Source organism: Somniosus microcephalus, chromosome 8, assembly GCF_052327205.1.
Source record: "Somniosus microcephalus isolate GS21.2 chromosome 8, FLI_Smic_1.0, whole genome shotgun sequence".
In the NCBI taxonomy this organism is placed as follows: Eukaryota; Metazoa; Chordata; class Chondrichthyes; order Squaliformes; family Somniosidae; genus Somniosus; species Somniosus microcephalus.
In genome coordinates, this window is record NC_140994.1 from 83,712,467 (window position 1) to 83,856,645 (window position 144,179).

General features: G+C 49.4%; 2 protein-coding genes across 4 annotated transcripts; one reads left to right on the forward strand and one right to left on the reverse strand.

Moving 5' to 3' along the window:
- Positions 1 to 6,969: 6,969 nt before the first annotated feature.
- On the reverse strand, positions 6,970 to 49,966 carry nrbf2b (nuclear receptor binding factor 2b). 3 transcript variants are annotated; one of them, XM_085994980.1, is made up of 4 exons: positions 49,655 to 49,963; positions 32,854 to 32,938; positions 11,325 to 11,365; positions 6,970 to 8,205 (listed from the first exon to the last, which is right to left on the reverse strand). In XM_085994980.1, the coding sequence occupies exons 1-4, from the start codon at positions 49,682 to 49,684 to the stop codon at positions 7,468 to 7,470; spliced, it is 894 nt and encodes a 297-aa protein (XP_085851106.1). In that variant the 5' UTR covers positions 49,685 to 49,963; the 3' UTR covers positions 6,970 to 7,467. The 3 variants fall into 3 exon arrangements, with proteins under 3 accessions (XP_085851106.1, XP_085851107.1, XP_085851108.1); XM_085994981.1 differs by lacking the exon at positions 32,854 to 32,938 and having other exon boundaries at positions 49,655 to 49,966; XM_085994982.1 differs by lacking the exons at positions 11,325 to 11,365; positions 49,655 to 49,963 and having other exon boundaries at positions 32,854 to 32,923.
- Positions 49,422 to 91,566, forward strand: LOC147113681 (uncharacterized). Its single transcript, XM_085994979.1, has 2 exons — positions 49,422 to 49,644; positions 89,108 to 91,566. The coding sequence occupies exon 2, from the start codon at positions 89,146 to 89,148 to the stop codon at positions 90,106 to 90,108; it is 963 nt and encodes a 320-aa protein (XP_085851105.1). The 5' UTR covers positions 49,422 to 49,644; positions 89,108 to 89,145; the 3' UTR covers positions 90,109 to 91,566.
- Positions 91,567 to 144,179: the final 52,613 nt, after the last annotated feature.

Below are 144,179 nucleotides of genomic sequence, written 5' to 3' on the forward strand. Positions count from 1 at the left end.
TGACAGAAGTGAGTGCTATGGGGCGGTAGTCGTTTAAACAGGTTACTTTTGTTTTTTTGGGGACTGGAATAACCAATGTCATCTTGAAGCAGGTGGGGACTACAGACTGGTACAGTGAACGGTTGAATATATCCGTAAACACGGCTGCCAGCTGGTCAGCGCATGCTCTAAGGACACGCCCAGGGATTCCATCTGGACCGGGTGCTTTGTGGGTGTTCACTCTCTTAAAGGTCTTGCTCACGTCAGCCACGGAGATTGAGAAGACCCGGTTATCCTGAGCCGCGGGCGCCCTTGTAACAGGCCAGTTGTTGTTGGCCTCAAACCGGGCGTAAAAAGTGTTAAGCTCGTCCGGGAGAGGGGCATTGCTGGGCATGACACAGCTGGGTTTCCCTTTGTAGTCCGTAATAGATTGTAGTCCACTCCACATCCTTCGCAAATCTGAGCTATGATAGTGTGACTCCACTTTATCCGTGTATTGTTTTCTTGCATTTTTGATGGTTTTTCTTAGCTCGTACTTTGATTTCTTGTACTCATCCATGTCCCCAGGGTTGAATGCGATGGACTGTGCTTTTAGCATAGCACGGATATCGCCATTTACTCATGGTTTCTGGTTGGGAAATGTTTGTACAACAATCCTCGGAACAACGTCATCTATGCACTTGTTCATGAAACTAATGACTGAATCTGTATATGTGTTGATGTCATTGTCAGAGGCATTCCGGAACATATCCCAGTCAGTGGAATCAAAACAGTCTTGTAACATAGCATCTGATTGATCTGACCACCGTTGTAGAGATCTCATCACAGGCTTTTCCTGTTTCAGTTTCTGCCTATAGGTGGTTAGCAGCATGATGGAGTCATGATCTGATTTGCCGAAGGGAGGGCGGGGGAGCGCCTTGTATCCATCCCGGAACAGAGTGTAAACGTGATCTAGTGTGTTCTTGGCTCGCGTTGGGCAGGTGATATGCTGATGGTATTTAGGCAGTACTTTCTTCAGATTGGCTTTGTTGAAATCACCAGCCACGATGAATGCAGCCTCTGGATGGGAAGTTTCAAGCCTGCTAATGGTCCCATACAGCTCATTTAGTGCCCTATTTGCGTCGGCCTGTGGTGGAATATACACCGCTGTAATGATCACGGATGAGAACTCTCTCGGGAGGTAGAAGGGTCGGCATTTGATCTTCTTGTTCACCCGATCTTGAACACCTGATGATGTAAGTAGTTCCACGTCGGAACACCAAGAATTGTTGACCATAAAGCATACTCCACCCCCTCTAATCTTCCCTGAGTCCTTTGTTCGGTCTAACCGGTGAATGTTGAATCCCTCTGGTTGAATGGCCGAAGCCGGTATCGATGGATCAAGCCAAGTCCCAGTGAAAATCAAGGCGTTGCAGTTCTTAATGTCTCGCTGGAAGGTGAGCCTCCCCCTGAGTTTGTCCAGCTTATTGTCCAGTGACTGCACATTCGCCAGGAGAATACTCGGAAGGGGGGGGTGGTGTTCACGTCGCCTCAGCTTCACTAATGCACCTGCTCGTCTGCCCCGCTTGCGCCGTCGTCGCTTCCTGATCACAGGAATGAAGTCAGGTAAGCAGGTGGGAGGGTAGATGGTAGTAGCAGCAGAATCCCAGTTCAAAAAATCGGGGGTAGGTCCTACATCTCCGGCCGATCTTATGTCCAGAAGTGATTGACGGTTGTAGCAGATAAGCGAAGAAACAGTACTTACAAAATTGTTTAATAATAACAATAAAATAATAAATAAAGTGGAAAGTTGTGGACGAGCTTGTAAAACAGCGGCTACCCTCATGAGCCATACAGGTCGGTTAAACAGTAGTTTTAATATTAGTAGTTTAGTATTTAGCACTCTACTGTTTAGAATATTTTTTAAAAAACAACTAGAATACTAAAAACTAACAGTACAATATATTAAAATACAACATTAAATACAACATTAAAATGCCAGTTGGGGAGGAGCTCGTAAAACAGCAGCCATACAGGTCGGTGCTGATGTCTAAAGAATTTGTTCATCCCTGTTTGGCATAAAAATAAAACAAAAAAGGTGACTCAACTGTGGCTAACAAGGAAAATTAGGGATAGCATAAGATCCAAGGAGAGGACATATAAATTGGCCAGAAAAAGCAGTAAACCTGAGGATTGGGAGCAGTTTAGGATTCAGCAAAGGAGGACAAAGGGATGAATTAAGAGGGGGAAAATTAGAGTATGAGAGTAAGCTTTCAGGGAACATAAAAACTGACTGTAAAAGCTTCTATAGATATGTGAAGAGAAAAAGATTGGTGAAGTCAAGCGTAGGTCCCTTGCAGTCAGAATCAGGAGAATTTATAATGGGGAGCAAATAAATGGCAGACCAATTAAATACATACTTTGGTTTATGTCTTCACAAAGGAGGACACAAATAATCTCCCAGAGATGTCGGGGAACTTAGGGTCTAATGAGAGGGAGGAACTGAATGAAATCAGTATTTGTAGGGAAATTGATGGGATTGATGGCCGATAAATCCCCAGGGTCTGATAATCTACATCCTAGGGTACTTAAGGAAGTGGCCGTAGAAATAGTAGATGCATTGCTGGTCATCTTCCAAAATTCTATAGACTCTGGAACAGTTCCCCTGGAGTGGAGGGTAGCTAATGTTAACCCACTATTAAAAAAAGGTGGTTGAGAGAAAACGGGGAATTATAGACCGGTAAGCCTGACATCGGTAGTGGTAAAATGCTAGAGTCCATTATAAAAGATGTAATGGCAGAGCACTTGGAAAACAGTGACAGGATCGGACAAAATCAACATGGATTTACAAAAGGTAAATCGTGCTTGACTATAATCTACTGGAATTTTTTGAGGATGTAACTGGTAGACTAGATAAGGGAGAACCAGTGGATGTGATGTATTTGGACTTTCGGAAGGTTTTCGATAAGGTCCCGCATAAGAGATTAGCGTGTAAAGTTAAGGCACATGGGATTGGGGGCAAGGTACTGACTTGGAATGAGAACTGGTTGGCAGACAGGAAGCAAAGAGTTGGAATAAACGGGTCTTTTTCCGAGTGGCAGGCAGTGACTAGTGGGGTACCGCAGGGATTGGTACTAGGACCCCAGCTATTCACAATATATATTAATGATCTAGACGAGGAAACTAGATGTAATATCTCCAAGTTTGCAGACAACACAAAGCTGGGTGGGCGTGTGTGCTGTGAGGAGGATGCCGAGAAACTCCAGTGTGATTTGGACAGGTTGGGTGATTATACTGCATCTGCCATGCATCTGCCCAATGTGGATAAATGTGAGGTTATCCACTTTGGTGGCAAAAACAGGAAGGCAGATTATTATCTGAACGGCAATAGAATGGGAGAAGGGGAAGTGCAACGAGACCTGGGTGTCCTTGTGCACCAGTCGCTGAAGGTAAACATGCAGGTGCAGCAGGCGGTTAAGAAGGCAAATAGTATGTTGGCCTTCGTAGCGAGAGGGTTCGAGTACAGGAACAAGGATGTCTTGCTGCAGTTGTACAGGGCCTTGGTGAGACCACACCTTGAGTATTGTGTGCAGTTTTGGTCACCTTATCTGAGGAAGGATGTTCTTGCCATGGAGGGAGTGCAGCGAAGATTCACCAGACTGCTCCTATCTTCTATTAAATATTAAACATAGGAGAAAATTTGTGCTCAGCCAGAACTGGATGTCGGACAAACAGTGTGACAATTTAATACGAATCTGTGAGTAGTATCGAGGATGGCTCGATAATGGTTTATGTGGTCCAGCCAGATCTGGCGGTTAATGGCAAAACCAGTTGTCTGCCATATCCATTCAAGTCTGCGTACCTTGGACTTAAGGGAGCGAAGATCAGGGGCATACCGGGGGAATGGCCAAGGTGAGAAAGGAGTCGAGAGAAGTGGTGGTGAGGTAGAGCTGGGTGTCATCAGCGTACATGTGGAAACTGACGCTGTGTTTTCAGATGATGTCGCCAAGGGGCAGCATGTAGATGAGAAATAGGAGGGGGCCAAGGATAGATCCTTGGGGGACACCAGAGGTAACCATGTGGGAGTGGGAAGAGAAGCTATTGCAGGTGATTCTCTGGCTACAATTAGATAGGTAAGAATGGAACCAGGCGAGTGCCGTCCCACCCAGCTCGGCAATGGTGGAGAGGCATTGGAGGAGGATGGAGTGGTCAACTGTATCAAAGGCTGCAGACAAGACAAGAAGGACGAGGAAGGATAGTTTAAGCTTTGTTAAAGTCACAAATGACATCCTTTGTGACTGTGAGGAGCCATTTCAGTACTGTGATTGGAGGGATTCAAACATGGAGTTGCAGGAAAGACAGGCACGGATTTGGGAGGTGACAACACGTTCAAGGACTTGAGAGGAAAGGGAGGTTGGAGATGGGGCGGTAGTTTGCAAGGACGGAGGGGTCAAGGGTTGCTTTTTTGAGAGGGGTGATGATGGCAGATTAGAGGGAGAGGGGGACAGTACCTGAGGAGAGAGAACCGTCAACAATGTCAGCTAACATGGGAGTCAGAAAAGGAAGTTGAGTGGTCAGCAGTTTTGGGGGGAATAGGGTCGAGGGAGCAGGAAGTGGGGGGAATAGGGTCGAGGGAGCAGGAAGTGGGTCTCATGGACAAGATGAGCGCGGCGAGGTCATGAGGAGAGATCGGAGAGAAACTGGAGAAAGATGTGTTCAGGGCTCGGGCAAGGGGGAACCTTAGAGGAAGTTTGGCCCGGTGGAAGAGAAGTGGCAGAGGCAGATGATCTCAATCTTAGAAACAAAGAAGTCCATGAACGCCTCACTTGTCGGAGGTGAGGGTGGAGGTGATGGGGGAAGAGTGGTTTAAGAAGACAGTTAGCAGTGGAGAATAGAAGCTGGGGTTTATCTTTGCATTGCAGAATGATTCTGGAATAGTGAGCAATTTTGGCAGACGGGAACTGGACTCGATAATGGTTTATGTGGTCCAGCCAGATCTGGCGATGAATGGCTAAACCAGTTGTCCGCCATATCCGTTCAAGTCTGTGTACCTTGGATTTAAGGGAGCAAAGATGAGGGCCGTACAGCAAGAGATCAGGAAAACCCTGTGGAAATTCTCCATTCGTTTCACCTTGGCCGTTCCACCTGTGCAACCTTGTGTGAGCAGAGAGTAATTGTTTTAATAGGGACTAGGGCATCAAAAGTGGTGGTGGTGAGGGTGTATTTGAGCAGATCGGTAGCTGCAGAAATGGCGTGGTGTATGGAGGGCCAAAGGCTGGACTGCTGGGATTTCACGTGCAGCTGTAAGAGAGTTGGGAGAGAGTTTTTTCCAGGGGCGGACACAGAAGCAAGTAGGGTACTTGCCCCACAAGTACGACGGTCTCACTGTCACAACAGGTCGGAATCGGAAACAGTAATGAATTATTTTTGATTGAAATCATTTTTTTTTGGTCGGGTTCCTCCCCTCTCCTGAAGATATTCACCTGGAGTTTCCAGAGGGATTCTCTGGTGGGATATCGGTGCAACGCTCAGCGATTTGGGTAAAAACAGACATTTACATTGGCACAAGATCAGTGGAAGTCCTGAAGAAACAAAGTCACAGCAAGAGATCAGGAAAACCCTGTGGAAATTCTCCATTCGTTTCTGCTCACAAGGTTCCACAGGTGCAGATCACCCTTCTGTACCCCATCCAAGTGGTGTGTGACAGTATAGTGGCAGGCCATTGCACTATGGAAGCATCATAGCCAAGACGGATCCTATTCTCATCTATACTCCACAATATCCTTGGGGATTGCAGCGAAAAAAACAATTCCTTCAAGACTGCAGACTTTAATGGGGATGCTCAGATACAATGCAAAACAGCAGCTTTATGGAATAGATTAGATCCGTAGTTACATTTTCTAGTACAAAATGGGTTTTATTTAAAAACATATGCAGCAGCTGAAGGCAGTACTGATGAACTTAATGCCTCAGACTCTGCTTCACTGGTCAACGTGACTGGTTTTTACATGAGGGACATCAATCGGAGCACATTTCTGCATCCAGCCAGGAGGAAATACACCCAATATATCAAAAACTAACAGCTCAAAACGTATCTTTCATGCGTTCTCTCTCCCCACCCTCAAATAAAAATGAACACAGTTCATAAAATATTGCAATTTTTGTAAACTAATTATGAATATTTCTTCATGAAACAAAGTGGAGCTCTAAGTATTAATAAATGTAACTGTCATCGCGCATTGGTGAAACCTATTTCCCCCCTAATCAGTTTCATTTGTACTAAAGATGCAAACAGAAAGTAATCCAGCTGAATATAGATTAGAAGAGGCCACGGCTGAACACTCCCTGTAGTTATCCCAGGGCTAGAGCTATTGAAGCAGATGGAAACAGAAGTTTACAAAAAGATGCAGTTTATTATTTATGAAGATTTCTCAAATTGCAAGATGTCATAGTTTTGGGGAATGGAACACCTTGGGCTCCCGGCTCAGGTACAACAGAAAAATGCAAAGCAAACCTCCTCCTATGCTACACTGAGAGGAGACGGGCCTATTCCACTCATGGCTGATCTGTATCTTAACTCCATTTACCCACCTTGGTTCCGTAACCCTCAATACCCTTGCCTTACAAAAATTGATCAATCTCAGTTCTAAAATTTGGAAGTAGCAGAAAACAACCCTAATACTGCACTCAAAAACGGCAATGAAATGAATGAGCAGTTAACCGTTTTTTTTATGCTAGTGGTCGAGGATGAATGCCGGTCACCTGAAGTCTCTGCACTTCAAACAGTGCCAGATCATCTTTAACATCCACCTGGTTCAAAGGCACACAGCACCTCTGACAGTGAAGTCCTCAGTACGGTTGGCCTTATGGGATTAAGCGGGGCTTGAACCTCTGACCTGCTGACTCGGGGGGGGGGGGGGGGGGGGTGGAGGGGTGGAAAGAGGAGAAGAAGTGTGCTACTAACTGAGCGACAACAGCACTTAAAGCAGAAATAAAGGTTGTCAAATCCAATTGCAAGGATTGTATTTTTTATTTAATTATTCGATCTGCAAATCAAATACCGACACTAATTTCTTCATTCATGCAGCAACAAAAAGTTACAGTTCATCTTTAGACAATTCATATCACACAGAGTAATTCATTTAGACTGAAAGAAAACAATAAAAAAAAGGTATACAATGGTGCACCCCAATTACTGTAATGTAAACTGAGCATTCAGAAGTTGTTGATTTGGTTCCCTCATCATACAGTAGAAATACATGTAATGTTCCTGATTGGCTTTGAAATTTGCATCACATTAAGAGTTCATTGAGTGGCACAGACTGATTCATGGAGGCGAGTACCCGAATGTAAACAGTGCCCCAGTCCATCTGGATGAGAAAAATCACACGGATCGTACATACGATCATCTGGCACTCGTGTCGTACGTACAACAGGAACATTAACTGCTATTCGGAGGCACTGTACCACTGATTTGTTAAACTTTTTTTTTTTTTGCAAGTATGCTCCCTATAGTTTGTCCTTTGAGGTTTCCTTTTGGTTGTTCAATAGTTCTTTCAGATTACACACAACCTCCTCAGGAAGTTCTAAAAGGGGGAGATCATCCAATGAAATGTCCTGAGCTGGCATTTCCAAAGGAGGAAGGTTAGGTATTGGAATGTCTTTCGCTTTCCCAGCATTGGTGGCATTATCGGGCGGTTGACTCATGCACCATAACTCCGACTTCACAAAGTCTGAATCCACGTCCAATTCCTTCTCCAATGGGGACTTCTTAAGTCTTGCATTCTCTGCCTTCAGCTGCTTATTCTCCTTCTTTAGCCTCTCATTCTCAGCTATAAGTACATCAACAAGTCTTTTCAGTTCAGAAATGTTCACCTCTTGCTCTTCTATCCTTGTCTTGTCATCTTTAGGAGCTTTGCTCCTTGCGCAGGTCTTCGAAGGAACTTGCCTCTTCTCTAACAGAAAGAGAAGTGTATCTGGTTCCCGATCACAGGAATTCCGAATTTGCCTCAGATATTCCTCCTGGTTAAGGCTACTCATTTCCGTGCTTGTGGAAAGTGTCTTCTGACCATCAGATTCATCAGAGAACAGTTTCATAGGTAATTGGGGATCAGTCTCCCTGTCTGCTGCTGTCAGGTGTATCTGAGCCCTCAGCTTCTCTTCTCTCTTAGCTCTCTTCCATCGCTCATGGATTAGAAGCTGATGTTTGATATGACTGTCTCTCTGTAGCTCCAATGATAATAAAGCCTGTATATTCAGAACACAGTAATTCATTAGCGGGGAAAACAAGACTTCACATAGTTAACATTTCAGTAGCTATATTGAAAAAGAACAGAATAGCACCATGACTTGGGTCAGGAGTGCTGCTGCTGCGACAGTTGGGTGAGTTCCATCAGTTCCCAGGTGGAACATCATAGGGAATTAAGGTATTGGACAGGAAACACTTGCACATTGTTCATGGCACCCGATAGTTGATCACTGGTCAGAATGCAGTGTGGCCAATGATAAATCCACATCCAATCTGGATAGAGGAGCCAGCGGGTCTGTGTGAAAATTCTGCTTCCTAGGCCCAAACCTGTATTCTTACAGAGACAGTACTCTGAACAGCACAGCAAAACTGGTGCAAAATGCAGTAGCGGGATGGTAGAATGTCAAAGTGCACATTCTGATCAGCATTAGCAAAGGCCCAGGCCCTGCCACATACTCGCTTTCATGTTGAGAAAGTTCGGTTTTTGCCATGTCGGAGGGGAAGGAGGATGGTGAATTAGGGAAGGACAAGCATTTTAGCAGACAGAATGGATAGGGTCATGTTTTAGGATTATTTAACCACTTTTCCCACAAACTCTTTGGGTACGAGTTATTTTAAAATGTGTTTTGATAAAAGTTTGCCTTAAATGAGTTTGTTTCTCAGGACAGCCCCATGTAGGCTGTGATTCCAAAGTCAGATGAATAATATGCTAGTAAGAAGTGGTTTCTCCCAGTGACAAACAGTAAGTCATTTGTCAGTTTGTCTCCAAGAAATAAACACTGTGTGCCCATTGTGTTGGGGTGATTTTGATCGCTTCCTGACTATTCAGCCTGCTGCACAATCAGGCAGCAAAAGGCCACAAAGTGAAAATGACTGCCTCATGACTAGGACAGAACAGAGGTAGACTATTCTGTTTAAACAAGGTGACCCGCCAGAGTGGGATACCATCACGTGTTCCTTATTTTGTATCATTATGTGAATACAAGCTGTACCGATTGAACTATGCGACTCTGATTATACCTATCGTTCTGTACCCATCACCTTACCTTGGAATAAAGCTGCGTATAACTCGAACCAAACACTGTCTCAACTAACATCAATCTCCCCAAAGGAGGACTGAGTTAAACATGCACATGTGCAAAAAGACACGAGTATCTGGTCCAGGTGGCAAGGGAGTTTTATTGATGCAGCCCGAGTCACACTACTGTACAAGTAGATACAACTCCTTTAACAATAAGGCACTCAGACAACCTATAGGAACAACCAATGCCTCGGAACTCAAACGCATCGCTGCATTTTTGCTGTGAGCACAATGCCATCTGCAGCCACAGGGAAAGTTTCATTACAATGGAAAATTCAAGCTCAAGATAATCACTGGGGCAGAAGACTGGTCTCACTGTTTAAAAGTGGATTGTTACACCAAGTGGTCAGAACTTCTGAATGGAAGGATTCCAAAAAACCAAAATATTAACGAAACATTTTAAAAGCACGAGGAAAATTAGTCAGATGCAGGACATTGATGCACTTTCCCAGCACACACCATTAGTTCCCAATGGGATTCTAAAGCTATAGTCCTCAGGCTCAAGGCCAACATTCCACAGAACTTTGCAAGAAGTCCGGGGTTAGAAATTGGTCATCTTTGCGCCCGTTTTCCAGATGAAAAATGGGGGCAATAATGACCTATTTTACAGGGCTACTCATTGTGCCTCAAGGAAGTCTGAAAAACATTCCAATGACATATTGGCTTTGGGCGATTTTCAGGCATCTGACGTGATAGCCTACAACAGGCGTGAGCCCCCTGGTATATGCTACTGAAGGGTCCAATGCCAGGTTAAGAACCCCTCAGGGAAATTGGACTGTCCCGAGTGGAGCAGACACTAGGCCTGATCCACTCAGGTTTTCTAGGGGTGAATGCGGCCTAGCACGAGGCCACCAAAAAAGGTAATTTTTTAAATATCAAATTCACGTGGAGCTAGGAGAATTCCCCCCTTGGCTCCACAGCACTCCTGATGACCACTGCTGGCAGCATCGGCCCCTCTTTCTGCTGTCCCTCGCACCGGGACTTACCCGAAGCCAGGGTGCCAGCGAGGCAATCAGCCTGAAATCCGTTTTCTGAAAAGGGCGCGATTCCTGCGGAGGCTCGACAGGCTCCGGCCGCTCGCCAAACTTACTGGTATCAGGCCCAATTCCAGCCCAGCCTTCGCCTCCTGGTTGGGACGCGTGCTTCCTGTGCAGCACTGATTCTGGGACCAAAAAATGGGTTCAGGTGAATTGCCACCCCCAGGAATCTGAACAAGCCGACTGCTGTAATGTCCTAAACCCTCGTGAATTATCTGGGTAACTGATATTCATCAGTGCGACTCAATCACGATTTTCAAATCAATTTAATGAAAATACAAACATGTTTTTTTTTTTTTTTAAGATATTACTTGCACCAGGTTTTTCCATACAACATACCAATTCTAGCCAAGAAATGCAGGCAGCCAACCATCAGCCACGTCTGTGCTATGGTACTCTTGATGTGGTTGCCAGGAACACACCAAAGCAGTCTAAGCCGACTTGGCTGCAAGTTTTCTTCCTTACAGGGTGCAGGAGATTGATGTAGAAAACAGTAATTCAATCATTGCACTGGAACCCTTTAGATATTCCTTTTACACAATGTTATACACAATTGGTCACACATTTCCAACGTTGTTTTTTATCTGAGGGGAGAAGGGTCAGGTCCCTGGCTCAGGTCCCCTCCTGATCGCTATTGAGTGACTCCCTCTAGTGCGTATATATTGAGAACAGCATTGAGCTCTTCTGTGATTTCCCCAAATCAAATAGCCTGCCAACGCTCATTACCTAGGCTGACACATGGGATAATGGTGATATGTGGGAGGTATTAGAGGGGTGCAAGTGCCTGGGCAATTATACTCCAACCAAAGCAAGTACCTACAGGAGGAGAGAAGAGAAACTCATCAACCCAGAGCTCACGGTATCCTCTAAACAGCAGAGATGCTGTACATCAGAGCACTACAATGCACACGACTGCTACTGGATCAGTACAGGGGAGGTAGTGCTGAACTGCAGAACAAAGTGTTGGCGAACAGTTCATGTTTCCTTACTCAATGCATACCTGTTCTGACTCTGTTAGTTTCATGGCTTCTCCAAGATGGTCTGTATAGAAAGAAGAAACCCAAAGTCAGTGGATCATGCAAGTCATGCCTTTATCAAGTGACAATCGGACCACACTTCACAAAGCACACTTGTTATGTTTGTCTGCTATTCAGCTGCATTTGTAAAAAGTACAGGGATTTACAGATAACAGCAAAACTGTGTAATGCACAGTTTATTCCAATGAGAACCTGCCTAACTCATTCCTGAATTGAACAATGAATGATGGCTTAGAATAAATTAGTGTCGTCCAATAGAAATCGCTGATGAGTCACAGGTGTGACTATGGCAACATTGTTTTATCCCACACTAGCTGGAGTGCCTGGCGGTGCAGAGGGTTTTTTGAGGGCATGTTGTTGTTGGAAGAGAGAGAGAGAGAGAGAGAGAGAGAGAGCGCGCGAGACTGGTGGATTTATTTTGGGATTAGCCTGGAGAGAGGGGAGGGGGGGGAGGCAGGAGGAGAGGAGGGGGCAGTGAGGGTGAGGAGAGGGGCAGGGAGGGAGGGAAAGAGTGAGGGGGTGGGACAGGGAGGGAGGGAAAGAGTGAGGGGGTGGGACAGGGAGGGAGAGCTCGCCGCCTTCCTTCGCAGGGGTCGATCGGGCCAGGCCTGAGGCGCTCCTTCCTCTCCCCCCCGATTGGTCAACCATCAAGTCACTCAACGCTAATGAGCGGAATGTTGCCGGTTTTTTTTAACCTTTTTTGTATACTGTCTGAACAATTTTTGTCTGACCAGAAAGTAAATACGCCTATTAGACTCCCCTAATGATAAGCTTTCTTTTGATATAACATATGTGTAGGTATGCTCTATAACTTTTGATTGTCTTTCTGTCTGTTTGTCTATACAAACAGACAAACTGTTTTTTATATATCTATCTATCAGAGCACTTGGAAAGCAGTGACAGGATCGGACAAAGTCAACATGGATTTACAAAAGGTAAATCATGCTTGACTAATCTACTGGAATTTTTTGAGGATGTAACTGGTAAAATAGATAGGGAGAACCAGTGGATGTGGTGTATTTGGACTTTCAGAAGGCTTTTGATAAGGTCCCACACAAGAGATTAGTGTGCAAAATTAAGGCACATGGGATTGGGGGCAAGGTCTTGACTTGGATAGAGAACTGGTTGGCGGACAGAAAGCAAAGAGTTGGAATAAACGGGTCATTTTCCAAGTGGCAGGCAGTGACTAGTGGGGTACCGCAAGGATCGGTCCTAGGACCCCAGCTGTTCACAATATATATTAATGATCTGGACGAGGGAATTGGATGTAATATCTCCAATTTTGCAGACGACACAAAGATGGGCGGGAGGGTAAGCTGTGAGGAGGATGTCGGGAAACTGCAGTACGATTTGGACAGGTTGGGTGATTGGGCAGAAACATGGCAAATGCACTATAATGTGGATAAATGTGAGGTTATCCACTTTGGTGGCAAAAACAGGAAGGCAGATTATTTGAATGGCAATAGATTGGGAGAAGGGGAAGTGCAAAGAGACCTGGGTGTCCTTGTGCACCAGTCGCTGAAGGTAAGCATGCAGGTGCAGCAGGCGGTTAAGAAGGCAAATGGTATGTTGGCCTTCGTAGCAAGAGGGTTTGAGTACAGGAACAAGGATGTCTTGCTACAGTTGTACAGGGCATTGGTGAGACCGCACCTTGAGTATTGTGTGCAGTTTTGGTCACCTTACCTGAGGAAGGACGTTCTTGCCATGGAGGGAGTGCAGCGAAGATTCACCAGGCTGATACCTGGGATGGCAGGAATGACGTATGAGGAGAGATTGGGCTTATACTCACTGGAGTTTAGAAGATTGAGAGGGGATCTCATCGAAACCTATAAAATTCTGTCAGGTCTGGACAGACTAGATGCAAGAAGGATGTTTCTGATGGCCGGGGAGTCCAGAACCAGGGTTCATAGTCTAAGGATAAGGGGTAAGCCATTTAGGACTGAAATGAGGAGGAATTTCTTCACCCAGAGAGTGGTGAACCTGTGGAATTCTCTGCCGCAGAGGGCGGTGGAGGCCAGTTCATTAAATATATTCAAGAAAGAGTTGGATATGTTTCTTGAGGCTGAAGGGATCAAGGGATATGGGGAAAAGGCAGGGACAGGGTACTGAATTTGGATGATCAGCCATGATCACATTGAATGGCGGAGCAGGCTCGAAGGGCCAAATGGCCTACTCCTATCTTCTATGTCTATGTTAGGACGGTCGTAAGCGTATTTACTTTTCGGTCGGACAAAAATTGTTCGCGCGTTATGCAAAAAACCTTCAAAATTAAACTCATTATCTGCTAATTAGCATTGATTGACTGATGTCAAGGTCGACCAATCCTGTGCCGTCACGATTGACCAATCCTACAGTTCAGTCACCTGATGGTTGACCAATCGGTGTGTGTGTGGGTGAGACTAATCGTTTTCATCTCAGGGATCTGGCAGCCATTGCCTCAAGCTAAAAACCCCATTTACTTCCAGCTCAAAATCTGCTAATCCAGCTTCGAAAAAGTTAGTCTCTCTTATGTTATTTTTAAAAGATTTACCAAAAACGTTTTATAAGTACTTTCACCTTCATCTTTCAAGGTATTAAAAAGGTAGAAATGTTGCCCGGCAGCAGATTCACAGAGTGACAGACAGACAGGCCAGAAAGCCTCGGATTCGATTTAAACCGCCCGGCCCAAAACAGCCCTGGCAACGCGTGGCCCCCCCAGCTAATATATAGATAGATGCACTACTTTCAGTAGAAAACACCTTAATACTCATACAATCCAGGTAAATGTACTTCACGTGCATATTTACTTAAATATCTGCCACCAGTGACAAAGGAAGTAAAGCACTCAACGATCAAAACGCACGCTCACTCTGATTTTCGTCTCACCATTTTACCAACAAACACACAAAAAGGTTAAAGTTCACTCACATATAGTACAATGAGTACTGAGATCACATGCCATGTGACTTGTGGCCAACATACTGGAGGACGCGGCCTCTATCTGCACTGTGGGGTTTCTGTGATACTGGTTACAAGGGCTTTACTGCAAGCCACAAACCAAGAAAGTGATGCTAATGTGGTTTATAAATGTCACCTGAATCCAAGGGTATGTTTTACAGCTTGAACACAACTCAATGTTAGCAATGAGCACGTGTTACCATTTTAGGCCGTGAATTGGTGTTCATGGCCTAAAAATTCGGTTGATTTGCATAAAGCAACTAGCGCCTGGGCACGCCGCCGCCAATGCCTCCCGCAAAATTCAAAGAGAGGTTAGTGCCCCACGGCGCTGCGCCGCTGGCGATGGCGGCATCGCCATGCGCAGTGCCCCGGTCTTCGGTAGCGCCCCCTGACTAACCGCTGGGTGGCCATTTTTGTTGCTGGCCACCTGCCAGCACCTGCCCCCTCTGCAGCCCCCCAATGGGGTGCCGGCTGCGCTCCGTGGGCCCGGCACTTTGAGTGCTGGGCTCTTTTGCCGGCACTCCGATCCCTGGTGGCCCAGCTGGGCCCTGGGTCGTGCTGCGCTAAGCCCATCCCCTTTTAGAAGGAAGGCAGGCCTGCAGTACCGCGGCGCGACGTGCTGCAGCGTGTGACGCTGCAGCACGTAGCGTCACGATATTCACTCGCAGCGCCCCAAGAGGGAGGCAGGGCGCTTCCAGTAGCGCCCTGCCTCCCTCTTGGGCACTACCAGTGAACTTCAGGCGCGGGGGGCGGTAATTTTTTTGGGGCGCTAAAAGTAGCGTCCCGGCAAAGTTAGCGCCCCAAAGGGGGTGCGACACAATTTCCCCTCCCCCATATCTTTAGTTACTACTGTTTTTGGCAGAGCTCTTTTTAAATGTGAACAGGAGGAACAAAACAAAAGCGTCCCCAGACATGAATAGTAGGTTTATAGAAAAATAAAGCATTTTAACAGTGGTAACATTGTACATGATCTTTCTCAAGTTATGAAATGAAATGGGAATTCCACAAATCACCAATTTCTACTTCCTTTTTATATAGCCAATAAAAAATATTGATTATACAAGACCTCCTTTCTGGAGTGTGTCCGGGATAGTTCTCTACAACAATATGTCCCAGAGGCAATAAGGGGGCATGCCATATTAGATTTTGCAATGAGTAATAAGCCAGATTTAGTTAACAGCCTAACTGTGCGTGAACGTTTATCCAGTAGCAATCATAACATGATCAAGTTCAACGTAGCGTTTGAAAGGGAGAAATGTGAAACAGCTAAGATTCTGGATTTGGATATGGCTGACTTCAACAGGATGAGGCAGAAACTGTCCACAGTAAACTGGGCAAATCTGTTAATAGGTAAAATGACAGAAGATCAGTGGGAGATGTTCAAAACAGAATTCAGGGTGATACAGAACCAGTTTATACCCCTGAGGGGCAAGCGCTCTACTGGCCAAAAAAGACCAGCCATGGACGACGAGAAGTAAGAGACAGCATAAAACTAAAAGAAAAAGCATACAAAAATGCAAAAATAGCACAGATCCTGGTGAATGGGAAAGATACAAAGAACAGCAAAGGGTCACAAAACAGACAGCAAGAGCTACAAAAAGGGAGTTTGAAAAGAAACTTGCAAGGGATTTCAAAATCTGCCCCTTTAAACTGAAAGCGGTGATATTGTTAATGATAAGGAAATGGCAGACATGTTGAATAATTACTTTGCGTCAGTATTTACAGTAGAGGAAGAGGATAGCATGCTGGAATTCCCAAGGAAACTAATACTGAATTGGGGACAGGAACTCAATAAAGTTAATGAGAGAAAAATAACAGTAATGAAGAAAATAATGCCACTAAAGAGTGACAAATCCCCAGAACCAAGATGGTTTCCATCTCAGGGTTTTAAAGGAAGTGGGTAAGCACATTACAGATGCCTTAACTATAATCTTCCAAAGTTTTCTCGATTCAGGAACCATCCCTTTAGATTGGAAAATTACACATTTCACTCTTCCCCCTCTCACCATTCTTAAATAGCAACTAGGGAATTATTGACCAGTTAGCCTAACATCTGTTGTCAGGAATAGGGTGACTTAACACCTTGAAAATTTTCAGTTGATCAGAGAGAGCCAGCATGGATTTGTGAAAGGCAGGTCATGCCTGACAAACCTGATTGAACTTTTTGAGGAGGTGACTAAAGTAGGGGACAGGGGAATGTCTATGGATGTTATTTATATGGACTTCCAGAAGGCATTTGATAAAATCCCACATAAGAGACTGTTAGCTAAGGTAGAAGCCCATGGAATTGAGGACAAATTATTAACCTGGTTAGGAAATTGGCTGAGTGGCAGGATAATGGGTAGATACTCAAATTGGCAGGATGTGACTAGTGGTGTCCTGCAGGGATGTGTGTTGGGGCCTCAACTATTCACCCTATTTATTAGCGACTTGGATGATTGCATAGAAACTCATATCCAAATTTGCCGATGACACAAAGATAGGCAGTGTAGATGAAAGCATAAAATTACAAAAGGATATCGACAGATTAAGTGAATGGGCAAAACTGTGGCAAATGGATTTCAATGTAGGCAAATGTGAGGTCATCCACTTTAGACCTAAAAAGGACAGAGCAGGGTACTTTCTAAATGGTAAAAATCTAAAAACAGTGGAGGTCCAGGCACATGGATCATTTAAATGCCCTGAACAGGTACAAAAAATAATCAAAAAGGCTAATGGAATGCTGGCCTTTATATCTGGAGGGCTAGAATACAAAGGGGTAGAAATTATGCTGCAGCTGTACGAAACCCTGGTTAGACCACACCTGGAGTACTGTGAGCAGTTCTGGGCACCACACCTTAGGAAGGATATACAGGAAACTTTGGTTTATCCGGAGGTTAACTGTCCGAAATGCTCGATCCACCGGCAAAATTCAGGAGTCGGTTCAGTACGTTTTTTTTTCTTTTCGTTGCCTTTTTTCCCCCCACCAGTCAGGCTCTGCAAGGTCTAGCTAAAGCTGTTGCTTAGCTACAGAGACGCTTGCAAGCTACGGCCGACTGTTTAGAAGCTGCAACAGGGTTTGTTGCTAGATACGGAGCTCAAAAGCTCCGTATGTTTTAACATTACCGCTGGTTTGTCCGGCAGTTTTGATGGGACGGCAACAGCTCGGTCCCGTCGGTGCCGGATATCACAAAGTTTCCTGTATTGGCCTTGGAGGGAATGCAGCGTAGGTATACTAGAATGACACCCAGACTCCAAGGGTTAAGTTACGAGGAGAGATTACACAAGCTAGGGTTGTATTCCCTAGAATTTAGAAGGTTAAGGGGTGATCTGACCGAAGTTTTCAAGCTATTAAGGGGAAGAGACAGGGTAGACAGAGAGAAACTATTTCCACTGGTTAGGGATTCTAGGGCTGGGGGCATGGTCTAAAAATTAGAGCCAGATCTTTCAGGAGTGAAATTAGGAAACACTTCTACACACAAAGGGTGGTAGAAGTTTGGAACTCTCTTCTGCAAAAGGCAATTGATGCTAGATCAATTTTTAACTTTAGTTAACAAAAATCTTTCAATCTCTGATTTAAAGGTATTAAGGGATACGGGCCAAAGGCGGGTATATGGAGTTAGATTGCAGATCAGCCATGATCTCACTGAATGGCAGAACAGGCTCAAGGGGCTCAATGGCCTACTCCTGTTCCTATGTTCCCCTTGTGCAGAGGTGTGGCAGTGCACTAGGCCTAAGCAACACTAGGCTAGGAAGCAGGGGGTGGGAGGAACCTAAGAAATAGGAGCAGGAGTCGCCACTTGGCCCTTCGAGCCTGCTCCACCATTCAATAAGATCATGGCTGATCTTCCACCTCAACTCCACTTTCCCACACTATCCCCATATCCCTTGATATTTAAAAATCTATTGATCTCTGTCTTGAATATACTCAACCTGAGCCTGAGCAACCTTCTGGGGGAGAGAATTCCAAAGATTCACCACCCTCTGAGTGAAGAAATTTCTCCTCATCTCAGTCCTAAAGGGCCAACCCCTTATTCTGAGACTGTGACCCCTGGTTCTAGACTCCCCAGCCAGGGGAAAACATCCTCCCTGCATCTACCCTATTAAGCCCTGTAAGAATTGTGTACGTTTCAATGAGATCACCTCTCATTCTTCTAAACTCTAGAGGCTATAGGCCTAGTCTACTCAATCTCTCCTCATAGGACAATCTCACCACCCCAGGAATCAGTCTGGAGAACCTTCGTTGCACTCCCTCTATGGCAAGTATATCCTTCCTTAGGTAAGGGGACAAAAACTGTACACAACACTCCAGGTGAGGTCTCACCAGGGCCCTATATAATTGCAGTAAGACATCTTAATTACAAGAGGATTTGGGTATAAGAGTAAATGCCAACATACCATTTGCTTTCCTAATTGCTTGCTGTACCTACATGTTAACTTTGTGATTCGTGTACAAGGACATCCAGATCCCCCTGAACACCAACATTCCCCAATCTCTCATCTTTTAAAAAATACTCTGCTTTTCTATTTTTCCTACCAAAGTGGATAGCTTCACATTTCTCCACAGTATATTCCATTTGTCATGTTCTTGCCCACTCACTTAGCCTGTCTATATCCCCTTGAAGCCTCCTTGCATCCTCCTCACAACTTACATTCCCACCCAGCTTTGTATCATCAGCAAACTTGGATATACAGGAAACTCTCTTTTTACTGGCACCTAAATAACCGGAAATCTCTTTTAACCGGCAAAATTCAGGAGTAGGTTCAGGTAAGTTTTACTTCATATTAGTGGCCGTGTAACCGGGGTTTCTGCACCTGTCGCCATGTAACAGGGACGCCTGGATCTGTGGCTGTGTAACCGGGGTTCCTGCACCTGTTGCCATGCAACAGGGACGCCTGGATATGTGGCCGTGTATGGGGCTCTCGTACCTTAGTAAGTATACCTCTATGTAATCTGGACTTTTTGATCAACCGGCACACCGGTCCTGGATAAAAAAAAAAGTGTTTCCTGTATTACATTTGGTCCCCCTCATCCAAATCATTGATGTAGATTGTGAATAGCCGAGGCCCAAGCACTGATCCTTGCGGTGCCTCACTAGTTACAGCCTGCCAACCTGAAAATGACCAGTTTATTCCTACTCTCTGTTTTCTGTCCATTAACCAATCCTCAATCCATGCTAGTATATTACCCCCAATCCCATGAGCCCTAATTTTGTTTAATAACCTGTGTGGCACCTTATCGAATGCCTTCTGAAAATCCAAATACACCACATCCACTGGTTCCCCCTTATCTATTCTGCTAGTTACATCCTCAAAAAACTCATTCGTCAAACACAATTTCCCTTTCATAAATCCGTGTTGACTCTGCCCAATCCTATTATTATTTTTTTAAGTGCCCTGTTACCACGTCCTTAATAATAGATTCTAGCATTTTCCCATCTACTGATGTCAGGATAACTGGTCTGTAGTTCCGTTTTCTCTCTCCCTCCTTTCTTAAATAGTGGGGTTACATTTGCTACCTCCCAATCCGCAGGAACCGTTCTAGAATCTATGGAATTTTGGAAAATGACAACCAATGCATCCACTATCTCTATAGCCAACTCTTTCAAAACCCTAAGATGTAGGCCATCAGGTTCCGGGAATTTATCAGCTTTCAGTCCCATTAATTTCTCCAGGACTACTTTTTTACTAATATCTTTCAGTTCCTCATTCTCGCTAGACCTTTGGTTGTCCACTACTGCCGGGAAGTTTTTTGCGTCTTCTTCCGTGAAGATAGACACAAAGTATTTGTTTAATTTCTCTGCCATTTCCTTATTACCCATTATAATTTCTCCTGTCTCAGCCTGTAAGGGACCCACATTTACTTATCTTTTCCTTTTTACATACCTATCGAAGCTTTTAGTCTGTTTTTATGTCTCTCGCTAGTTTACTCTCATATTCAATTTTCCCTTTATCAATTTCTTGGTCCTCCTTTGCTGCATGCTAAAATCCTCCCAATCCTCAGGCTTACTACTCATAATGCTGCCAAAAAAAGCCTCTTCCTTTGATCTAATACTATCTTTAACTTCTCGTTAGCCACAGTTGGACCACTTTTCCTGTGGGATTTTTGTGCCTTAAAGGAATGTATATTTGTTGTAAATTATGTATGAATTCTTTAAATGTTAGCCATTGCTCGTCTACTGTCATACCTTTTAACATAGTTTCCCAATCTACCTTAGCCAACTCTGGTCTGGGATCATTAACCTGCTGGGAGTACATGCATGAACACGATTGAGCTCAACAATGGCAGCACCTGCTATTCAATAGCTGACTAATACCCATGATAAAACACACTGACTGATGGAGGAATCAGTTGACAAGGGACCAGAAGCCTGATGCTGGCTGCGAGATCTCCATACCCGATGGAAAGGTGACCTATCAATCCATCCTGCTTTACTCATATCCATCTAAACCACCCAAACCCATCTATTTACCAGGTAAGAAACTTTAGAAACATTTTGATTACAGCACATTACAGTGCTTTTAATAGTGCTTTAGTACTGCTGCATTGAACATTTGTCATTTAGTTGTTATGCTGTCTGTGACACACACCAAGGTCCTCTCTGACCTCTTAAACACTCAGACATCTCAACATATGGATACAGAAATGCAAGTTGTTAATCGGTTGAATTTGATCACAGCATGAAAGTCAGCAGAGGCACAAGCTTTCGACAATATTGCACTTTTTAAAGTGTTAATTTTACAAGCACAGAACAGTAGGACAAGCATGAACCACAGCAAGTACAAAGGAACATAGGAATATAAAGGACTGCGAAAGAGCAGAGATCGAGCGGGCCAGTCCCAGTGTCCAGGAAATATCACGTCCCATTGCACTTCCCATACTCCTCCATTAAACCTTTCTCCAGGCACATATCGGAGTCTCTCTTCAAGTTTCTGATACAATTAGCCCAAAATATTTCCCCTGCCAGTCCATTCCACACATTCACCACCTTCTGCATTAAGTAGTTCCATCTAAACTGGCTTCTAGGAGTCATTCTGCTTTTAAATAAATAAACTGCAGCAGCCCTAGAATTAAACAATAAGGTAGGCTTGTTTTTCAAAAAACAAAACTTACTGAAAATATGATTATATAAGCTCAGCTAGTAAGAGAAAGTTTCATTGAATGCAGCTAAAAACAAGTGGGAAAGTAGGAGTACTCAAAATCTAGTATATCAGCACAGATCTGTAAAAGGCAAATCGTGTGAAAACTTGACTGCGTTCTTCGATGAGGTAACGGAGAGGGTTAATGAAGGTAATGCGGTTGATGTGTATATGGACTTTCAAAAGGTGTTTGATAAAGTACCACATAATGGACTTTAGAAAAATTGAAGCCCTGGGATTAAAGGGACAGTGGCAGCGTGAATATGAAAGTGGCTAAGGGACAGAAAGCAGAGAGTAGTGGGGAACGGTTGTTTTTCAGACTAGAGGGAAGAGTGCAGTGGTGTCCCCCAGGGGTCGGTATTCAGACCACTGCTCTTTTTGATCTATATGTTAATGACCTGGACTTGGGTATACAGGGCATAATTTCAAAGTTTGCAGATGACATGAAACTCAGAAATGTAGTAAACAGTGAGGATGACAGTAGCATAGAAACATAGAAGATAGGAGCAGGAGTAGGCCATTCGGCCCCTCGAGCCTGTTCCGCCATTTAATGAGATCATGGCTGATCATCCAAATTCAGTACCCTGTCCCTGCTTTCTCCCCATATCCCTTGATCCCTTTAGCCTTAAAAAAATATATCTAACTCCTTCTTGAATATATTTAATGAATTGGCCTCAACTGCCTTGTGTGGTAGAGAATTCCACAGGTTCACCACTCTCTGGGTGAAGAAATTCCTCATCAGTCCTAAATGGCTTACCCCTTATCCTTAAGCTGTGACCCCTGGTTCTGGACTCCCCCGCCATCAGGAACATCCTTCCTGCATCTAATCTGTCTAGTCCTGTTAGAATTTAATAAGTTTCAATGAGATCTCCTCTCATTCTTCTAAACTCTAGGGAATATAAGCCTAATTGACCCAATCTCTCCTCATACGTCATTCCTGCCATCCCAGGTATCAGTCTGGTGAATCTTCGCTGCACTCCCTCCATGGCAAGAACATCCTTCCTCAGATAAGGCGACCAAAACTGCACACAATACTCAAGGTGTGGTCTCACCAAGGCCCTGTACAACTGCAGCAAGACATCCTTGCTCCTGTACTCGAATCCTCTCGCTATGAAGGCCAGCATACCATTTACCTTCTTAACTGCCTGCTGCACCTGCATGCTTACCTTCAGCGACTGGTGCACAAGGACACCCAGGTATCGTTGCACCTCCCCTTTTCCCAATCTATTGCCATTCAGATGATAATCTGTCTTCCTGTTTTTGCCACCGAAGTGGATAACCTCGCATTTATCCACATTGGGCAGTTGCATGGCAAATGCAGTATAATCACCCAACCTGTCCAAATCATACTGGAGTTTCTCGGCATCCTCACAGCACACACACCCACCCAGCTTTGTGTCGTCTGCAAACTTGGAGATATTACACCTAGTTCCCTCGTCTAGATCATTTATATATAGTGTGAATAGCTGGGGTCCTAGCACCGATCCCTGCGGTACCCCACTAGTCACTGCCTGCCACTCGAAAAAAGACCCGTTTATTCCAACTCTTTGCTTCCTGTCTGCCAACCAGTTCTCTATCCAAGACAGTACCTTACCCCCAATCCCATGTGCTTTAACTTTGCACGCTAATCTCTTATGCGGGACCTTATCGGAAGCCTTCTGAAAGTCCAAATACACCACATCCACTGGTTCTCCCTTATCTATTCTACCAGTTACATCCTCAAAAAATTCCAGTAGATTAGTCAAGCATGATTTACCTTTTGTAAATCCATGTTGACTTTGTCCGATCCTGTCACTGTTTTCCAAGTGCTCTGCCATTACATCTTTTATTTTATTACATTTATTATATCTCTAGCATTTTCCCCACTACCGATGTCAGACTTACTGGTCTATAATTCCCCGTTTTCTCTCTACCACCTTTTTTAAATAGTGGGGTTACATTAGCTATTCTCCAATCCATGGGAACTGTTCCAGAGTCTATAGAATTTTGGAAGATGACCAGCAATGCATCTACTATTTCTAGGGCCACTTCCTTAAGTACCCTAGGATGTAGATTATCAGGCCCTGGGGATTTATCGGCCTTCAATCCCGTCAATTTCCCTAACACCATTTCCCTACAAATACTGATTTCATTCAATTCCTCCCTCTCATTAGACCCTATGTTCCCCAACATCTCTGGGAGGTTATTTGTGTCCTCCTTTGTGAAGCCAGAACCAAAGTATGTATTTAATTGGTCTGCCATTTCTTTGTTCCCCATTATAAATTCCCCTAATTCTGACTGCAAGGGACCTACGCTTGACTTCACCAATCTTTTTCTCTTCACATATCTATAGAAGCTTTTAGTCAGTTTTTATGTTCCCTGCAAGCTTACTCTCAATCTATTTCCCCCCCTCTTAAATTAATCCCTTTGTCCTCTTTTGCTGAATCCTAAACTGCTCCCAATCCTCAAGTTTGCTGCTTTTTCTGGCCAAATTATGTGTCATAGAGTCAGAGTTTTACAGCACAGAAAGAGGCCCTTCGGCCCATCGTGTCTGCGCCGCCCATCCATCCCTGTCCAGTCTAATCCCATTTTCCAGCATTTGGTCCATAGCCTTGTATGCAATGGCATTTCAAGTGCTCATCCAAATGCTTCTTGAATGTTGTGAGGGTTCCTGCCTCTACCACCCTTTCAGGCAGTGAGTTCCAGATTCCAACCACCCTCTGGGTGAAAAAGTTCCTCCTCAAATCCCCTCTAAATCTCCTGCCCCCCACCCTGAATCTATGCCCCCCTGTTATTGACCCCCCCACTAAGGGGAAAAGTTCCTCTTTATCTACCCTATCTATGCCCCTCATTATTTTGTACACCTCAATCAGGTCCCCCCTCAGCCCTCCTTGCTCCAAGGAAAACAACCCCAGCCTGTCCAGCCCCTCCTCATAGCTGAGGCCCTCCATCCCAGGTAACATCCCGGTGAATCTTCTCTGCACCCCCCCCAAAGCAATCACATCCCCCCTATAGCGAGGCGACCAGAACTGCACACAGTACAGGACCTTGGTGAGACCACATCTTGAGTATTGTGTGCAGTTTTGGTCACCCCATCTGAGGAAGGACGTTCTTGCCATGGAGGGAGCGCAGCGAAGACCCACCAGGCTGACACCCGGGACGGCAGGAATGGCGCATGAGGAGAGATTAGGTCGACCGGGCCTATACTCGCCGGAGTTTAGAAGAATGAGAGGGGATCCCATCGAAACTCATAAAATTCTGGCAGGGCTGGACAGACTAGATGCAGGGAGGATGTTCCTGATAGTCGGGGAATCCAGAACCAGGGGTCACAGTCCAAGGATAAGGGGTAAGCCATTTAGGACAGAGATGAGGAATTTCTTCACCCAGAGAGTGGTGAACCCGTGGAACACTACCACAGAAGGCAGTTGAGGCCAATTCATTAAATATATTCAAGAAAGAGTTAGATATATTTCTTAAGGCTAAAGGGATCAAGGGGTATGGGGAGAAGGCAGGGACAGGGTACTGAATTTGGATGATCAGCCATGATCGCATTGAATGGCGGAGCAGGCTCGAGGGGCCGAATGGCCTACTCCTGCTCCTTTCTTTCTATGTTTATGTTTCTAAAATGGTCTGTTCTCTTGTCCAGTCAGCGTTTCCCAGGGAAACCAAACCATTAATGATAAAAACAATGATGCTGATCTCTGGGGCTCAGGGAGTAGTAGCTCTGCCCAGTGTGGGCCTGAGCTGTACGGAGCAGGAAAGTTCCAGGCTCGATCTGCGGCCTGTGTTGTATTCATAGAATCGTAAAAATTTACAGCACAGGAGGAGGCCATTCGGCCCATCTTGTCCGTGCCTGCTGACAGAGCGATCCAGCCTAATCCCACTTCCCAGCTCTTGGTCCGTAGCTCTGTAGGTTACGGCACTTCAAGCGCACATCCAAGCACTTTTTAAATATGATGAGGGTTTCTGCCTCTACCACCCTTTCAGGCAGTGAGTTCCAGACCCCCACCACCCTCTGGGTGAAAACATTTCTCCTCAAATCCCCTCTAAAGCTCCGACCAAGTACTTTAAATCTATGCCCCCTGGTTATTGACCTCTCTGCTAAGGCTCCCCTCAGCCTCCTCTGTTCCAAAAAAAACAACCCCAGCCTATCCAATCTTTCCTCAAAGCTAAAATTCCCCAGCCCAGGCAACATCCTCGTAAATCTCCTCTGCACCCTCTCTCGTGCAATCACATCCTTCCTGTAATGTGATGACCAGAACTGCACACAGTATTCTAGCTGTGGCCTAACTAGTATTTTGTACAGTTCAAGCATAACCCCCCTGCTCTTATAGTCTATGCCTCGGCTAATAAAGGCAAGTATCACGTATGACTTCTTAACCACCTTATCTACCTGTCCTGCTACCTTCAGGGATCTGTGGACATGCACTCCAAGGTCCCTCTGATCTTCTACACTTCTCAGTGTCCTACCATTTATTGTGTATTCCCTTGCCTTGTTAGCCCTCCCCAAATGCATGACCCCACACTTCTCCAGATTGAATTCCATTTGCCACTGTTCTGCCCACCTGGCCAGTCCATTGATATCTTGCTGCAGTCTGCAGCTTTCTTCTTCATTATCAACCACATGGCCAATTTTTTGTATCATCTGCAAACTTCTTAATCATACTTCCTACATTCAAGTCCAAATCATGGATATATACCACAAAAAGCAAATGACCCAGTACTGAGCCCTGCGGAACCCCACTGGAACCAGCCTTCCAGTCCTCTCCTTGGATCTTATGCTATCCCTAATTTCCCTCGTTGGCCACGGTTGAGTCACCTTTTTGGTTTTATTTTTATGCCAAACAGGGATGAACAAATTCTGTAGTTCATCCATGCAATCTTAAAGGGTTGACGGTGGATAGGTAATGGCAAACATTTAAAGTAACGTTCCCCAATCCATCCTAACCAACTCGTGCCTCATACCATCATAGTTTCCTTTATTTAAATTCAGGACCCTAGTCTCTGAGTCAACGACTTCATTCTCCATTTTAATCAAGAGTTTTATCATATTATGATCGCTCCTCCCCAAGGGGCCTCGCACAACAAGATTGCTAATTAATCCTCTCTCATTAGACATCAGGCCATCTTAGACTGGGTATTATGTAGTCGGTTCCTCGACATATTGGTCCAGGAAACCATCCCGTATACACTCTAGGAATTCCTCCTCCACAGTATTGTTACTAATTTGGTTAGCCCAATCTATATGTAGATTAAAGTCACCCATGATAACTGCTGTGCCCTTATTGCACGCATCTCTAATTTCCCATTTAATGCCATCCCCAACCTCAGCATTACTGTTTGGGGGTCTGTATACAACTCCCACTAACGTTTTTTGCCCCTTGGTATTTCTCAGCTCTGCCCATACAGATTCCACATCATCAGCGCTAATATCCTTCCTTACTATTGTGTTAATCTCCTCTTTAACCAGCAATGCTACCCCACCTCCATTTCCTTTTCTCCTGTCCTTCCTGAATATTGAATACCCCCGGATGTTGAATTCCCAGTCTTGGTCACCCTGGAGCCATGTCTCCGTGATCCCAATTATAGCAGACTTCAGGAGGACAGACAGACTGGTGAAATGGGCAGACACATGGCAGAAGGAGTTTAACACAGACGTGTAAAGTGATGCATTTTGGAAGGAAGAATGAGGAGAGGCAATATAAACCAAATGGTACAATTTTAAAGGGGGTGCAGGAACCGAGAGATCTGGGACCTTGAAGGTGGCAGAACAAGTTGTAAGGCTGTTAAAAAAGTATACAGGATCCTTGGCTTTATAAATAGAGGCATAGAGTACAAAAGATAGGAAGTTATACTAAACCTTTGTGGTAAACCACTGTTTGTATTCCACTGTGTACATGCCTGGACATGCCTCGGCTGACTCCTCCCACAAGTCCTAGTATAAAGGTGACTGCTCCCCAGCCCTTTGTATTTCTGGACCGGTCGACCACTCGAGGCAGACCTTCATTCTTTTGTTAATAAAAGCCTTTAGTTACTCTCTTAACTCTCAGTCTTTTATGAGTAATTGATAGCGCATCAATTTTATTAACAACATTTTTATAATGGAGAAGATCCTCACACCAGCATGCCTGGACTTAGATCATCGGGAGGCGGACTCATCCACCAAGTTTACTCACTGGCTTAAGTGTTTCAAAAAATTCCTGACCGCCTCCGCAGCAATCAAATCGGACGAGGACAAACTGGATGTCCTGACCTCCAAAGTGAACCACCGAGTGTACTCGGTCATCCAAGACGCGACCTCCTACGCGGACGCTATCAAGCTCCTCAAGGACCAGTACACGCGCCCAGTGAACGAAGTGTACGCCAGGCACCTTCTGGGGAGTCGTAAACAACAACCTGGGGAATCGACCGTGGAATACCTTCAGGCACTGTCTGTGCTTGGCCGGGCCTGTGGTTGTAAGGATGTAAAGGCCGCCGTGTACACAGAGGAACTTATCCGGGACGCTTTTGTAGCGGGCCACAGATCCAATTACACCCGACAGCGACTGTTGGAGCAGAGTGACCTCGACCTCAACAAGGCCTCTGAACTCGCACTATCATTGGATGCAGCCTACCGGGGCATGGATGCCTACTCCTCTGCACCGTGGACGCCGCGGGGAATGACAGCCTGGGACACGGTAGGACCGCCTCATAGCGCTGTGCCACCCCAGCCACGGCCCAACTACCGCAGCAGTGTCCCAAGGCCAGACAGCAGTGCCCCAAGGCCAGAAATGCTACTTCTGTGGCCAGGCAAAACACCCCAGAGCGCGCTGCCCGGCGAAAAACGCGATCTGCTCAGGCTGCGGGAAGAAGGGACACTACGCTAACGTCTGCAGGGCCAAAGCCACCCCGAACCCCAGCGGTGCCGCGTGTGGGCCATGCGGGCCACCATCTTGGGCCTCCCCGGCCATGTGCGAACCACCGGTACAGCAGCCATTTTGGACGCCTCCAGCCACATGGGGATCATGGACGCCGCCATCTTGGACGACAGCCGGAACGCAGCAGGCCCCCAACACCGCCTCATCTGATACCCGCAGCGACACACCGACCCCTATGCTGGCATCCGTTACACTGGACCAAGCGAGACCGCACCAGCTGGCCAGTTCCACAATGGACATTAAGGTAAATGGTCACGATACAATCTGCCTTTTTGACTCTGGGAGCACGGAGAGCTTCATCCACCCCGACACGGTGCGGCGTTGCTCTCTCCCAGTCCTGCCTGCGCACCAGCGGATTTCTATGGCCTCCGAGTCCCAGTCGGCGGACATCGGCGGCTACTGCGTAGTGACACTCGAAGTAGACGGGACCGTGTACGATCATTTTAAACTTCTGGTCCTGCCCGACCTCTGCGCTGCCGTCCTGCTGGGGTTAGATTTTCAGTGCCACCTTAAAAGTGTTACGATGGCGTACGGTGGACCCCTACCCCCACTCGCAGCCAGCAGCTCCCAAATTGCCCGCCGCGCACCAGGTGCAACCTCTCCACACTCAGAGTCACCCCCCCACCACTGTTTGCTAACCTCACCCCCGACTGTAAGCCCATCGCCACAAAGAGCAGGCGATACAGTGCCGGGGACAGGGTTTTCATTAAAACCGAAGTGGAGCGGCTCCTGAAGGAAGGGATTATTGAGGGCAGCACCAGCCCCTGGCGAGCCCAGGTTGTGGTCGTTAAGACCGGCGAGAAGCAGCGCCTGGTCATCGACTACAGCCAGACAATAAATCGCTACACCCTGCTGGACGCCTACCCACTCCCCCGCATAGCTGATATGGTCAACCAGATAGCGCAGTACCGCGTCTTCTCGACCATTGACCTGAAATCAGCGTACCACCAGCTCCCTATCCGCCCTGAGGACCGCCAGTATACTGCCTTTGAGGCAAACGGCCGCCTCTACCACTTCCTTAGGGTTCCCTTTGGCGTCACCAACGGGGTCTCCGTCTTCCAAAGGGAGATGGACCGGATGGTAGATCAAAATGCGTTGCAGGCCACTTTCCCATATCTGGACAATGTGACCATCTGCGGCCGTGACTTGCAGGACCATGACGCAAACCTCGAAAAATTCCTCCGCACCGCCCAACTCCTGAACCTGACATATAACAAGGAGAAGTGCATATTCCGCACAAACCGCCTCGCCATCCTTGGCTGTGTTGTGGAACACGGAGTCATCGGCCCCGACCCCGACCGGATGCGTCCCCTTATGGAACTCCCACTGCCCCACTGCCTCAAGGCCCTGAAGGGGTGCCTAGGGCTTTTCTCCTATTATGCCCAGTGGGTCCCCTACTATGCGGACAAGGCCCATCCGCTGATCAAGTCCACCTCTTTTCCCTTGACGGCAGAGGCCCGCTTAGCCTTCCACCGTATCAAGGAAGACATTGCCAAAGCCACCATGCACGCAGTGGACGAATCCATCCCCTTCCAGGTGGAAAGCGACGCGTCCGACTTTGCCCTGGCCGCTACCCTTAATCAGGCGGGGAGACCCGTGGCCTTCTTTTCACGAACCCTCCAAGGCCCGGAGACCAGACACTCCGCTGTTGAGAAGGAGGCCCAGGCGATTGTGGAGGCTGTGCGTCATTGGAGGCACTACCTGGCCGGAAAACGATTTACCCTGCTCACTGACCAACGTTCAGTTGCTTTCATGTTTAACAACAAGCAGAGGGGCAAAATCAAAAATGACAAGATCTTGAGGTGGAGAATCGAACTTTCCACCTACAATTACGAGATCTTGTACCGGCCCGGGAAGCTCAATGAACCCCCGGATGCGCTATCGCGTGGCACCTGCGCCAGCGCGCAGATAGATAGACTGCGGGCCCTCCACAATGACCTCTGCCACCCGGGGGTCACCAGGTTCTTCCACTTCATCAAGGCCCGCAACCTGCCTTACTCTATTGAGGAGGTCAGGACCATGACCAGGAACTGCCAAGTCTGCGCTGAGTGCAAACCGCACTTTTATAGACCAGACAGGGCCCACCTGATAAAAGCCACTCGCCCCTTCGAGCGCCTGAGCGTTGATTTTAAAGGGCCTCTCCCCTCCTCCGACCGCAATGTGTACTTCCTCAATATTATTGATGAGTACTCCCGTTTCCCGTTCGCCTTCCCCTGCCCGGACATGACCAGTGCCACGGTCATTAAATGTCTGAACGACCTCTTCACCCTGTTCGGTTTCCACAGCTATATCCATGGCGACCGGGGCTCATCGTTTATGAGCGACGAACTCCGTCAGTACCTGCTAACTAGGGGTATTGCCACAAGCAGGACCACCAGTTACAACCCCCGGGGGAACGGACAGGTGGAAAGAGAAAATGCGACAGTTTGGAAGGCCGCCCTGCTAGCCTTAAAGTCTAGCGGCCTTCCAACCTCCCGCTGGCAGGATGTGCTCCCCGATGCGCTCCACTCTATTCGGTCACTGCTCTGCACTGCCACTAACGCCACCCCTCATGAGAAAATGTTTGTCTTCCCAAGGAAGTCCACATCGGGGACATCGCTACCGCCATGGCTGACGTCCCCAGGGCCGGTCCGACTGAGAAGGCACGTGAGGACCCATAAAACGGACCCCCTGGTCGAGAGGGTCGACCTCCTCCACGCCAACCCCCAGTATGCTTACATTGCATACCCGGACGGGCGGGAGGACACAGTCTCCATAAGAGACCTTGCACCCTCGGGGGCCGCAGTAACCCATTGCTCACTACCACCGCCCCCCCCCCCATGATCCGATATCCAGCCCCAACAGACGGCAGGCCTGGGCCCCGCGACCCGCTCGACATCTACGAGGACGACACGCCTGTGCCACAGCCCACGCAGGACTCGACGCCGGAAGCTCCACTACCCCTGCCGTCGCCACGCCGATCACAGCGGCAGACAAGACCTCCGGAGAGACTCCAATACACTAACTTTTAATAAACTTCACCCCGCCGGACTCAATTTTAAACAAGGGGTGAATGTGGTAAACCACTGTTTGTATTCCACTGTGTACATGCCTCGGCTGACTCCTCCCACAAGTCCTAGTATAAAGGTGACTGCTCCCCAGCCCTTTGTATTTCTGGACCGGTCGACCACTCGAGGCAGACCTTCATTCTTTTGTTAATAAAAGCCTTTAGTTACTCTCTTAACTCTCAGTCTTTTATGAGTAATTGATAGCGCATCAACCTTTATACATCACATTACTCCAGCTGAGGCCTACTGTGTCCAATTCTGGGCACCACACTTTAGGAAGGATGTTAAGGCCTTGGAGAGAGTGTAGAGGAGATTTACTAGAATGGCACCAGTGATCAAAGACTTCAGTTATGTGGAGAGATTAGAGAAGCGAGCATTGTTCTCCTTTAACCTTCTATGGTCTAAGGGAGATTTAATCGAGGTGTTCAAAGTTATGAGGGGTTTTGATGGAGTAAATAAGGAGAAACTCTTTCCACTGGCAGGAGGGTCAGTAACCAGAGGATGCATATTTAAGATAATTGGCAAAAGAACCAGAGATGAAGAAAATATTTTTATGCAGAGTTATGATCTAGAATGCACTGCCTTAAAAGGGCAGTGGAAACAGATTCAATAGTAGCTTTCAAAAGGAAATTGGATAATACTTGAAAAGGAGAAATGTGCAGGACTATGGGGAAAGATCAAGTAAATGGGACTAATTGGATAGCTCTTTCAAAAGGCACAATGGACCGAATGCCTTCCTTCTGTGCTGTATGCCTTCATTACCTTTGGACTCGACTATTCCAATGCTCTACAGCTGGCCTCCCCACTTCCACCCTACATAAACTTGAGTTCATCAAAAACTCCGCTACCCGTATCCTAACTCACACCAAGTCCCGCTCACCCATCACCCGTGTTCGCTGACCTACATCCACTCCTGGTCCGGCAATGCCTCGATTTTAAAATTCTCATCCTTCTTTTCAAATCCTTCCATGGCCTCGCCCCTTTGTATCTCTAACCACCTCCAACCCTACAATCCTCCAATTCTGGCCTCTTGCACATCCCCAATTTTAATTGCTCCACCATTGGCGGCCGTGCCTTCAGCTGCCTAGGCCCTAAGCTCTGGAATTCCCTCCCTAAACTGCTCCATCTCTCTACCTCTCTTTCCTCCTTTAAAGATATTCCTTAAAACCTACCTCTTTGACCAAGCTTTCCTAATATCTCCTTATGTGGTTGAGTGTAAAATTTTGTTTGATAATGCTCCTGTGAAGCACCTTGGGACGTTTTATTACGTTAAATATGCAAGTTGTCGTTGTAGGAAGGAACTAGAGCAAGATTGGCAACCAAGTCTACAAAATAAGCAGACATCTCCGAGCCCGAGATGAATCACAGGCCGTGTAATATTTTCTAATTATTAGAACTACATTAAAACCTTGCCTTTAAATAGCAAAAATGTCCCACGGTGCTTGACAGAGGAACTACAGTTTTGGTTTTATATGCTGAAAAGATTCACCAACCTGCAGCCTTCCCATGACAATCAATTGCTTCAGCATACTTTCCTGCTGCTAGCATACGCTCCGCCTTTCTGCTTTGCTGGTGAGCCTGAAAGAAACAATACTTCTAAGCAGGATACACTTGCACTGGGTAACTGTAAATCAAGAGCCACCATGACAGCTATGTTACTAATTTGACTATGGCCTTGCAGCTGAACTGGACAGTTTCATCTAAAGTGCTGGAAAGGACACAGTCGCCTGGGAAAGAGTACGAATGTGCAGACTCCTTGCGATATCACGCCTCCTCACTTACCGAGCCTTGACAGCAAGTTCAAGAAATAACACATATCACATGAACATAATGCATCATGTGTAATAAAGACAAGAAACACAAACACCATGGTGACCTCGGTGAGAAGTGTCCTATTTCCAGATACAATGAATTGTCGATCTGAAGCTGCTGTTGTGCTACCTGGTTGCAGAGGTTACTGGCCCAGTAATTCGGGTCCCAACGCGTGAGTACGGACGGGGTACTCACGCGCGGGCCCGATGGAAGTGCCGGTTTTCAGCATGCGCGGAAAACCGGCATTTCCTTTCCTCTGAACCCCGTCGAACGTGTGCGCGCAGGAGTCTGCGCATGCGCGCTGAAATTCCTTCTTTTTTTAAGCTTTGCCCATGCGTGAAGGCCTCCGGTTTTTACGCGTGAAAAAAGCAGACGTAAAGACTTAGTTTTAAAAGGTAAGTGGTCTATTAATTAAAGTTAGAATTTTTTTTCCATGGGTTTATTATTTTTAAAGAATTTACAGTAAGGTAAGTGTATTTTTAGACCCGATTTGTTAAAAAATTATTTTTTTCAAAAATTTGAATAATTGTTTAAAATAGTTTTTTTTTTTTTTTTTTTACAGTTATTAGTTCATATAATTACTGGGATTTTTAAAAACTTTTATTTGAAGTTTAAGTACTGTTTTGGGCACCCGGAGTTTTCATGAGTTTGACAGTTCTTACTATCAAACTCATGAATGAACTTTTGCATCCTCCGATTGGTTGCCCAGTGCTCACATGATCCCAGCCGGCTCATCGAACTAACTACGCTGCTGGATCACGCAAGCACAGCGCGCCGGGAGCTGAACCGGGCCACTGACAGGAAATCCACGCAGGGCCAGGCTTCAACTGTCGGCGCGCTATGTAAGTGTAGGTCGGGGGCTTGCACCCGTGGGAAGCCCCCGACACCAGTTTCTGGGCCACTAACTTTAAGCTACAATTACCTATTTCACATTAGAAGCGGTGCTTGCTCCCAAACATGCACACACAAATTCCTTCTGAAATGTTCAAAATGCCAAAAATGCTGGTCTCTGCACACTATTACTGCCATAAGCAGCTGTGTTTGCAGTGCATTTCACAAGTGCAATGCCGTCTCCCCTCCCCTCCCTCAGCCTTTCTAATACACATCATCACAAACAATATGTTCCTCCCAGCACACGTCATACTTACAAATCAGTGTGTAATGCCCTGGGTTAGGACTTGTAAAAGTTATTAAAGCAACTGCACTTTTCTAACTAAAATGGTTTTAGATTCAGAAATGTTACAGCACCTGGAACTAGAATGAACTCAACACGCCATGTTCGTAACCTACACTAACAGAAAATAACACTTAAAGTGAAAAGTATACGAGAAGCAAGTGACGTGCGGCTCAGTTCACTAATAATTCACTTAGTCCGAATTTTAAGGATGGACGCAGAACCTTCAAGGGTCACCAAGGGTTGTACTGAAGGCTGAAACACAGCAGAGGTTAAAAAAAACCCTGTAAACAAAAACACCAAATGGTTTAAGAGGAATCTGTTCGGAAAATGAAAAATGACAAAATGCAATTGCAACATATCAGAGTGTAGTACAGGATGTTTAGTTATACAGCGTATTGGCAGCTACACGTTGGGAATCCAGCACATACAAAAAAATAGGTGCAACTAAAGCACAGAATTTGCTCCTGTACCGTTAGCTGGGTTTCCTTGTTCACCAGCCTGCGAATGGGTGGACAATCACAGCCTGGCAAGCACAGAAGCGGGAAACCCAGACCACTTTCTGTAGTTCAGCTGCACATCTCAGAGAAATGGTGCTGTCAGTTATCTGGAGCACAGCATGGCTTACGGCCACCGATAGCTCAGCCTGTTGACTTGGTTAGTCAGTGAAACATTTTGTACACAAAGTGTACAACGACAAAGGACATTAGATTGTACTTTGAACAGCTGCATGCAGAGTCCTGGCACAGTGCGTTACACACAGGTTTGCAAGTAAGAGCCTCCTGGGTATCTCACACAGATAAAGAAAAATCTTTAGGAATGAGATGTACAGAGCCTTACCAGGCCTCCAGACAAACTAAATATATAACAAGTGTGATGCAGAATTAGACTTCAATTGATTTAAACTCATTTCTGAACACTTAATGCAAGATCACAATCTCAGATGGATATGATGAAAGTACATTTCCTTCACTACTATATTGCGTTGTGAATCAGTTTGTGAGGAGCAGGAAGATAAAGGAAGTTTAACAACATGTCGGGGGTGGGGGAATAGAGAGGAGATGTGTACCTCTTCCAGCTTGCTGTGCCAGAGGGAATGGCTACAGGTTTCCTCCCTGCAAGTCCACCCCGTGTAAGTTTCCAATCTCAGCCAGGTTACAGTAGGGAGGTCAAGAGGTGATGCAATTCCTCATTGGGGGGTAGAAACATAGAAGATAGGAGTAGGCCATTCGGCCCCTCGAGCCTGCTCCGCCATTCAATGAGATCATGGCTGATCATCCAAACTCAGTACCCTGTCCCTGCCTTCTCCCCATATCCCTTTAGCCTTAAGAAATATATCCAACTCTTTCTTGAATATATTTAATGAACTGGCCTCCACTGCCTTCTGTGGTAGAGAATTCCACAAGTTCACCACTCTCTGGGTGAAGAAATTCCTCCTCATCTCTGTCCTAAATGGCTTACCCCTTATCTTTAGACTGTGACCCCTGGTTCTGGACTCCCCCACCATCGGGAACATCCTTCCTGCATCTAGTCTGTCTAGTCCTGTTAAAATTTTATAAGTTTCAATGAGATCCCCTCTCATTCTTCTAAACTCCAGCAAGTATAAGCCCAATCGACCCAATCTCTCCTCTAACGTCATTCCTACCATCCCAGGTATCAGTCTGGTGAATCTTCGCTGCACTCCCTCCATGACAAGAACATCCTTCCTCAGATAAGGCGACCAAAACTGCACACAATACTCAAGGTGTGGTCTCACCAAGGCCCTGTACAACTGCAGCAAGACATCCTTGTTCCTGTACTCGAATCCTCTCACTACGAAGGACAACATACCATTTGCCTTCTTAACCGCCTGCTGCACCTGCATGCTTACCTTCAGCGACTGGTGCACAAGGACACCCAGGTCTCGTTGCACTTCCCCTTCTCCCAATCTATTGCCGTTCAGATAATAATCTGCCTTCCTGTTTTTGCCACCAAAGTGGATAACCTCGCATTTATCCACATTATACTGCATCTGCCATACATTTGCCCAATCACCCAACCTGTCCAAATCATACTGGAGTTTCTCGACATCCTCCTCACAGCACACACACCCACCCAGCTTTGTGTCGTCTGCAAACTTTATATTACTAGATATTACATCTAGTTCCCTCGTCTAGATCATCATTAATATATATTGTGAATAGCTGAGATCCTAGCACCGATCCCTGCGGTACCCAAATAGCCACTGCCTACCACTCGGAAAAAGAGCCGTTCATTCCAACTCTTTGCTTCCTGTGTGCCAGCCAGTTCTCTATCCAAGTCAGTACCTTGCCCCCAATCCCATGTGCTTTAACTTTACACGCTAATTGTGGTAAACCACTGTTGTTGTTGTTGTTGTTGTTACACAGTTGTACCTATGCATGCCTCAACATGTCTCGGCTGGCTCCACCCACACAGGCCCAGGTATAAAGGTGAACCCAGTCAACCACGAGAGGCATGCTCTGTTCTTTGCTAATAAGAGCCTTTAGTTACTCTCTTAACTCTGTCTTTTATGAGTAATTAATAGCGCATCAATGTTATTAGCAAAAACAAAATGTCGACATTTGCTGAACAGCAGGCTGCTGCACCAAACGCTGAACAGCAGGCTGCTGCACCAAACGCTGAGCAACAGGAGCTGCTGCGAGCCCTCAGACCAACATGCCTGGACCTAGACCCGCAAGAAGCGGGTTCGGCTACCAAATTTGCGCATTGGCTGCGTTGCTTCGAGGCCTACCTGCAAGCCTCAACTGTGACCCTGGACGAAAACAAGTTGGAAATCCTGGCCTCAAAGGTGAGCCACCAAGTTTATACAATAATCCAGGACGCGACGACCTACGCGGCGGCTATCGGTCTGCTAAAAGGGCAATACGCACGCCCGGTAAATACGGTCTATGCCCGGCACCTCTTAAGATCCCGCAGACAGCAGCCCGGGGAATCGGTGGAGGCCTTCCTACAGGCACTACGGATACTCGGCCGAGACTGCGATTGCAAAGAAGCATCAGCCGCAGCACACACGGAGGGACTGATCCGAGATGCTTTCGTTGCGGGTCTAAGGTCCGACTACTCCCGGCAGAGACTGTTGGAAAAGGGAGAAATGGACCTGAGAAAGGCAGTGTCCCTCGCGCTCTCGCTCGACGCGGCCCACAGGAATATGGACGCCTTCTCCCCTAACCGCTCCGCAACGTGGACGCCACAACCTTGGGTCATGGGACCGCCACCTTCAACTGCTGCTGCGATGTCCAAGGCACAGAAATGTTATTTTTGTGGCCAGGCAAAACACACCAGAGCACGCTGCCCGGCGAGAAACGCTACCTGCTCCGGCTGCGGGAAGAAAGGACACTATGTCAGCGCCTGCAAAGGTAAAACCGCTAACGCCAGCAGCGCCGCGTGCGAACCGTGGGGGCAGCCATCTTGTCCGCCATCTTGGGCTCCCCCAGCCGCGTGGGGATCGGGACCATGGGCGCCGCCATTTTGTCCGCCATCTCGGACGTCTCCAACTTCAACCACGGGGGACCCGGACTCAACCACCGCCTCATCTGACGACCACATCGACTCGCTCGACCATACGCTGGCCTCCGTGACGCTGGACCAATCTCTCCCTCATCAACTGTCCAGGTCCATGATGGACATTAAGGTAAACGGCCACGCCACTACCTGCCTTTTTGACAGCGGGAGCACGGAAAGCTTTATCCACCCCGACACGGTGCGCAGTTACTCTCTCCCGGTCCTGCCGACGCGACATCGGATCTCTTTGGCTTCCAAAGCCCAGTCAGCGGACGTCGGTGGCTACTGTGTAGTGACCCTTTCAGTAAGGGGCACAGAATACAAAAATTTTAAACTCCTGGTCCTGCCCCATCTTTGCGCTGCCGTTCTACTGGGGTTGGATTTTCAGTGCAACCTTAAGAGTGTCACATTAGCGTACGACGGACCCCTCCCCCCACTCACAGTCTGCAGCCAGCAGCTTTTAAATCGCCCGCCGCGCACCATTTGCAGCCTCTCCACCCTTAAAGTCCCCCCCCCCCCTCCTTGTTCGCTAACCTCACCCGCGACTGTAAGCCCATCGCTACCAAAAGCAGGCGTTACAGTGCCGGGGATAGGAGCTTCATTAAATCCGAGGTAGCAAGACTCCTGAAGGAAGGGATTATTGAAAGTAGCACCAGCCCATGGCGAGCACAAGTGGTGGTAGTGAAGACTGGCGAAAAACAGCGCCTAGTTATTGACTACAGCCAGACGATCAATCGCTACACCCAGCTAGATGCATACCCACTCCCCCGCATATCTGACATGGTCAATCAGATTGCACAATACCGGGTGTTCTCGACGATTGATCTGAAGTCGGCATACCACCAGCTCCCCATCAGGGCTGAGGACCGCCAGTACACAGCTTTTGAAGCTGACGGTCGTCTCTACCACTTCCTCAGAGTTCCCTTCGGCGTCACCAACGGGGTTTCAGTCTTCCAACGGGAGATGGACCGGATGGTCGACCAGAACGCGCTCCAGGCCACTTTCCCCTATCTAGACAACGTCACCATCTGCGGCCGCGACCAGCAGGACCATGATGTTAATCTAGAAAAATTCCTCTGTACGGCCCAGCGGCTGAACCTAACATACAACAAGGACAAATGTATGTTTCGTACCAAGCGCCTTGCCATTCTCGGCTGTGTAGTGGAGAACGGAGTCATCGGCCCCGACCGGATGCGCCCCCTTATGGAGCTCCCCCTCCCCCACTGCCAAAAAGCACTGAAGAGATGCCTAGGGTTTTTCTCGTACTATGCTCAGTGGGTGCCCAACTATGCGGACAAAGCCAGACCCCTCATCAAGTCCACCTCCGTCCCCCTGACAGCAGAGGCCTGTGCAGCCTTCACTCTCATAAAAGGAGATATTGCGAAGGCCACAATGCACGCAGTGGATGAGTCCATCCCTTTCCAAGTGGAGAGCGACGCATCCGACTTTGCCCTAGCTGCAACCCTTAACCAGGCGGGGAGACCCGTGGCCTTTTTCTCAAGGACCCTCCAGGGCCCCGAGATTCGACACTCCTCTGTCGAAAAGGAGGCCCAGGCCATTGTGGAAGCTGTGCGACATTGGAGGCATTGCCTGGCCGGAAAACGATTTACCCTGCTCACTGACCAGCGTTCAGTAGCTTTTATGTTTAATAATAAGCAGAGGGGCAAAATCAAGAACGACAAGATCTTGAGGTGGAGAATTGAACTCTCCACCTACAATTACGATATCTTGTACCGGCCCGGGAAACTCAATGAGCCCCCAGATGCCCTATCACGTGGTACATGCGCCAACGCGCAGGTCGATAGACTGAAGACCCTCCACAATGACCTCTGCCACCCGGGGGTCACCAGGTTTTTTCACTTCATCAAATCCCATAACCTGCCCTACTCCATCGAGGAGGTCAGGACCATGACCAGGAACTGCCAAATCTGTGCCGAGTGCAAACCGCATTTTTATAGGCCAGACAGAGCAAGCCTGATCAAAGCCACGCGCCCCTTTGAACGGCGGAGCGTCGATTTTAAAGGGCCCCTCCCCTCCTCCGACCGCAATGTGTACTTCCTCAACATAATTGATGAGTACTCCCGTTTCCCGTTTGCCATCCCTTGCTCAGACATGACCAGTACCACGGTCATTAAATGTCTGAATGACCTCGTCGCCTTGTTCGGTTTCCCTAGCTATATTCATAGCGACAGGGGCTCATCCTTTATGAGCGACGAACTCCGGCAGTACCTGCTCTCGAGAGGTATCGCTGCAAGCAGGACCACCAGCTACAACCCCCGGGGGAATGGCCAGGTGGAAAGGGAGAATGCGACGGTCTGGAAGGCAGTCCTTTTAAACTTGAAATCTAAGGGCCTTCCGACCTCTCGCTGGCAGGAAGTCCTCCCTGCGGCGCTCCATTCCATTCGGTCACTGCTCTGTACAGCCACTAATGCTACCCCTCACGAGAGAATGTTCTCCTTCCCCAGGAAGTCCACATCGGGGATCTCGTTACCAACATGGCTGACTTCTCCAGGACCCGTCCTACTGCGGAAGCACGTGAGGTCCCATAAGACGGACCCCCTGGTCGAGAGGGTGAGCCTCCTCCATGCCAACCCTCAGTATGCTTACGTGGTGTACCCGGACGGGCGGGAGGACAGTCTCCATACGAGACCTCGCACCTTCGGGTGCTCCCGAAACACCCCCCTCGCCATCCACCACTACCCACGCCTACCCCCAGTACGCTTACGTAGCGTACCCGGACGGGCGGGAGGACACAGCCCCCACACGAGATCTCGCACCTTTGGGTGCCCCTGAAACACTACCATTGCCATCCACCACTACCCACAACCCAACCCCGCTAGACGGCATGCCGCAGCCCCAGGACCCGTCATTGACCACCCAACCACTCAATGAGACGCCAGATTCAACGTTGGATGCTGCACCATCACCGCCGCCACCACGACGATCAGGACGGCATACAAGGCCACCTGATAGACTTACTTACACGAACCTTTAGTACACTTCACCCCGCCGGACTCAATTTTAAACAAGGGGTGAATGTGGTAAACCACTGTTGTTGTTACACACTGTTGTACCTATGCATGCCTCAACATGTCTCGGCTGGCTCCACCCACACAGGCCCAGGTATAAAGGTGATTGACCTGCAGCCCCCTGCCTTCTTGGAACCCAGTCAACCACGAGAGGCATGCTCTGTTCTTTGCTAATAAGAGCCTTTAGTTACTCTCTTAACACTCAGTCTTTTATGAGTAATTAATAGCGCATCACTAATCTCTTATGCGGGACCTTATCGAAAGCCTTCTGAAAGTCCAAATACACCACATCCACTGGTTCTCCCTTATCTACTCTACCAGTTACATCCAGGTCGCGGGTTTGGGAGGTGCTGCCGAAGAAGCCTTGGCGAGTTGCTGCAGTGCATCTTGTAGATGGTACACACTGCAGCCACGGTACCCCAGTGGTGGAGAGAGTGAATGTTTAAGGTGGTAGATGGGGTGCCAATCAAGCGGGCTGCTTTGTCCTGGATGGTGTTGAGCTTCTTGAGTGTTGTTGGAGCTGCACTCGGGGAGCACAAAGGAAGAAATAAGTTACCCGGAGGTTGTTCCCGCACATGCTGCTCAGATAGAGCGTCACTGGCAGTGGCCTGGGAGTAGGTTGCCCGAACACCCTTTCACATACGACACAGGGGGACCAATAAACTGGAAATGATATATGGATTTATTTTTCCCAAAAATTAGAGTGGTGCTACTTTACAGGATGGAAATTGTTCTTGTTGCATCAGGAGCATTGGGAACTAGAAAGGCTGAGTGGAAAAGAATGATCCTGCAGAGGGACAATTAAAGTAAAACAAAAAATAATACTGGTTACTGAAAGAAATGTTAGGATGTAACAAAAATAAAAATGAAAAGGCCAACTGCTAGAGAAACAAATCCCTAGTCTGGAGCTCTGTCACACAATATGGATACATGCGTGTATTTAGCATGAGAACCTACCTTTTACACTGACTGCTCAATGATTATTCACCCCAATAAGCCAACAGATAGCAGCCCTATCCACCACGATGATCTTGCAGCCAGGCGGGTGGCTTAGCGCAAGCGTTTGAGAGCCAAAATAACTTGTTGTTCATGGGTGGACTATTTGTTAAAGTAACATGACTTTGATTTTGAAAACATGTTTTCGGAGGCTGGGGTGGGAGAAGGGGGAGGGTTTATTCGACACGAGATCCTCACATTACGTGACGTGAAACACAATGCTCTGATTTCTCTGTGGAGAGCAGGCAACTCAATATTTCAGGCTGCGTCCTCATGTTCTGAAGGACACGGCATGAAATGTTGATTTATCTGTTCTCTCCATACGCGGGGGGGTCATTTTGACTTTGTGCGATAGTGTAAAACGGGTGATAGTGACCCGGCAGCCCGCTTTACATGTCACGACTTTTATAAAAATTGACTTCATCAAAAGCAAAAAAAAATGTTTTTTGTCTATTTCCATTGACTTTTATGTCTTTTTCCTTGTGTCAGTGGTTCCCAAACTGTGGATCGGAGCCCAGTGTTAGGGCCTGTGAAAGGATGGCAGGATCGAACCCGTGCTCTAAAATCGACTGGGACAATGCTGAAGTGGCTCGCCCCAATTGGCTAGAGTCCTCATCAAGCTCCTTCCCCCTACCTGAGCAGCACACCTATTTTGTTTTCTTCTCTTTTTAGAATTCTGCTGATTTCTGTCTCTTCCAACATTCTGACTGCACCCCGTCCTTCCACAGGTCATTTAAGTAGCCTGCTCCCGCCTGCTCTCTGTTTTCTGGCCCACAGACACTCCTTCCTTCCCCACATCTCTAAAGAGCAGCGCGAGTGTGGCAAGGTCAAAAAGGAGAGAAAGATAAACCAGTTAGGAAAGGGAAAGAGTAAAAGGGGAAAGTGAAGGAGTGCACAAGGAAGAAACAGAAGTGATGGAGAAACATGCGAGTGGACAGGAGATGAAAGTGAGCACACGAGTGAGTGGGAGAGGTGTACAAGACTGTGGGCTTCAGAAGCAGAAGAGGAGGTTGTGCGAATAAAACAGGTGAAGGAGGCAGCGAGTGGGAAAAAAAATAGAAACATAGAAGATAGGAGCAGGAGTAGGCCATTCGGCCCTTCGAGCCTGCTCCGCCATTCAATGAGATCATGGCTGATCATCCAAATTCAGTACCCTGTCCCTGCCTTCTCCCCATATCCCTTTAGTCTTAAGAAATATATCCAACTCTTTCTTGAATATATTTAATGAACTGGCCTCCACCGCCCTCTGTGGCAGAGAATTCCACAGGTTCACCACTCTCTGGGTGAAGAAATTCCTCCTCATTTCAGTCCTAAATGGCTTACCCCTTATCCTTAAACTATGAACCCTGGTTCTGGACTCCCCGGCCATCAGAAACATCCTTCCTGCATCTAGTCTGTCCAGGCCTGACAGAATTTTATAGGTTTCGATGAGATCCCCTCTCAATCTTCTAAACTCCAGTGAGTATAAGCCCAATCGACACAATCTCTCCTCATACGTCATTCCTGCCATCCCAGGTATCAGCCTGGTGAATCTTCGTTGCACTCCTTCCATGGCAAGAATGTCCTTCCTCAGGTAAGGCGACCAAAACTGCACACAATACTCAAGGTGCAGTCTCACCAAGGCCCTGTACAACTGTAGCAAGACATCCTTGTTCCTGTACTTGAACCCTCTTGCTACAAAGGCCAACATACCATTTGCCTTAACCGCCTGCTGCACCTGCATGCTTACCTTCAGCGACTGGTGCACAAGAACACCCAGGTCTCTTTGCACTTCCCCGTCTCCCAATCTATTGCCGTTCAAATAATAGTCTGCCTTCCTGTTTTTGCCACCAAAGTGGATAACCTCACATTTATCCACATTATAGTGCATTTGCCATGTTTCTGCCCAATCACCCAACCTGTCCAGATCGTACTGGAGTTTCACAACATCCTCCTTACAGCTTACCCTCCCACCCAGCTTTGTGTCATCTGCAAATTTGGAGGTATTACATCCAATTCCCTCATCCAGATCATTAATATATATTGTGAACAAGAAGCCAAAGAAATAAGTGAGAGAGAGAGCAAACAGAAGAAATTTAGTGAAGGATGAGAGAGCAAAAGAAAGTGAAAAAGGACGTCACGTGCAAAAGAAACAAAATGAGGGATAACATGCAAAAACAGAAGTGAAAAAGAAAGTTAGTGAAGTAGCAAAACTGGTGGAGGAGAGCCGGAAGTGGAAAAGGGAACAAAATACAGAAATGAGAACTGAGAGAGACGGTTTTGTTTCCAAATTTACCTGCAAAAGTATCCTCAGCTAGACAGGCATAACAGACTAGGAGAGCTTTTTACTGGGGCCCAACCCAAAACAATTCAAGTGGTTGGACTTGGGCCAGAAAGAATATGAGGCCTTAGGTTATCCATTTCTGCAAATGTCCTCTGCATTGGAGAAGTGCAGTTTCCCCACCCTACCCCACCCCCTCCCGTGACACCACATTACACACTATCCTTCATTTGACTTAGTAGGACTCACTGATTTTGTACACTACCTTCTTTTGTGCATCTTTCAAAATATCTATCCATTAATTTTTGTCTCCCTGCACAACTGTCAACTGTTCTTAAATTCCAGCTTGCTCCCCTCATCACCTGTACAGTCGCTACAGATCGCAAGTTGTGCTTACTTCATACATCGTGTTGATACTATCACTACTAGATGCTGTCATTGTAGCTGTGACCATTATTATTGATGTCATTAATTCCCTGCTTTATTGCCCGGGTTTGTATGGTGTAAACTTTTTAAATGTCACGAAAATATTTAAAGACTGATTAACACTGCAAGTCTCTTTAGTGCGCTAGCTATTACTATCGTGTCAATTTGCAAATACCTTCCTGAAAAGTCGTTTACAGTCCCCACCGCTTATAGTGGACGCATTCATGCAAATGCGATTTGCCCATGATATGCAATGGCCAGTATAACGTTTGACAGACCTTATGGGAGATGAGCACCCAAAATATTGCCAGTGGGACCACTTATAACAAGATGTTACTGCAAGTGTACTTGGGGATTCGGCATACTAATGCAGATGACTCTCCCACTCCTTGACTGAGATGCAGCACTATTAGTTATGACCTCAACAACAACTTGCATTTATATAGCACCTTTAACGTAGCAATACGTCCCAGGGCGCTTCACAGGAGCGTTATCAAACAAAATCTGACTCCGAGCCACATAAGGAGAATTAGGGCAGATTAGATCTAGGCAAATTAGATCTAGGCCATTCAGAAGTGAAATCAGGAAGCACTTTTTCACACAAAGGGTAGTGGAAATCTGGAACGCTATCCTCCAAAAGGCTGTGGATGTTGGGGGCCAACAGAGCGTTCAAGACTGAGATCGACAGATTTTAGTTGGCAAGAGCGTCGGGATATGGAGCAAACTTGGGGAAATGGAGTGGAGGTACAAATCAGCCACAATGTAACGGAATAGCGGAACAGGCTCGAGGGGCTGAATGGCCGACTCCTGCTCCTATGTAACACTTTTTGGGCAATGTTCCCATATTTTACAGGGAAATAAAACAGTAATCTCATTTTATTTTTTGTATAAAATGATTCCAGGAAAATTCTCAAGTGGGTTCAGTTATTCCCAGTGGAGCTGTGGTGGGGCCCACGGGGACACTTCAGCACAGTGACATTGCCAAGTAACCAAGCAGGCAGAGACACCCAACCTGGTGGGCCCTCCAGCTACTAAAATGCACACTTCTTTAAAACGGCAAGCAAGATTCTTGTAGGCGGAGCTTTTTGCCTTCTATAAAACAAGCAGTAGGTTTCAAATATAACTACAGTACAAAGTTTTTTCTTGTTCCTATCTTCTCCTCTAGATGATGTTTCCTCAGTTTCCAAACAGTTCCCCAAAGACAAGCAATCAGCCAGTTTCCAGGCAACTACCATTCTAACTGGCTGTTGGGAAAGCCATGGGAGCAGCTCAGACTGACTCAACCTACAATCTTATCTGTTCAGGAGGAAGTGTATTAACTTCCCCACCCCCAAAACAAAAATACACTCTGTACCACCTCCAAACACCTAAACCAACACCGTATACCTCCAAATACACAAACCAGCCTGCTGTAACACCTCCAAATACACAAACCAACCTGCTGTAACAGCTAACCACCTCCCTTTCTATAATTCAGGAAAGCAACAAGTGACACTGTGTTGAATTATTTAAATTCAACTGTATAATCATTTTCTATGATGAGATGTTAAACCGAGGCCCTGCCTGCCCTCTCAGGTGGATGTAAAAGATCCCACGGCACTATTTTGCAGAAAAGCAGGGGAGTTCTCCCTGATATCCTGACTAATATTTATCCTTCAACCAACAACAACAACTTGCATTTATATAGTGCTTTTACCGTAGTAAAACGCCCCAAAGCCCTTCACAGGAGCGTTACATTACAACAGTGACGACACTTCAAAAGTAAAGAACTTTAGGGCGCCCTTGTGAAAGGTGCTATATAAATGCAAGTTATTTCTTTCTTTTGGCATGAAATCAGTTTCCATATGTATGGCAATGACAGCCAGCTTTGTCACTCTATCACCATCCTTGACCTTACCCCCATGACAGTTACTGTGCCATGCCATCTTCTGCCCAATATCAAATCATGGAGGAGCCAGAACATTCTCCAGCTCAACACTGGCAAGACCACAGCTATGCTGTTCCTCTCCTCCAGGTACTTGTTATCTAAGCCCCAATTCCATTCTCCCACTCTGGCTGCTCAGTCTGAATTATCCAAGACTGTCCATTATCCACATCATGAATTATCCAAGACTGTCCATTTCCACCTCCATATCATCACCTACCTTCATGCCAACCTCATGCCCCTGGAGCCTTTATCCACAACTTCATCACCATCCTGTTTGAACTTTTCCAATACTCCCCTTCCGAGTTGTAATCGACAGACTCCAATTCATCCCGAATTCTGTTTTCACATCTCATTCTAAGCCCTACTCGTCTCTCACTCCTCTCTTACCCCTGCTGACTGTCCATCCTCCAACCACTGATTTCAAAATCCTCACACTCATTTAAAAGCCCCTCCAGGCTCTTGGCCCATCTTACTTCTGCAACCTTTGCCAAACCCATGACCCAGTTTACATCCTTCACTCTTCCAGTCTAATGTGTATCCCCCAACTCATTTGGGGCAAAGCTTTTGGCCATCATGCCCTTGCACCCTGGAGTTCTCTTCCAGCTTGCTACATCTCCTCGCACCTTCAAAAGTCTCCTCAAACCTTACCTGTTGGACCACTCCTTTGATCACCTCTCCTAAACTTTTCCCCAACTCCAGCTCGATTTCTAATCGTCTTTGTGAAGCACCTTACAAGTGCAAGTTATTGTTGAAAACTAGGAAATAATTATTACTGCAAGCACAAAGTCTGTTCCCTACTGTATAAAAGAACAAACCTGAATTTACATTGTGCCTTTCACAACCTCAGGAAGTCCCAAAATACTTCACTGGCATTGAGGTACTTTTGAGGTGTAGTAACTGTTGTAATGTAGGAAATGCTCTTCTTCAAGTAGTGTCATGGGATCTTTTACGTCCACCCAAGAGAGCAGACGGGGCCTCGGTTTAATGTCTCATCCAACAGATGACACTTCCGACAGTGCAGCATTCTCTCTCTGTTGTACTGAAGTGCCACTCCAGATTATGTGTTCAAATCTCTGGAGTGGGGCTTGAATCCATGACCTTCCGACTCAGGCGAGAGTGCCACTGAACCAAGGCTGACATCTTGCAGTAGGCAGTATGAATGGCCAGACTCCACCAAGATTCTAAGTATCCAATGGGCTGGGTCTTGGAGCTACTCATGGAACAGGACAAGCGTTTATCTGCTATAATTGACCAAACTATATCATTGCCAGAGCCAAAAAGCACATGATAAAACATTTTAGTAAGAAATAGCATTATTGCTACAAATTAAAAAAGGTACAAGCCTTCAAAATTTGGTATTCAGTTCAATGCGCTGGGCCAATGACATTCGTGATTCTGTCCATACTTTGTGAAATTTATCAAATGAACAAAAGCATCTGTATAACTAACAGGCAATAAAGTTACATGAGGTGCCAGCACAATTACCCATGAAGTATTCTATTTGTACTACAAGTACAGTTTTTTGGGATTAAAATCAGAATGGAAAGCATTCTTTAGAATATTAGCCCGCTTTTCTATTCAATTCAATTCCTGGCCCTGAATTTCCTCCACATTTGCACCCAGAGACTTGCAGAACCAGGGCGCAAATCAATTACGCAGCCTCAAAGATCGCAGAATTTTAGGTTTAATTGAGCTATGCACGCATGTCCAAATCTCCAATCTTTTACAGCAGTGTATCAATCCCACCGGCCGAACGCATCGCTTTTTCTGAGCGTTTTAAAACTCTATTTACTGTTTCTTTGAACGGATTTTTATGGCACAAGTATAAATCACATTAAAAATGGAAAAGCTTCCCTGATTACGGCCTCTGAAACATGCTGTGCCTAATGTGCATGAATTTTGGTTGAATGAGTTGAAACTTTAATTTTCTTACTTAAAGAACAGAAATATATGGAGAGAGTTTGGTTCTTCCTCGGGCCCTGATTGTTTACGCTGATTTACGTCCATTTTATGTTCGGCCGTATTCAAATGAGATTCACAGGAAATTTGAGCGTAACTTAATTTCCAAGTTATGCCTGCAGAGGAAATTCCAGGCATTTCAATGCATTATGGTGCAGGGCTAAGCTACCACGCTATCCCATCACAGCCCTTCCTTCCCTAGTTTTGAAACTGCAGCCCAGGCAGATCTCAGCATGAAAGTAGATATACATAGCCTACTTCTGTTAAAAGGACTGGATTCTTGAAGGAATGCAATTGGTAAACTTCCCCCCCCCCCCCATCCCTCTGTTTGTGGAGGACAAAAGAGCCAGCATGCATCTTTTTTTGGCACCTGACATGTGACACAATGCTGTGTGGCTGTAACTTACATCATTCGATCAAGAAAGAAAAATCTCAACAACACCTTTTGACCAAGACTTGCCAAACATGCCTCAGTGGGCAGCAGTCTCACCTCTGAGTCAGAAGGTCACGGGATCAAGCCACACTCCAGGGACTTGAGCATAAAATCCAGCCAGGCACTCCCAGTGCAGTGCTGAGGGAGTGCTGCATTGTCAGAGGTGCTGTCTTTCGGGTGAGACGTTAAACCGGGCCCGTCTGCCCTTTCTGATGGATGTAAATGATCCCAGGGCCACTATTCAAAGAGAAGCAGGGGAGTTCTCCCTGTGTCCTGGCCAATATTTATACCTCAATCAACATCACTAATTTACCTGGTCATGAAAATATTGCTGTGTGGGAGCTTGCTGTGTGCAAATTGGCTGGCAAGTTTCCTACATTACAACAGTGACTACACTTCAAAAAAGTACTCGATTGGCTATAAAGCGCTTCGGGACGCCCCGAGGTCGTGAAAGGTCATGTATAAATGCAAGTTATCTTTTCTTTTAATCTCAGTTAATATTAACGGGCTAAACAACAACAGCGAGCTGGGCCGGAGGGACAGCAGTGAAGGGCCCAAGGGGAGAGGGCACGGCCACATTCAGGCAGGGGATTATTGAAGGCTGAGAGGAGGACGTGCGGCCGCTGCCTCCAGCTCCATGACACAGCCGCTTCAGACAGATGGATAGATCCGAGCGCAGAGAGGCCGGGCCAGGAGCAGGGCCCCGCCTGGAGACACAGGGAGCGGCCCGGGCCCCGGCCCTCCAGGTACACTCACCAGGTTCAGAGGGCTTTCCATCACGTCCATTGGCTTCCTGCTCACTCCGCCGCATCCGAGTCCGCGGGCTCAGCTCGGCCCGGCCGCACTCATCGAGAAACACTCGCAGGCGGCGGCCAGGGTCAACACTGAGCGAGCGCGCCTGCTCCTTCCTCCCTCCCTCCGAGCGGAGGGAGCCGCGCTCAGCCTCCTCCCCTCCGGCCCCGGCTGACGGCAGCGCCCGGTCCCTGTTGCGTCGATCAGCTCCGTGATCTTGGACCCCTTCCTCGCGACTGCCAAGACATCTCGCGAGATCCTGATCCTGATCCTGAACCGGCTCCTCCGCGGGTTGCCCTGGTGACAGAGCCAGAGGAGGTGGAAGAGGCCCTGATCCCCAGCAGCAATGAGCCTTGTGAGGTCCTAGATATTGTAATGTGCTGCCATGTTATAAAGAAATAACTTACATCTGGCGCTCCACAGCCAATTGTGCATAGTTCTGCCCTCCATTATATAAAGAGGATATAGACAGACTTGCATTTATATAGCCCCTTTCACAATCTCAGGACATCCCAAAGCGCTTTACAGCCAATGAAGTACTTTTGAAGTGTAGTCATCATTGGAATGTAGGAAACGTGGCAGCCAATTTGTGCACAGCAAGCTCCCACAAACAACTGTGATAACGACTAGATAATATTGGCCAGGACACCGGAGATAACTCCCCTGCTCTTCTTCGAAATAGTGCCATGAGATCTTTTACGTCCACCTGAGAGGGCAGACGGGGCCTCGGTTTAACGTCTTACCTGAACTCACTACCACAAGGAGTAGTTGAGGCGAATATCATTGTTGCATTTAAGGGGAAGCTAGTTAAGTACACAAGGGAGAAAGGAATAGAAGGATATGTTGATAGGATTAGATGAAATTAATAGAGTGGGAGGAGGCTCACGTGGAGCATAAACACCGGCACAGTTGGGCTGAATGGCCTGTTTCTGTACAGTAAATTCGATGTAATTCTATGCAATAATTTACGTTTTGAAGGGAGCTTATTATGTCCGTGTGTAATTGAGACACGGACTGCAGGAGTTGGTTACAACAGGTGTTTACTGAGTGGAGACAAAACTGGAACTACTATGCAAAGTTACTACACAGGCTTATATACAGGGGTGGTCACTACTGGTACTGCAGTATACAGGGGCTGCAGAATATAGTTCCTTCTGCAAAGTACATACACTACAATTCCCCCCCTTTTAGCTAAACAGTACATAACATTCGATTAATAATTAAATAACATATTTACAATTACAGTTGCTATATACATTAGCTGAAGTTAAGCAATTATAAGTTCAGTCTTTGAGGAGGCTTCCTGATTCTGTCTGGATAACGCCTCTTTGGGGTATCAGGTTCTTCTGTCAAAGTTGATTCGGGATCAACGTCGTTGTTTGGTTCGTCTGCTTCCAATATCACCGATTCTGAGGTAGATGCAATTGGTACTTCGGTTTCATCACCAGGTGTATCGGATCGTGGTGTGGAATTGACGTTTTCCAGTGACTCTAGAATCTGGTCAGCATGGCGTCTTACAATGCTCTCTCCAACATCCACGGTATACATGAGAGGTCCTTGCCGTGTGCAGATCGTTCCTGGCTGCCATTTCTCTGTGCGGTAGTCCCGGGCCAAAACTGGTTGACCTATCTTAAAACTCCTGGTCGGCCTTTCATTCATATTCTGAAACTGCCTGTTCTCCACATCTCTTCTGATGTTTGGCTTAACCAAATCCAAGCGGCATCGTAGTCTTCGATTGAAGAACATCATGGCTGGAGTTTGGTTGGTAACCGCATGTGTCGCATTCCGGTAGGCAAACAAGAAGTTATCCACCTTGTGTTGTAGGGGTATGTCTTCATTACACATTGCCTTGATAGCCTTCTTGAATGTTTGATCGAACCTCTCAGCCAATCCATTGGTGGCTGGATGATATGGGGCGGATGTGTAATGCTTAACACCATTGTTCTTTAAGAACCTCCGGAACTCTTCAGACACAAACTGTGGTCCATTGTCGGAGCAAATCTGTTCAAGCAGCCCATTTCTGGCAAATATGGTTCGTAAGACTGTGATAGTTTTTTTTGTGGTGGTTGAGGACATTTTTATTACCTCTGGCCACTTTGAATGTGCATCCACCGCAATTAAAAACATCGAGTCCATAAATGGACCAGTAAAATCAATGTGCACCCTTTGCCATGGAGATGAGGGCCACTCCCATGGATGTAGAGGGGCTTGTGGTGGGGCGTTTTGGACCTTCTGGCATCCTGTACAGCTCTTGGTCATCTCTTCGATTTCTCTATCGATTCCCGGCCACCACACAAACGCTCTGGCTAAGTTCTTCATTTTTACCCCTCCCAGATGACCCTCATGAAGCTCATTGAGCACTCTATCCTTCAATTTGGGTGGAATTACTACTCTGGATCCACACATCAAGGTTCCTCTGCACACTGACAGCTGTTCTCTTCTCGGCGAGAATGCTGGCAACAGTGGTTCGCCATGTGCTGGCCATCCCTTCACCGTTAAATCATAGACCCTGGAGAGTGTCGGGTCATTTCGTGTTTCCTTTTCTATGTTTACATTCGTCACAGGTAGACATTCGACTATGGTCGAGTGGAATATCTCCACAGGATCCACTGCAGGTGCTTCTTCCACCGTCGGCAACAGTAGGCGCGACAATCCATCAGCATTCCCATGCTGTTTAGTTCCTTTGTACTCGATGTCATATTGGTGTGCCCCTAGGAAAAGGGACCACCTCTGTAGCCGTTGTGCTGTCATTATCGGGACGCCCTTCTGAGGGTTGAAAATGGAGACAAGAGGTTGATGATCAGTTAGTAGAGTAAATTTCTGACCGTGCAGGTAGTGATTGAACTTCTTCACCCCCCACACCAGGCTGAGGGCCTCTCTGTCAATCTGGGCGTAGTTACGCTCGGCTGAAGTTAACGAGCGTGACGCAAAAGCTATTGGCCTCTCTGAACCATCAAGGAGTTTATGTGACAGTACCGCTCCAATGCCGTAGGGAGACGCATCACACGCCAGTCTTATCGGTAGTGATGGGTTGTAGTGAGCCAATACTTCTCTTGAAGTGATTAGGTCTTTACTCTTCTGAAAAGCCCGCTTACATTCATCGCTCCATTTCCATGCTACTCCAGTTTGTAGTAGGGCGTTCAGTGGGTGCAGAATTGTGGACAAATTCGGCAAAAACTTATGGTAGTAATTCACCAATCCTAGGAATGACCTCAGTTGCGACACATTTTCAGGCGCTGAAGCCTTAACTACCGCTTCAATTTTGTCAGGGGACTTATGTAACCCCTCTTCATCAATCACGTGGCCACAATACGATATCTGTTTCTTAAAAAACTCGCACTTGGGGCGATTGGCTCGTAGCCCGTGTTCTCTTAGTCTAGTGAGCACCTGCTCTAGGTTGGCAAGGTGTTCACTGTCATTTTCACCTGTCACTAGGATGTCGTCCAAGTAACACTGAGTCCCCGGAATCCCTTGCAGGACTTGTTCCATCGCTCTTTGCCATATCGCCGGAGCTGATGCTACTCCGAATACCAGTCGATTATACTGGTAAAGACCTTTGTGAGTGTTTATCGTGAGATACTTCCTAGAGGATTCTTCAACCTCCATCTGCAAATATGCTTGTGCTAGGTCAATTTTTGTAAAACGCTTCCCTCCAGATAGTGAGGCAAAAATATCTTCTATCCTCGGAAGAGGATACTGGACTGTGTGAAGGACTGGGTTCACCGTCACCTTGAAGTCCCCACAAATGCGAACCTTCCTTGGCTCCTCAGACTTATTGTTTAACGTTTTTTTCATGACAGGAACGATGGGTGTCGCCCACTCGCTCCAGTCTACCTTAGATAACACGCCTGCATTCTCCAGATTCTCCAGCTCTGCCTCGACGGCTGGGCGAATTGCATACGGTACCGGTCTTGCTTTGAAAAACTTGGGAATTGCATTCTCTTCTATTTTTATCGAGGTGGTTACGCCTTTAAGAGTTCCCAGTTCTTGTTGAAATACCTCTTTAGCGTTAGCTGAGATTTTTGACAATCGTCCAGGTGTGACGTCGTCATCCTTTTTACCAGCCACAGTCAGTGCCTGAATGGAGTGCCAGTCTAAACTTATCTTTCTGATCCATTCACGTCCCAATAACGGTGGTCCACCATCTTGCAGTATGTACAGATACAATTTCTGTATTTCTTTGCCGTTGTATTCGACAGGCACCCTTATTTTCCCTCTGGGGTATACTTTCTGCCCCGCATACGTCTTCAAGACAATGGATGTCTCTTTCAAGGGTATGTGTGAGAATAGCCGCTCGTAGTCTCGTCGATTCATGACGGTCAGGGCTGATCCTGTATCCAATTCCATTTTGACTTGGGACCCTGCTATCGTGAGGGTGACCCAAATGGTTCGGTGATCCTCTTTCACGATTACGTTGTGAAGTTTGAGACAGCTTAGTCTCTTGTTCCCGGATTCACTATCGCTCTTCTGGTCTTCGGAACTACTGTCCGTCATCTTTTGTACTTTCCTGTACTGTTCCTTAGTAGCCTTTTTGTTGTCGTTAGTCTTCTTTCCAGACCTGCAAACTCGTGCAATGTGTCCCATCTTTCCGCATTGCCTGCATATTTTGTCCTTGGACCAGCAGTCCTTCTGGTCATGGGTTGTTCTGCCACAGCGATAACATTTTTCAAATCCCCGTGTCATTTCATCGGTGCCATATTCCTGTGGCTTTTGCTGTATTTCTGCAGGTCCCTTGCTGCTGCTTCGTACGATACTGCCAAGCTGAAAGCCTTATCCAGCGTCAGCTCTTTCTTTGAGAGTAACCTCTTCTGGGTTCCTTCACTCAGGAGTCCACAGACAAATTCGTCCCGTAGAGTATCTGTCAGTCCTGCTCCGAACTGGCAGTGCTTTGATAGATTGCGTAGTTCCGTAAGGTAATCAGCATTGCTCTCATCTTTATGCTCATTTCTCCTGTGGAATTTAAATCTTTCTGCTATCAGCAGCGGTGTAGGATTTAGGTGTTCCTGTAGGATATCAACAATTTCGTTAAAACTCTTCGCCATCGGTTTGGCTGGAGTGATCAGGTTCCGCAATAGGCCGTACGTTCTTGCGCCCATTAAGTTTAGTAGTACCGATGCCTTTTTTGCATCGGCTACTTCGTTTGCTTTGCAATATACTTCGACTCTTTCCACATACGTGGTCCAGTCTTCTATTGCATTATCGAAGGCAGTGATATTGCCAGCCTTCGGCATCTTGGAAATCTAAGATGGTGCCTCCCGCGCTTTGCCTTTTTCCCCGATTGAACAAAATGGCGCCTCCCGTGCTTTGCCTTCTTCCCCGCTGGATTACGATGGCGCCTCCCGCGCTTTCTGTCTTCTCCGCTGCTGCTAGCGCTGTTGCTGGCGTTTTTATGCCTTGATGGCGACGCCCTGTGGTCTTCGCGCACTTCCCCCCCCCGCTGCTGCTAACGCCGCTCTCCGCGGTCCCCGTGGCAAACTGCAGCTCCTCGCGGCTTTCTGCGCTTCTAATTTCTTTTATTTTCCCGTCGTCAGAGCAAACCCTACGGGACAATTTCCTCCCTCTTCTCGGGTCTGTACGCTGCCCGGCTTCGTAGCACCGGCCGCGCCCTGTGTGCTCCACCCTCTCTCTCTCTCTCCTCTTCCCGACAACGCTGCTCGGCCCCGTTGAAAAGCCACCCGATCGAGCTCTAGCCCGCCGCAGCCCAGTAAGGATCAGTGTACTACCTGCCACCAGCCCGATTAGCTGGAACACCATAGACAGGATAACCAAGCCCCGCTCTCGACAGCCTCTCCTGCAAATCTTCAAATCCGATGAATCAGAGGCGGTTGCCCACGGTCGACGCCCGTTTCTTCTGTTTGTTTTTTTTTCTTTCTTCCTTCTGGCCTCGACCTCTGACAACTTCGCTTCAGGGATGGATCCCCATGAGGTGGTGCAGACTGTAGGTAAGTTCGGATCTGTTCATCGCCAGTATTATGTCCGTGTGTAATTGAGACACGGACTGCAGGAGTTGGTTACAACAGGTGTTTACTGAGTGGAGACAAAACTGGAACTACTATGCAAAGTTACTACACAGGCTTATATACAGGGGTGGTCACTACTGGTACTGCAGTATACAGGGGCTGCAGAATATAGTTCCTTCTGCAAAGTACATACACTACAGAGCTCACTGACATAGTATTGACAGGGGTGGCAGCCATTTTGTGCACCACAAGATCCCAGAAACAGCAATGAGATAAATTACCAGATGTTGGCCAGGGCACTGGGAAAACTCCCCAGATCTTTCTAGAATAGTGCCACGGGAACTTTTATATCCACTGAGAGGGCAGATAGTGCCATGCTTTAATACCTCATCTGAAGGACGGCACCTCCGCCAATGTAGCATTCCCTCAGTACTACACTGAAGTGTTAGCCTAGAATGGAGCTTGAATCCCTGACCTGATTTAGAGGGAATAGTATTACCATTGAGCTAACCTGATACATATACAATATTTATTCATTGAATGGACCAAAGTGGACCACACAGCAACTTGAAACCCATACATCCAAACCTATGGAAGCAGCAAAAATTGACATGGCCCCCCAAAAAGCTGACAGGAACTGAACATCAGAGTAAATTCACTGATCTCATGCTCCCAGTGGGGACTCACGCTCGAAGGAAGCGTAGACCGGAGATAGGAACACCAACACTGTTGCACCACTTTTCTGATTCGCAGTGTGCAGTATGGCTCCGAGCGGGAGTTCATTGTGGCTGAAATTACCCTAAGGAGTGGGACAAAGGCATATCATAATTGAAGTTGTAACTATACCCAATACTCTATCACTTACATTGCAGGGGGAAACCTAACGTATGTGGTAATTCTGTCTTTCAAGCCAAAATGAATTAATCTTGGCAGGGTTACTGATATTTTAAATATGAATATTATCTCTGTAATATCGTCCATCTCTGCCCCTGTCTCAGCCCATCTGCTGCTGACACCTTCATTCGTGCTTTTCTTACCCCCAGACTTTTAGTCATCTGCCCTAATTCCTTTGACCAAGTCTGTTCTAATATCTCTTTATGTGGCTCAATGTCAAATTTTGTTTGATAACGTTCCTGTGAAGCGCCTTAGGACATTTTACTACGTTAAAGGCGCTATATAAATGCAAGTTGTTGTTGAAAATAAGAATATTTGTAGAATTTTACAGGTATTACAGTTTGCACTTTCTCCCAGTACTTTTATTTTGAGTTCATGACAAAAAGGTGGTTTTCGTAAGGAGACTGAGTCTCCTATAGACTGAAACCTGCATCATTTTACACGCTGGGGTAGAGTTTCTCCTCAGTTGCACTGTTCTCTTTGGCGCAATTTGCACGAAAGCAGCGTGACCCTTGCAAAAGGTTGCGTAATTTTAAGCACAAATTACGTTCAGCGCAAATCGAGTTTCCGCAAACTTTTGCACTCGTTTCAAAAACATCGTGCTAGAAGCTGACCCTGCCCACAAAACTGGCCACACCCCCACAGTGAATTAGTCACATTTAAGAGTTTCCGCTAATTGCGCTCGTTTGCAGGCCTTCGAGGAGGCTCCTGGTGCTTTTGGATGCAAGGACACTAATAGGCACGTCTTAAAAGCTTTTAATTGTAATTTTTAAAAAATTTACTAAGAAACTGACTCCTGTACCCCAATATAACTCGCAAATGGTTCTGTATATATTTTTTAAGTAATTTTCAGTAATTTAAAATTGCATTACTTACGTACAAAAATCTTTGAAGGTGGCAGGACAAGTTGAGAAGGCTGTTAAAAAAGCATATAGGATCCTCGGCTTTATTAATAGAGGCATAGAGTACAAAAGCAAGGAAGTTATGCTAAACCTTTATAAAACACTGGTTAGGCCTCAGCTGGTGTATTGTGCTTAATTTTGGGCACCACACTTTAGGAAGGATGTCAAGGCCTTGGAGAGGGTGCAGAGGAGATTTACTAGAATGGTAGCAGGGATGAGGAACTTCAGTTATATGGAGAGACTGGAAAAGCTGGGGTTGTTCTCCTTAGAGCAGAGAAGGTTAAGGGTGTGGCAGAACCACTGAATGACTCTGGCTAACTGTATATAATTCTCTTTAACGATGTTCTAACACCAGCCTAAACCTGTACCATTGTGTTAGGCATTACTGTGTTTTGTATATAGAGTTTGCATGTACGGGGCGTGGCCCCTTTAAGAGCGCGGGAAAACGTGATGCCATCACGTCACAAACCACAGGGCTGCCCAGGCAGTCCTCGTGGCATCTCCGTTGAGTAAAGACCTGTTTAGTTGTTCTCTTGTGTCGATCTCCGTTATTCGTTGGAATTCGTTAATTCCTACATTGGTGACCCCGTTTTTTGTGAACGCTTTCACATAAGAAGAGCACAGCATGGAAGCAAACGCCGTTTCGCTAAAGCTACCACAGTTCTGGGAGCAGCAAGCGCCCTCGTAGTTTATTCAGGTCGAGGCCCAATTCGCCCTGAGGAACATCAATGCAGATCAGACCAAGTACCTTTATGTGGTCTCTGCACTCAACAGCTCTACCGCCTCTCGGATCGTCAGCCTCCTCGAAAACCCCCCAACGGAGCGCAAGTATGAAACCCTCAAAGCGCGGTTACTGCAGGTTTTCGGGCTCACAAAATCGGAGCGCGCCCGTCGATTACTCGCTATGCCCGGGCTCGGGGACTCCAAGCCTTCAGAGTTGATGAGCCAAATGCTCACACTCCTGGGCTCAGAACGGGAATGTTTCCTATTCTGCGAGATTTTCCTCAGCCAACTGCCTGAACAGGTACAAGCTGCCCTGGCCAGATCTGAAGTTGAAGACTGCGCAACACTCGCTGCGGAGGCTGACAAAATTTTTGCTGTAACTCGGCAGCACTGCGCCGCCACGAGGCACCCATCCCCCTCAGACGCCGCCCCAGCTCGTCAGCCTGCTGGGCTGTGTTTCTACCACGCGCAGTTCGGCGCGAAGGCGAAGCGTTGCCGCCCTCCCTGCAGTTTTCCCCAAAAAAACAAACAACAACTGACACTGCGACCACCGAAGAATGGGTCTAACGGGCACCCTGCGGCCGCGATGGCGATCGGCAACGCGGGAAAATTGCTGTTCATCACTGATACTCTCTCCGGTTGTCGTTTTCTGTGCGACACCGGGGCGCAGTGCAGCATTTTACCCGCGTCCGCCCTCGATGTGCAGACGGGGAATCACGGCCCCGCCCTTGAAGCAGCCAATGGCGGAACAATTCGGACCTTCGGCAGATGGCGAGTGGAGGTGTCCTCGGGGGGCAACATTTTCACTGGGAGTTTGTTACGGCCAGAGTTTCCCAGCCACTCCTCGGCGCGGATTTCCTGTGCGCCAACAGCCTCCTGGTCGACGTTAGGAACTGGCGGCTGATCAACGCAGCAACTTTTAATTTTCTTCCGTGTTACCGCAGTAACACTACGTCACGTACTGTCTCCTGTGCGTTCCCGACGCCTGATGAGTTTGCTCGCCTGCTCGGCGAATTCCCTGACCTGACAAGAACCACGTTCTCCTCCACAGCCACGAAACATGGTGTGGAACACCACATCACCACCAACGGCCCGGGCCCGGCGCCTGGAACCTGGCAAGCTGGCGGTCGCAAAGGCGGAGTTCGCAACCATGGAACGGTTAGGGATTATTCGCCGGTCGAATAGTCCCTGGTCTTCACCACTCCATATCGTCCCGAAGCCTGGCAGCAGATGGCGACCATGCGGCGACTATCGCCGCCTCAACGACGCCACCACTCCTGATCGGTACCCGATCCCCCACATCCAGGATTTCTCTGCCCATTTGGCAGGGAACACCGTGTTCTCAAAAGTCGACCTCGTCTGGGGCTACCACCAGGTCCCAGTTCATCCACAAGACGTCCAGAAGACCGTCATCACCCCATTCGGCCTCTTCGAGTTTTTACGAATGCCGTTTGGGTTAAAGAACGCCGCCCAGGCTTTCCAACGCCTGATGGACTCCGTGCTGCGGGACCTCAAGTTCCTCTTCGTCTACCTGGATGATATTCTAATTGCCAGTCCTACTAAGGAAGAACATACCTGTCACCTACGCACCCTTTTTCGACGCCTCAGCCAACACGGCCTGATTATCAACCCGGCCAAGTGTCAGTTTGGCCTGCACCAAATTGACTTCCTGGGGCATCGCATCACCTCAGAGGGAGCGGTTCCTTTACCTTCGAAGGTAGAGGTGGTGACATCCTTTCCACACCCGCAGAACGTAAAGGCCCTGCAGGAATTCCTAGGCATGGTAAACTTTTACCACCGTTTCGTGCCTAAGGCGGCACTACTCATGCAGCCCCTGTACGAGGCCCTCAAGGGCAAGACTGGCAAGAACCCGGTAGACTGGACAGATAACATGGTCCGAGCATTCGCCGACACCAAAAGCGCCTTAGCCAACGTGACTATGCTGGTGCACCCGCTGCCAGGAGCCACCGTCGCCCTCACCACTGACGCTTCGGACTACGCAGTCGGTGCCGTGCAACAGCAGTGGGTGAACGGGACGTGGCAGCCGTTGGCATTCTTCAGCCGTCAACTAAGGCAGAACGAGAGAGCATACAGCACGTTCGACCGGGAGTTGCTCGCCCTTTTTCTGGCCATCCGCCATTTTCGGTTCCTACTGGAAGGACGTCCTTTCACCGCCTTTGTGGACCATAAGCCGCTAACCTTTGCAATGGCCAAGACCGCCGAACAGTGGTCAGCCCGACAGCAACGTCAACTGACCTACATATCCGAATTCACCACGGATATACAGCACGTGGCCGCTAAGGACAACCTGGTGGCAGACTGCCTCTCCCGCGCGATCGTCAATATGGTTCATTTGGGCATCGACTACGCCCTCATGGCAGCGGACCAAGCCTCAGACCCGGAAGTCCAAGCTTACAGAACGGCCATCACTGGCCTCCAGTTGGCTGATGTCAAGTTCCATTCGGCAGGTACCACGCTGTTGTGTGACGTCTCCGTACAGGATCCTCGCCCTGTCGTGCCGGTCGCCTGGCGCCGCAAAGTGTTCGACGCCATACATGGGTTGTCACACCCAGGAATGAAGGCCTCTCAGAAACTGATGTCAGCAAAATTTGTATGGCATGGCATGCATAAAGATGTCCGCGACTGGGCCAACACCTGCGTGGTCTGCCAAAAGGCCAAGGTACAGCGCCACATCAAAGCTCCGTTGGCCACCTTCACAGTTCTGGAGCGACGTTTTGACCATGTCAACGTGGACCTGATAGGACCACTCCCACCCTCCCATGGTTTTTCACACATCCTGACCATGGTTGACCGCACCACCAGATGGCCAGAGGCGGTCCCCCTGTCATCCACTACTTCGGCGGACGTGGCCAGGGCGTTCATTTCCTCCTGGATCGCCCGTTTCGGAGTGTCCGCAGGTATTTCGTCAGACAGGGGACCACAGTTTTCCTCCGAACTCTGGAATGCAGTGGCCCAAGGACTCGGTGTCAAATTACACCGCACCATAGCCTACCACCCACAGGCGAATGGCCTCTGCGAACGCTTCCACCGGTCAATGAAAGCCGCCCTGAGGGCCAGCCTCCAGGATGCTGGATGGGCAGACAAGCTACCGTGGGTCCTGTTGGGCCTTTGCACGGCCCCCAAAGAAGACCTTCACTCTTCATCAGCTGAGCTTGTGTATGGTCAGCCACTGCGAGTCCCAGGGGACTTCCTACCAACATCGACGGAGCCATGGTCTGCGTCTGCCCAGCTTGCTAGTCACCAAGAGGCAGCCAGATGTTTCGCACCGGTGCCCACTTCGCACCACGGGCTGCAGAGGTCACACATTCCCACGGAGCTTCACATGGCTGAATACGTTTTTATTCGCCATGACGCGCATAGGGATCCGCTCAAGGCCCCATATACTGGTCCCTTCCGCGTGTTGGAAGCAGGGGACAAAACCTTCACGGTAAATGTCGGTGGTAAACCGGACACATTTCGGTCGACCGCTTAAAGCCAGCACATTTAGACCTCGACCGCCCCATCGAGACAGCACAACCGCCGAGACGGGGTCGGCCACCCATCGTCGTTCCGGCAGACCGAGTGCGACCGCCTGCCAGACCGCCAGCCGACCAGCAGCCTCCGCCTCGAGAGTACAGGAGTCGTTCTGACAGGCTCGTCAGACCCCCTCACCGTTTGACTTTGTCCGTTAAAGCGAATTCTGGGGGGGCGCATGTGGCAGAACCACTGAATGACTCTGGCTAACTGTATATAATTCTCTTTAATGATGTTCTAACACCAGCCTAAACCTGTACCATTGTGTTAGGCATTACTGTGTTTTGTATATAGAGTTTGCATGTACGGGGCGTGGCCCCTTTAAGAGCGCGGGAAAACGCAGGCAAACGCGATGACATCACATCGCAAACCACGGGGCTGCCCAGGCAGTCCTCGTGGCATCTCCGTTGAGTAAAGACCTGTTTAGTTGTTCTCTTGTGTCGATCTCCGTTATTCGTTGGAATTCGTTAATTCCTACAAGGGGAGATTTAATGGCAGTGTTCAAAATCAGCAACGGTTTTGATAGAGTAAATAAGGAGAAACTGTTTCTCAAGTGGCAGAAGGGTTGGTAACCAGAGGACAGAGATTTAAGGTAATTAGCAAAAGAGCCAGAAGGGAGAAGAGGAGAATTTTTTTTTATGCAGTAAGTTGTTGTGATCTGGAATGCCCTGCCTGAAAGGGCGGTGGAAGGAGATTCAATAGTAACTTTCAAAAGGGAATTGGGTAAATACTTGAAGCAGCAAAATTTGCAGGGCTATGGGGAAAGAGCAGGGGAGTGGGACTAATTGGATAGCTCTTTCAAAGAGCCGGCAAAGGCACAATGGGCCGAATGGCCTCCTTCAGTGCTGTATCATTCTGCGATTCTATATTTGCCAAATCCTTCCCCCTCCCTATGCAGACAGCTACTCACAGGTGCCACTTATGTGAGAACCTGTCCAGCATCTTGTTGGAGTGGAACTGCACTAAATAATGTTGACAATACTTTCTAGTTTTTCTGACAGATTTGTTTCCTCTACAACTTTTACCTGCACTCACCTCTTGTTGCAGTCTCATATGCTGTATGGCAGTGGATGTAAACATTTTTTTGGCTGGTGTTGCATTGCCTGTATTGAGCAAATTACTTCACAAAGCCAGTCCACGACAGTTGCTGAATGCTTTGCAAGAGCGCTACAGCCTGCTCTCCCTGTGCCACTGCTGTCTAGCTAGAGCAGTCCCCCCACAGAGGAACCCAGTCTGCTCTCAGCAATGTGCCAGTTAAGTGACTCCCTGTATCCTAGCCTTGAGCAGGAAAGGCATGCAGGCAACTTTATCGTAGACAAGGCGCGATGTCGACCGGTGGTGTTGACCCATATTGTAAGACTTACTGGGTGCCCCTGACGAACTGACAACATGCTGTCAGGTTAAAATGACCCTGTGAGTTCAGCCTGTGCTCCAAGGTCAGTGCTCTCCACCTGCGCTCACATGGGCCATTGTATAGGATCAGCATGCTGAATCTTTATCAGATCCACTTGCCTCAAGCCTCCCAGACTGCCCTGGACGGCCATCCACCAAGTCACTCACTGTCAGTAGCAGTAGTAACTCTCTGCACCCCTGCACTGCAGTTGACTGCTCTAGGTCCCCTGCCTCCAAACAAGCCTTGTTGCCTGGCCTGGTTCAGGTTAGTGAAGCCTATGCTCCTGCACAGTGCTACCAATGTCCACCACAGCTGGCAGTGCTAATCTTGCATTAATTTGGCTCAGTTTCCAAACCCATATCTCGCTGTATGGATAGCGGGATGTCTAGCGAACAGAAAGCAACGTGGTGTGGCTGGTGGTGTGCCCCAGGGATCTGTGCTCGGACCACTTTTGTTTTCTATTTATATATAAATAATTTGGATATAGGTTTGGTGAATAGTGGGTTTAGGTCACATTTCTAATCATAAGATAGCCTATGTATTTTAATATTTGTGTACAACGTTCCTCCCTACCCCAGCCCTGAATGTTCTCTAGTTTCTCTTCTATCTCCATTCATGCCCTCTCCAAGCTCGACTTGTCTATGAGACCCACCTCCTGCACTTTCAATGCTATTCTCACTAAAGTGCTGACCACCCAACTCCCCTTCCTGGCCTCCATGCTAGCTGATATTGTTAACGGTTCCATCACCAGCCGTACCCCTCCCATTCAAATCTGCCGTCATAGAATCATAGAATGATACAGCACTGAAGGCGGCCATTCGGCCCATCGTGCCTGTGCCAACTCATTGAAAGAGCTATCCAAGTAGTCCCACTCACCTGCTCTTTCCCCATAGCCCTGTAAAAAAAAATTCTATTCTAGTACAGTATTTATCGAATTCCCTTTTGAAAGTTACTATTGAATCTTCTACCACCACCCTTTCAGGCAGCGCATTACAGATCACAAAAACTCGCTGTGCAAAAAAAAAAAATTGGTGCGTTTCAGGCAAACAGCGTCAGGCAGGGTAGCTGGTCAGCATGGGCCATCATCCCACTCCTCCAAAAACCAGCCCTTGACCCTTCTGTCCTTGCAAACCACCGCCCCATCTCCAACCTCCTATTTCCTCTCCAAAGTCCTGGCACGTGTTGTTGCCTCCCAAATCTGTGCCCATCTCTCTCGCAACTCCATGTTTGAACCTCTCCAATCAGGTTTCCGCCTCTGCCACAGCACTAAAATGGCCCTTATCAAAGTCCTCTGTGACTGTGACCATAGTGCACTATCCCTCCTCATCCTTCCCGACCTGTCTGCAGCCTTTGACACGGTTGACCACACCATCCTCCTCTAATGCCTCTCCTCCGTTGTCCAGCTGGGTGGGACTGCACTCGCCTGCTTCCATTGTTACCTATCTAATTGTACCCAGAGAATCACCTGCAACGGCTTTTCTTCCCACTCCCGCATCATCACCTCTGGGGTCCTCAAGGATCTATCCTTGACCCTCCTTTTTTATAATCTACAAGCTGTCCCTCGGCGACATCATCCGAAAACACGTTAGGTTCCACATGTATGCTGACAACACCCAACTGTACCTCACCACCACCTCTCTCGACCCCTCCACTGCATCTGATTTGTTACGTTGTTTCTCTGACATCCAGTATTAGATGAGCAGAGATTTTGTCCAATTCAATATTGGGAAGACTGAAGCCTTTGGGCTGGATTTTGATACTGGAGGCGTGTAGGAGGCAGGACTATAACTTTTGGGGTTGTAGTCCCGCCTCCATTGAGTTGTGACCTGTTGTGTCTGTGTATAATAAGACACAGACTGCAGGAGAACGGTATTACAGGTGTTTACTCAACGTGGTTCACACTGGAACTGATCTGTACAGATTACTACTCAGTACTATATACAGGTGTGGTCACTGCCGGTACTGCAGTATACATGAGCTGTAAAAGATAGTTCCCCCCTTAAAGGTATATACATTACAATTCCTCTCCTTTTAGATCAACAGTACCATAACACTCATTTAACAATTACATATCAAACTAATTACAATTAACACTTTTAACATGCAACATTAGCTGAAAATAGTCTATTTATATATTCAGTCTTTGGGAGGCTTCCTGATCCTTTCTGGATAGCGCCTTTCCCGAGTGTCTTGCTCTTGGTGCGGAGGCGATTCTGGCCCCCTGTCGTTGGTTGGTTCATCAGCTTCCGATGCTACTGTTTCTGGGGTAGATGCGACCTGTACGTCGGGTTCATCACCAGGTACGTATGGGCGAGGCATGGGGTTGACTTGTTCCTGTGACTCTAGGATCTGGTCAGCATGGCGTCTCACGATGCTCTCCCCAACGTCCACTGTGTACATTAGTGGGCCCTGCCGTGTGCATATCGTTCCTGGCTGCCATTTTTCTGTTCGGTAGTCGCGGGCCAAGACTGGTTGCCCTACATTGAAGCTCCTTGTTGGCTTCTCATGGATGTGCTGGAATTGCTTACTCTCAACATCTCTTTGTACGTTTGGTCTGAGCAAATCCAGGCGAGATCTTAACCTTCGGTTAAAGAACATCATGGCTGGGGCCTGGTTGGTGACTGCATGTGTTGCATTCCGGTAGGCGAACAGGAAATTGTCCACCTTGTGCTGCAGCGGAATGTTGTCATTGTACATAGCCTTTATTGCCTTCTTAAAGGTTTGTACGAACCTCTCAGCCAATCCATTTGTGGCTGGATAAAACGGGGCGGATGTGTAATGCCTTACCCCATTCTTTTTCAAGAACCTCCGGAACTCTTCGGACACAAACTGTGGTCCATTGTCGGAGCAAATCTGTTCTGGCAAACCATTCCTGGCAAAAATGGTCCGTAGGACTGCAATAGTTTTCTCCGTGGTGGTGGAGGACATTTTGATGACCTCAGGCCATTTCGAGTGCGCATCCACGGCTATTAAAAACATGGGCCTAGAAATTCAGTATAGCTACTTTTGGGGCGGAAAAGTCGGGCAGACGCTAAAGTTTGCGCCCGGCGCAAAGTCGAGGCCACTTCGCCGATATTCAGTAGCTTCGCCCTAAGAGTTTGCTCGAGCGCTAAAACTGGCGTTACACAACTATCTTTAGGTGCAAAGCCGGCGGTGCTGAGCTAAACCGCCGAGGCCGGGCGCAGCGCAGGTGCGGTCATTTCTTGATTGACAGCAGACACCCTGGCGCCGGCCAGCTCTTAAAGGGGGAAGGGTCGAGTTCGTCTGCTGCCACGCCCTGGACACTGCAGCCCTCCAGCTAGGCCTAAACACTGCTGCTGAACAGAAATAGCGCCGGGAAAGATGCAGAAGGCCCGTGAACGAGCGCAGCGCTTCACTGGCCATGATTTGAGGGTGCTGGTTAGGGCTTTGGAGAGGAGACGCAAACTCTTGTTCCCGGACAGTGGCAAGAAGCCTGCCACCAGCGTCTACAGGAAAGCCTGGAGGGAGGTCGCCCACAGGGTCACATCCAACAGCGAGGTCCCCAGGACCGGTGTCCAATGCCGGAAAAAGTTCAATGACCTCACAAGGATTGTCAGGGTGAGTCCCCTTTCCAGTGTCCTCCTCATCCTTGCATGTGCACCTCACATTATGGGCAAAGGGACCTAAAAGCCCTAATGGCCAGCCCTCATCCAGCAGCTATGGGACTGGCATGAACATCAATTGCACATTCTGCACTTTACACACTGGCCAAGCTATTCGACCATGGGAGGCAGTGCACACAAGATCTGGGCACCACACTGGCCAAGCTATTCGACCATGGGAGGCAGTGCACACAAGATCTGGGCACCACACTGGCCAAGCTATTCGACCATGGGAGGCAGTGCACACAAGATCAGGGCACCACACTGTACTTAGAGGCCGTCCTTTCTCTTGCAGGCCAAGCTGGCACACAATCAGAAGAGCCAGACTGTGACCGGGGGAGGCCGTCCCCAGATCCAGCAGCTCAGTGACCTTGAAGAGCGCGTGGGTAGCCTCATGGGTGCCCGGGTGATTGGCCCCGTTGCATCTGGAGATGCCGACCCTGTTCTGGGCACCAATGGTAAGGACATCACCTTTTGGACCTCTCTCATCCCACTTGCGCTTCAGATCTACATCCTTTGCCACTGTCCGACCAATGCGCTGAATGCCACCACTCATGCCTCCCTCGCTGATGCCCTCTCCTCACTCTAAAGCTACTCTTGTGCCTTCCTGCTTTCAGATGGTGAGGAGGAGGTCCCTGAAGCTGCCAGTGACAGCCCCTCGGAAGAGGAGGAGGAGGAGGAGGAAGAGGAAGAGGAAGGCGGCCCATCAGGGGAACCCTCAGCCGCGCCAGGGGATGCCAATGGAGGGGACACGTCTTCCCTGGAGGAGAGCCAGGGGGAAGTGTCGCAGGGGAGTGTAGCTCCTGTGCCCAGTGGCGTGCAGCAACGCGGGAAGGGTCGGGCAGCTCGGCGGCCTTCTTCCCAGAGGGGGGAAGGGTTGCAGGGGAGTGTAGTTGCTGGGCCCAGTGGCATCCAGCAACGCGGGAAGGGTCGGCCAGCTCGGCGGCCTTCTCCCCAGAGGGAGAGTCCGGCCTCCAGTCCGGAGACGGTCCTCGCCAAGGAGGTGCGCCTCCTCGATCAAATGTCCATGGACTCGGATCGCCGGCACACCGAGTTCATGGGGGTTGTGGCACGGTTGCCTGAGGCCATCGAGTCCCTGGCTCATAGTGTGGCCGATTTCGGCGCCTCACAGGCCAGGAGTTTCGAGCAATTCGAAGCAGCACACGCCGCGAGTCGGTCCGAATTCGGGGCAGCACAGGCCGCGAGTCGGGCCGAATTCGGGGCAGAACAGTCCGCGAGTTGGGCCGAATTCGGGGCAGCACAGGCAGCGAGTTGGGCGGAATTCGGGGCAGCTCATGCAGCGAGTGGCCAGGTGATCAGTGGTGCCGTCCAGTCACTGGCTGGTCTGATGCGGGCACAGACCAGGGCAGTACAGGCACTCACTGCTGCCACACTCGCTGTGTCAGCCAGGCATCGCCAGGGCACCCACCGCGCTGCAGCAGCACAGCGGTCTGTCCTTCAACAGATTGCTGCGCATGCTGCAGTGCTGGCCCAGGCGAGTGCCAGTGTCTCAGGCGAGCAGCGAGCGCCTGCCATCAGCCAGCTTGCCCCCATTCCTGCAGCCGCCACTGCCACTCCCCCATTGGAGCTGCGACAAGCTGCTGGAGAGACTGCTGCTGCCCAGCCACAGCTGCAGCAGTCACCAGCCGGCCCCTTGGGGGCCAGAGCTCGTCTAGGCCGACCCCCAAGGGCATCTGCCGTCACGCCATGTGCCCCTCAGGAGCCTTCCCCCAGCCTTGCAGCAGCCACTGGGCACACTTTGAGGAGGAGCAGCAGGGCGGCCAGGGGCCGCAAAAGGCTGGTCAAGGAATCGCCCTCGCGGGCCACAAAGTAGAGGGTGTGGGCAAATGTGTTTTTATATGGGGATGGTTGTTTTTATATGGGGATGGTTGTTTTGTTTATGGGGATGGTTGTTTTTGTAAGGCCGAGGATGAAGGCCATTTTTGTGGAAATGTTTTGTTATTCCTCCCCAGGTTGTGGGAGTGAGTCATGTGTGTGACTGTTTTTTGGGGGTGTTGTCTGTTTTTGGGTTTCATGTGGGAAGGGCCCTGAGTTTGTTCAATAAAGCATTTTATTTATTCAGCTTGTCCATGTTTGATGCTTGAAGTGGTTGTTGCCTTAACCGGCTGAGGGCTTGCGGAGCGGCTGCATTCAGGTCCCTTCATTGGCACAAGCCATTCCCTGACAGGGGGCCTAGAAGTGACGTTCAATAAGCCGCCGACGGGCGGCCCTTGGACCTTGTGCCTCCCTCCTGGGCTGGTACTCCTCCTCCTCCTCCTCCCCCTCCTCCTGAGGTGGTGCTCCAGTGTGAGGTGGCAGTGCCTGAGTCCTGCGGATAGCCAGGTTGTGCAGCATGCAGCAAACGACCACGACCTGGGAGACTCTCTCCGGCGAATACTGCAGAGCTCCGCCGGAACGATCCAGGCAGCGGAACCGTTGCTTGAGGACGCCAATCGTGTGTTTTATGATGTTCCTAGTGGCTTGTTGGCTTTCGTTGTATGCCTCCTCAGCAGGGGTCCTGGGCGCGCGGAGCGGGGTCATGAGCCAGGTACACAAAGGATAGCCTTTGTCCCCGATAAGCCATCCTCTTGGGGGAGGCTGTGCCTGGAACATGTCAGCCACAGTAGTCTGTCGCAGGATAAATGCATCGTGGCTGCTGCCTGGAAAGCGGGCATTGACAGCTAGGATGCGCTGCCTGTGGTCACACACCAGCTGTACATTGAGGGAATGGTAGCCCTTCCGGTTGCGGTAATCCTCGGCATTGTCGATAGGTGCCCGCAAAGCCACATGCGTGCAGTCAATGGCGCCCTGCACCATGGGGAAGCCCGCTATTCTCGCAAATCCCACTGCACGCTGCTGCTGCTTCTCCAGGGTCATGGGGAAGGAGATGAATTGGTGTCTCCTTCTGAAAAGGGCATTGGTCACCTGGCGGATGCAGCAATGCACGGCGAACTGGGATATGTTAGCAATGTCCCCAGCAGCGGCTTGGAAGGAGCCGCTTGCATAGAAGTTCAGAGCCACCGTGACCTTCACTTCCACCGACAGAGACGTCCTGCACCTCAGCTGTGGACGCAGATCTCTGTGAAGCAGCTGGCAGACCTCTGCAACCACCTCCCTTCTGAAGCGCAGCCTCCTAACACACTGCGCGGCAGGCATGGTGAGATAGGACACCTGCTGGCGGTATTTCCTGAGTGGGTAAGGCCTACGTTGCCGACGCCTGTTGCCCCCTCTGCGTCTAGCCAGGGCTGCCCCTCTCACACAGCGTCTGCGAGCCCTTCGCACATAATGCTGAAAATGAGGGTTGGCACCCCATGCAGCCCCCATAATATACTGGCAAACAATGACCTCACAATGAAGGTGAATTGCCAAGCTCTGGCCTGAAGCCAAAAATACCTCTCCTATGTTGGGCCAAAGCAGTAAGCTCTCTTCCTTGGTCTCTGTCCATAAATCCGTTGCACAAGAGTGATTGCTGCAAAATGGCTGGCCTTTATAGTTCAGGGTAAGTGCGCTTTAATTTGCGCTCCCCGCGGCCCGCATGGCCTCTGCTGCGTTCCAGTTCACAGTTCTTAGGACCGCCACGCCCACATTGGGCGGGCGTGACTGAAGTTCCGGATTGGGGCGCACAAAGGGCGTTGCACGAGGAAATGACGTCATAATTTGCGCGCGCAGCTGAGCGCGCGCAAACACTTTTCGCCGGCGCTAAATGTCTACTGAAGTTGGGCGTAGGCGCAGATCGCGCTGCGCCCGGCCGCTAAGTGCCTAGCGCTCGAGATCTACTCCTCCTAAGGCGCTAACGGCTGGCGCACGCAACTGAATTTCTAGGCCATTGAGTCCATGAATGGACCAGCAAAATCAATATGCACCCATTGCCATGGAGATGAGGGCCACTTCCATGGGTGTAGAGGGGCCTGTGGTGGTGCATTTTGGACTTTCTGGCATCCTGAGCAGCTCCTGGTCAGGTCCTCGATTTCTTTATCGATTCCCGGCCACCACACATAAGCCCTGGCTAGGCTTTTCATTTTTACCCCTCCCAGATGACCCTCATGAAGCTCATTGAGCACTCTATCCCTTAACTTGGGTGGAATTACCACTCGGGATCCACACATCAAGGTCCCCTGGCACACTGACAGCTGTTCTCTCCTTGTCGAGAATGCTGGCAACAGTGAGTCGCCATGTGCTGGCCATCCCTTCACCGTCAAATCATATACCCGAGACAGTGTCGGGTCATTTCGGGTTTCCTTTTCGATACAAGCGTTAGTTACCGGTAGGTATTCAACTACAGTTGAATGGAATATTTCGACAGGATCCACTGCTGGTGCTTCCTCCGCAGTAGGCAGTGGCAGGCGTGATAGCCCATCAGCATTTCCATGCAGTTTCATGCCCTTATATTCAATCTCATAGTGGTGCGCCCCTAGAAAAAGTGACCATCTTTGTAGTCGTTGCGCAGTCATCACCGGAGCGCCCTTCTTCGGATTAAAAATGGAGACAAGAGGCTGGTGATCAGTCAGCAAGGTGAATTTCTGCCCGTGCAGATAGTGATTGAACTTTTTCACTCCCCACACTAGGCTGAGGGCCTCCCTGTCAATGTGGGTGTAATTACGCTCGGCTGAGGTTAGTGATCGTGACGCAAAGGCTATTGGCCTCTCTGAGCCTTCCGAGAATTTGTGCGACAGCACCGCTCCAATGCTGTAGGGTGACGCATCACATGCCAACCGAATTGGTAATGCCGGGTTGTAATGGGCCAATACCTCTTTCGATGTGATTAGTGTTTTGCTCTTCTGGAAAGCTCGTCTACATTCGTCACTCCACTTCCATGGCACCCCAGTTTGCAGTAGGGTGTTCAGTGGGTGTAGTATTGTAGACAAATTTGGCAAGAACTTATGGTAGTAGTTTACCAGCCCGAGGAACGACCTGAGTTGTGACACATTTTCCGGTGCTGGAGCCTTGACTACTGCCTCAATCTTCTCTGGGGACTTATGTAACCCCTCTTTATCGATAACGTGGACACAATACGAGATCTGTTTTCTAAAAAACTCGCATTTGGGGCGGTTAGCTCGGAACCCATATTCCTGCAATCTAGTGAGCACCTGCTCCAGGTTGGCAAGGTGATCACTGTCATTTTCGCCCGTGACCAGGATGTCGTCCAAATAACACTGGGTCCCTGGGATCCCTTGCAGGACTTGTTCCATTGCCCTCTGCCAAATAGCCGGAGCTGATGCTACCCCGAATACCAGCCGGTTGTATTGGTAGAGACCTTTATGGGTGTTGATTGTGAGGTATTTTTTTGATGCTTCTTCTACCTCCATTTGCAGATACGCCTGGGCCAGATCAATCTTAGTGAAGCGTTTCCCTCCAGATAGCGAGGTGAAAATATCTTCAATCCGCGGAAGTGGATATTGTACGGTGTGAAGGACTGGGTTCACTGTTACCTTAAAGTCCCCACAGATGCGAACCTTCCTTGGTTCCCCAGGCGTGCTGCTCAATGACTTTTTCATCACAGGGACGATGGGTGTAGCCCACTCGCTCCAGTCTACCTTGGACAGTACACCTGAACGTTCCAGACTCTCCAGCTCTGCTTCGACGGCTGGGCGGATCGCATGAGGTACCGGTCTGGCCTTAAAAAATTTTGGGCTTGTGTTTTCTTCAATTTTAATCGTCGCTGTCATGCCTTTTAGTGTTCCGAGTCCTTGCTGGAACACTTCTTTCATGTCAGTTAGGATCTTTGACAGTCGCCCAGGTGTGACGTCGTCATCCTTTTTGTCAGCCACAGTCAGTGCCTGTATGGAATGCCAATCCAGTTGTATTTTCCGGATCCATTCACGTCCCAGTAATGGTGGTCCTCCATCTTGCAATACATACAGGTCCAGTTTTGGTGTTTCCTTACCGTTATATATAACGGTCACCCTTATTTTTCCTTTGGGGTAGACTTTTTGCCCCGTGTACGTCTTCAAAATAATTTTTGTGTCTCTCAAGGGTATGTGCGAGAATAGCCGCTCGTAGTCCCGTTGGTTTATGACTGTTAGGGCTGATCCTGTGTCCAATTCCATCTTTACCTGGCCTCCTGCTATCTTGAGAGTGACCCAAATGGTTCGGTGATCCTCCGTTGTGATCACATTATGTAGTTTCAGACAACTCAGTTCCCTGCTTTCGGATTCGTTATCAGTCTTTTGTTCGTCTGAACTATTCTCCGTTATCTTATGTACCTTCTTGTACTTTTCTTTGGTAGGTTTCTTATTGCTGGTTTTCTTTCCTGACCTGCAGACTCGTGCTATGTGTCCTACTTTTCCACACTGTCTGCACACTTTGTCTTTCAACCAGCAATCATTCTGGTCGTGTGTTGTTCTGCCGCAGCGATAGCACTTCTCTGTTCTATATGACATTTCGTTTGTGCCATATTCTTGCGGTCTCTGTTGTATCTCTGCAGCGCCCCGTGCTGCTGCTTCATATGATACCGCAATGCTGAAAGCCTTTTCCAGCGTAAGGTCCTTTTCAGATAAAAGCCGTTTCTGGGTTCCTTCACTTTGAAGCCCACACACAAACTTGTCCCTTAAGGTATCTGCCAGTCCCGCTCCAAACTGGCAGTGTTTCGATAGTTTGCGCAGTTCTGTTAAATAATCAGCATTGCTTTCATCCTTATGCTGGTTCCGTTTGTGAAACTTGAATCTTTCTGCTATCAGCAGTGGTGTGGGGTTTAAATGTTCCTGTAGTATCGTTACTATGTCTTCAAAACTCTTTTCCATTGGCTTCGTTGGGGTTACTAGATTTCATAATAAACCATATGTCTTTGCACCCATTAAATTTAACAATACCGATGCTTTCTTGTCATCTGACACCTCATTTGCCTTGCAGTATACCTCTATTCGTTCGACATATGTCGTCCAATCTTCAACTTCATTGTCAAATGCGGCGATACTGCCACTCTTCGGCATTTTGGGTGTGGTTTAAAATGGCGTCTCCCAATGGCTTAAAATGGCGTCTCCCGCGCTTTCCTTCCTCCCCCGCTGCTGCCAACACCGCTCCCTGCGTTTCTCGTGGCAATGGCGGCGCCCTGTAGGTTTCGCGCGCTTCTCCTGCGCTGCTGCCAACGCCGCTCTCGGCGGTCCTCGTGGCAATGGCGGTGCCTCGCGGGTTTCTGCGCGTCTCTCTCTCCCTCTCTTCGACGCTGCTCGGCCCCTGAACACCGGCTGTGCCCTGTGCGCTCTGCCCTCTCTCTCTCTCCCCCGTCGACGCTGCTCGGCCCTTTTGCTGTGCCGCTCGGTCGGGCTCTAACCCGCCGCTGTCCGGGAAGGGTCTGCGCACTACCTGTTGCCAGCCCGTTTCGCTGGACCACCTCAACTGGAAAGCCAAGCCTGGCTCTCGACAGCCTCCCCCGCAATTCTCGAGTCTCTGCTGGATGACTGGGTGGTTGCCCGTGGTCGACGCCCGAGTCTCTGGCCTTGACCTCCAATCCGCTGATCTCCAGGAACGAATCCCCGGGAGGTGATGCAGAGTTGCAGGTAGGTTCGAACTTGCCTTGTCGCCAATGTTGTGTCCGTGTATAATAAGACACAGACTGCAGGAGAACGGTATAACAGGTGTTTACTCAACGTGGTTCACACTGGAACTGATCTGTACAGATTACTACTCAGTATATACAGGTGTGGTCACTGCCGGTACTGCAGTATACATGAGCTGTAAAAGATAGTTCCCCCCTTAAAGGTATATACATTACAGCCAACCCACTCGATTTTCACTTGATTGACCTTGTTGAGCCTGCCCAGCGTGCTCAGCAGGCCAATTAAGGGCCAACCGGCAACAGGTGACATCACAGATTGACATTTCATCTGTCAAGAGCTTTTGACAGATGAACTATCAGCGTTTGACAGCTCTTTGAAGCTGACAATCTGTACACTAAGTTAATTCCTTCCGCTCAGGCTGATTTAGAGATCTCTCCAGAACAGAAAGCTGAATGCTACAACTTTTGACAGCTCGCGGCCATTCTGCTTTCTGTGCCGGTGAGATGAGGTGAGAATACCAAGGTCAAGGAAATAGAAACAAGAAACTGTGAAGGCAGCAAGAAGTAAAATAAAAAGGCTAAACTGATCTTTGGCTGCTAATATGGCTGGCGCCCACAATGTTGCACCTTGCTGTTAGAAACAATGTAAGGCAGAGTGCAGAAGTTATACAGACAATAGGCGATCAGAAAACACATTACCGTGATTGCAAACGCATTACCATAATGTTTAGGTGATCGGGAACCCATTACCAGGATATTTACTTAACTGTAACCCATTCAGTAAAATGTGACTTCTTTATTTCAAACTGCCAGGCCAGGAAATCAAATTAACTGTGATGTAAGAAAAAGGAGGCTTACCATCAAGTAACTTTAAAGTAAGCTTTAAGTAACTTATAAACACACTATATACAAGAGAGGTCTTTACCATGCCTCTGGTAGAAGCCTCTTACAATACTGAACAGACCAGTATTTATACCAGTCCAACAGGAAGTGACACATGACAGGAAGTGAGGTATGTACACAGTTCATAGTTCACAGTTCACAGTTCACAGGAAGTGATGACATAACTTCCCGGAAGTTATTATTTTTATCACATTCTTCCCTCCTGCAGGTTTAGGAGGCTGTGGTCTACCTTTTGGTCCGCAGCCGCCGAACAAGGAAGAGTCGCACCCGTTTGGATTCCCGTCGTAGAGGGTCGCTGGTCCGCTTACATGCGGTTGGCCATTGGCCAGAGTCCGTGTGGCCTGGATTGCCCTGTGAAGGGTCGGGGAGATCATGGCTTCGAGTACGAGCCCCAATAGGTTCAAAGTCAGACTGCCTCTGTTCAGAGGGAGGTGCAGAGCTGGTCTGTGGCGGACCAGTACTTTCATGCGTGGTACTGGGAGGGTCGCAACCTTGAGCACGGGGTTCTACCGGCACCAAGCTAGTTGGTGTCCGATCAGGATCCTGGAGAGGGGTACCCGATAGGTCCCAAGAGTTTCCTGGTGAAATGCCATCACCCGATGTCCCACTAGGTCCTGGTGGGCAGGGAGCCAGATCCCGTAATGATACGGTAGATTCTCGGCCGTCGGAATATCGTATGTTTGCATAGGTGGGGTTGGCATCAGTTAGTTCGACCTCGTCTACAAGAGGGTCACTTTTAGACGTCCGAACGTATCTTCGGAGTAATACAGGTCCAGGAGTAGTTAGCCATGACGGGAGTGATGTCCCATGAGATGAGCGATGCTGGAATCCAAAGAACCGCTCATGAGGTGTAGTATTTGTGGCTGTAGAAAGCAGGGACCGTATAGAGTGCAATGCATCCGGAAGCACTGTTTCCCATTGCTGGTCTGGTAGGCCCCGAGATCTTAAAGCGAGACGTACGGAATTCCAGATGATACCGTTATACCTCTCTACCTGCCCATTTCCGATGGGATGGTATGGTGTTGTTTTGCTTGTAGCAATTCCCCGTTCTGAGAGGTAGTCCTTGAGTTCCCTCGACATAAAGGATGGACCCCGATCTGAGTGAATATAAGCCGGCATGCCACAGAGAGAAAATACCTGCTCAAGGCAGCAGATTACTGTGGACGCCAGCATATTGGAGCAGGGGAAGGCAAACGGAAAACGTGAATATTCGTCGATCATGGTGAGCAAATATGTGTTCCGAGTTGAAGAGGGCACTGGGCCCTTAAAATCGATGCTAAGTCATTGCATCGGTTGGGTTGCATGTATGAGTATACCATCTGAGGGGCGGAAGAACTGAGGTTTTAATTCCGCACAAAGCCGGCATTCTGAGCATATTTTCTTTACATCTCCAGTGGAAAAAGGGAGATTCCGTGATCGTACGAAATGTAGCATGCGCGTAACGCCAGGATGACACAAACCATTGTGGACATCCATGAGGGTGGAGGATGACATAGTGGAGCAGAATGCCCGTGTGAGGGTGTCCGGGGCCACATTCTCCTTGCCAGGCCGATAGAGAATGGTATAACCAAAAGAGGCCAGTTCCATCCTCCAAAGTTGTATTTTATTCTTAATTTTGGTTCATTTTCGATTATCGAGCATGAAGGCGACTGATCGTTGGTCCGTGATCAATGTAAAGTGCTGGCGAGCTAGAAAATGGTTCCACTTCCGTACTGCCTCTATGATGGCTGTGGCTTCTTTCTCAACCGGAGGATAATGTAGCTCGGCACCTTGTAAGGTCCTGGACATAAATGCTACAGGACGACCTTCCTGATTCAGAGTAGCCGAGATCGCCACCTCCGAGGCATCACATTCAACCACGAAAGGGAGATTCTCATCAATGGAGTGAAGAGCCGCTTTCTCCAACTGTTTTTTGAGAAGGTTAAAGGCTGCAACAGCCGCTGTTCCCAGTGGAAATGATCTAGCATGCAGCAAGGGTTGGATTTTGTCCGAAAAATTAGGAATCCATTTAGCGTAGTATGCAAACAGACCGAGAGCCCGACGTAAAGAAGCCGGATTCTTAGGTGACGGGAGCTCTTGGAGCGGGCAAAGTCTTTCTGGGTCTGGCTTAATGATACCATTGCCTACGCAGTAGCCAAGGATGTTGATGGTCGGTTGCGACTCAACAGATTTGGATTCATTCAGGGTCAAATTACGGCGATGGAGGGCATCCCGAAATTTTTGGAGGTTGGAGTCGTGTTCCTGTTGATCGTGACCTGCAATGGTAATGTTATCAAGATAGGGAAAAGTGTCCCTTAGGTTTTCCTGCTTAACCAGGCCATCCATTGCCCGTTGAAAGACAGCCACTCCATTAGTAACCCCGAATGGGAGGCGACGAAATTGGTACAGCCGTCCATTAGCCTCAAAGGCTGTGTACTGCTTATCTGAGACCTTCAAGGGTAACTGATGATAGGCACTTTTTAAATCGTAAGTTGAGAACACTTTGTATTCGGCCAGTTTATTAACCATATCATCAATGCGTGGCAATGGGTAGGCGTCCAAGTCGGTATATTGATTGATGGTTTGCGAATAATCGATGCATAGTCGCTGTTTGTGAGGTTTTAGAGGGTTCTTGACAATGACGACTTGAGCCCGCCAGGGCGACGAACATGGTTCAATGATATCCTCTGCTAGAAGTCGAGAGATTTCAGCCGCAATAAAAGATTGGTCTTCCTGATTAAAGCGCCGCGATTTCGTTATTATCGGTTGGCATTGAGGCGGAATACTGGCAAATAATGAGGGTTCATCAAGTGAAGCTGCTGATAATGCACAAAATGGTAATTTAGACGGTATATTAGAAATAGTAAGTCCGGGTTTGGATCCACCAAACTCAATGGTGAGTTTCTTATGCTGTTTTTGGAAGTCCAGTCCTAAGAGGAGATCACTACATAAGTCCTTGAGCACCGAAAGTCGGGTGGAGGGATACATACGACCATGAAGTGTCATATCAACAACACAAAAGCCGGAGATTCTGGTATTAAGTGATGACTGGGCCATCGCAATTGCCTGGTCCGATGGGAAGACATGTAGTTTCAATTTCGCAACAATCTGTTCCTTAATGAAACTATCAGTACTTCCTGAGTCAATTAAGGCATCTAAGGTATGCCCTTTAATTGAAATTTTTGTGGCTGCATGAGACAGGTTCTGTGGGCAAGCAGCTGTAATTGGTGTCGTTGCACAGAGAGTGGCTAAAACTCTCGGTGTGCTTCTTCGGGAGAGAGCTCGAGAGGAAGCTTGATAGGTCCCAGCTGGAGCATCTTGATAGGCCCTAATTGGGGCAGTTCGGTAGGCCTTAGCTGGATTGGCCCTCGTAGAGGCCCTTGATAGGCAAACTTTAGCAAAGTGTCCTTTTTTCCCGCAATAACTGCAGATTGCATTGCGAGCAGGGCAGGTTTTCCTAGGGTGAAAAGCATCTCCACAAAAGAAGCATTCCTTCCTAGATTGCCAAGAGGCTGCTAAAGTGGGGTCGTCCTCCTCTTCTTCATCAGAATTATCAGAATTAGATTCCCCCATGATAGGGTTCACCTGAGACCGCTTGAATTGTCTGGTTGCAGCTACAGCAGCAGATCGAGATCTGGGCAGCTGATAGAGGTCTGCATTTCTCTTTGCCAAATCCAGTGAACAAGCTAGGTCAAAAGCTTTTTGTAGCTCAAGTGTTTTACTTTCTAGTAGACGCTGGCGTATAAATGGAGAGGCAATCCCGCAGATGAAAGCATCACGAATCATTTCTTGGCGGTACAGCTCAGCTGAGGCTGCCTGAAAGTTACAATCTACGCTGAGCCTGCGAAGTTCTTGCAGGAATTCGTCAATTGATTCCCCTGGCCCTTGTCGGGCTGTGGCCAGTAGATGTCTAGCATAGACCTCATTTGGGGTCTTGGCATACAGTTTCTTAAGTGCCCGAATCACCTCATCGTAATTGTCCCATTCATCAACATATTCGAACACTTTTGGGGTCACATAATTGATAAGTATCTTCAATCTAGCAGGAGCATCCGCTTCACATTCATCCAGAAAATTCTCAAAAGTACGGTACCAATGCTTCCATACCCTGCCAGCTGCTGGTGCATTCGGGTCCAAGTCCAGACGAATAGGTCTAAGGATTTTCTCCATGATGGGTGGTTCCCTGGATCCTTAATTCCGAGTTTGTCCGAAGGTCTAGTATTTGTGAGTGTAAATACTAAGTTACTTAAATTGATGTAAGAAAAAGGAGGCTTACCATCAAGTAACTTTAAAGTAAGCTTTAAGTAACTTATAAACACACTATATACAAGAGAGGTCTTTACCATGCCTCTGGTAGAAGCCTCTTACAATACTGAACAGACCAGTATTTATACCAGTCCAACAGGAAGTGACACATGACAGGAAGTGAGGTATGTACACAGTTCATAGTTCATAGTTCACAGTTCACAGTTCACAGGAAGTGATGACATAACTTCCCGGAAGTTATTATTTTTATCACAAACTGTATACGTGCACAGCTCGGGATTGGTGCAGACTGTACGATGTGTTAATGTCTTCTCAAATGCAAGTATAATAATGTAACACACTGTAGGACAAACTGCTTGCTCTGTTGGATTCGCAGACTCTTGCAGGAGTCGGTGTCGATATATCAGAGTAAGGCTCCGCGGATAATAAATCGTTTGAATTCTCCAGTTGTTCGACTCAGTGTTTACTGAACCAGACTGAGGGTAAAAGAATCCGTTCTATCATTTGGTGTCAGAAGTGGGATCTCAACGGACAGTCACCGAGAGTTTGCGAACTAGGAGCTGAATCGTCTCGGACGTGGAGGGAGGAAATGGGCCCCCGATGTGAGTAATTTTTGTACTGCCTCGGTTTTCCTCCGATTCCGCCAGTCCGACGACGAGTCGGCCAATCGCTAACTCCCGTGTGGTGTCCCGCCGAGATCCAGGTCAGCCTGGCGAATACTGGAAGGGATAGGTGATTAGGTCAGTGATCGGCTATCACTGAGGGTCAGTATACGTACTGAGGGAATAACTAGGAACTGTGTAAACTTAGAAATAAGCACTTGTGTCAGGTAAAGAGTGTCGACCTTGTATCTCACTTGGCCCGCCTAGGCTCTGAACAAGTTTAAAACGCTACTGTGTAAAGTTCACAAGGGGAGTAAGATGGGCAACTGTTTAGATACCACGACTGAATCGGGTAGCGCCTTACAGACCCTTTGTGAACAACATCCTGACAAAGCGAAGCAACTCAGACAGTTGTCGGGAGGATTGAATAAGAAATTAGGAAGTGATCAATGGCCACTAGGAGGAACTAAGAATCTAGATGCCGCTAAAAAGGCTCAAGAACTAATTTGGAAAAGTAACAGGGGCACCACTGCCAAAGAACTAATTGCCCTATGGAGACAGTACTGTCAGGAACTGAAAGAAACTTCCTTGCTAGCAAGTTGGCAGGATAGTGCCTTAAAATTAGGAATAGCACTTACAGGGGGAGGGGTAGTCAAATCAGTAGAGGTATTGAAAAAGGAATGCGCTCATGAGAAACGCTCAAAACAGGAGTCTGAAAAGACCACGAGCGAGCCTGGAAAGGCTGATAAGAGTGGATTACGTAATCCAATGGTTGGCCTTGCCTTGACAGAGGGAGATGGTGATGATGATTTGGACGAATGGAATCACAGGGCTCAGGTTGTTCCCCACGCTCCCCCCCCCCCCCCCGTACGTTAACATCTATCCCCCGGTGGCACCCGTACCAGCTGCACAAACCCCCGCGCCGACACCTCAAGTACCTGCCAGTGCCGTTTCCCCGCCGCCGTCAGCCACGGTTCAAGTAAATAATCCCCCGCCGGTCCAGATGGGAGACCAACAACCGGGTCCCCAGTATACCGACCCTGTTGCCTTTTACACCCGACTCAGGACTAAGAATAATCAGCCCCCGACGACACCCTCCCCACCCCAACCCAGTCCATCAAGGTCACAAAAACGGAGAAATCAAAGGCAGATGATTCAAAGTCAGAGACTAGAGAGTCAGAGCCAGAGTACCCTCAAGGCTTTAAGGTCCCTTTTTAGAGTGCCGGGACCATAGTGACATTGACAGTGGAGATTCAGGAGACGACTTGTCATCCCTGGAATCAGAATCCGATACCGAGAGACCCGCCAGACATAAACTGACACCCTGGCAGTTGCCGGTGAGACAAATGCCTAACCCTGCCTTTAACGCGAATAATCCAGTGGCCGCCGATAACCCCCGGACCATAGGTATCTTCTACCCCTGTAAACCTAACGAGATAATGGCTATCTTAGCCGGGATGCCAGATAGGAAGAAATCCCCCACCCTGTTTGTAGAATTCCTCCGGACTGCTATACTCGTCTATAATGCTGAATCAAGAGACTTATGGGCGTTAGTACAGCAGATCTTGAATCCCGCCGAACATGCAAGGTTTTTGGTTAACCTAGGCGTTGAGGACCATGCTGCATTAGAGGCTCAAAACGCACAGGGTGCTGCTCGTGAACAGGCCATACTCACTGCTTTAACCACCACCCTGCAGAAACCCATTGATATATCCAAGGTGTTGGATACTAAACCACGAAAGGGCGAGGGAGCAGAGGAATTTCTAGAGAGATTCTCTGAGGTGTATCGGAGTCAGTCAGGAGATGCTAATTACCGGAACGGAGCAAACTCGCCGCAATACTGTGCTATCCTGATAAATTGTCTACCAACCTCGGTGTCTGAAGCAATTAAGACTAACAATATGGACTGGTCAGAAAATAGTCCCAGCCAGATGGCCAGGGCAGTGAAATATTATTGAAAAGAGAGTAAGAGTCAGGAGAGTCAGCCCCAGGTCAAGGTCAAGACCGAATATGTGATAAAAAAGGAAGAGCCAAAGCCCACCCAAGATGTGATAGGATATCAGACGGAGCCCCAGTACTGCGTCCCAGGGTGGGTTGATAGACAAGGGTACAGAGATACCAGCCATCCCAACGGACCAACCATCCCTAATTATGGCCCACCCTACGCTCCCCCAAGACAAAATTTCGGCGATAGAGGAAGAGGAGGGAGGCAAGCAGGGTCAGATACCTGTTTTAATTGTGGCCAGCAAGGCCATTGGAGCAGGGAATGTCCCTCCCGAAGACAAGGAAGAGGGGGCCACATGCAAGGACAACGGGGAGGTTGACAGGGAAATCGGGGACGAGGAAGATATACAGACTTCTCCCAGAATAATCTGTTTCCCCAGTACTGACTAGCCAACCTCGTGGCGAACGGGTTCCAGTCAGACAAGGAGCCCCTTTCTATCCCTGCTGATTGAAGGGAGCCGACATACGTTTCTGGTAGACACCGGAGCTGCTATGTCATCTGTCCGATCAGAGCTCAATCTCCCTAAATCCGGGGAGACACAAAGCCTGTCCGGATTCCAAGGACAAGTGTGCCAGTACCCGATATCAGAACCAGTTGAAGTAACACTGCGAAATGAGTCTGTGAAACACCAATTCGTGATCACAAATGGGCTGGATTGCAATCTCATGGCCAGAGACCTGTTATGCGCATTTCAATTAAGAAGCATTGTACTACTATCAACCCAGCATGTTTTCTCACAGAACCACCCCTCGAACAAACAGACCCAGGACATGATTGTCTATTTTTAATCAAGGAAGATACCTCCGTCAGGGAGGATCTATCTGATGCCCCAATACAGAGTCCTGACACAACCATGTATGTAGATGGAAGTGCGTCCGTCAGTCCCCTTGGGAAAAGACTTTCTGGATATGCAATCGTAGATCAGGACAGTAATACTTTGGAGTCTGCCGCCTTTGAGTTTCCGTATTCCGCCCAACAAGCAGAACTGTTCGCATTAATACGAGCTTGTATCTTAGGGAAGGACTTAAAGGTTAACGTTTATACAGACTCGAGATATGCCTTCGGAGTGGTTCATGATTTCGGACAATTATGGAAAAACAGAGGGTTCCTAACCTCTGCAGGAACACAGATATCCCATCAGAAATTAGTATCTGATTTGCTACAAGCCCTCATGCTACCAAAACAGATCTCCGTGATAAAGTGCTCCGCACACACAGCAGGACAAACCCCAGTAGATATAGGGAATAGATGCGCTGACCAGGGAGCTAGGGAAGCGTCCCAGGAACAACGAGTGGTTGTGCCTAGAATGCTGAGCCAGACTAAAAGCTCAAATAAAAGCAAGTCTCCCTCGGAAAAGCCAATGCCAACCATCCAAGACGTCATTAAGTTACAGGAGGACGCTCCTGACCGTGATAAGGGACTGTGGAAACAGCTCAGTTGTACATATGATTGTGTGTCTAAATTATGGGTCACCCCTGCCGAGCAAAACTTGTATGTCAGATGAGCTAGCATTATGGGTTATTGAATGTATACACTTTGCAACTCATTGCGGTGCCAGAGCAACTAGTGACACGTTATTAGCTACATGGTGGCATCCTAGATTACAAGCTCTGGCTCAAGGTATTAGCAGTCGCTGCCTCATTTGTCAGCAGCATAACCCGGGAAAAGGCATTGTAGTGTATGTACCCGTTTACCTTTAAGGGAACTATTGAATGTAACCGTTCGCCTTTAAGAGCACTATTTTAGGTGTGGCACTATTTGTTGGCTCATGTATACTGTAATACCGATAGTGACCACACCAGTATATAAGGGCTGGGATATGTTAACTAGGGCAGATTCGCCCGAACCTCTGAATAGTAAAGACCTGTTTTATTTGTTAATCTTGGAGTCTGTGTATTATTTGCAATACAACCCACAGACTTAACAATGGCGACGAGGACGATCGTACCCTGCGGCAACAGTACTTCCTAAGCTACTAAGGAGCGTCGAAGTGAGGCAACCGCCTTCGTCGTGCTGCTGGAAGAACACACGAGGCTGCAGCAACAGACAGGAAGCAGACTAGCAACGAAAGTTCATCAGCAACAGGCACAACTACCCTTTTACCACGGTGCGGAGTGCGTCGATCAACTAACAAAAGAAAGCAACCGGCGACCACAACGACTGTGAGTAGGGGAAAGTGTGGAAAATATCCGGAGGATAAGGGCAGTGACCACCACGGTCGAGGGGGTGAAAAAGGCCGGACAGCGACCGGGATCACAAGGCGCGGTGGCGATAAATAAATAAAGAACTAAATAACCCGCGAAGAATCAGCCGCAGCCGGGGAGGAAAGGGCCGGACTGCGGGAGGTCGGGGAGAGGCGTTTGAATCCGCTGAGCGAGAGCCCGAGAGGGAGCGAGCAAGAGCCGCGCGAGCGGGTGAGCCAGAGCCCGAGAGGGAGCGAGCAAGAGCCGCTTCGAGCGGGAGGCGCTTCGCGAGCCAGCGATCGCACCAGCGATAAGGGCCGAGAGCCGCTTCGGGCGAGAGGCGCAGCCGGGCCATCGATCGCAATCCCTGATAAGGGCCGCACTCGGGCTGGTAGGGCAGAGTCGGCAGACACTGAAGGCGCGAGAGCCGCAGTGAACAGCGCGGGCCATCGATCGCGGCGGAGATAAGGGCCGCACTCGGGCTGAAAGACAGCGTCGGGGGTCGGGTGAAGACCGCCAAGCGCGGGAAAACCGCCATTGAAGTGGGCGGGGAGAGCGAGAAGCGCGGGAAAGCTGCCATTTTTCGCGGGGAAACCGCTGGGGAAGGAGACAGAAGCGGGAAACCGCCATCTTAGAAAATTAATAAGAATTTTCAGAAATGCTGGTGTGTTCTCAAGAAGAGAGGAAAAATAAGAATAAGTAAAGCAATACTTGTGTTGTTCTCAAGAAGAGAAGAAGATGCCTAAGCGAGGAAATATTAATGATTTTAATGCTGAAATAGAAGACTGGGCCACGTATGTGGAACGCATAGAAATATATTGCAAAGCCAACGAAACTGAGGATGACGACAAGGCAATAACTTTGTTAAATTCGATGGGAGCAAAAACATACGGGCTCTTGAAACATCTAATAGCACCAGTTAAACCAGTGGACCAGACCTTCGAAGAGACCGTAGCAGTGCTGAAGGATCACTTGAACCCCACACCGTTGATGCTGGCTGAACGATTTAAATTTTACGCAAGAACCCAGAGGAAAGATGAAAGCAATGCGGAATACTTAGTCGAACTGCGTAAGCTAGCGAAATACTGCCAGTTTGGAGGGAATTTGACAGAGGCGCTGCGGGACAAGTTCGTATGCGGCTTGGCCAAAGAAGGAACGCAGAAGCGACTTCTGGAAGAAAACGACCTCACACTGGACAGGGCTGTCCTCATAGCTTCATCGCACGAAGCTGCAGCGAAAGGAACGGCGGAAATGCAGCTAAAGGCGGCGGCACTCGGGGTGGACCAAATTACTGCAAGCACTTCCAAATGCTACCGTTGTGGAAAGACAACGCACGACCAGAATCAGTGCTAGTTTAAGAACCAAGAGTGCAGGAAATGTGGCAAACTGGGTCACATCGCGAAGGTATGCAGGTCCGGAAAGAAGACCAACAAGCAAAGGAAGCCACCACCACAAGAAAAGTACAACAAGGTGCATCAGGTGGCTGAAAAGAGTTCAGACGAACAAAATTCAGACTCAGACCCAAACAGCCAGGAACTGGATAGTCTGAGAATCCACAATGTGGGTAAAGTAACTGATCTACAGACGATCTGGGTCACACTAAAAATAGCTGGAGTCCAAGTACGAATGGAGCTGGACACGGGATCAGCTGTATCAGTCATCAACCAAAAGGACTACCACCGGCTATTCTCTCACATACCCTTAAGAAATACCAAGTTCGTATTACAGACATACACGGGGCATCGCGTATACCCCATGGGGAAAATAAGAGTCAAGGTGAGAGATAGGGGTAAAGTACACCCAAGAATGAATTTGTACGTACTACCTGAGGGAGGACCACCACTTCTAGGACGGGAGTGGATCAGGAAAATAGACATGGAATGGCACTACCTACAAGCAATGACGAGTGAGGACTCGGTGCAGACAAGCAGCTCAGACTCCGAGCCGGAAGACGATAAGTCCAGCTTACGTATGAAAAACAAGGTTAACATGAACTCACGGACTAAGGTTGGAAAATCGATGGCGTGCATAAAGACAGAGAATTCTGAGTCTGTTCAAGTTACAGACATATGCATTACGGAGGAACACCGGGCTCGAACTCAACGTTATTTCAAAGTACGACAACAATTAGAACAATTAAGTTACCGCCTCGTACAAGAGATGAAAACAATGAAAAAGTTCTATGACACCGAATGGGAGAGTCTGGAAAGACAACAGAACCTACTGGCTCAAGCAGAGAGCGACCATAGAGCCATCGTGACCAATTACCGATCACATCTCCCTTATGATGTTCAGGAGTTAGAATATTTGCATGATCTAGAGATACAGCAGAAGGGCAAACCACGCTACACTGAGGATTTTGTTCTGCAATTGGAGACGGAGCTAGTGCAGGCAAGGTTAAGAGAAGTTGAATCGCAGTGTGCTCTTAAGGAGATGCAGAAACAAATCTTGGACATGGAAAAGAGAAACGCTTCTTTACCTGATGTGAATAATGTGGACATGTTGCGAGAGGGGATTATTGAGGCGAAACTGAAAGAAGCTAAGCAAAGGATGTTGGAACTTGAAACACAGAACCAAATCAGCAGAAATCAGCTATGTCGAGCAGAGAAGGAGTGCTATGGTCTACATGAGAAGGTGCAATATCTCTCAGCCCAGAATAAGGGGCTACTCACTCAGTTAAATGAGAGTAAACGGGAAATGGCTGAGATAGACTGCAAGAATAAAGAAGAATTGATGGCAGTGAGACTTCGAGAGGCAGATAGCATAGCAGCCTTGGCTGAACTCCAACAGGAAATTGCAAAAAAACCAATTGCAGAGGAATCTTCAGGAAGCCAGGATTTTATTCCAGTCCTTCTCTACGACTCCTTACAAGCAGAGTGTGAGAAGTTGAAAGAACAGTATGGACAGGCCCAGGCTACAATGCTGGAGGGGATTAACTCGGCAACCCCCGAAAAGCTAGTTTCAGTAGAAGCATATGAACAACTAAAGGTTGAACATGAGCAAGAAGTCCAAAGGCTGCAGGAAATGTTTGATGAGCTCCAGGCCAAGGCTGCCTCATCGGTAAAGATTCCATCCATAGATGAAACATTAGTGGTGGAAGAGGAGAGGGGTTTGGAGCTCTCAAAAGTTATTGAAATAGCTGAGGTTGCAACACAGACTGAGAAGATGGCAGCAGAGCAACCCTTGGATACCAAAAGTACGCTGACTCACGTCAATGTAGAACAACAGACCGCTGAAACAGCTGCTCCGGTAGAGGGATTGAATAGTCCGATCAATCAATCTCCAAAGGAAGTTGAAGTATTAAAATCACAAATGAGGTCATTAGTAAACGACTTGCTGAAAGCCCAGAAAAAGCTGGATGAAGAGGTACACATGAAGAAGTCTCTTCAGGAAAGATGTCTGGATTTGGAACAAGAGCTGGCTAACGTCCAGCTGGGTATGGAGGAAATAGACGACCCTCTCGCTGGCCTAGCTCAGGACGACACCGAATATTACCATGACCTGGTGGACTACACCGAATATTACGATGTCCTGTCCTGCCCAGCTTGTAACTTCGACTCCCAAAGTGCAGAAATCATGGAGGAGCACCAAAAGTCTACGGAACATCGGGAGAAGGTGGCTCTACTACGGAAAAAGGAGGAAGAGAAGGAGGAACTGCGCATGCAGCTGGCAGCTGACAGTGGAGCCCAGAGAGTCTCCAAGAAGCAGAAAAGGAAAAGTCGAAACAGAAGATGACCCATCTGAACCATTATCACCTCTACCAGATCACACACGTGGTCCCTCCGAACGGAGCCAAATCAGTTCGGAAGTTCAAACTGTTAAATCCATGGAAGGACTGTTGAATGAGTCACTCCAGCAATGTGAACCGACTACACCACAGAGACTGAATCTGTGAACTGTTTTCCGCAGAGACTGAATCTGTGATCTGTTTTGACATGAAGTTATATATGTTATTATGTTATGTTAAACATGAAGTTATATGACGTTGACTCCATCGAGAGTATATCTGTAAATTGTTATATGACGTTGACCCCATCGAGAGTATATCTGCAAACTGTTTATATAAAGTTGAAGATTGTATGTTTAACGGGATTCTGTAAGTAAAAAGCTAAAAAGGGAGGATTGTAGTGTATGTACCCGTTTACCTTTAAGGGAACTATTGAATGTAACCGCCTTTAAGAGCACTATTTTAGGTGTGGCACTATTTGTTGGCTCATGTATACTGTAATACCGATAGTGACCACACCAGTATATAAGGGCTGGGATATGTTAACTAGGGCAGATTCGCCCGAACCTCTGAATAGTAAAGACCTGTTTTATTTGTTAATCTTGGAGTCTGTGTATTATTTGCAATACAACCCACAGACTTAACAGGCATACCTTGTGAAATGGGTAAGACGCCGTTACCCACGGGTCCCTTTGAGACCCTCCAGATGGACTACATTGAGTTAGAAAGGTGTCAGTGTTATAAATATGTACTGGTTATTGTTGATGTATTTAGTAAGTGGATTGAGGCCTACCCGACTACGGATAACAAAGCCTCCACTGTTGTAAAAGTTTTAATGAGAGAAATTATTCCAAGGTACGGAATTCCAAACCGATTAAGTTCAGACAACGGCCCTCACTTCGTGGGTCTGGTAAACAAGGAGTTCTGCACTCAAACGGGCATCCAACAGCAGCTACATTGTGCCTACAGGCCACAGGCCGCTGGACTGGTCGAGCGGGCTAATCAGACCTTGAAAAATAAACTTGCCAAATTACAGGCCGAGACGGGAACTACATGGCTCAAATTACTCCCCGTGGCCTTGTTCCAAATATGTACTATCCCGGCTGGTGCCACCCCAACTGCTGCCAAAGTAGAGGGAAAGAGTGCTTGGGTCCACCTCCACCACTGTAAAATTGTCAGTAATGCTATGCCTAAAACTTAAAGAATGCTAACCTCTCTTGCTTCCAAGAAATCTCTCCCTAAACAGACGTGCCGCGCCGACCAGCCATGCAGACGTCGCTGTGGATCCTCTCTATCAGTGCCCTGATCACCCTTGGAATAACTCAGCGGCCCAGAAGGTGGACATGCCGGCGGAACCAACCCAAGCGGGTACACCACCTATGCCACGGAGACGTGCTTCGGTGCAATGATGATAACCCAGGCGGGTTCGGGAAATGGAACGTGATCAACTGGGACACCTACATTGGGCTTATTAGACAGCCCCACCGCTCGCTAATGCTGAGATACATACACAGAGGAACATTGCCATGCCATTGGACCAAATGTAAATTTGATTATGTCTGTCGATGCCAGGTGACCAAGTCTGTTACTGCAGGACCATGCAACCGAACTACCGATACCAAAGGACAAAGCTGTTATCCAAAGTCCAACCAGGAAAAGAAAAGAAATGGACTGCCCCCTATGAGCAGCTTCGACTATTCAAGGGTAGAAGGTATCCTCACAAAGAGACATGAACGAGATCTCCAACACACTTTCCCTGAAGAAACCCCGACGGGCAACCTATTCCTCCAGACTCACGCAGCCCTATACTCACCAGAGTCAATTGTTTGTTATCCGCCCCTGATATCTGTTGAGGGGGTGTTTGCCCCAACCCCGGTTATTGTTCCCCCGGACTTTCTTTTAGATGCTCACCTTCTCCCTCCCACAACCAATATAACAATACCCTATACCTTAACCCCGCCCGCCAATTGCCTGAAACTAAGCAGGAACCCTGGTGGCTATGAGAATTGTTGGAATGGGATGGGCTATGGTTGTAGGTCAGTATGGGTTAAGCAGAACTACACCTGCTTGGTGACACGCTGCCTCCACCATCAGTGTACGATAGGACCAGACACCGGTAGCTGCACATGTGAGCAATCCGTATGTGTGTCAATAACCGAAGGAGTACAAGTTTTATGTGGAGAAGGGGATGGGACAACTCTGAAGGTAGGGGGGAAACCTTTATGCTAGTAAAAATAGCTAATACCCAGCCTACTGATACTCGTGAGATCCAAGGTTTTGACTATTTCCTTCCCCCGAGCCATTTAAGCACAAGGCAGAAACACGTATCCGTGATATATACCAAACCAGGCTACTTTTTCTTGCGCCAAGGAAGAGCTACTAATTACATGGTAATAGATACCGCTCCCCGGACGGTAGCCATCGCTTCCTTAACCCCTACCACAGTACCCTGCCCCTCCCAATGGACATCCCACCGAAAAATAGTAGTCAGGGCAGCCTCGAAAGAGTTTTGCTCCAAGTGGAAAGATCCTGAATCCCTAGGAGGACACGGAACCTCTATAGGATATGGATTTGCTGGCCTGTTCTCTATAGGCTATATTGGAGCCTATCTGGCCATCAATAACCGGAACTACCTTACCTGTGGCCTCACCATCCTGGGTAATGCTACCATGGGGGCCCTCGACGCAGTCACTAAAGAATTGTCGGAACTCAGGTTATTCACTATGCAAAACAGATATGCCCTAGACTACCTGCTGGCCCAAGAAGGTGGTGTCTGTGCAATAGTAAAAGGTAAATGCCTTATGGGAGTCCGAGACCAGACAAAGAACATCACCCACTTTATCACTAAGATAAGGGAACAAATGGATAATATGAAGGAAGCAAGTAACTGGGGAGATTGGGGATTTGGAGGATGGTATGACTGGTTGATAAATATGGCTATGTACCTAGTAGTTGCAATCGCCTGTATTTCTTTTGGACTAGCAATCATGAAATGTGTGCTAGGAAGAATGCAGCTAGCTTTGGAGAAAATAGGTAGCCCAAAGATGTTAATGGTAAGACTGACCAATGAATGTGAAATGAAGGAAGTAAAGTACGATGACAATGAAGAATTTGATCGACTAAATAAGATAGACGTAACCAAATAACAGTTGGTTATCATAGAATGATAAAAGGAGGGAATGAGAATACCAAGGTCAAGGAAATAGAAACAAGAAACTGTGAAGGCAGCAAGAAGTAAAATAAAAAGGCTAAACTGATCTTTGGCTGCTAATATGGCTGGCGCCCACAATGTTACACCTTGCTGTTAGAAACAATGTAAGGCAGAGTGCAGAAGTTATACAGACAATAGGCGATCAGAAAACACATTACCGTGATTGCAAACGCATTACCATAATGTTTAGGTGATCAGGAACCCATTACCAGGATATTTACTTAACTGTAACCCATTCAGTAAAATGTGACTTCTTTATTTCAAACTGCCAGGCCAGAAAATCAAATTAACTGTATACGTGCACAGCTCGGGATTGGTGCAGACTGTACGATGTGTTAATGTCTTCTCAAATGCAAGTATAATAATGTAACACACTGTAGGACAAACTGCTTGCTCTGTTGGATTCGCAGACTCTTGCAGGAGTCGGTGTCGATATATCAGAGTAAGACTCCGTGGATAATAAATTGTTTGAATTCTCCAGTTGTTCGACTCAGTGTTTACTGAACCAGACTGAGGGTAAAAGAATCCGTTCTATCAGAGGGACTCCCGAGACCTGAAGGAAGGAAGGCTGTAAAGGTAAGTAAAGGTAATTAAACTTCTTTAAACACTTTACACACACCAAACACACTTACCTCTGCACTCATGCACCCATCACTCACCTGAACACCGGACATCTCGAACCCTCCAAGCCCATCAGCCCGGGTCCGCCTCGCTAACTTGGCGTGGTTTGGAGCCATCGGGAATCCCACACTTCAGCAATAAAAATAGGGATTAGGCTAAAACTGCCTTTTAACTACCTGTTAACAGGCAGTTAATTGGCACTAATCCCCTTCCCGCCTTGGGGAGGCGGCTCCCAGCACAGGTCAGGCATCCGCCTCCTTTGAAACTGGCATGGAGGCGGGTTGGGGGCGGGATGGGTTCGTGCCCCCCGATTTCGTGATTTTACCCCTCCAATCCTGCCTCCACGGCCCAATGAAAATCCTGCCCTTTGTCTTTGGTTGCTGCCACCAATTCCATTCCCCAGCTGATTCCATCCCTTCCCTGGCCACTGTCTGAGGCTGAACCAGACTGTTCACAACCTCGGCGTCCTATTGACCCTGCGATGAACTTCCGACTCCAAATCCTCTCCATCACCAATACCGCCTACTTCCACCTCCGTAACATTGCCCGTCTCAGCCCATCCACTGCTGAAACCCTCATCCATACTTTTGTTACCGCCAGACTCGGCTATGTTGTGTATGTACCTTTAAGAGAAGAACTGATTCTATACTGCAGTACCGGCAGTGACCACCCCTGTATATAAAGCCATAGCAGGCTTCTGTATTTCAGTCTTGAGTTCCCCTCTGTTCAGTTAATACCTGTTTTATTGTTCTCCTGCAGTCCGTGTATTATTTATACTCGGACACTACATTGGCGATGAACAGGTTCGAACTCACCTGCAGTACTGCATCACCTCACGGGGATCTTTCCCTGAGAAGAAGCTTTTGGAGGTCAAAGTCAGAACAACAGGCGTCGACCGCGGGCAACCGCCCAAGGATCCATCGGAGTTCGGAGAGTTGCAGGAGAGGCTGTGGAGAGTTGGGCTTGGCTCCCCAGTCAAGGTGTTCCAGCAAATCATGCTGGTAGCAGGTAGTGCGCTGACCCTTCTGGACTGCGGCGGGCTGGAGCTCGATCGAGCGGCTCTGCAAAGGGGCCATGCAGCGTCGTCGGGAGGAAAAGAGAGAGAGAGAGGGTGGAGCGCACAGGGCGCGGTCGGTGCTCAAGAACCGGGCAGCGTAGCGAAAATAAAACAAGGGGAAGGAAAAGTGAGATGCGCCGAAGCCGTGGGTGCCGCCATTACCCTGCAGAATGCTAGGAGCAGCGTGGCAGCAAGGGAAAGAAGGAAAAGCGCGGGAGGTGCCATTTTATTCCATTGGGGAAGAAGGAAAAGCGCAGGAGGCGCCATTTTAATCCATTGGTGAAGAAGAAAAAGCGCGGGAGGCGCCATTTTAAATCACCCAAGATGCCGAAAAGCGGCAGAATCACTGCTTTCGACAACGAGGTAGAAGACTGGACCACGTATGTGGAAAGAATTGAAGTGTACTGCAAGGCAAATGAGGTGGCCGATGGAAAGAAGGCGTCGGTATTATTAAATTTGATGGGCGCGAGAACGTACGGCCTATTGCGGAATTTAATTACCCCAGCTAAACCAATGGAGAAAAGTTTTGAAGAGATTGTTAATATCTTACAGGAACACCTAAACCCTACACCGCTGCTGATAGCAGAAAGATTCAAGTTCCATAAAAGAAACCAGCACAAAGATGAGAGCAATGCTGACTATCTTACGGAACTACGCAAATTATCGAAGCACTGCCAGTTCGGAGCAGGACTGGCAGACACCTTATGGGATAAGTTTGTCTGCGGGCTCCAGAGTGAAGGAACCCAGAAACGACTACTTTTGGAAAAGGACCTGACGCTAGAACAGGCTTTCAGCGTGGCAGTATCCTACGAAGCAGCAGCACGGGGAGCTGCGGAAATACAACAGAAACCACAAGAATACAGCGCTAACGAAATGGCGTATGGAGCAGAAAAGTGCTATCGCTGCGGCAGAACAACCCATGATCAGAAGGACTGGTGGTTTAAGGACAAAGTATGCAGGCAATGTGGGAAAATGGGACACATAGCAAGAGTCTGCAGGTTGGGAAAGAAAACCAACACTACAAGAACTACTAAGGGAAAGTACAAGAAATTAAAGAAATTGACAGACAGTAGTTTGGAAGATCAGGAGAGTGATCAGGACTCCGGGAGCAGGAGACTAAGTTGTCTAAAGTTACACAACGTGATCGCAAAGGAGGATCACCGAACCATTTGGGTCACCCTCATGATAGCAGGGTCCCCAGTAAAGATGGAATTGGACACAGGATCAGCCCTAACTGTCATGAATCGACGAGACTATGAGTGGCTATTCCCACATATACCCTTGAAGGGCACGTCCATTGTATTGAAGACATACACGGGGCAAAAAGTCTACCCCAGAGGAAAAATAAGGGTGCCAGTTGAATACAACGGCAAGGAAACACAGAAACTGTATCTATATATACTACCAGATGGAGGACCACCATTATTGGGACGTGAATGGATCCGAAAAATACAATTGGATTGGCATTCCATTCAGGCTCTAACTGTGACTGATAAAAAGGATGATGACGTCACACCTGGACGACTGTCAAAGATTCTAACTGACGCGAAAGAGGTGTTCCAACAAGGACTTGGGACTCTAAAAGGAGTAACGGCAACGATAAAAATTGAAGATAACGCAAACCCAAAATTTTTTAAGGCCAGACCGGTACCTTACGCGATCCGCCCAGCCGTTGAAGCAGAGCTGGAGAGTCTGGAGCGTTCGGGTGTGCTGTCCAAGGTGGACTGGAGCGAGTGGGCCACACCCATCGTTCCTGTAATGAAGAAATCATTGAGCAGCACGCCTGGGGAACCGAAGAAGGTTCGCATCTGTGGGGTCTTCAAGGTAACTGTGAACCCAGTCCTGCACACAGTACAATATCCACTTCCACGGATAGAAGATATTTTCGCCTCACTATCTGGAGGGAAACGCTTTACAAATATCAAAGATTGATCTGGCCCAAGCATATCTACAAATGGAGGTGGAAGAAGCATCTAGGAAATACCTCACGATAAACACTCACAAAGGCCTTTACCAGTACAATCGACTGGTATTCGGGGTAGCATCAGCCCCGGCTATTTGGCAGAGGGCAATGGAACAAGTCCTGCAAGGGATCCCGGGGACCCAGTGTTATTTGGACGACATCCTGGTTACGGGCGAAAATGACAGTGAACACCTTGCCAACCTGGAGCAGGTGCTCACTAGATTGCAGGAATATGGGCTACGAGCCAACCGCCCCAAATGCGAGTTCTTCAGGTGACAAATCTCGTATTGTGGCCACATGATTGATGAGGAAGGGTTGCATAAGTCGCCGGACAAGATTGAGGCTGTAGTCAAGGCTCCAGCAGCGGAAAATGTGTCGCAACTGAGGTCGTTCCTCGGGTTGGTGAACTACTACCATAAGTTCTTGCTGAATTTATCTACAATTCTGCACCCACTGAATGCCCTGCTGGAAACTGGAGTAACATGGAAATGGAGTGATGAGTGTAAGCGTGCCTTTCAGAAATGTAAATGCCAAATCACTTCAAAAGACGTATTGGCCCACTACAATCCAACACTACCGATTCGGTTAGCATGTGATGTGTCTCCTTATGGCATCGAAGCGGTGCTGTCACACAAATTCCTTGACGGTTCAGAGAGGCCAATAGCCTTTGCGTTGCGCTTGTTAACCTCAGCTGAGTGTAACTACGCCCAGATTGACAGGGAGGCCCTCAGCCTGGTGTGGGGGGTGAAGAAGTTCAATCACTATCTGCACGGGCAGAAATTCACCCTACTGACTGATCATCAGCCCCTGGTCTCCATTTTTAACCCAAAGAAGGGCGTTCCGGTGATGACGGCGCAACGGCTGCAAAGATGGTCACTTTTTCTAGGGGCACATCAGTACGACATAGAGTACAAGGGTACAAAACAGCATGGAAATGCTGATGGGCTGTCGCGCCTACCGTTGCCTACGGTAGAGGAAGCACCTGCAGTGGACCCTGTTGAGATATTCCATGCGACCATAGTCGAATGTCTACCTGTTACAAACTCAAGTACAGAGAAGGAAACCCGAAATGACCCGACACTCTCTCGGGTCTATGATTTGACGGTGAAGGGATGGCCAGCATTCTCGCCAAGGAGCGAACAGCTGTCAATGTGCCGGGGGACCTTGATGTGTGGATCCTGAGTGGTAATTCCACCCAAGTTGAGAGACAGAGTGCTCAATGAGCTTCATGAGGGTCATCTGGGAGGGGTAAAAATGAAGAGCCTAGCCAGGGCGTTTGTGTGGTGGCCGGGAATCGATAAAGAAATCGAGGAAATGACCAAGAGATGCACAGGATGCCAGAAGGTCCAAAACGCTCCACCACAGGCCCCGCTACATCCATGGGAGTGGCCCTCATCTCCATGGCAATGGGTACACATTGATTTTGCTGGTCCATTTATGGACTCGATGTTCCTAATCGCTGTGGACGCCCATTCGAAATGGCCAGAGGCCATCAAAATGTCCTCCACCACCACGGAGAAAACTATTGCAGTCCTACGGACCATCTTCGCCAGGAATGGCTTGCCAGAACAGATTTGCTCTGACAATGGGCCACAGTTTGTGTCAGAGGATTTCCGGAGGTTTCTGAGGAACAATGGGGTGAAGCATTACACATCTGCCCCATATCATCCAGCCACAAATGGATTGGCTGAGAGGTTTGTTCAGACCTTTAAAAAGGCAATAAAGGCAATGCATAATGACGACATACCACTACAACACAAGGTGGATAATTTCTTGTTTGCTTACCGGAATGCGACACATGCAGTCACCAACCAAGCTCCAGCCATAATGTTCTTCAACTGAAGGCTAAGATGTCACCTGGATTTGCTCAAACCAAACATAAGATGAGGTGTTGAGGATAATCAATTCTAGTACATAAATGAGAAGCCAACCAGGAGCTTCAAGATAGGGCAACCAGTCTTGGCCCGCGACTACCGAACAGAAAAATGGCAGCCAGGAACGATATGCACACAGCAGGGACCACTAATGTACACAGTGGACATTGGAGAGAGCATCGTGAAACGCCATGCTGACCAGATTCTAGAGTCACAGGAACAAGCCAAACTCATACCACGAGCAGGTGCACCTGGTAATCAACCCGAAGTAGAGATTGCGTCTACCTCAGAAGCAGTGGTATTGGAAGCTGACGAACCAACCAATGACAATGAGCCAGAATCAACTCCGCCGCAAGAACAGGATACTCGAGAAAGGCGCTATTCCGTCAGGATCAGGAAGCCTCCTCAAAGACTGAACTTATAAATGATTATTTCAGTTGATGTATATAGTACAGAGAAAATTGTAATTGTAATTAGTTATTATTTAGTTGTTAAATGAATGTTATGTACTGTTTATCTAAAAGGGGAGGAATTGTTGTGTATGTACCTTTAAGAGAAGAACTGATTCTATATTGCAGTACTGGCAGTGACCACCCCTGTATATAAAGCCATAGCAGGCTTCTGTATTTCAGTCTTAAGTTACCCTCTGTTCAGTAAAAACCTGTTATTATTGTTCTCCTGCAGTCCGTGTATTATTTATACTCGGACACTACAGGCTATTCCAATGCTCCATTGGCCAGCGTCCCATCTTTCACCCTCCGTAAACTTGAGCTCATCTAAAACTCTGCTGCCCGTATCCTAACTCACGCCAAGTCCCGTTCACCCATCACCCTGTGCTCGCTGACTTTCATTGGCTCCCGGTCCGGCAACACCTCAATTTTAAGATTCTCATTCTTGTCTTCAAATTCCTCCATGGCCTTGCCCCTCCGTATCTCTGAAGCCTCTTCCAGCCCTACAGCCCTCCGAGATCTCTGCATTCTTCCAAACCTGACCTCTTGTACATCCTCGATTTCCTTTGTTCCACCATTAGCGGCCATGCCTGCAACTGCCTAGGCCTTAAGCTCTGGAATTCCCTCCCTAAACCTCCATTTCTCTCTACCTCTCTGTCTTTCTACATCTCTCTCCTCCTTTAAAATGCTCCTTAAAACCTGTCCTAATATCTCCTTATGTGGCTTGGTGACAAATTGTTGTCTGATAACACTCCTGTGAAGCATCTTGGAAAGTTTAACTTCGTTATAGGTGCTACATAAATGCAAGTTGTTGTTGTTGTACAGGAAACCAGCTGTCATTTTAAACATTAGTTATTGCTAATTACTTCCACAGGCTGTAGAGAATACATATTATGGTGTATGCGCCGCCTGAAATTCCGATCCTGCGTCCCCAGTCTTCTCGTCATTCCTGCCGGATTTGGGCGGGAGTCCATCCTTGAATATGGTGATGAGGCCCAGGGGTTAAAATGGTCTGGGCCACATGCCGGCGTGGCGGTGTGGGCTTGTTGCTCGCCCCCGCCCTCCCCACACGCCTCACTCATGCCCGAGTTGAAATCGGGGCTTGTGAAAACAACGCACTGCACAAGTTATCTTCTGGGTCAGCCAAATCAAAGGGTGTGAATAATCTGCACACGCATTGGAGCAAGCACAGAGCCAAAACAAATAATTCCACTTGCTAGCATCAGGGGAGCCAAATAAACAATTGGCACACTCGCCATGATGAGCACGTGATGGATTCCCATAACCTGCTGATGTATCAGCAAGCTCACGGCGCAAAACTATAAACGACAATTGCTTCTAGATGGTGCAATGATTAATAATTGCATGACCACTGGCTTTAGCAGTCCCAAAATTCCATTATGGCTTATCTCTGGCACTCGCTTTTCCCTGCAGCTGGAAAATCTGGTGCCAAGCTGCCATGGGGGCGGTTGTCCAGCCAAGTCCCCGTTCAACCCTCTGTGTAAAGGGTCAATCAAAATATGGGGGAGAAATTCGACATCGCCCTGTTTAGGGGCGCTAAATTTTGAAATCGTGAAAAATTCTGAGGTTTCCTTAAATTGGGTGTTAGTGCTCCTGGAAAGAGCTGAAGCGCTCAATCAAGTGCTCCTGACCTCAGTAAGGTGCTACAGGGGCGCTACCAGCACAACGATAATGAATTTCAGGATGCAATCGGGAATGATCCTTCACATTGGCTCCTTCCAGCTCTTAAAGGGAAGGTTGCATCATTGTGCAGATCCTCATTATCAGCATTGCTGGCTGTGAAGGCAACCTGCCAAGGAACTCAATCCCCTGATCATGATGGCTGCTCCCACTCCCAGGGAGAGAGCTCGTCATTTCACGGACGAGGCATTGGTGGCTGGAGTGGAGCGAAGGAGGGCAGTGCTGTTCCCAGACACTGGAAGGAGGCCATTGCCTCAGGTCTTCAGGGCAATGTGACGGGAAGTGGCCCAGGAGGTCTCGGCCAGTAGTGTGGTGGAACGCAGCCTGACACAGTGCCGCAAGAAATTCAACGACCTCACTCGTTCTCAAGGTGAGTACATGCTTCAACAGGTCCTACATACCAGCATCTGAACCTCAGTCTGTACACACTGCACAAACAACCACACCCCCACCACTCACCCACCAAACATCTCCACCTACTCAAACTCACACCCACATCTCATGCCTTGCCTATAATCACAGCTATTCAACTACGGCAGGCATATCTCACAAACACATATCTGGACTCTGACTCACACACATTCGTTTCTCTTGCAGGCCAAGATGGCTCACAATAGGAGGGAGCAGCAGAGAACAGGCGGGGGTGATGCTCAGCTCCAGCAGCTCTCAGACCTGGAGGAGCGAGTGTTGAGAGTCATTGGGCAACAGGTGGTGGGTGCCATGGCCATCAGCGATTTCGACCCCCTTGGGGGCAACAACAGTATGTTCATCCCCTCTCCTTCTCTCATCCCACTTCCCCCTCACACCACAGACCTTTCCCACTTTCCAGCTCCTGATACTGTCTGCATTTCTTGCTCCCTTCCTGCCCCCCTGCCCTCACCTTAATGCGAGTCTTGTGCCTTTATGCTTTCAGATAATCAGTAACCAGATGACCAGCCTATCTCTTAGTTCCCCAGTGAGAGTGAGGCAAGTTTAGTAGAGGGGTCTGCATTGGGTGATGCACCGGGGATGAGCGGGTTGCGGCAAGGCCAAAGGGAAAGGGCAGCTCGGGAACCAGCTCCCCGGAGGGCAAGTTCTGCTGCACAGGACTCAGATGAGGTGTTCACAAGAAGGGTGATGGTCATGCACGCTGAGATGATAGGTGCAATAAAAAGGGTGCCCAAGAGCCTCTCGGCAATGGTAAGGAGTATGGAAGAGTCTGCCTCCAAAATTGCACCTGAGATTTTTCAGATAAACTGTCATGGTGGGATTTGAACTGATCTTCCCTGAATTATTAGTCCAGTAACACAACCACAACACGACTGTACATCTCACTTGACATGGCGGCTTCCAGTAAAACATTAGTTCATGTGCTGCCTACATTCCTATTAACATCACACCGCCCGCCGGCCCACTCCCTCGCACGTTTTCCAATTCAATTTGCAGCACCAAGGCAGGAATTTTAATTTGGAGGCGAATAGGTAGCGGGGGTGGGGGGGTGGGGGGGTTGCTGGGAAGCGGTTGGGAATCCTGGGAGAACGGGTTTCCCGTAGGTCCTGCTGAATTTAATGTCAGGACCTGATTAGCATTTAGAATCACTGTTTCCCGTCCGCAGACAGCCAGATGGAGAGGCTGGCTGGCTGTTGGGTGGGTAGGCCTGTGGCACCGGGCAGCAGAGGGGAGAGAGGGAGGGATCGAGGGGCAGATTGGGGGCCGGAAGGTGGAGGCCGGAGGGTGATCGAGGGCCAGAGGTGGGAGGCCGGAAGGTGATCGGGGGCCGGAGAGGGGGGAGGTCGAAGGTTGATTGGGGGACGGAGGGGGGAGGGCGGAGGGTGATTGAGCGCCAGGGGCTGGAGGATGATCGGGGGCTGGAGTGGGGGGAGGTCGGAGGGTGATCGAGGGATGGAGAGGGGAGGGTGATCGAGGGATGGAGGGGGGAGGCCGGAGGGTGATCGGGGGATGGAGGGGGGAGGCCGGAGGGTGATCGAGGGCCAGAGGCCGGAGGGTGATTGGGGGCCGGAGGGGGGAGGTCGGAGGGTGATCGAGGGATGGAGAGGGGAGGGTGATCGAGGGATGGAGGGGGGAGGGCGCAGGGTGATCGAGGGCCAGAGGCCGGAGGGTGATTGGGGGCCGGAGGGGGGAGGCCGGAGGGTGATCGAGGGATGGAGAGGGGAGGGTGATCGAGGGATGGAGGGGGGAGGCCGGAGGGTGATCGGTGGGATGGAGGGGGGAGGCCGGAGGGTGATCGGGGGATGGAGAGGGGAGGGTGATCGAGGGATGGAGGGGGGAGGCCGGAGGGTGATCGGTGGGATGGAGGGGGGAGGCCGGAGGGTGATCGAGGGCCAGAGGTGGGAGGCCGGAAGGTGATCGGGGGCCGGAGAGGGGGGAGGTCGAAGGTTGATTGGGGGACGGAGGGGGGAGGGCGGAGGGTGATTGAGCGCCAGGGGCTGGAGGATGATCGGGGGCTGGAGTGGGGGGAGGTCGGAGGGTGATCGAGGGATGGAGAGGGGAGGGTGATCGAGGGATGGAGGGGGGAGGCCGGAGGGTGATCGGGGGATGGAGGGGGGAGGCCGGAGGGTGATCGAGGGCCAGAGGCCGGAGGGTGATTGGGGGCCGGAGGGGGGAGGTCGGAGGGTGATCGAGGGATGGAGAGGGGAGGGTGATCGAGGGATGGAGGGGGGAGGGCGCAGGGTGATCGAGGGCCAGAGGCCGGAGGGTGATTGGGGGCCGGAGGGGGGAGGCCGGAGGGTGATCGAGGGATGGAGAGGGGAGGGTGATCGAGGGATGGAGGGGGGAGGCCGGAGGGTGATCGGTGGGATGGAGGGGGGAGGCCGGAGGGTGATCGGGGGATGGAGAGGGGAGGGTGATCGAGGGATGGAGGGGGGAGGCCGGAGGGTGATCGGTGGGATGGAGGGGGGAGGCCGGAGGGTGATCGGGGGCCAGAGGGGGGAGGTCGGAGGGTGATCGGGGGACGGAGGGGGGCGGCCGGAGGGTGATCGAGGGCCAGAGGTGGAAGGTTAGAAGGTGATTGGGGGCCGGAGGTTGGAGGGTGATTGGGGGATGGAGGGGGGAGGTTGGAAGGTGATTGGGGGACGGAGGGGGGGAGGTTGGAAGGTGATTGGGGGATGGAGGAGGGAGGTCAGAGGGTGATGGGGGACAGAGGGGGGAGGCCGGGGGGTGATCAGGGGACGGAGAGGGGAGGTTGGAAGGTAATCGGGGTCGGAGGGGGGAGGTCGGAAGGTGATGGGAGGTCGGAAGGCTGGAGGGTAATTGGGGACTGGAGGAAGGATGTCAGAAGGTTGGAGAGGGGAGGTCGGAAGGCCAGATGGGATTCAGAGGCTGGAGGGGAGGGGGGAGATCGGGGACCAGAGGCTGAGAATCAACGGCCAGAGGGGGGATCGAAGTTTGAAGGCCTCGTGGGTATGTCTAAGGCGGGGGGGGGAGGGGGAGGTAGGTCGGAGGGGGAGATTGGAAGGGTCAGGGGGTTGTCCGATTGCGGGGCATTGACGAGGCAGGAACGTTGGATCCAGTAGGTTAAGCAGAAAGGGACGTACTTCCTGGATCCTCACCTCCCTTCAGCTGGCAAGTTCCCCGAGGCCTGGGAAACCTGCCCGGCCACAGTTAAATTTAAAATGGTGGATGACCATAAGGCACGGAACCTCATTATAATATTTAAAGTGCCCGCCCGCCGTCATCCACCTCCATTAAAACCGGAAGTGGGCGGGTTGGGGGTCAGAATTCAGCTTTTTAACTCTTTAACCTCCCACCCGACCCCAACCCACCCATTTTGGGGGGTTAAATCCGCCCCCCCCCCGCGAGTGTCTACAATTTTTTAAGAGACAAAGTGGAAAATCCCACACATTGAATAGTAACAAGTGCACTATTTAGTCATGGAAAATATTGTGGTCAGCTGACCATTGAACATCAAAAATAAAACTGACTCATTGAAAAACATTGTCACCTGTGCCAACAAATTGCACTTGAGCATCTGTGACGACTGCTCATTGACAATGTCTGTTTCTCACATGTTAATATGTCAGTAATAAAAATAAAAAGCAAAAGACTCCAAATCTGAAACAAAAACAGAAAACGTTGATTTGCCCGCTAAACGCGTTGGACAGTTTAAAAGGAAAGCACGATTACTACAACAACAACTTGTTATTATATAGCACCTTTAATGTAGCAAAACCTCCCAAGGCGCTTCACAGGAGGATTATAAATCTAAAGGAGGAGAGTGAGGTGCTAACCTGCACCAAGTCCCGTTCACCCCTCACCCCTGTGCTCGCTGACATACATTGGCTCCCAGTTATGTACGCCTCGATTTTAAAATTCTCATCTTTGTTTTCGAATCCCTCCGTGGCCTCACTCCTCCCTATCTCTGTAATCTCCTCAGCCCTACGACCCTCCGCGATCTCTGCGCTCCTCTAATTCTGGCCTCTTGTGTATCCCCGATTTTAATCGCTACACCACTGCCTTCAGTTGCTAAGGCCCTAAACTCTGGAATTCCCTCCCTAAACCTCTCCGTCTCTCTATCTCTCTTTTCTCCTTTAAGACGCTCCTTAAAACCTACCTCTTTGACCAAGCTTTTTGTCATCTGCCCTAATATCTCCTTATGTGGCTTGGTGACAAATTTTGTTTGATGACGCTCCTGTGAAGCGCCTTGAGACGTTTTACTACATTAAAGGCGCTATATAAATGCAAGTTGTTGTTGTTTGGACTGGAATTCTGATGCTATTCTCTGTACAACTCTTTACATTGTTTCAGCAAGTCTGAGGCAGTAGATGTTGGAAGACCAAGGTGCTGTTGCCAGGTTGTATTGCCTCATCTTGGGCATCTCATCAATTTTGTTCAGTTTTAGTGCTGAGACACATGGCTTTCCACTTTCCAGTCGATGTTTGCTTCTGCAGTCAGTGCTCAGTGCAAACTGTAACCCCACACCACTCAGAGGGGATTAAGTACACAAGGTAATTGGACCTTAACGAGGGGCTATTTACTTATTGAACATGTTTGTTATTACAGTTAGTGCTGAGTAGTGCAAACTAGCCCAACATCAGTTCGAGGTGATTAAGTATACAAGGTGCGAACGAGGTGTGAAGTACTGAGTAAATACCGGTTGCTGCCAGAAAGACATGGGGGATGAAATTCGATAAAGCTGAAAAACGGGCGCGGGAACCGCGATGCGCAATCTGCCCACGCCCGATGAAAGGAGTTCAGGCAGCGTGTCAAATTGGTACTGCCTGCTACTTTAAACGATTGTCGCGCACAGCCAATGCACTGCTGACAGGCTGTGCACTCAGCAGAGGGCCGAAGTTCTCGATGTTCGAGCGAGGCTAGCTTTACTTAAACGATAGCAAAATACTGCAGATGTTGGAAATCCGAAATAACAACAGAAAATGCTGGAAAAACTCAGCAAGTCAGGCAACATCCGTGGAGAGAAATTTGAGTTGACGTTACGGGTTTGACCCTTCTTCAAAACGGTCAAACCCGTAACGTCAACTCAAATTTCTCTCCACGGATGTTGCCTGACTTGCTGAGTTTTTCCAGCATTTTCTGTTGTTATTTTAGCTTTACTTAAAGCTAGCTTCACTTAAAATTAGCCTGCGCCTCTTAAAAGTGAGCTGTCTTCCCGTGATCTAAAATGTTAAAAGTGCTTCAGCACTAACGCAAATGGCTCAACAGGCCAGGGAAAGGGCATCCAGGGTCTCGGACACAGCACTCGTGCATTGTGCAGGGGGTCAAAATTGGAAGAGAAGTCCTCTACCCACAGGGGCCAGGAGGCCCTCCAGAAAGGAGGATGTGGAACCAGAGCGCCGAGGCCGTCACTGCCAGCAGTGCCACCACCACCACCTGGCTCCAGCGCCCAAAGAAGTTTCATGACCTCAGACGAGTGGCCAAGGTCAGGGAATGCATCTTCAAAAGTCATCTCCTACTAACTGCATCACTAGCCTCACACACTGCTCAATGCATGACCCCTACCCCCCATCACCCACCTAGCAACAATCTCTATCAAACACGAGGCACACCTCACATTCCTAGCTTCACCTCACCCCCTTGGAGGAGACGGTGCTGGCCATTCTTGGCAGGGGAATGGCTGAGCCCTTGGCCAATGGCAGGGCTGAAAGAATAGAAGATGCCGGTACCCTCATATGTTATCCTCCTTCTCACATCCCACTTCCCCCTCAACCCACAATATCTTCTGATTTACAAGCTGCACATGGTATAAGCATACGCCTCTTGCTTTACCCCCCTCCCCTCACCACAACCCTACCCATGTGCCTTCCTTATTTCAGATACCTAAGAAATCCACCCAGCCCAGCCAATGGTTGAACAAGAAGAGGGAGAGGAGAGTGAAGAAGAAACACCATCACTCGATTTCACGCTCCCAGCCACCAGCTCCTCGAGGTCATCCTGCAAGGCCATCTGCAGTGGCCCCACTGAAAGTCAGAAGCCTTCCACCAGTCATGCTGCAGCCACTGGGGTAGCACTGTGTAGGAGCACTAGGATAGTCAAAGGCACATGGAAGACACTCACTAAGGGAATGCACAAGGGTGATTAGTTGATTTTTTGATGTAATATTGGATGCATATATGGATAAAGTTGAACTGGAAAGTTTGCTTTGTGGTGGCTTTGATTTCAACATTGTGGGCAAGAGGATACTGTGATGATCAGTAACAGAAGGAAGGTAAGGTGTGGGACAAATGTTGAAAGGGGAATTGGGGTTGTGTTCACTGGTACCGCAGGCAGATGATTCAATCCCGGATATCCACCTGGGTTGCCTCCTTCCTTCCTCTTCTTCCTCTTCTGCTTCCTCCTCCTCCTTTTCTGCTTCTTCTTCCTCCTCCTCCTCCTCCTCCTCCCTCTGCGAGCAGCTTGTCCCCTTTGCTGTCTCTGCTCCATCTCCATGTCGTGCTGCAGCCCAAGGGCAACTGCGACTAGAGTCCCCAAGACTGGGAGCAAGTGGTGTTCTCAGAGGCCTTCCTTTAAGAGCCAAAGCCTTGCAAACGTCCAGCAGCACTCCCTGCATTCCCTTCACACTAACAACTTTTAAATGTCTTACACCAAGCCACTACTCAAATAAACTGTAAAGAAACCAATACAAAAGCAAAAGTCTAAACTTACCTCAAAGTTGCATGCATCCCTTTAAGAAGTGCTTGTGGGGGTCTGTTCAGCTCTGCTTTGGAGAGAGTGTTGAAAGGAGCAGTGACGTCCAAAATACCAGATCGTGCGTCCAATCAGCGTTGCACTTTGATTGATGTCACAATCTGACTAATTACCATATTTGCAGCGAACGCAGGCAACAGCAGCGCTGCCGACCTGCCCAAAATGGCGGCCGCTGCGTTCCGCACCAGGAGTGGGCAGAAGCGAGGGGGCTACCATTTTTTCTTTGAAACTGGCCTCATCAGCCAGTGCTAAGGTGCCAAAATTCACGGCCATGGAGCGCTTAACTCGCTGTAACTTTGAAATTGACACATGGTAATGGTTAGCATTTTTTGGCCGATTTAAATGATTGCCCGATTTAAACATGGGGGCCTAGAAATTCGGTGGGCTGCGCCACCAGTTAGCGCCTAAAGAGGGAACTCAGTGGCTTTAGTGCCACTGGCCACGCCTCCCGTGATATTTAGCTGGGGCGCTAATGGCGGCATTAGCCTGTTGTGCTGCGCCGCCACCGATGACGTCATCGGTGTGCGCAGCGCCCTGCTACCGCCCCGATCTCGATATTCGGTAGCGCCCGCCTCTGTAGCGCCGTTCGCAACTCGCGCGCGGTTCACGGGGCCTACCTGTGGCGGCAGTGGCGTAAATTAAGGTGGAGGTGCGGGGCGGCCGTTTTTTTCGGCGGCCGCCTGCCAGCACCTCCGTCTCCGGCCTCCTGATCTCCCCCCGTGGCAGTGCCAGCTGTTTTCCGAGAGCCCGGCACTTCTCCTCGGTGCTGGGCTCTTTTGCCGGCACTTGCGATCTCCGATTGCGCTGGTGCAGGCCCCTCCCCCTTAAGAATGGGAGGAAGGCCTGCAGTACCGCAGCACGCCGTGGCGCAGCATGTGGCGCTGCGGTACGTTGTGCTGCGATATTCAGTTTCAGCGCCCTAAGAGGGACGCGGAGCGCCTCGAGCCTCGCCCCGTGTCCCTCTTGGGGCGTTCAAGCTGAATTTCCGGCGGTCGCAACTGCTCCGATCGCTGCGCTAATTCCCGCGCCCAGGCGAGCTTGCCGCCCCGTTTGCGGCTCCACCGAATTTCTCCCCCGGGCAGTTTAAGTGGTGGAGCTTATACTAAAAAAGGCACTGTAGACCTTGCAACAACATAACATCCAAAGCCTATTTCTCTTTAAGAGATCTATTACACATAGAACTTCCCTTGCACCCACTCAGTTGGGCCTTGAAGGCCAAAAAGTGCAATTCATAGAATCGTAGAATGATATAGCACAGAAGGAGGCCATTCAGTCCATTATGCCTGTGCCCGCTCTTTGAATCAATTAGTCCCACTCCCCTGCTCTTTCCCCATAGCCCTGCAAATTTTTTCCCTTCAAGTATTTACCCAATTCCCTCTTGAAAGTTACTATTAAATCTGCTTCCACCACCCTTTCAGGCAGTGCATTCCAGATCAGAACAACTCGCTGTGTAAAAAAATGTTTCCTCATGTCACCTCTGACTCTTTTGCCAATCACCTTAAATTTGTGTCCTCTGGTTACCAACCCTTCTGCCACTGGAAACAGTTTCTCCTTATTTACTCTATCAAAACCCTTCATGATTTTTGAACATCTCTATCAAATCTCCTCTTAACCTTCTTTGCTCGAAGGAGAATAATCCCAGTTTCTCCAGATTAACCACATAACTGAAGTCCCTCATCCCTGGTACCATTGTAGTAAATCTCTTCTGCACCCTCTCCAAGACCTTGACATCCTTCCTATAGTGTGGTGCCCAGAATTGAACACAATATACCAGCTGAGGCCTAACCAGTGTTTTATATAGGTTTAGTATAACTTCCTTGCTTTTGTACTCAATGCCTCCATTAATAAAGCCAAAGATCCAATAAGCTTTTTTAACAACTTTCTCAACCTGCCCTGCCACCTTCAAAGATTTGTGTACATACACCCCCAGGCCTCTGTTCCTGTTCCTGCAACCCCTTTAAAATTGTACCAGCTAGTTTATGTTGCCTCTCCTCATTTTTCCTTCCAGAATGTATCACTTCACGCTTCTCTGTGATATATTTTATCTGCCATTTCACCAGTCTGTCTATGTCCTCCTGAAGTCTGTTACTATCCTCGTTGATTAGATTTCTGCATTTTGTGTCATCTGCAAACTTTGAAATGATGCCCTGTATACCCAAGTCCAGGTCATGAATATATATCAAAAAGAGCAGTGGTCCGAATACCAACCCCTGGGGAGCACCATTGTATACTTTCCGTCCAGTCTGAAAAACAACCGTTCACCACTACTCTCTGCTATCTTTCCATTTGCCAATTTTGTAGCCCCTTGGGCTTCAACTTTGCTAAAAAGTCTATTATGTGGTACTTTATCAAACGCCTTTTGAAAGTCCATATACCCATCAACTGTGCTACCATCATTAATCCTCTCCATTACTTCATCAAAGAATTCCAGTACAAAAGCCAGGAAATTGCATCAGTTAATTCAGATAAATATTTTTGCAGACATTCTGAGGCCTTAATGATTTTATGGCATGAAAAGTCCTCGAGCACACGAAATGCAGCTGGCTGAAAATTTTGGGCAGGAGGAATTTAAAAAAAATTTGTTCCTGGGATGTGGGCATTGCTGGAAGACCAGCATTTATTGCCCATCCCTAATTGCCCTTGAGAAGGTGGTGGTGAGCCGCCTTCTTGAACCGCTGCAGTCTGTGTGGTGAAGGTACTCCCACAGTGCTGTTAGGTAGGGAGTTCCAGGATTTTGATGAAGGATTGGCGATATATTTCCAAATCAGAATGGTGTGTGACTTGGAGGGGAACTTGCAGGTGGTGGTGTTCCTATGCGCCTGCTGCCCTTGTCCTTCTAGGTGATAGAGGTTGCCGGTTTGGGAGGTGCTGCCGAAGAGGCCTTGGCGAGTTGCTGCAGTGCATCTTGTAGATGGTACACACTGCAGCCATGGTACGCTCGTGGTGGAGGGAGAGAATGTTTAAGATGGTGGATGGGGTGCCAATCAAGTGGGCTGCTTTGTCCTGGATGGTGTCGAGCTTCTTGAGTGTTGTTGGAGCTGCACTCATCCAGGCAAGTGGAGAGTATTCCATCACATTCCTGACTTGTGCCTTGTAGATGGCGAAAAGGCTTTGGGGAGGCAGGAGGTGAGACACTCGCCGCAGAATACCCAGCCTCTGACCTGCTCTTGTATTTATGTGGCTCGTTCAGTTAAGTTTCTGGTCAATGGTGACCCCCAGGATGTTGACGGTGGGGGTTTCGGCTATTGTAATGCCATTGAATGTCAAAGGGTGGTGGTTAGACTCTCACTTGTTGGAGATAGTCATTGCCTTTCACTTGTGTGGCGCGAATGTTACTTGCCAATTATCAGCCCAAGCCTGAACGTCATCCAGGTCTTGTTGCATGTGGGCATGGACTGCTTCATTATTTGAGGAGTTGTGAATGGAACTGAACACTGTGCAATCATCAGCAAAACAGCCCCACTTCTGACCTTATGATGGAGGGAAGGTCATTGATGAAGCAGTTGAAGATGGTTGGGCCTAGGACACTGCCCAAGAATTGGATGCAAAACATGCCCAAGACCTACTTGCCTGATCCCTCTATAACTGTCCTGCATTCATGCAACTGGGGCATTTGAATGCAAAATCTACCATATGATTCCTTAATTTTAAGACAAACTTAACTCTGTGTCTGGTTTATTTGAGGAAGGCTACCTGGAAGGCTAGCTCCCAGGAGACAATAATTGTTCTCTTCATCCCTGACTCCATGACACTCTGTGACAGCCAGGATCATCTGTTGAATGAGAATAGAAAAAGCTGTAACCCCACACCACTCAGAGTAAGTACACAAGGTAATTGGACCTTACAGAGCACAGTATAGTTATCCTGAAGCAGTGCTTCAGATACCTGTACAGAGATGTATTGCAATACAGCCCCACCAAGATCTCTCAAGATTTTCATTCTCTCTCTGCTTCACGCTCTACAACTGGAAAAGGAACCCCACCCCAGAGCCATCGGCAGAGCAGGACCCCAACAGTGACCCAGGAGACATTCTTGCTGAACTTTGCAGCCAGGCTCTTATAGATGAGATCTTCATCTAAGTGTCTCATCCACCCAATTCACTGTCTACACATGCCCTATCCAGTAGCCTAATAAACCATTACCAACATTGTCCTCTGCAGAAAGCCAACTACCATGGTTGCCCAGTGAAGGCGCTGGAGTTGGGGTGGAGATTTCGCCAGATGTCCACCAAATCGAAGGACCCAACCAGGTCACTCAACTTCTCCATCGCCGCCGGGCTTCGCGGGGGACCCGAACGGTCCCTCGCCTCGAGGGTGCAGTTAAAATCCCCCCCGAGGATGACGCACTCGCCCACGTCAACGGAGCCCAAAAGAGCGGACACTTCTTCAAAGAAGCGCACGTTCACTAGATCGAGCGGCACGCCCCCCAGGCGAACAGTGACCTGGAGCAAGCGGCCCGGCACGTGCTCCTTCACCCCCAAGATCTCCGGCTGAAAATGCGGGGCCAGCAAGATAGCCACCCTGCTGGAATTGTTGGAGAGGTGACTGATGCTGACCCCTCCTTGCCACTCCAGGAGCCACGTGGCTTCGTCTCCCGGAATGGTGTGGGTTTCTTGCAGGAAGCACACCGCATACTTCCCGTCCCGAAGGACCGAGAAGTTATTGAATCTTCGGCACGCCTCCCTGCTGCCGTTGATGTTGAGGCTGGCTATGGTTATCTTCATGTCAGAACCATAGTGCAACCTCTACCTACACCTAACGGGGGGAGGAAGCGCAGCCGCTGGTCAGCCGCCACTTCCTCAGCAGCCCAGTGAGGAACGTTCTGAGCCGACGCAGCTCGAGCGGGTTCACACCCTCGTCCGCGCCCATGATCTTAACGGTGGCGCGGACGGACACGATGAGCAGCGCCAGCTCTGACCACCTGTCGAGGGCCAGCCGGACCTTATTGCGCCGACCCAGGCACGTGGCCATAAAATCCCGGAGTTCCCTTACGGGAATGAGGGGAGACTCGGCAAGGGGCACGAGGTCATCCATCGCCTCGTCGGCGCTGGAGTCCGAATCGTCCTCCGTGCCCATCACCGAGTCCCCATCCTCCTCCAGGGGGTCGTCACCAGCGGCCGACCCGTCCGTCACGCAGTGCGCAGCGAACGGCTCGGCCGCACCAGCCAGCCCCGCCTCTGCCCGGATCCCACCCCCAGGATCGGCGGCAGAGGATTCCTCCCTGGGCTCCTCTAGGGGCGCTGGGCCAGAAGACGGCGGCGGGTCAGAGCTCCCCTCCATCCCAGACGCCGGAACGACCGGAGAAACCGGGGAGAGAACAATTCCCAGCTCCTCCAGTACGTCCGGCACCAGAGACGCAGCCAGGGGGCCATCCTCCTCCCCGCCACCAACCTCCGACCCAGCGGATGGGGTCTTTTGAATTAAACCCTCTACCAGGTCGAGCAGCCCCTGGGAGATGTCCGGGTCGCATTGGGCGAGCTCATTTTCCTCGAGCTCGCCCGACCCAGACCCCAGGCCACCCGACCCGGCGAGGGGTAACGGCACCGATAAAATGTCAATAGCCGCGGGTTGTTCCGCGACCCCCCCCCCCACGGGCAGGGTCTCGTCCCCATCCCCGGGAGGCACGTGCCGGACAGACACATCTGCCTCAGCCTCCCGAGGGACAGGCGACCCCTGCCGATCGCTGGTGATGACGACAGCGGGGGGGGGGCGCAGTACCCGCGGCGGGCGACGACTCCCCCTGCTCGGAGGGACCTTCCTCCTCCCGGTCCTCCTCCTCTTCCAGGCGGTCGCGCCTTTTTAGCACGGAGGGAGCGAGGGAGACCTCCATGTCTGCAGAGGCCTCCTCCTCTGCTCCCTCCGGCGGAGCAGGTTTGTCGGGTTTCTCGGGCCCGAGCCTGGCCGCAGGTATTGGCGTTACCGCTGCGGCGGTTGCGGCCACAGGCTCGGGCACAAGGCCCCTCCCACTCGCGTCTGCCCTGATTAACTCCGCGAGGAGCGCGGGTGTAAGGGGCGCAAGGGGCAAGGGCTGGCCATCCTCGGGGGGACCCGCCCTAAGGTGTTTATTTTTTTGCCACGCCTTCTTTCCGGCCGGACGCACTCCCTCCCCCCCGCCGGAGGCCTTGGTGGCATCGGCCCCTGACGTCGACCGCGCATCAGACGTTCCCGACACGCGGGCAGATCCGGGGGGAGGAGCGGCGGCGGCGCCAGCCTCGGCCGCACGAGATGATCCGGCGGCCTTGGAGGCGGGGCAGTTTTTCCGGATGTGCCCCACCTCCTTGCAGGCGTGGCACCGCACACCGTCCGACGTCCAGAAGACACGATAGGCGGTCCCCTTGTGATGGACGATGAACGCCCCGTCGGTGTCCTCCTCCCGCGCCAGCTGGACGAACAGCTGGCGCTGGAAGGAGAAGACGTGGCAAAGGCTGGCTTCCCGGAAGCCGAGCGGGATGGGCGTGATCCCCGACCTCACCTCCCCAAGTTGGCGCAAATGTGGGAGGAGGAGCTCACCAGGGACATAGGGCGGGACGTTTGAGATGACAATTCTCTGCGCGGTGGCCTCGAGAGGATCCACTGGCAGGAAGATCCCGCCCACGGTGAGCCCCTTGGCGACGGCCAGGGACACCGCCCGCTCCGACCCCAGGAAGAACACAGCCTTCCCATACACTTTTGAGGCCGCGACAATGGCTGAGGGGCCGACAACCCCAGCCATGGCTTTAACGCAGGCCTCAATGCTCATAGTGGGGTGAGTGTAGCTCTTCACCCCAAGCTTTTTTGTTATCAATCTGAATGGTGACGGGGCAGCAGAAGCAGCGGGAGCAGCTGTGGCTGTGGCTGCCACTCCCGCATAAGTCCTGGCTGGCCCCGCCACCGGCGAAGATGCAGTCGCCATTCTGGGGTGTTTTCTAAAAAGGGCTACACTCACCCCAAGTCACAGGCCTGAAGGTGTTAATTGTGGCCTCAGGTATTTTTTGGTCCTCTATTGAGCAGAGGGAGCTGTTTAAATTGAAGGCACACCTCTCCCCTTATTGATTAGAATTGGGAGAGGGGCCTTCTCCCCTCTGCTCAATAGGTAATCAAAATATAGATAGATGAGGTGCCTTTTGAGAGAAAGGCAGAGAGAGAGAGACAATGAGAGAGAGAGAGGGGGGGTTGGGAAGGAGGGAGGTCACAAGGGCAGGGTTGCCACTCAGGATGGTGGGTGGGTGGGTGTTGGCAGGGGTGCACTCTCTGATGGAAAAATTAAAGTCTTTGAGGGTGGTCTTCTGGCAGGGGGAGAAAATGTCTTCACCTGGGAAAGCTGGAGATGTCCAGGCTCAGTCCTGCACCAGGTCTTAACGATGTTTAATGGAATTAAAGACTTCACCTAGGCAGCTCCAGCTGTCCCAGGCCAGGCAAGAGAAGGGGTGCTTATTAGTGGTGTGTGTGGCCTAGTATTCAACAAGAGCCACACACACACACAGACACCCCTTGGTGTTCCGGTCTTCTTTCCTCCCCCCACCTACAATACAAAGTCTTTTGGAGAGTGCACCAAATAACACCCACCTGCAGATGTTCAGTGAAGATGTTATCCTTCCCTCCTTCCAAGCAGTTGATGGTGAGCGTTGGTTGTTGCTTCTCTCCCCTCTCTCCCTCTCCTGGAATGGAGGCCGATTTGGGGAGGCAGTGGTGGAAAGGCCTCTCCTCTGGTAGGTGTTGGCCTCCTTTTTCCCTCTCCTCTCCTCTGTCCTCTCTCTCCAGGCACCTCAGTAGTTGTTGTTGTGATAGTGGTAGTGGTGGTCTGGCGTTCTCCTTCTCCTCCTCTCCCTGGTCAGGAGACCACCACTTTCTACTTTCCTCCTTCTCCTGGTCTGGCTGCTCCTTCTCCTTGTGTGCTGCTGCACAACCAGCAATGCTGAGAATGAGGTCTGTACAGAGGGTAACGTCAGACTGAAGTACAGAAACCTGCTAGGGCCTGTGGTAAACCACTGTTTGTATTCCACTGTGTACATGCCTGGACATGCCTCGGCTGACTCCTCCCACAAGTCCTAGTATAAAGGTGACTGCTCCCCAGCCCTTTGTATTTCTGGACCGGTCGACCACTCGAGGCAGACCTTCATTCTTTTGTTAATAAAAGCCTTTAGTTACTCTCTTAACTCTCAGTCTTTTATGAGTAATTGATAGCGCATCAATTTTATTAACAAAATTTTTATAACGGAGAAGATCCTCACACCAGCATGCCTGGACTTAGATCATCGGGAGGCGGACTCATCCACCAAGTTTACTCACTGGCTTAAGTGTTTCGAAAAATTCCTGACCGCCTCCGCAGCAATCAAATCGGACGAGGACAAACTGGATGTCCTGACCTCCAAAGTGAACCACCGAGTGTACTCGGTCATCCAAGACGCGACCTCGTACGCGGACGCTATCAAGCTCCTCAAGGACCAGTACACGCGCCCAGTGAACGAAGTGTACGCCAGGCACCTTCTGGGGAGTCGTAAACAACAACCTGGGGAATCGACCGTGGAATACCTTCAGGCACTGTCTGTGCTTGGCCGGGCCTGTGGTTGTAAGGATGTAAAGGCTGCCGTGTACACAGAGGAACTTATCCGGGACGCTTTTGTAGCGGGCCACAGATCCAATTACACCCGACAGCGACTGTTGGAGCAGAGTGACCTCGACCTCAACAAGGCCTCTGAACTCGCACTATCATTGGATGCAGCCTACCGGGGCATGGATGCCTACTCCTCTGCACCGTGGACGCCGCGGGGAATGACAGCCTGGGACACGGTAGGACCGCCTCATAGCGCCGTGCCACCCCAGCCACACCCCAGCAACGGCCCAACTACCGCAGCAGTGTCCCAAGGCCAGACAGCAGTGCCCCAAGGCCAGAAATGCTACTTCTGTGGCCAGGCAAAACACCCCAGAGCGCGCTGCCCGGCGAAAAACGCGATCTGCTCGGGCTGCGGGAAGAAGGGACACTACGCTAACATCTGCAGGGCCAAAGCCACCCCGAACCCCAGCGGCGCCGCGTGTGGGCCATGCGGGCCGCCATCTTGGGCCTCCCCGGCCATGTGCGAACCACCGGTACAGCAGCCATTTTGGACGCCTCCAGCCACATGGGGATCATGGACGCTGCTATCTTGGACGACAGCCGGAACGCAGCAGGCCCCCAACACCGCCTCATCTGATACCCGCAGCGACCCCTACGCTGGCATCGGTTACACTGGACCAAGCGAGACCGCACCAGCTGGCCAGTTCCACAATGGACATTAAGGTAAATGGCCACGATACAATCTGCCTTTTTGACTCTGGGAGCACGGAGAGCTTCATCCACCCCGACACGGTGCGGCGTTGCTCTCTCCCAGTCCTGCCTGCTCACCAGCGGATTTCTATGGCCTCCGAGTCCCAGTCGGCGGACATCGGCGGCTACTGCGTAGTGACACTCGTAGTAGACGGGACCGTGTACGATCATTTTAAACTTCTGGTCCTGCCCGACCTCTGCGCTGCCGTCCTGCTGGGGTTAGATTGTCAGTGCCACCTTAAAAGTGTTACGATGGCGTACGGTGGACCCCTACCCCCACTCACAGTCCGCAGCCAGCAGCTCCCAAATTGCCCGCCGCGCACCAGGTGCAACCTCTCCACACTCAGAGTCACCCCCCCCCCACTGTTTGCTAACCTCACCCCCGACTGTAAGCCCATCGCCACAAAGAGCAGGCGATACAGTGCCGGGGACAGGGTTTTCATTAAAACCGAAGTGGAGCGGCTCCTGAAGGAAGGGATTATTGAGGGCAGCACGAGCCCAGGTTGTGGTCGTTAAGACCGGCGAGAAGCAGCGCCTGGTCATCGACTACAGCCAGACAATAAATCGCTACACCCTGCTGGACGCCTACCCACTCCCCCGCATAGCTGATATGGTCAACCAGATCGCGCAGTACCGCGTCTTCTCGACCATTGACCTGAAATCAGCGTACCACCAGCTCCCTATCCGCCCTGAGGACTGCCAGTATACTGCCTTTGAGGCAAACGGCCGCCTCTACCACTTCCTTAGGGTTCCCTTTGGCGTCACCAACGGGGTCTCCGTCTTCCAAAGGGAGATGGACCGGATGGTAGATCAAAATGCGTTGCAGGCCACTTTCCCATATCTGGACAATGTGACCATCTGCGGCCGTGACTTGCAGGACCATGACGCAAACCTCGAAAAATTCCTCCGCACCGCCCAACTCCTGAACCTGACATATAACAAGGAGAAGTGCATGTTCCGCACAAACCGCCTCGCCATCCTTGGCTGTGTTGTGGAACACGGAGTCATTGGCCCCGACCCCGACCGGATGCGTCCCCTTATGGAACTCCCACTGCCCCACTGCCTCAAGGCCCTGAAGGGGTGCCTAGGGTTTTTCTCCTATTATGCCCAGTGGGTCCCCTACTATGCGGACAAGGCCCATCCGCTGATCAAGTCCACCTCTTTTCCCTTGACGGCAGAGGCCCGCTTAGCCTTCCACCATATCAAGGAAGACATTGCCAAAGCCACCATGTACGCAGTGGACGAATCCATCCCCTTCCAGGTGGAAAGCGACGTGTCCGACTTTGCCCTGGCCGCTACCCTCAATCAGGCGGGGAGACCCGTGGCCTTTTCACAAACCCTCCAAGGCCCGGAGACCAGACACTCCGCTGTTTAGAAGGAGGCCCAGGCGATTGTGGAGGCTGTGCGTCATTGGAGGCACTACCTGGCCGGAAAACGATTTACCCTGCTCACTGACCAACGTTCAGTTGCTTTCATGTTTAACAACAAGCAGAGGGGCAAAATCAAAAATGACAAGATCTTGAGGTGGAGAATCGAACTTTCCACCTACAATTACGAGATCTTGTACCGGCCCGGGAAGCTCAATGAACCCCCGGATGCGCTATCGCGTGGCACCTGCGCCAGCGCGCAGATCGATAGACTGCGGGCCCTCCACAATGACCTCTGCCACCCGGGGGTCACCAGGTTCTTCCACTTCATCAAGGCCCGCAACCTGCCTTACTCTATTGAGGAGGTCAGGACCATGACCAGGAACTGCCAAGTCTGCGCTGAGTGCAAACCGCACTTTTATAGACCAGACAGGGCCCACCTGATAAAAGCCACTCGCCCCTTCGAGCGCCTGAGCGTTGATTTTAAAGGGCCTCTCCCCTCCTCCGACCGCAATGTGTACTTCCTCAATATTATTGATGAGTACTCCCGTTTCCCGTTCGCCATCCCCTGCCCGGACATGACCAGTGCCACGGTCATTAAATGTCTGAACGACCTCTTCACCCTGTTCGGTTTCCCCAGCTATATCCATGGCGACCGGGGCTCATCGTTTATGAGCGATGAACTCCGTCAGTGCCTGCTAACTAGGGGTATTGCCACAAGCAGGACCACCAGTTACAACCCCCGGGGGAACGGACAGGTGGAAAGAGAAAATGCGACAGTTTGGAAGGCCGCCCTGCTAGCCTTAAAGTCTAGGGGCCTTCCAACCTCCCGCTGGCAGGATGTGCTCCCCGATGCGCTCCAGTCTATTCGGTCACTGCTCTGCACTGCCACTAATGCCACCCCTCATGAGAAAATGTTTGTCTTCCCAAGGAAGTCCACATCGGGGACATCGCTACCGCCATGGCTGACGTCCCCAGGGCCGGTCCTACTGAGAAGGCACGTGAGGACCCATAAAATGGACCCCCTGGTCGAGAGGGTCGACCTCCTCCACGCCAACCCCCAGTATGCTTACATTGCATACCCGGACGGGCGGGAGGACACAGTCTCCATAAGAGACCTTGCACCCTCAGGGGCCGCAGTAACCCACTACTCACTACCACCCCCCCCCCATGATCCGATATCCAGCCCCAGCAGACGGCAGGCCTGGGCCCCGCGACCCGCTCGACATCTACGAGGACGACACGCCTGTGCCACAGCCCACGCAAGACTCGACGCCGGAAGCTCCACTACCCCTGCCATCGCCACGCCGATCACAGCGGCAGACAAGACCTCCGGAGAGACTCCAATACACTAACTTTTAATACACTTCACCCCGCCGGACTCAATTTTAAACAAGGGGTGAATGTGGTAAACCACTGTTTGTATTCCACTGTGTACATGCCTGGACATGCCTCGGCTGACTCCTCCCACAAGTCCTAGTATTAAAGGTGACTGCTCCCCAGCCCTTTGTATTTCTGGACCGGTCGACCACTCGAGGCAGACCTTCATTCTTTTGTTAATAAAAGCCTTTAGTTACTCTCTTAACTCTCAGTCTTTTATGAGTAATTGATAGCGCATCAGGGCCTTTTATACAGGGGTGGTCACTGCCGGTACTGCAGTATAAAATCAGTTCTTCTCTTAAAGGTACATACACAACAATTCCTCCCCTTTTAGATAAACAGCACATAACATTCCTTTAACAACTAAATAATAACTAATTACAATTACAATTTTCTCGGTACTATATACATCAACTGAAATAATCATTTATAAGTTCAGTCTTTGAGGAGGCTTCCTAATCCTGACTGGATAGCGCCTTTCTCGAGTATCCTGTTCTTGCGGTGGAGTCGATTCTGGCTCATTGTCATTGGTTGGTTCGTCAGCTTCCAATACCACTGCTTCTGAGGTAGACGCAATCTGTACTTCGGGCTCATTACCAGGTGCACATGCTCGTGGTATAGGTTTGGCTTGTTCCTGTGACTCTAGAATCTGGTCAGCATGGCGTCTCACGATGCTCTCTCCAACATCCACTGTGTACATTAGTGGTCCCTGCTGTGTGCATATCGTTCTTGGCTGCCATTTTTCTGTTCGGTAGTCGCGGGCCAAGACTGGTTGTCCTATCTTGAAGCTCCTGGTTGGCTTCTCGTTGATGTGCTGGAATTGCTTATCCTCAACAACTCGTCTTATGTTTGGTTTGAGCAAATCCAGGCGACATCTTAGCCTTCTGTTGAAGAACATTATGGCTGGAGCTTGGTTGGTGACTGCATGTGTCGCATGTAAGCAAACAAGAAATTATCTACCTTGTGTTGTAGTGGTATGTCGTCGTTATACATCGCCTTTATTGCCTTTTTAAAGGTCTGAACAAACCTTTCAGCCAATCCATTTGTGGCTGGATGATATGGGGCAGATGTGTAATGTTTTACCCCATTATTCCTCAGAAACCTCCGGAAATCGTTGGACACAAACTGTGGCCCATTGTCAGAGCAAATCTGTTCTGGCAAGCCATTCCTGGCGAAGGTGGTCCGTAGGACTGCAATAGTTTTCTCCGTGGTGGTGGAGGACATTTTGATGACCTCTGGCCATTTCGAATGGGCGTCCACGGCAATTAGAAACATTGGCCTAGAAATTCAGTTGCGTTTGCGCCCACTTATTGGCTATAAAGTGGTTTGCGCCTAAAGTTTTTTACCGCCCGAAATTCAGATGGACCCTAACATCGGCGTTTGCCGGTAGCGCTGCGCCGGCACCGATGACGTCGTCGGTGTGCACAGCGCCCCGGTTGCAATGCTATTCCGGCCCGATGGCCAAATTCAGCTGCGGCCGCCTCGCCCGTGGCAGCCGCAAACAGCGTTTGTGAAACGGGGTCTTGCAGCTCCGAAACGCTGGCGCATAAAGGTGGAGCGGCGGCCGGCCGCTTTCCCGGCGGCCGCCTGCCCGCACCTCCCTCCCCGGACTCCTGCACCACCCCCCCGCGGCACTGATGTCTGTGTCCCGCGAGCCCGGCACTTCTCCGTGGTGCCGGGCTCATTTGCCGGGGGAATCCACCGGTGATCTGAAGGCTGCAGGCAGCTCCTCCTTAAGTACCCCAGCCTGCCGCACCGCATCGGGTGCCACAGCGGGAGCTGAACGCCTGAAAGTGACATTTAACGCCCCTAGCAAGGCGGCCAAACCCTGCAATAGCGCCCGCCGCCGTCTTGGCCCGTCGCAACTGAATTTTAGGCGGGCGCTACGGGAATCCTGGCGAGCGCTAAATTTCGGGCGCAAAACACCTGGCAGGGCCATACCAAATTTCTAGGCCATTGAGTCCATAAATGGACCAGCAAAATCAATGTGTACCCATTGCCATGGAGATGAGGGCCACTCCCATGGGTGTAGAGGGGCCTGTGGTGGTACATTTTGGACTTTCTGGCATCCTGAGCAGCTCTTGGTCAGGTCCTCGATTTGTTTATCGATTCCCGGCCACCACACATAAGCCCTGGCTAGGCTTTTCATTTTTACCCCTCCCAGATGACCTTCATGAAGCTCATTGAGCACTCTGTCTCTCCACTTGGGTGGAATTACCACTCGGGATCCACACATCAAGGTCCCCCGGCACACTGACAGCTGTTCTCTCCTTGGCGAGAATGCTGGCAACAGTGAGTCGCCATGTGCTGGCCATCCCTTCACCGTCAAATCATAGACCCGAGAGAGTGTCGGGTCATTTTGGGTTTCCTTCTCTATACTTGAGTTTGTAACAGGCAGACATTCGACTATGGTTGCATAGAATATCTCAACAGGGTCCACTGCAGGTGCTTCCTCTACCATAGGCAACGGTAGGTGCGACAGCCCATCAGCGTTTCCATGCTGCTTCGCACCCTTGTATTCTATGTCATACTGATGTGCCCCTAGAAAAAGTGACCATCTTTGCAGCCATTGCGCCATCATCACCGGAACGCACTTCTTTGGGTTAAAAATGGAGACCAGGGGCTGATGATCAGTCAGTAGGGTGAATTTCTGCCCGTGCAGATAGTGATTGAACTTCTTCACCCCCCACACCAGGCTGAGGGCCTCCCTGTCAATCTGGGCGTAGTTATGCTCGGCTGAGGTTAACGAGCGCGACGCAAAGGCTATTGGCCTCTCTGAACCGTCAAGGAATTTGTGTGACAGCACCGCTCCAATGCCGTAGGGTGACGCATCATATGCCAACCGAATCGGTAGTGTTGGGTTGTAGTGGGCCAATATTTCTTTTGAGGTGATTAGGCATTTACATTTCTGAAAGGCACGCTTACACTCATCACTCCATTTCCATGTTACTCCAGTTTGCAGCAGGGCGTTCAGTGGGTGCAGAATTGTAGATAAATTCGGCAAGATTAATGGTAGTAGTTCACCAGCCCGAGAAACGACCTCAGTTGCGACACATTTTCCGGTGCTGGAGCCTTGACTACAGCCTCAATCTTGTCTGGCGACTTATGCAACCCTTCCTCATCAATCATGTGGCCACAATACGAGATTTGTTTCCTGAAGAACTCGCATTTGGGGCGGTTGGCTCATAGCCCATATTCCTGCAATCTAGTGGGCACCTGCTCCAGGTTGGCAAGGTGTTCACTGTCATTTCCGCCCGTCACCAGGATGTCATCCAAATAACACTGGGTCCCTGGGATCCCTTGCAGGACTTGTTCCATTGCCCTCTGCCAAATAGCCGGGGCTGATGCTACCCCGAATACCAGTCGATTGTACTGGTAAAGGCCTTTGTGAGTGTTTATCGTGAGGTATTTCCTAGATGCTTCTTCCACCTCCATTTGTAGATACGCTTGGGCCAGATCAATCTTCGTAAAACGTTTCCCTCCAGATAGTGAGGCGAAAATATCTTCTATCCGTGGAAGTGGATATTGTACTGTGTGCAGGACTGGGTTCACAGTTACCTTGAAGTCCCCACAGATGCGAACCTTCTTCGGCTCCCCAGGCATGCTGCTCAATGATTTCTTCATTACAGGAACGATGGGTGTGGCCCAATCACTCCAGTCCACCTTGGACAGCACACCCGAACGCTCCAGACTCTGCAGTTCTGCTTCAACGGCTGGGCGGATCGCGTACGGCCCGGGTCTGGCCTTAAAAATTTTGGGTTTGCGTTATCTTCGATTTTTATCGTTGCCTTTACTCCTTTTAGAGTCCCAAGTCCTTGTTGGAACATCTCGTTTGCGTCAGTTAGAATTTGTGACAGACGTCCAGGTGCGACGTCATCATCCTTTTTGTCAGTCACAGTTAGCGCCTGAATGGAATGCCAATCCAATTGTATTTTTCAGATCCATTCACATCCCAATAGTGGTGGTCCTCCATCTGGTAGTATATATAGATACAGTTTCTGTGTTTCCTTGCCGTTATATTTAACTGGCACCCTTATTTTTCCTCTGGGGTAGACTTTTTGCCCCGTGTATGTCTTCAATACAATGGACATGTCCTTTAAGGGTATGTGTGAGAATAGCCGCTCATAGTCTCGTCAATTCATGACAGTTAGGGCTGATCCTGTATCCAATTCCATCTTTACTTGGGACCCTGCTATCATGAAGGTGACCCAAATGGTTTGGTGATCCTCCTTTGCGATCATGTTGTGTAACTTTAGACAACTTAGTCTCCTGCTCCTGGAGTCATTATCACTCTCCTGATCTTCCGAACTACTGTCTGTCATTTTTTTTACTTTCTTGTACTTTTCCTTAGTAGTTCTTGTAGTGTTGGTTTTCTTTCCCGACCTGCAGACTCTTGCTATATGTCCCATTTTCCCGCATTGCCTGCATACTTTGTCCTTAAACCAGCAGTCCTTCTGATCATGGGTCGTTCTGCCGCAACGATAGCACTTTTCTGCTCCATACGCCATTTCGTTAGCGCTGTATTCTTGTGGTTTCTGTTGTATTTCCGCAGCTCCCCGTGCTGCTGCTTCGTAGGATACTGCCACGCTGAAAGCCTGTTCTAGCGTCAGGTCCTTTGTTGAAAGTAGTCGTTTCTGGGTTCCTTCACTCTGGAGCCCGCAGACAAACTTATCCCGTAAGGTGTCTGCCAGTCCTGCTCCGAACTGGCAGTGCTTCGATAACTTGCGTAGTTCCGTAAGATAGTCAGCATTGCTCTCATCTTTGTGCTGGTTTCTTTTATGGAACTTGAATCTTTCTGCTATCAGCAGCGGTGTAGGGTTTAGGTGTTCCTGTAAGATATTAACAATCTCCTCAAAACTTTTCTCCATTGGTTTAGCTGGGGTAATTAAATTCCGCAATAGGCCGTACGTTCTCGCGCCCATCAAATTTAATAATACCGACGCCTTCTTTCCATCGGCCACCTCATTTGCCTTGTAGTACACTTCAATTCTTTCCACATATGTGGTCCAGTCTTCTACCTCGTTGTCGAAAGCAGTGATACTGCCACTTTTTGGCATCTTGGGTGATTTAAATGGCGCCTCCCGCGCTTTTTCTTCTTCCCCAATGGAATAAAATGGCGCCTCCCACGCTTTTCCTTCTTCCCCTTGCTGCCACGCTGCTCCTAGCGTTCTACAGGGTAATGGCGGCGACCCACGGCTTCGGCGCGTCTCACTTATCCTTCCCCTCGTTTATTTTCTCTCCGCTGCCCGGTTCTTGAGCACCGACCGCGCCCTGTGCGCTCCACCCTCTCTCTCTCTCTTTCCTCCCGGCGATGCTGCGTGGCCCCTTTTGCAGAGCCGCTCAATCGAGCTCGAGCCCGCCTCAGTCCGGAAGGGTCAGCGCACAACCTGCTACCAGCACGATTTGCTGGAACACCTTGACTGGGGAGCCAAGCTCAGCTCTCCACAGCCTCTCCCGCAATTCTCCGAACACCGATGGATCCTTGGGCGGTTGCCCGCGGTCGACGCCTGTTGCTCAGACTTCGACCTCCAAGAAACTTCTTCTCAGGGTGAGGTGATGCAGTACCGCAGTTGAATTCGAACCTGCTCGTCGCCACTGTAAAGTCCGCGCCTCACTAATACACGGACTTCAGGAGAACAATTAAACAGGTATATTACTGAACAGAGGGTACTCTTTTTGTACGGATCATTTGGGACGACATCCTCCTTGCCGTAGTCGGCAGGATTCGAACCTGAGGGGTAAAACCCAACTGACTTCCCATCCATCACCTTTACCACTCGGCCACCACTACCCCCTGAACAGAGGGTAACGTCCGACTGAAGTACAGAAGCCTGCTAGGGCCTTTTATACAGGGGTGGTCACCGCCGGTACTGCAGTATAAAATCAGTTCTTCTCTTAAAGGTACATACACAACAGATAGCACTCAGGATCCTCTTAACCAGGCCCGTATCGGTGGCAATGGTTAGCACTCAGGATCCTGTTAACCGTGCCAGTATCGGTGGCAATGGAGTGCACTCGGAATCCTGTTAACCGTGCCCGTATCGCTGGCGATGGATAGTACTCAGGAACCTGATAACCATGTCCGTATCGATGGTGATGGAGAGCACTCAGGATCCTGTTAACCAGGCCCGTATCAGTGGCGATGGATAGCACTCAGGATCCCGTTAACCAGGCCCATATCGATGGCGAAGGATAGCACTCAGGATCCTGCTAACCAGGCCGGTATCAGTGGCGATGGATATCACTCAGGCTCTGGTTAATCAGGCCGGTATCAGTGGCGATGGATAGCACTCAGGATCCTGTTAACCATGACCGTATCAGTGGCGATGGAGAGCACCCAGGATCCTGTTAACCGTGCCCATATCGGTGGCAAAGGATAGCAGTTAGGATCCTGTTAACCGTGCCTGGATCGGTGGCGATGGATAACACTCATGACCTTGATAACAATGCCAGGATCACTGGCGATTGAGAGAATTCAGGATCCTGTTAACCAGGCCCGTAACAGTGGTGATCGAAAGCACTTGGGATCCTGTTAACCAGGCCCGTATCGGTGGCGTTGGATAGGACTCAGGATTATGTTAACTGGGCCCGTATCGGTGGCGATGGATAGCACTCAGGATCCTGTTAACTCTGCCCGTATCGGTGGCGATGGATAGCACTCAGGATCCTGTTAATTGTGCCCGTATCGGTGGCGATGGATAGCACTCAGGATCCTGTTATCCCTGCCCGTATCAGTGGCGATGGAGTGCACTCAGGTTCCTGTTAACCAGGCCCGTATCAGTGGCGAAGGCTAGCAGTCAGGACCCCGTTTAGCAGGTCTGTATCACTGGCGATGGAGTGCACTCAGGATCCCGTTAACCAGGCCCGTATCAGTGGCGATGAATAGCAGTCAGCACCCCATTTTCCAGGCCCGTATCGATGGCGATGCAGGGCACTCAGGATCCTGTTAACCATGCCCGTATCGATGGCGATGGATAGCACTCAGGATCCTGTTAACCAGGCCTGTATCGGTGGCGATGGAGAGCACTCAGGATCCCGATAACCATGCCCGTAACGGTGGCAACCGAGAGCACTCAGGACCCCGTTAACCAGGCCCGTATCGATGGCGATGCAGGGCACTCAGGATCCTGTTAACCATGCCCGTATCGATGGCGATGGATAGCACTCAGGATCCTGTTAACCAGGCCTGTATCGGTGGCGATGGAGAGCACTCAGGACCCCGTTAACCAGGCCCGTTTCGATGGCGATGCAGGGCACTCAGGATCCCTTTAACCAGGCCCGTATCGGTGGCTATGGATAGCACTCAGGATCCTGCTAACCAGGCCGGGATCAGTGGCGGTGGCTAGCACTCAGGATCCTGTTAACCGTGCCCGTATCGGTGGCGATGGAGAGCACTCAGGATCCTGTTAAACAGGCCCGTATCAGTGGCGATGGAGAGCACCCAGGATCCTGTCAACCATGCCCATATCGGTGGCAAAGGATAGCAGTTAGGATCCTGTTAACCGTGCCCGTATCGGTGGCGATGGATAACACTGACGACCTTGATAACAATGCCCGGATCACTGGCGATTGAGAGTACTCAGGATCCTGTTTACTAGGCCTATATCATTGGCGATGGATAGCACTCAGGATCCCGTTAACCAGCCACATATCGATGGCGATAGATAGGACTCAGGATCCTGATAAACAGGCCCGTATCAGTGGCGATGGATAGCACTCGGGATCCTGTTAACCGTGCCCGTATCGCTGGCGATGGATAGTACTCAGGAACCTGATAAGCATGCCCGTATCGATGGTGATGGAGAGCACTCAGGATCCTGTTAACCAGGCCCGTATCAGTGGCGATGGATAGCACTCAGGATCCCGTTAACCAGGCCCATATCGATGGCGATGGATAGCACTCAGGATCCTGCTAACCAGGCCGGTATCAGTGGCGATGGATATCACTCAGGCTCCGGTTAACCAGGCCGGTATCAGTGGCGATGGATAGCACTCAGGATCCTGTTAACCATGACCGTATCAGTGGCGATGGAGAGCACCCAGGATCCTGTTAACCCTGCCCATATCGGTGGCAAAGGATAGCAGTTAGGATCCTGTTAACCGTGCCTGGATCGGTGGCGCTGGATAACACTCATGACCTAGATAACAATGCCTGGATCACTGGCGATTGAGAGCACTCAGGATCCTGTTAACCAGGCCCATAACAGTGGCGATCGAAAGCACTCGGGATCATATTAACCAGGCCCGTATCGGTGGCGATGGATAGGACTCAGGATTATGTTAACCGGGCCCGTATCGGTGGCGATGGATAGCACTCAGGCTCCTGTTAACCGTGCCCGTATCGGTGGCGATTGAGAGCACTCAGGATCCTGCTAACCAGGCCGGTATCAGTGGCGATGGATATCACTCAGGCTCCTGTTAACCAGGCCGGTATCAGTGGCGATGGATAGCACTCAGGATCCCGTTAACCAGGCCCATATCGATGGCGATGGATAGCACTCAGGATCCTGCTAACCAGGCCGGTATCGGTGGCGATGGATATCAATCAGGCTCCTGTTAACCAGGCCGGTATCAGTGGCGATGGATAGCACTCGGGATCCTGTTAAACAGGCCTCAGTGGCGATGGATAGCACTCAGGATCCCGTTAACCAGGCCCATATCGAAGGCGATGGATAGCACTCAGGATCCTGCTAACCAGGCCGGTATCAGTGGCGATGGATATCACTCAGGCTCCTGTTAACCAGGGCGGTATCAGTGGCAATGGATAGCACTCGGGATCCTGTTAAACAGGCCTCAGTGGCGATGGATAGCACTCAGGATCCTGTTAACCAGGCCGGTATCAGTGGCGATGGACAGCACTCGTGATCCTGTTAACCAGGCCCGTGTCGGTGGCGATGGATACGACTCAGGATTCTGTTAACCGGGCCAGTATCGGTGGTGATGGATAGCACTCAGGATCCTGTTAACCAGGCCCGTATCGGTGGTGATGGATAGCACTCAGGATCCCATTAACAAGGCCCATATCAGTGGCGATGAATAGCACTCAGGATCCTGTTAACCAGGCCTGTATCGGTGGCGATGGATAGCACTCAGAATCCTGTTAACCAGGCCTGTATCGGAGGCAATGGATAGCACTCAGTGTCCTGTTAACCGTGCCAGTAACGGTGGCGATGGAGTGCACTGAGGTTCCTGTTAACCAGGCCCGTATCAGTGGCGAAGGATAGCAGTCAGCACTCCTTTTACCATGCCCGTATCGATGGCGATGGATAGCACTCAGGATCCTGTTAACCAGGCCTGTATCAGTGGCGATGGAGAGCACGCAGGATCCCGTTAACCATGCCCGTAACGGTGGCAATGGAGAGCACTCAGGACCCCGTTAACCAGGCCTGTATCGGTGGTGATGCAGGGCAGTCAGGATCCCTTTAACCATGCCCGTATCGGTGGCTATGGATAGCACTCAGAATCCTGTTAACCGTGCCCGTATCGCTGGCGATGGATAGTACTCAGGATCCTGATAACCATGCCCGTATCGATGGTGATGGATAGCACTCAGGATCCTGTTAACCAGGCACATATCGATGGCGATGGATAGCACTCAGGATCCTGTTAACCAGGCCCGTATCAGTGGCGATGGATAGCACCCAGGATCCTGTTAACCATGCCCATATCAGTGGAAAAGATAGCAGTTAGGATCCTGTTCACCATGCCTGGATCGGTGACGATGGATAACACTCATGACCTTGATAACAATGCCCTGATCACTGGCGATTGAGAGCACTCAGGATCCTGTTAACCAGGCCCATATCAGTGGCGCTGGACAGCACTTGGGATCCTGTTAACTGGGCCCGTATCGGTGGCGATCGGGAGCAGTCAGAATCCTGTTAACCTTGCCCGTATCTGTGGCGATGGTTAGCACTCAGGATCCTGTTAACCGTGCCTGTATCGGTGCCGATGGAGAGCAGTCAGGATCCCGTTAGCCAGTCCCGTATCAATGGCGATGGATAGCACTCAGGATCCTGTTTACCGTGCCCCTATCGGTGGCAATGGATAGCACTCAGGACCCCGTTAACCGTGTGACATGAATCTTGTCATTAATGTGGAAATTACTTATGAAATGATACTGGGCGGCCTGCTGGTGGCGCTGTCCCGGGAGAGTATAAATACTCGTGCATGGGCCCAGCTGGCTCAGGACATTTTTTAACAGGAACTAGTGAAGCACACAGCTAGAACGCCATGTTGATAAAGAGTTGATTAAAGCCTTGTTTAATACTTAGACCAAGTGCCTAGTAGTTTTCTTACGTCACCAGGCCCGTATCGATGGTGATGGATAGCACTCAGGATCCTGTGAACCAGGCCCGTATCGGTGGCGATGGATAGCACTCAGAATCCTGTTAATCCTGCCCGTATCGGTGGTGATGGATAGCACTCAGGATCCTGTTAACCAGGCCCATATCGGAGGCAATGGATAGCTCTCAGAATCCTGTTAACTCTGCCAGTATCAGTGGCGATGAATAGCAGTCAGCACCCTGTTTACCAGGCCCGTATCGATGCTGATGCAGGGCACTCAGGATCCCTTTAACTGTGCCTGTATCGGTGGCGATGGAGAGCACTCAGGATCCTGTTAACCAGGCCCATATCAGTGGCGATGGAGAGCACTCAGGATCCTGTTAACCGTGCCCGTATCAGTGGCGATGGAGAGCACTTTAAACGTGTGACATGAATCTTGTCATTCATGTGGAAATGATTTATGAAATGATACTGGGCAGCCTGCTGGTGGCGCTGTCCAGGGAGAGTATAAATAATCGGGCATGGGTCAGCTAGCTCAGGACATTCTTTAACAGGAACTAGTGAAGGACACAACTAGATCTCCATGATGAAAAACTGTTGATTAAAGCCTTGTTTAATACTTAGACCAAGTGCCTAGTAGTTTTCTTACGTCACTGTAATGAAATCTGTTTGTCTTGATCCTGTATTCGTTTTGCACTCATGTATATTACCCTCCCCCACTGTGTATAGTTTCACTTCCTCTTTCCCGACTAACCTGGGAGGTTCCAGGTCTTGGCTCTTGGCTCCGCCCCTGACTTCTCTTACATAAATATCCCAGGACCTGTATGACTCATTCCTGTGAACCAGTCGGCGTGTTGAGATGTTAGCTCTGATCTTAGTGATTAAAAGCCAACTTGTTTAAGTCTATAACTTCCAGTTTTGTGGTTATTGAAGGCCCATCAATTTTAATCACTAAAGAATACTAGGATGGATCGACTCCTAAAACCAGAGCGTCTGGACTTGGATCCACATTCTGCTGAAGCATCAAATCAATTTGGACACTGGCTCAAATGCTTCGAACTCTTCGCGGGGGCCTCATCCGCTAGCGAGGTAGATAAACTGAGTCTAGATAAACTGAGTCTACTGACTATTCGCGTAAGTCATCGGATTTATTCGTTCATCCGGGACGCCACCTCTTACACGGAGGCCATCACTATCCTGAAGGCCCAATACCAGAGGCCGGTAAACAAAGTGTACGCCAGACATCTGCTGGCTACACGCAGGCAGCGACCAGAGGAATCAATGGACGATTTCTTACAGGGCCTAAAGGACCTGGTCCGGGACTGTAACTGCAAGGCCGTGACGGCCAACGCGTACACTGATGAATTGGTCTGTGATTCCTTCATCACGGGCCTCAAATCGAATTATATCCGGCAGAGACTGCTGGAGAAGGAGGTCCTGGACTTAAAAAAGGCAGTGGCCACTGCGCGATCGCTGGACGTGGCCCAGAGAAACTCTGACTCTTATTCTTCCGGCCATGCAGCCCTCACCGCCTCGTGCATGCCGAGGGGGCCGCCATCTTGGAATCAGCCATCTTCCCCATCCAGGTCTCAGACCAGCTCTACACCGCCGGAGTCCCCACACAGAAGTTCACCCAGGAGTCCTACTACAGCGGCAATGTCTCGAGGCCCGAAATGCTACTTCTGCGGCCAGGCCAAGCACCCCAGACAACGATGCCCAGCGAAGGACGCTACATGCTTCAAATGTAAGAAAAAGGGGCATTTTAGCAAAGTCTGCAGGGGGAATCCGATTTCCAACTCCGTCACCGCCTCGTGCATGCTGTGCGGGCCGCTATCTTGGGATCTGCCATCTTTTCCCGACTCAACGGCCGCCCAGGGCCCAACAGTGGCTTCGATCACGGTGGATCAATCCAGGCCACACCCATTGACAAAATCCATGATGGACATACAGGTAAACGGGAATTTAACTAAATGTTTAATTGACTGTGGGAGTACCGAGAGTTTTATCCACCCTAGCCTGGTACGGCGGCACTCATTAACGGTAACCCCTACACAGAGCAGAATTGCTATGGCTGCTAAGCCCCACACTTCGGACATTTTGGGCTACTGTGTGGTAACACTGACTGTAAAAGGCACGGACTACAAGGATTTTAAACTCCTCGTGATGCCAGAACTCTGTGTTAATGTAATCTTGGGCCTGGACTTCCAGTGCCACCACGAAAGTGTCACGCTAGCATATGGCGGGTCCCAGCCACCACTCACAGTCTGTGGCCTATCAACCTTAAAAACCAGCCCGCCCTCTTTATTCGCTAATCTCGCTCCGAACTGTAGGCCCATAGCGACCAAAAGTAGACGGTACAGTCTGGAAGACAGACACTTTATCAACGCGGAAGTGGACAGACTCCTGCGGGAAGGCATTATTGAATGCAGTACCAGCCCGTGGCGTGCCCAAGTAGTCATAGTTAAAAATAGCGAAAGGAAACGGATGGTAATTGACTACAGCCAGACTGTTAATATTTATACCCAGCTGGACGCCTACCCTTTACCCCGCATATCAGAAATGGTCAACCAGATTGCGCAATACCGAGTCTTCTCGACTATCGACCTCAAATCCGCGTATCACCAGCTCCCCATTAGAATGGAGGACTGCCCATACACCGCCTTCGAGGCGAACGGGCGCCTCTACCATTTTCTCAGAGTGCCCTTCGGGGTAACAAATGGGGTTTCGGTCTTCCAACGTGAGATGGACCGCATGGTTGATGAGAATAAACTACAAGCTACCTACCCCTATCTGGACAATGTCACTATCTGCGGGCACAACCAGCAAGACCACGATCTAAATCTTGTGAGATTTTTTAAAACTGCCCTAAAGCTGAATCTAACCTACAACGAAGACAAATGTGTCTTCAACACAACCCGTCTCTGTATCCTCGGCTGTGTGGTGGAAGATGGGGTAATTGGACCGGACCCTGACCGATTACGCCCCCTAAAGGAACTGCCCCTGCCACACAATCCCAAAGCTTTAAAAAGGTGCCTGGGATTTTTTTCGTATTATGCCCAATGGGTGCCCAATTACTCTGATAAGGCCCGACCCCTCATTAAATTGACGTCCTTCCCACTATCAGCTGAAGCTCGGGAGGCTTTCACCAGTATTAAACAGGACATTGAAAGGGCTGCAGTGTGTGCAGTGGACGAATGCATTCCCTTTCAAGTCGAAAGCGATGCGTCAGACTTTGCCTTAGCTGCGACCCTCAATCAGGCTGGGAGACCTGTGGCCTTCTTCTCCCGAACCCTTCAGGGACCTGAAATCAGGCACTCTTCTGTCGAGAAGGAGGCACAGGCTATAGTGGAGGCAGTGCGGCACTGGAGACACTACCTAGCCGGCAAACGTTTCACCCTGCTCACCGACCAGCGGTCGGTGGCTTTTGTGGTGTATGTGCCTTTAAGAGCAATTATGGTGTATGTGCCTTTAAGAGCCCCAGGTGTGCGTAATGCCGGTAATTGCCACTTGGGCTATATAAGCCTGTGTATTGTGTATATCCTTTAGAAACCCCCCCCCCAGACTTGCTTAGTAAATACTTATGAACCAACTCCTGTCTTCAGTGTCTTTATCTACACACGGACACTACAGTGGCGACGAAGTGGAAACGGACTTACCTGCAATTCGACAGCACCTCAAGGACATCGATTCCTCCAGCGTCCAGAAGACTCAAGGAAGTAAGAGAAACTGTGGTTTCACCAGCTGGCCAAGCTGGTGACAGGTACTGCGCTAATCCTTCCTGGGCGTCAGGCTGGAGCTCCAGCGGTGGGCTCTACAGCTGAGACAGGCAGCGAAATCGGAGGCAAGCAATAACGGACTGGGAGGGTGCACTCGAGAGACGGCCAGCGCGGCAAGCAGGTCAGCGTTTAGACCTCCGTCGGGAATGAGTCTCCAACAGTGAATAAACGGAAACCACAGTAAAACAGCGTTGTTATCGGTAGCAGCGGCGGGAAAGCGCGGGAAGCGCCATATCGTTGCTACAGAGAGAGAAAAAAGAAAAAAAAAAAAAAAAAGCGCGGGAAGCGCCATATCTTTTCTGAAATGCCTAAATCTGGTAATATTGAGGCTTTTGATGGTGAAATAGAAGATTGGACCACATACGTGGAAAGAGTAGAGGTTTATTGCACTGCAAATGGAATAACAGATGAAAAAAAAGCTTCAGTACTTCTGAACTTAATGGGCACGAAGACATACGGGCTGTTACGAAATTTAATCACTCCAGCCAAACCAAAGGACAAGACTTTTAAAGAAATTGTTGATACCCTGCAGGAGCATTTAAACCCAACACCGCTGCTGATAGCGGAACGATTCAAGTTCTTCAAGAGGAATCAACACAAGAATGAAAGTAACGCTGATTACCTAACCGAATTAAGAAAGCCAATTCGGAGCAGGACTATCGGATTATCTTCGAGACAAATTTGTTTGCAGTCTCTTAAGTGAAGGAACACAAAAAAGACTGCTTTCTGAAAAAGATTTAACATTGGACAAAGCTTTCAGTATGGCTGTATCATACGAAGCAGCAGCAAAAGGAGCTGCAGAGATACAACAAGAGACACAAGACTTCAGCACCCATAAAATGACACAGGAGTTCGGAAGATGTTATCGCTGCAGCAGATCCACCCATAACCAGAGGGACTGCTGGTTCAAGGGCAAAGCATGCAGGCAATGTGGTAAGATTGGACACATTGCACGGGTATGCCAATCTGGACAAAATAAATCCACTGACAGAAAACAAAAAATCAATAAAGAAAAGTACAGGAAGGTACAAATGATGACGGACAATAGCTCCGAAGACCAGAATAGCGATAGCGACTCCGGAAACAAGAGACTAAGCTGTCTCAAATTACATAATGTACTTGCCAAAGAGGATTACCAAACCATTTGGGCTACCCTCACAATAGCAGGGTCCCCAGTTAAAATGGAGCTAGATACAGGATCAGCTCTAACCGTAATAAATCGACGAGATTACGAGAGGCTATTTTTGCATATACCTCTAAAAGACACATCCATTATCTTAAAAACATATACGGGGCAGAAAGTCTACCCCAAAGGAAAAATAAGGGTGCCTGTGGTATACAACGGCAAAGAAATACAAAAGTTGTATTTATACATTCTACAAGATGGTGGTCCACCGTTGTTGGGACGTGAATGGATAAGGAAGATACGTTTAGACTGGCACTCCATTCAGGCACTGACGGTGACCAGTAAGGAAAAAAACAATGATGACATCATACCTGAACGATTAAAAGACATCTTGGCCAACGCCAAAGAAGTGTTTCAAGAGAAACTAGGAACCTTGAAAGGCATCACCGCCTCAATAAAAGTGGAAGATACAGCAATTCCAAAATTTTTTAAGGCAAGACCGGTGCCATACGCAATACGTCCGGCAGTCGAGGCAGAGCTGAAGAATTTGGAAAAGGCAGGCGTATTATCCAAAATAGATTGGAGCGAATGGGCAACACCCATCGTTCCAGTCATGAAAAAAACATTGAAAAATAACTCTGAGGAACAGAAAAAAATTCGCATCTGTGGGGACTTTAAGGTGACTGTAAACCCGGTCCTTCACACGGTACAGTATCCTCTTCCGAGGATAAAAGATATTTTCGCCTCACTATCCGGAGGGAAACGTTTCACAAAAATTGACTTGGCACAGGCATATCTACAGATGGAGGTTGATGAGACCTCTAAAAAGTATCTCACAATAAACACACACAAAGGCCTGTACCAGTACAATCGACTGGTTTTTGGAATAGCATCAGCTCCAGCTATCTGGCAAAGAGCTATGGAGCAAGTCCTGCAAGGGATTCCGGGGACTCAATGCTACCTAGACGACATCCTTATAACAGGAGAAAACGACAACGAGCACCTTGCCAATTTGGAGCAGGTGCGCACTAGGCTGAAAGAACGAGGCCTACGAGCAAATCGCCCCAAGTGTGAATTTTTCCAAAATCAGATATCATATTGTGGCCACATAATTAATAAGGAAGGGTTGCATAAGTCACCTGAAAAAATTGAAGCAGTTATAAAAGCCCCAGCACCTGAAAATGTTTCACAATTAAGGTCATTCCTGGGATTAATAAATTACTATCATAAATTTTTACCGAACTTATCAACTATTCTACACCCTCTTAATGATCTTCTACAGACAGGAGTGATTTGGAAATGGAACGAAGACTGTAAACGTGCCTTCCATAAATGTAAAGACTTAATCACATCCGAGAAAATTTTGGCTCATTACAACCCATCACTACCAATCAGACTGGCGTGCGATGCATCCCCTTACGGCATAGGAGCGGTATTGTCCCATAGATTCCCTGATGGCTCGGAACGGCCGATAGCTTTTGCGTCACACTCATTGAACTCAGCTGAGCGTAACTATGCCCAGATAGACAGGGAAGCACTCAGCCTGGTATGGGGAGTGAAGAAATTCAACCATTACCTACACGGACAAAAATTTACCTTGCTGACTGACCATCAACCCCTCATCTCCATATTCAACCCTAAAAAAGGTGTCCCCATTATGACGGCACAAAGACTACAGAGGTGGTCCCTTTTTCTAGGGGCACACCAATACAACATTGAATACAAAGGGTCAAAACAGCATGGGAATGCTGACGGTTTATCACGCCTACCGTTGCCAACGATGGAAGAGGCACCTACAGTAGACCCAGTAGAGATATTCCACTCTACCATAGTGGAATGTCTACCGGTGACAAATTCTGCCATTGAAAGGGAGACAAGAAATGACCCTACTCTCTCACGGGTCTACGATTTAACAGTGAAGGGATGGCCAGCACATGGCGAACCACTGTTGCCAGCATTCTCGCAAAGAAGAGAACAGCTGTCAGTGTGCCGAGGAACCTTGATGTGTGGATCCAGAGTGGTGATTCCACCCAAACTCCAGGATAAAGTGCTAAAGGAGCTTCACGAGGGGCATCTGGGTGGAGTGAAAATGAAGAACCTAGCTAGGGCGTTTGTATGGTGGCCAGGTATCGATGGAGACATCGAAGACATGACCAAGAGCTGCCTAGGATGCCAGAAGGTCCAAAATGCTCCGCCACAGGCCCCTCTACATCCATGGGAGTGGCCCTCATCTCCCTGGCAAAGGGTGCACATCGACTTTGATGGTCCATTTATGGACTCAATGTTCTTAATCGCAGTTGATGCACACTCCAAGTGGCCGGAGGTAATAAAGATGTCCTCCACCACCACGGAAAAAACCATCACAGTATTAAGCACCATATTTGCCAGGAATGGGCTGCCGGAGCAGATATGTTCTGATAATGGACCGCAATTTGTGTCCGAAGAATTCAGAAAGTTCTTAAAGAACAATGGGGTAAAGCACTACACGCCCGCCCCATACCATCCCGCCACCAATGGATTGGCCGAAAGGTTTGTCCAGACCTTCAAGAAGGCCATCAAGGCCATGGGTAATGAAGACATAAAACTTCAGCACAAGGTGGATAACTTCTTATTTGCATATAGGAATGCAACGCATATGGTTACTAACCAAACTCCCGCCATGATGTTCTACAATAGAAACCTAAGATGCCAGCTGGATTTGGTCAAGCCCAACATCCGAAGGGACGTGGAGAACCGGCAGTTTCAGGGCATGAATGAAAGGCCAACTAGGGCCTTCCAGATAGGCCAACCGGTTTTGGCCCGGGACTACCGTACCGAGAAATGGCAGCCTGGAACTATCTGCACACGATTAGGACCACTGATGTATACCGTGGACATCGGAGACAGCATAATAAGGCGCCATGCTGACCAAATCATCAAGTCATCCGAAAAGGGACAACCTACACCACCACTCTATACATCTAACGATGAAGTAGAGATACCCATATCTACCTCCGATCCGGTGATACTGGAGCCCGATGAACCCGACACTGGCCTTCAAGCCGAATCAGCCTTGCCAGAAGAACCTACTACACCACCAGAAACTACTACACCCCCGAGGCGTTATCCGGACCGAGTCAGGAAGCCTTCTGAGAGACTAACTTATAATTAATTAATACAGCAATGTATATTATTTTGCATATCACATGTAATTAATAAATTACTTAAAATATGATGTACTAGTTAGCTAGAAGGGGAGGAATTGTGGTGTATGTGCCTTTAAGAGCAATTATGGTGTATGTGCCTTTAAGAGCCCCAGGTGTGCGTAATGCTGGTAATTGCCACTTGGGCTATATAAGCCTGTGTATTGTGTATATCCTTTAGAAACCCCCCCCCCAGGCTTGCTTAGTAAATACCTATGAACCAACTCCTGTCTTCAGTGTCTTTATCTACACACGGACACTACAGCTTTCATGTTTAATAACAAACAAAGGGGGAAAATCAAGAATGACAAAATACTCAGGTGGAGCATCGAACTATCCACGTTCGACTATGATATTATGTACAGGCCGGGAGCCCTTAATGAACCCCCAGGCGCCCTATCGCGGGGAATGTGTGCCAGCATTCATACGGACAAATTACAGGGTCTCCACAACGACCTCTGTCACCCAGGGGTCACCCGACTATACCATTTTATAAAGTCCCGCAATCTGCCCCACTCCATCGAGGAGGTCAGGGCAATGACCAGAGTCTGCCGCATCTGTGCGGAATGCAAGCCTTGTTTCTACAGGCCTGACCGAGCACACCTTATCAAAGCCACACGGCCATTCGAGCGCCTAAGTCTGGACTTCAAGGGACCCCCTTCCCTCTGCCGACCGTAACGTATACTTCCTCAATATCATTGATGAATATTCCCGCTTCCCCTTCGCCATTCCCTGCCCAGACATGACCAGTGCCACGGTCATCAAGTGTCTCTGTAATCTATTCTGCATGTTTGGCATGCCGAACTACATACACAGCGATAGGGGGACGTCATTTATGAGTGACGAGCTGCGCCAGTTCTTGCTCTCGAAGGGGGTAGCCACTAGCAGAACCACTAGCTACAACCCCCGGGGTAATGGGCAAGTGGAAAGGGAGAATGCTACTGTTTGGAAGGCTGTCACGTTAGCCTTAAAGTCAAAAGGCCTTCCGACCTCCCGCTGGCAGGAAGTCCTCCCAGACGTGCTCCACTCCATAAGGTCTCTGTTATGTACTGCCACTAACGCTACCCCTCACAAAAAGATGTTCGTTTTCCCCCAGTAATCCACCTCGGGCATATCTCTACCTGCGTGGCTGACGTCTCCGGGGACAGTACTATTGCGGAAGCACGTGAGAGGCCATAAAACGGACCCCCTTGTGGAAAAGGTACAGCTCCTCCATGCAAACCCTCAGTATGCCTATATCGAATACTCTGACGGGCGAGAGGACACTGTTTCCATAAAAGACCTCGCTCCCTTGGGGAGCGGAGAGAACGATGGGAGACTACCCGATGAAGACCTACACTACAAAGAGACAGGACGCCCAGAGGTATCAATACCCAACTTTAACCTGGAGGACACTGCAGATAACCTGGAAGACACTGCGGAGGCCCGGACAGCGGAGGAACCAGAATCCACTCCACTAGAGGCACCCCAACCGGCTTTGCGCCGATCACTGAGAACTGCAAAACCTCCTGACAGACTCACTTATACCAACTTTTAAGAAACATCACCCCGATGGACTAAATCTATAGAAGGGGTGAATGTAATGAAATCTGTTTGTCTTGATCCTGTATTCGTTTTGCACTCATGTATATTACCCTCCCCCACTGTGTATAGTTTCACTTCCTCTTTCCCGACTAACCTGGGAGGTTCCAGGTCTTGGCTCTTGGCTCCGCCCCTGACTTCTCTTACATAAAGATCCCAGGATCTGTATGACTCATTCCTGTGAACCAGTCGGCGTGTTGAGATGTTAGCTCTGATCTTAGTGATTAAAAGCCAACTTGTTTAAGTCTATAACTTCTAGTTTTGTGGTTATTGAAGGCCCATCAGTCACCATGCCCGTATCGATGGCGGGGGATAGCACTTAGGACTCTGTTAACCAGGCCCGTATCGGTGGCGATGGATCAAACTCAGGATCCTGTTAACCAGGCCCGTATCGATGGTGATGGATAGTACTCAGGATCCTGATAACCATGCCCATATCGATGGTGATGGAGAGCACTCAGGATCCTGTTAACCAGGCATGTATCAGTGGCGATGGATGGCACTCAGGATCCTGTTAACCATGCCCGTATCGGTAGCGATGGATGGCACTCAGTACCCCGTTAACCAGGCACGTATCGGTGGTGATGGATAGCACTCAGGATCCTGTTAACCCTGCCTGTATCGCTGGCGATGAATAGTACTCAGGATCCTGATAACCATGCCCGTCTCGATGGTGATAGCAAGAACTCAGGATCCTGTTAACCAGGCCCGTATCGATGGCGATGGATAGCACTCAGGATCTTGTTAACCGTGCCCGTATCAGTGGCGATTGAGAGCACTCAGGAGCCTGTTAACCAGGCCCGTATCAGTGGCGATGGACAGCACTCGGGATCCTGTTAATCAGGCCTGTATCGGTGGCGATGGATAGGACTCAGGATCCTGTTAACCGGGCCCGTATCGGTGGCGATCAGGAGCAGTCAGAATCCTGTTAACCATGCCAGTATCTGTGGCGATGGTTAGCACTCAGGATCCTGTTAACCGTGCCCGTATCGGTGGCAATGGATAGCACTCAGGACCCCGTTAACTGTGTGACATGAATCTTGTCATTAATGTGGAAATTACTTATCAAATGATACTGGGCGGCCTGCTGGTGGCGCTGTCCAGGGAGAGTATAAATACTCGTGCATGGGCCCAGCTGGCTCAGGACATTTGTTAACAGGAACCAGAGAAGGACACAGCTAGAACTCCATGTTGATAAAGAGTTGATTAAAGCCTTGTTTAATACTTAGACCAAGTGCCTAGTAGCTTTCTTACGTCACCAGGCCCGTATCGATGGTGATGGATAGCACTCAGGATCCTGTTAACCATGCCCGTATCGGTGGCGATGGATAGCACTCAGGATCCTGTTAACCAGGCCCGTATCGGTGGCGAAGGATAGCACTCAGAATCCTGTTAACCAGGCCCGTATCGATGGTGATGGATAGCACTCAGGATCCCATTAACAAGGCCCATATCAGTGGCGATGGATAGCACTCAGGATCCTGTTAACCAGGCCTGTATCTGTGACGATGGATAGCACTCAGAATCCTGTTAACCCTGCCCGTATCAGTGGTGATGGATAGCACTCAGGATCCTGTTAACCAGGCCCGAATCGGAGGCAATGGATAGCACTCAGGGTCCTGTTAACCCTGCCCGTATCAGTGGCGATGAATAGCAGTCAGCACCCTGTTTACCAGGCCCGTATCGATGCTGATGAAGTGCACTCAGGATCCTGTTAACCAGGCCCGTATCGATGGCAATGGATAGCACTCAGGATCCTGTTAACCAGGCCTGTATTGGTGGCGATGCAGGGCACTCAGGACCCAGTTAACCAGGCCCGTATCGGTGGCGATCCAGGGCACTCAGGATCCCTTTAACCATGCCTGTATCGGTGGCAATGGATAGCACTCAGGATCCTGTTAACCGTGCCCGTATCGGTGGCAATGGATAGCACTCAGGACCCCGTTAACTGTGTGACATGAATCTTGTCATTAATGTGGAAATTACTTATCAAATGATACTGGGCGGCCTGCTGGTGGCGCTGTCCAGGGAGAGTATAAATACTCGTGCATGGGCCCAGCTGGCTCAGGACATTTGTTAACAGGAACCAGTGAAGGACACAGCTAGAACTCCATGTTGATAAAGAGTTGATTAAAGCCTTGTTTAATACTTAGACCAAGTGCCTAGTAGCTTTCTTACGTCACCAGGCCCGTATCGATGGTGATGGATAGCACTCAGTACCCTGTTAACCCGGCACGTATCGGTGGCGATCGATAGAACTCAGGATCCTGTTAACCGTGCCCGTATCAGTGGCGATGGAGAGCACTCAGGATCCTGTTAACCGTGCCCGTATCAGTGGCGATGGAGAGCACTCAGGATTACTTTAACCATGCCCGTATCAGTGGCTATGGATAGCACTCAGGATCCTGCTAACCAGGCCGGTATCAGTGGCGGTGGATAGCACTCAGGATCCTGTTAACCGTGCCCGTATCAGCGTCGATGGAGAGCACCCAGGATCCTGTTAACCGTGCCCATATCGGTGGCAAAGGATAGCAGTAAGGATCCTCTTAACCGTGCCCGTATCGGTGGCGATGGATAACACTGACGACCTTGATAACAATGCCCGGATCACTGGCGATTGAGAGCACTCAGGATCCTATTTACCAGGCCTGTATCAGTGGCGATGGATAGTACTCAGGATCCTGTTAAACAGGCCCGTATTGGTGGCGATGGATAGGACTCAGGATCCTGTTAAACAGGCCCGTATCAGTGGCGATGGATAGCACTCAGGATCCTGTTAACCAGGCCCGTATCGGTGGCGGTGGATAGCACTCAGGATCCCATTAACAAGGCCCGTATCAGTGGCGATGGATAGCACTCAGGATCCTGTTAACCAGGCCCGTATCAGTGGCGATGGATAGCACTCAGGCTCCTGTTAACCACGCCCATATCGGAGGCAATGGATAGCACTCAGGATCCTGTTAACCAGGCCCGTATCCGTGGCGATGGAGAGCACTCAGGATCCTGTTAACCAGGCCCATATTGGTGGCGATGGAGTGCACTCGGGATCCTGTTAACCAGGCCCTTTATCACTGGCGATGGAGAGCACTCAGGATCCCGTTAACGAGGCCCGTATCAGTGGCGATGGAGAGCACTCAGGATCCTGTTAACCAGGCCCATGTCGATGGCGATGGATAGCACTCAGGATCCTGTTAACCAGGCCCGTGTTGGTGGCGATGGAGAGCATTCAGGATCCTGTTAACCATGCCCGTATCGGTGCCAATGGATAGCTCTCAGGACCCTGTTAACCGTGCCCGTATCGATGGCAATGGATAGCACTCAGGACCCCGTTAACCGTGTGACATGAATCTTGTCATTAATGTGGAAGCAATTTATGAAATGGTACTGGGCGGCCTGCTGGTGGCGCTGTCCCGGGAGAGTATAAATACTCGTGCATGGGCCCAGCTAGCTCAGGACATTCTTTAACAGGAACTAGTGAAGGACACAACTAGATCTCCATTTTGAAAAACTGTTGATTAAAGCCTTGTTTAATACTTAGACCCAGTGCATAGTAGTTTTCTGACGTCGCCATGCCCGTATTGATGGCGATGGATAGCGCTCAGGATCCTGTTAACCCTGCCCGTATCAGTGGCGATGGATAGCACTCAGGATCCTGTTAACCAGGCCCGTATCGGTGGTGATGCAGGGCACTCAGGACCCAGTTAACCAGGCCCGTATCGGTGGCGATCCAGGGCACTCAGGATCCCTTTAACCGTGCCTGTATCGGTGGCAATGGATAGCACTCAGGATCCTGTTAACCGTGCCCGTATTGATGGCGATGGAGAGCACTTTAAGCGTGTGACATGAATCTTGTCATTCATGTGGAAATGATTTATGAAATGATACTGGGTGGCCTGCTGGTGGCGCTGTCCAGGGAGAGTATAAATAATCAGGCATGGGTCAGCTAGCTCAGGACATTCTTTAACAGGAACTAGTGAAGGACACAACTAGATCTCCATGATGAAAAACAGTTGATTAAAGCCTTGTTTAATACTTAGACCAAGTGCCTCGTAGTTTTCTTACATCACCATGCCCGTATCGATGGCGAGGGATAGCACTCAGGACTCCGTTAACCAGGCCCGTATCGGTGGCGATGGATCAAACTCAGGATCCTGTTAACCAGGCCCATATCGATGGCGATGGATAGTACTCAGGATCCTGATAACCATGCCCGTATCGATGGTGATGGAGAGCACTCAGGATCCTGTTAACCGTGCCCGTATTGGTGGCGATGGATAGGTCTGGAAGGAGTTCAGGTCTATGTTGATGGCGTCATCATCTGCGGCTCCACACTGAAAGAACACAATGAGAGACTGACTAAAGTGTTACAGAGCATACGCCGGAATGGACTGAATCTCAACAAAGCCAAGTGTCAGTTTGGCATCCAGGAAGTCACTTTCCTAGGAGATAATCTATCTGGTAAAGGAATAGAGCCAGATATGGAAAAAGTAAACGCCATACTCAAAATGCCCCGACCCACTGACAAAAAAGGAGTGCTACGCATCATGGGGATGATAAACTTCATTGGAAAGTTCATTCCTAACTTGTCAGCCAAGACAGCCTGTCTGCGAGACCTGCTACATAAAACAAATGAGTTCGCATGGACAGAAAGACATGAACAAGAGTGGATAAACCTCAAAACAGTGCCGACAACCACACCTGTACTCACCTTCTTTGACCCAACAAAAAGAATCACAGTGTCAACGGATGCATCAAAAGATGGCCTAGGTGCGGCCTTGCTACAAGCAGAGGGTGAAGATTGGAAGCCTGTTGCCTATGGCTCCAGGTCTATGACTGGTACTGAGTGTCGATACGCCCAGATTGAAAAGGAATGTCTAGGTTTGGTAGTTGGACTAGAAAAGTTTCATGGCTACATATATGGACTTCCCACCTTCACAGTTGAGACAGACCACAGCCCACTGGTTGCCATCATAAAAAAGAACCTGAATGAGATGTCTCCAAGGATTCAATGACTCATGATGAAGCTGCAAAGATATGACTTTGAACTGATCTACACACCAGGCAAATACATAGTGTTAGCAGATGCATTATCCCGAGCACCCACAATGAGTCATGTGAGCTCTACTGAAGAAGAAGTGGATGTTCATGTGAGTATGGTCACTGCTGCGCTGCCCGTGTCAGACACAAAATCAAAGCAAATAGCAGAAGAAACAGTAAAAGATACAGTTGTAGGAGTCTACGTACTCCTAGCAAAAAATACTGAACTCGGAGAGGTTCAACAGAAAAGGTTTAATTGTTGAGAATGCACGTTGAACACAAAATGGCGTCAGAGACTACACCAAGTCCGACTGCCTTTCATCAGTCCACAGCTTCGACTGCTCCTCCCCCGCTCTGGGCTTAACTATGTTGCAGATCGAGTTTCTTAAAGGTGTGATCCTTCTTAAAGGCATGACGCCTGATTTATAGTCTACGGACCGAAAAGCGGATTGTGTCCTTTCTGTGATCGGTACGCCACACAACTCCCCCCAGAATCCGCTAGTAGGGAGTGTACGAACTGGCGTGGCAGCTTGATGGCACAGCCGGAACGGCTCTTGGCGGTTGGTGTTGGGAGCGGGGCGGTCGGACGCGTCGGGCTCTTAGGCGGCCTGCCCCGCGGTGGGGGTTGGCCTACTTGAACGGCTTCATCGGGCTCTAGGTGCGCCAGCTTGAGCCGGTCGACCGACACCTTGTCAGTTCTGCCGCCCACTTCGAGGAGGAAGAACTTGTTCCCCGTCTGGAATACCTTGTAGGGTCCGTCGTATGGGGGCCGTAGAGGTCCTCGGTGGGCGTCATGGCGCACGAAAACAAATTTGGCCATGTGCAGGCTAGGTGGTACGCGGGTTGCTGGTTCGCCGTGCCGGCCGGTGGGTACCGGAGCGAACTGTTATGCTCGGTTGGCGAAAGCGCGGCGTTGCTGGTCAGCCGACCAGGGGGTCGTGGCGGTGGGCAGGAACTCTCCGGGTACGCGCAGCGGCTGGCCGTACACGAGTTCCGCTGCCGAGGCTTGCAGGTCTTCCTTGACCGCGGAGCGTAGGCCAAGTAGCACGCATGGGAGGCGGTCGATCCAAGCCTCGTCCTCGAGGCTGGCGCGGAGGGATGCCTTCATGGACCTGTGGAATCGCTCGCACAGTCCGTTGGCTTGGGGGTGGTAAGCCGTGGTGCGGTGAACGGCCACCCCGAGGTTTCGGGCGATGGCGGCCCACAGATCAGAGGTGAACTGCGGGCCTCTATCCGACGTCATGTCGGAGGGGACGCCGAACCAAG

Coding starts and splice junctions, on each gene's coding strand:
- nrbf2b (XM_085994980.1), bottom strand. CDS start 49,684: ATGGACGTGATGGAAAGCCCTCTGAACCTG. Junction 32,939..49,654: donor TGGAAAGCCCTCTGAACCTG/GTGAGTGTACCT, acceptor TGTTTCTTTCAG/GCTCACCAGCAAAGCAGAAA. Junction 8,206..11,324: donor AACTAACAGAGTCAGAACAG/GTATGCATTGAG, acceptor CTGAATATACAG/GCTTTATTATCATTGGAGCT.
- LOC147113681 (XM_085994979.1), top strand. CDS start 89,146: ATGCAGACGTCGCTGTGGATCCTCTCTATCAGTGCCCTGATCACCCTT.